We start from the raw sequence: 104,346 nt of genomic DNA on the forward strand, positions 1-104,346 counted from the left end.
AAAAAATATGCAATACATGTAATTGGTTGATAGAGTAATCACTGTCTTTGTTTGGTTCTGAAAAAAAAACAGCATCACTCTTGTGTTCGTATTGTTAGCCTCACTGTAGAGCATTTCTGTGATGGACATATCTGTGCTAATTTAACTGTAAAGTGAATAAAGAATAGTTCATATGAGTTTTGGTTCATCTTCACAAATGGAAACAACATCAGTATAAATGTCATGTTTACATAGCTGTATAAGCTTCACAAATCAAATATCACTTGTTTTATAATCACTGGTCATTGTGGAGCATTTGAAAGCACTGTTAATAGTGCATTTCAGTAGTACAATTTTTTATTTTGTTTGTGATGACAACCGTATAACGCAAGGGGGAGACATTTGTCTTTCTCGTGAACTGTTGCGTTAGCAGTGTATAAACAAATTACAGTCTGGTCTGCTCACCATAGCACTTTAAAAATACAGAAAAAAGCAATATTATGAAATATTATTGCAATTTAAAATAATTGTTTTCTATTTTAATACATTTAAAAATGTGATCTATTCCTGTTGTGGCAAAGCTGAATTTTCGGCATCATTACTTCAGTCTTCAGTGTCACATGGTCCTTCAGAAATCATCTAATATGATGATCTGGTGCTCAAGAAACATTTATCATTAGTATCATTATTATTTTCATTATTATCCGTTGAAAACAGTTTTTGAAACCTTTTGTGGAAACTATGATAAAATTCAAACATTTGTGGTAAATTAATACTTTTATTCATCAATGATGCATTAAATTGATCAAAAGTAACAGTGAAGATATTTGAAGATTTTTATTTAATAAATGCTTTAATAAAAGCAAATAAATGCTGTTCATTGAACTTTCTATTCATCAAAGATTTCTGATAAAAAGAAAATCTGTTTCCACAAAAATAATAAGCAACTGTTGTTTTCAACATTGATAATAAAAATAATAATAATTATGAATGTTCTTGAGCAGCAAATCAGCATATTACAATTATTTCTGAAGGATCATGTGACACTGAAGAATATGATACTGAAAATTCAGTAGCAGTTATTTTTGACAAGCTTTTGACTGGTACTATATATCAATGTCTGAGTGTTAGCATGTATTTTTTACAGGGAGAATTTTATAAAATAACTAAAATTGTTCTAAATGCTAAAACAGACACTGTTATTGAAGAAAAAAAAACATGTGTACACTATCTGCATGACTACACTGAATCGTCTATACTTAATACTGGCCTGTACATAACATCATTTTTATCAATATGTTCCATAATATATATATATATATATATATATATATATATATATATATATATATATATATATATATATTAATTCAGCTGTCTTAACCTTACTAGTTTAATTAATTAAAATAACCTTAAGCATTATTTAAAAAAAAGAAAAATCAATATGTGGGATAATTTAATGTAACTTGAAAATCAGTTAGCATAAAAGGCTCATGTAAAATGTCTTTTAAAATGGTTTCTACGGTAACTCCATTTCAGGAAATGACATCAGCACCCTATTTTTGAAACTAATACAAAAGCAGTGTGAAAACCTGAAAGACAGCTTTACACAGGTGTATTTTTCACCAGATTAATGATGTTTTTATACATTTATATTGTCCTCCTCTTAAAGATGCCAGGTAAGTGACATTTATAATAATAAAGTAATACAAAATTAAAAACTGATTTAAATGTATTGAATTTGGTTTTGTCAACAGCATTTCTAGGGATAAGTTTGGAGCCAGGTCCAAAGGCTTTGGCTAAAGCAGAGGGCAAAACCGTGTATCTGCCCTGCAAAGCGAACGGTCTGAGCTCTTCAGATTACATCCATTGGTACCAAATAAAAGACGGTAAAGCCCCATCGAGACTACTCTATATCACTAAAGATGGTGCTGTCACTCCTGATGCCAACAATCCCCAAGCAAAAGACTTCACTGTGGACAAAACAAAGCTTTATGATCTAAAACTGAGTAACACTGACAAGAGTCACGCTGCCGTTTACTTCTGTGCCTACTGGGTCTGGGACTCAAGCAACCACAGTGAGAACATTTACTCACATCCTGTACATGAACTATACTGGTAATGTAATTAATGAATACAATATTTATATACTTTAATATTTATACTTGTCATTTTCTGTTTAAGTTCTTAATTTGAATTAAGCTTTATAGGATGACTGGATGTTGGTAGAGTATTTTGATCTGTTTATCTCTTTATTGCCCTGCTGTTCATGGATACATTATGTATGTATGTATGTATAAAGTTATTTTACACACTGTATTATTATGATTTTAGAATATGTCAGGCGTATCTCATATTTGTTATATGTTGTGAAGATATAAATAAGTATTTATCATTGTCACATAAGTAGAATTATTATACAATTATTTTTCGTATTTATGGGCATTTACAGGTTTGTAATTTTCAGTTTCTCAAAAATAACACTTGTCCTATATTCAGCAGTGTGCCGCTTAACGTTCTTTTCACGTGTATTTCAATTAATTTCTGTATCAAATTATTTGAAAGGCACAGAAGCTGACAGACATAACAAATATACTGGATTAACCAAACTTGAACAAATGCATGAATATAGTACAGGCTATAACATAGATTTAACCATTTATTTTACAAATAAAAGCACAGAAAAGAGTGACTCTTTTTTTCTTTCTCTCAAGTGTATCTCTGTGACCAATTTGTAATAGCACTTTTTAAACATAGTGAATTTCACAATTAATTAATTCAGAATTGTAATGTATCTATAAAATGTATCTAATTAGCATATTATGAAAATGTGTTTTTGGGGCAACATGTAATGAAACCAATTTAATAATAGTAGTACTATTTGGCAAAATTTTCAAAATAATATCTAATACTTCATAGGAATAGTGATATATGTATTTTTTTTTTCCCTATTCACTTGCTATGTCTCCCAAAATACAACATTTAAGTCCTGGGCCGGTTGCATAAAATGATTAGACTAGCCTTACAAGTTAGTCATCTAATTGTTTTTCTTTAAGTCTTGCCATAACTTTTTTAAGTCAGTTACATGAAAAAGTAATTGGTCTAATTTGAGTCTGAAGTGTAAGAGTGATTAGCCCTAACTAACTGCTAGTTGGTCAGATAGTTCTCCTCAGTCTTGGCAGTTTATGCAACTGGCCGCTGGTGTCCACAGAGGTCATGTATGAAATCAATGCCCTGTAGAAAGTCATATTTTGATCAGAAACCCCATAATATTTTCCTGATATGTTGATTTATGACAAACAATTTGAAAAGTAGTCTGATTTAAAAGATAATCATTTTCCATTTCCACATAATATTTCCATAAGAGTGCTAAATGTGATCACTAAATGAATGTCAGTCGTTGTGAAACCTCCAAACATTTGGTATCTGTGAGAATCCCTGAATACATGACATCCAAACTGTGACATGCATGCTGTCAAAGAAATTCACTCAAATATAATGTCCACTACAGAGGACAAAAGTCTATTTCTGGGTCCCATACTGCCATCATCATAGTGCCATTACAGAATGTTTTTAAACATCTTGTCTGCTAACACAGCCAACCTGGGAAACATCTTCACCTGTTCACCATCTATTTAAATCCATAAGCCACTTTATAGCAAAACCGAGTACCACTGAGGAAGAGCCGCTCTGCTCTGGAGGAAGTTTTAATAAACCAGGGTTAAATTACATGTGTTTAATACTGCCTATAACCCATGAGTGGTTTAGTTAGTGTAAGAAACCTTCTTATGATAGTGATGATGATGAGATATTCGTAAAGAGGAACCCAGCAAACATTTGGACGTTTAATGACCGTTGAAAAGACCTCCGACAGAGACGTCCCGTCATGGTTGAAAAATAGTTCCAAAATGGAAGTTGAACCGACGTCTTAGACTGTATTAGTCTGGCCGTGAATTCCACGTCTTTTCTGCGCGTCCATGGACGTCAGAATTAGTCTTCTTCTGGATGTTTATAAGGTGTGTTTCTGCATAAGTGTAGGCATATAAGCCTGCAAATAAAATAATCATACACCCATTGTGTTAAAACGTGACCGGACGGCGATCTAAACGTTTCACAGCTAAACTTGACAAAGGTCCAAACTCGGTCCGGACAGACCTGAACGTCTATAAAACCGTTTAATCACGTGTACATCAACACATTATTTTTGGACGGAAGCAAAAAATAGTGCTATAATTTAGCACAACATTTTATTGTGAATATTACATTAGAAATGTCTTCCAGTAGATAGAAATAGTACAATGTGGTAAATTCTGTGGTAATGGCATTTTCTCTAACAGTTTCACATTAAGGTTAAGCAGACATTAATCAAATCAGAATATAACAAAAGTACAGGAACAGTCAACGCATTCTATTTTTAGAGTCTTTCTATAATATTCCATCATTGATGAATAGAAGTCAGAGCTGTGGCAGTACTAAGTTTCAGTTACAAACAGTCTTGTATTACTGTTAAACAGACAAGATAAAAGTTATAAAAGTTTTTAGAGTTTATGAAGTTTATGGCTTTATGGTTTTTGTTTTGTTTATGGCTCATTTTTTAAATCCACCACCCTCAGCTGTTCCTGGAGCGTTCTTCAGGTGTTCCTCCACTGCTGCATCAATGTCTGAGTCTGTAGCATTTGGGCTCCCCCTCATTGGGCTCCACCTCGTGAAAAACAAAACAAAAAACAAAACAACAAAAAAAACAGTATTTGCCCTCTTCAATACTGAGCCCTTAAGAAAGACTCTTCACTAGGTGTGTAACTGTAAAAGTGAAAAGGACATTTCTGATAAAGACAGGTGGTCTTTTAAAGAATGTCCCCTTAATAGATAAAAGTTAACAATAAAAATTACATTAAAAAAAATATCTTGTTCCTTGTCTAATATTAATGTCATAAGGCCAAAATTACCTTGAGTTACATCGTACAAAGCATCCGTGTAGCGTTGAATGACTTCTTTTGAATTTGGCCACCACTCCTCATATTAAAAATCGCCATTAAAACATTTGACATGATTCTGTGAAAGAAATTACACAGGATTACTTCACCTCAAAAAAAAAAAAAAATTCCAAGTAAAGGTCAATTTAGGGGAGACTGAATTGACAACAAGCGAAACCAATGGTGTCAATAATCATTCAATACTTGGATAAATACTTGTACTTCTAACAAAGGTTGACAACAAACATCAAATAAGCCAGTGTTTTAAACACACCATATATAGTTAGTTAAATTGTATTTCTGTGTCGTGCTAAACATTTGGCCCATCCCACATGAGATTACAAGACACCACAAACATTTTCCGGTCACATATACAAATCATTCAGAGAAATACATGAATACAAATATATACATACACATATACACAGCATACAAACAAATCCTCATCTACAGATCATCTCGATAAAGAGCTTTTTTCCTCTTCTCCCAGGCTTTCTCAAGATAATTGGCTAATTTATGTTTCACATGTGAACAGCCAGCTCAGTCTTTGAGCATCATCCATATTTACCAAATCAATCTCTGATTTTATCTAAAAAAAAAAAAAAAAAAAAAATCACACTGTTCAGATGTTCACAATAATTAGAAATATATCATATTTCTTACTTTCACTTGACATGGGGTAAGCGTTCCTTGAGAGTCTGGTGCCAGCTATTTCAAAATGTAAAGATTTGTAAAAATGCAAATTCAATTTTGGATAGGACAACCCCATGGCTGGAAAAGACCATTAACATACATAACCTCACTTTTGTGCTCTCTCCCGAATGCAGCGGCCAAGAGGCAAGACAACATTAGGAAATTCTGTTAATGAAAACAAAACACACACAAACTTAAATAAGAGGGTAATTAAATAAAAATAGAAAACAAAATTGTTTTATTTTACCTACTTTGTGGATGTAGCAAAGATTTAGACTTCTTGTAATCCAATTGTACATAGTCAACTATAGCCATATAATAATCATTCACAATGACTAAATCCAAGGTAGCCAACCCTGGTCCTCGAGAGCCACTCTCCTGCTTGTTTCCAAACTATCCCTGCCCAACTTCCTGCTGACTAATAATGGATCAGATGTGTTGTCAGTCAGAAGCTGGAAGGGCAGGAATTGTTGGAAAACAAGCAGGGCAGTGGCTCTGGGGGACCAGGGTTGGCTACACCTGGTCTACATATTTTAAATTGTGAAGTGATAAGACTGCTGTTCAAATATACACTTCACAGTGTAATACTGCATTAGTTACTATAAAATTAGCTGGCTGTACTTCAGCTTTTTCTTGAGCAATGACAGACATTATAGGCTCTATATTTGTAACTGTAAGAACAATTATTTAGAAAAATGTATGTTTGCATTTAAGGTATATTGTGTATAAAATAAGATGCAAATCGCAAAGTTCTCACATAAAATGGGGTGTCCTCTGGGACTGGGATGATAATGCAGAATTTGGAATTGGAGACAATAAAAACAAATGGGTGAAAAATATTTAAGGTAAGAAAGGACACTTTAATCAATAAACACCATAACTATATGGCAAAAAACAACAACAACAACAACAAAACACACCTTTATGAAGGACATTAAACAAGAAACAAATGAAATGTCTCTTTGGTTCTGTCAGATGGCCTGGAGAAGGATTCCTGAATTCTACGTCTGACAGATGGCTGTTCGTTATGTGACCCTGAAAGAAAAATGGCAACTTAATGTAATTCCGTCAAGTACAACAAACAAAATCACGTTTAAAAATTTCACTGAAGTGATTACAAAATTGGTAATCTTAAGAGTATGGTTAGAGAGCAACTTTGTAACAGAGCAAACCTGAGCCATTGACTGACTTACAGTAATATAGAGAGCATATAAACTGCCCTCCACACTGAAAAAATGGCAATGGGCAGATTGTTGAATTTGCACAAATGCATTTCGTATTTCCTACATGATTATTTTATGTTTCTCATCTAAACATATTTTAGTCTTGTGCCATTCATTTAATGCTGAAGGATGTTCAACCTTTTAGAAATAATCATGTTTAAATGAAAGAAATTAGTTATGTTTTCTCTGGAAACTCCGCCCCCTGCGAACACGCAAAGGAAAAAAAAAGTTAACTGCTCTACTGCGTGCTGCAATCCGCCATTTTCTCTCTCGCTTTGGAAGGTGGAAGCTGCAAGTTATCGTGGTGGAACGCTGCCGAAGCCTGAAGGTAATTAACATTTTGAACTAAAATGTCATTGAGAAACAGTAGTCCGTTTGAACGTATATTCACCGAGGTAACGTTTTTATTTAAGTTACCTTACTGATTTTATGGAAAGGCAAAAGTTAGTGCGAATGTTTAAAGGTGGTTAATGGTCACAGTAACCCCTGTTTGATAGCATGACTTGTATTAACGTATTTCAAATTGTGTGTACAGTCCTTAAGGCATGTATTCGTATTTTATTTTGTGTATGACAACTAATTCGGGTCAGGAATTGATGGCGCCAAATACTTTTGGGTGGGTGGGGGAGGGGATATTACTTAAAATAATGTAAAAGGCCGTCTAGCTGAACTGTAAGTAACGTATATTTTTGTGACAACTAGATGTACCGCATGGCGGTACAAAATATGACCGCCGCTCAGGCCTGCACTGGCTTTCCACAAAAATAAATGATGTGGAGCAATTTGGCTGTATTGCATGTTTATGTATACCTAAAAAAAGTAGTAGTATGTGCATGTTTGTCTGTGTGTGTGTATGTGTGTGTGTTTGTGTATGTGTGTGTCTGTGTGTGTGTGTGTGTCTGTGCGTGTATGTATGCGTGCGTACATGTGTGTGCGCGTGTGTGTTTGTGTGTGTGTGTGTCTGTGCATGTGGATTTGTATGTGTGTGTATGGGTGTGTGTCTGTGCGTGTGGATGTTAGTGTCTGTGCATGCTTGCGTTTGTTTGTATTCCTGCATGTGTGTGTGTGTGACAGTATCATCCTAAACCAGCAACCCTTCGCTCAACACCACCATGTACAGGCCGATGAGTGTACAGTCACTAAATGTGCACATAAATGAATTTATTTTAGACCCCCCCCCCATGGATGAAATTCTACGAAACTTAGCATACCCCCAGAGGATGTCAAGTTAATCATACAAATGAAATATGGTGCAGTTCTGAACATCTCAACTGAAGATAGGGGCGATTAAAGCAGAATAATATTGCATTTTCATTTTTTATGGGAGGAGCGCAAATCACAAATGAGTGATTATGGGCTAGGTTGATGTGGGCCCTTAAGACCAACATACCATAAAAATTTCTTCATCCTCGGTGCCACGGTTCAGGTAGTTATTTAGGAAAAACTGCATTTTTTTGGGTTTCGGGGGGCCCAGTGCGGGGGGGAAGTGGCCCCCGGGGACCAAACGAAATTTTTCCGTAAAAGTCTAGTGGGGCTACATGCCCACCAAATTTCATGTTCCCCTGTGTTTCGGTGTCCCTGGTATCGTTGACGAAAAAAACACGGGGGGGCCCAGCGCGGGGGGGGGGGGGGGAGTGGCCCCCGGGGACCAAACGAAATTTTTCCGTAAAAGTCTAGTGGGGCTACATGCCCACCAAATTTCATGTTCCCCGGTGTTTCGGTGTCCCTGGTATCAGTTAAAGTTAGTCTCCTTCCTGATACTTGCCTATTTGCATTGTGCATTAACCTCACCTGCACAAATAGTTAATTTTATGGTAGATCACAGAAACGTTTTGGGATATTATGTTAACAGTTATGCAAAACACCTCCTGACTCATGAAATATCCGAAATGGTCCAAACTAATAAACGGTCCGTAAGCACAAATGAGTAGCGCAGTTTCATTCCGCTTTCATTATTTATTTATTTATTTTTTTTTTATTATTATTATGTTTTTACCATTTGCTGCTGGCCAATATGAAGGACTAAAAATGACAGAACGAAAAATAAATAAATAAATAAATAAATAAAAGTAGAAATAAATAAATAAATGCAGAAATAGTGAAAATAAATACATTTTGGTAATATAAATGGCTATTTCTGTTTTTTTTTACATGTATTTATTTATTTATTTATTTATGTATTTCTATATGTATTTATTTATGTACAGTATTTATACATTTATTTATATATTTATGTATGTATTTATTTATTTATTTATTTATTTATATATATATATATGTATTTATTTCTACATTTATTTATTCCTACATTTATTTATTTATGTATTTCCACATTTCTACATTTATTTATTTATGTATTTCCACATTTCTACATTTATTTTTCCCTGCGCATGTATGCTAATTGACCTATGGCTAAATCACGCCCCCTCCACTCACTCGGACAAACAGTCAACATTATTCGGTAACAGGCGCTATGGCAGCTGTCACAGTAGGATACATTTCACAGGAGACAATTGATGATTTTTTGGAGAAAGAAAGATTATATATCATCTCGATGTCACCAAAAGGGCCTTAAATATGCATTGGAAGGTTATATTAATAATTTTATTGTTGAGAAGGTCGATAAGCTTCAGCTCCAGTCCAGACAAAGATTTACAGTTCACAGTGTAAACATTATAGTTTGGTGGTATTTCGCTTCAAACGCTCGCTTTATACACATCCTATTCGCTTTGGATTCAAAATGTTCAAGCGTCGAACTAGACGCGGATACGCGCGAATTTGACGCTCTATTCGCGTTTGGTGTGAGCGCAGAAGAACAGGCTGCGATGTCAGTTTGCAATGCTGGAGTGTGTGTGTGTGTGTGTGTGTGTGTGTGTGTGTGTGTGTGTGTCTGTGTGTGTGTGTGTGTCAGAGAGCGGGTACGATCGAACAGTGGAAACATAAAAACATACTCCATTTTGTTCATACAGGACATAATTAAAACTGCAAAGTGTTTAGCCTACTTATATTTGTGTAAAACACAACATTGTGCTTTTGTCAAACTGTAAACTCTTGTCAAACTGTAACCTACAACTCTCACCCAACCAAAATCACACACACACACACACACACACACACACACACACACACACACACACACACACACACACACACTGTTTAAAAGCCAAAATGACAAGAAAAAAAAAACATAAAAACTAATTAAAACTGACTAACTGCAATGCATTGCAATGGACGTGGAAGCAGAGAATGTCCTAGCTAGCTATGCGTACTGTGATTGGCTCATCGCATTTGGGGGCGTGACTTAGCCATAGGTCAATTAGCATCTATGCGCAGGGAAAAATAAATGTATAAATGTGGAAATGCAGAAATAAATAAATGAACATCTTTGCAACATCTTTGCGCTATTTCCTACAGAAAGTTGGCCTGGATCCAAAACTTCTGAAGAAAGCCACCAAGGAGATAGCTTTGGCAGCCGAGACTAGCTCAAGATGGGTGTGGCTGAAGAGAGCCCACAGTTGGAACCCCTCTGCAGGCAAAGGCTAAATACTCTTTGCTGCCCCACTCAGGTGAAGCGTACAGGTCAAGGGGCGAAATGCTAGTGAACTTGAGACACCTGCTGACGATGCAGAGGGGCCCTCAACAATGTGGATGCTCAGCCCACCTTCTCACCATGGAATGCCATCACATAGACACCATATCCTAGTAGCTCTTGCAATTCCTGCATGTAGCAAAGCATCTTTGATGTTCATCTCACCTTTACTGTCGTGACCGTGGGGAAAGGCACACTGGCGGTGGGGGAAGACCCACGGACATCCGTGAGAGAACGGACGACAGTCGGAAAGACGGCACACAATAGTGTTAGGGCTAGCCCCCCGAAGCACTGCACAAACAAGTACTAATCAAAGAGAGTACCCCCAGGCAGACCGAGGAGGGGGGGAGGATAATCTGCCATTAAGGACGGACCAAACTGTTAAAGACCCGGACTACGGCACAAGGACTATGGAATTGGATGCAGTAAGACAGGAGGACAAGGATAACAGAAGATGTAACATCTGTGGCAGAATATTCAAGAACGAACGTGGTGTTAAAATTCACCAAGGCAAGACCATGTGCAAAAAGCAGCTGCAGCAACGCGAAGCACCTGGCAATACCCAGAGAGTCATCTCTGAGTATATCACAGTTGCTTGTCAGTCGGAGGAGGACCGGAGCCAGGAGGCACACCACAGTGCTCCGGACCTCTCTGCTCAACCTGCTCAGAGCACAAGAGGAGGGGGTGAATCTGAAATGCTAGAGGACTTTGAGAGGAAACCTCGCTTAAAGTTACCATCAACTAAAGACCGCAGATGGGCGCAGCTGGATAGAGACCTGGACATCACCCTGGTCAATACCCTCAAGGGAGATGTAACCAAGAAGATCAAAACCATGGTTAAAACTGTCTTTCATGCATGTCTGGACATCTTTGGCGTAAAGGAATGCAATGTTATCAGACCACCAGCCGGTCCAAGCAGGAGGCAGCGCCAGATCAAAGAATTACGGGAACAACTGAGAACACTCAGGAAAAGATGGCAGAAGGCGAATGATGAGGAGAAATCAGCGCTAAACCAGATACGGGTGGGGGTGCGGAAAAACTTAATTCTTCTCCGCAAAGCAGAGTCACTCCGGAAGAAACAGAGGGAAAAGCGGTGTAAGAGGAAAGCCTTTTTTAACAACCCCTTCCAGTTAACAGCTGACCTTCTAGGAAAGCCTAAGAGTGGGCAAATTAGGTGTTCCAAGGAGGATATGGAGAAGAGCGTGGCAGCATCGCATGGTGACCCCCTGTAGAGACACCCCACTGGAGGAGTGCCCGTTCCAGCTGCCAAGGCCTATACCACACTTTCCATTCAGTATGGCAGACTTCACCATGGATGAAGTGAGGTCAGTTGTTGAAAAAGCTCGAGCAGGATCCGCTCCAGGACCATCAGGCACAATGTACAAAATCTATAAAAACTGCCCACTGCTATTGAAGAGGTTAGCTAAACTATTGCGGACGCTCTGGAAAAAAAGGCAGGAACCCAAGCTCTGGACACTCGCTGTGGGCTGCTTTGTACCAAGGACAGAACTCTACAGGACTCGAGGAGTTCAGAGAGATCTCCCTATTGGATGTTGAGGGGAAAATATTCTGGTCCATTGTTGCTAAAAGGCTTACATCGTATCTTCTCAACAACGAGTACATCGACCCCAGTGTACAAAAAGGAGGAGTTCCAGGATATTCTGGATGCCTGGAACATACATCAGCAATCAGCCAGATCATCAAAGAAGCTAAGAGTAATAAAAACACACTCATTGTCATCTGGCTAGATCTCGCCAAAGCCTACCCGAGTGTACCTCATCAGTTGATCCAAAGGGCTTTGGAACACTACCAAGTACCAACAGAGGTGGTTAAGCTGGTGATGTCACACATGGATTCACTGAAAATGAGGTTCACAGTGGGAAATTTTACCACCAAATGGCAAAGGCTGGAGAAGGGCATCATGGCAGGATGCACTATTTCAGTGGTCCTGTTTGTGGCTGCCATGAATCTTCTTCTGAAAGCAGGAGAGATGCAGTGTAGAGGTCCTAAAGCAGACGATGGCACAAGACATCCACAAGCTTTCATGGATGATGTGACTGTGATGACCCCAGCAATTCAAGGAACACAGTGGATCCTAAGTGCGCTGGAAAAGATGGCGACATGGGCACGGATGCAATTTAAACCAGAGAAATCCAGGAGCCTAAGTATCCACGAAGGAAAGTTGATGAGAAACACCTTCAGCATACAAGGCTCAGAGAGATCCCAGTAATCCAAGAACAAGGGATCCGTTGTCTTGGAAAAAAATACGACCACTCCCTGAAGGACATCGGCAATCTCAAAGACACCAAAGTCCAACTGAACATCTGGCTTAAGGCAATTGACACTAGCCAGTTGCTTGGGAGGTTCAAGGTATGGTGCTTTCAGTATGGCATCATACCCAGACTGCAATGGCCCTTCCTGCTTTATGACTTTCCTATGACACAAGTGGAAGCAATGGAGAGGATGTGCAGTAAGTTTGTGCAGAAATGGCTGGGTGTTCCTCCATCCTTCAGCTCAGTGAACCTATACAGCAAGACCTCCAAGCTCCGCTTGCCTGTTTCATCAGTAGCTGAAGAATACAAGGCCACCAAGGCAAGAGCAGTCAGCACGCTGCTCCGGTCAAAATATGGGAAAGTCCAGCACGCTAGCAGGTCTATCAGGTGCGGCAGGAAGTGGAAGCCCCAAGAAGCGGTGTCAGAAGCTGAAGCACACTGGAAACATCAGGAGATTGTCGGAGTGGTCTGCCAAGGTCGCCTGGGACTTGGACATTACAACACCAAGAGGTGGAGCAAGGCTAACACCAAAGGCAAGAGAGAACTTGTGGTGCAGAGGGTCCGAGAGGCAGAAGAAGAACACCGCCGTGTGAAAGCGGTAGGGCTGGCCTCTCAGGGGCAATGGATGCAGTGGGACCAGGCACTCGAGCGATCACTGTCCTGTAAGGAACTCTGGGAAACCGACCAAGACAAGCTGTCTTTCTTACTACGTGCTGTGGCTGACCTCTTGCCAACCCCAAATAATTTAAAGATCTGGGGCAAGGAAGAAGATCCATCATGCAAGCACTGTGGAGCGGTGCTATGTACACTGAACCAAATCTTGACGGCATGCCCCAAAGCACTGGGAGATGGGCGATACAGGTGGAGACATGACAAGGTCCTGACAGAAGTCGCCAAATGGGTGGATCTGCAGAGGGTCAAAGCCAACAACAATCTGGCACCACTGTCTCCAAAATTCTGCAATTTCCAGCGTGAAGGCAACCATTCTCCCACGTTAAAGGCAACTGCCAAGCACCCGCCATCCATTCTACAGTGTGCTTTTGACTGGGAGATGCAAGTGGACCTGGGAAGTAGGCTTGTCTTCCCACAAGACATTGCAGCAACCTCACTCCGTCCGGATCTGGTCCTGATTTCCAGGAGCATCAAGACCATCTTAATATCTGAACTTACGGTGCCATGGGAGGACAGGCTAGCTATCTCGCATCAAATCAAGAAGGCTAAGTACCAGGACTTGATTGATGAGGCTCTTGTCTTACCAAACGATGGCACGCAACTATGTTTCCTATCGAAGTCGGCTGTCGTGGTTTCCCAGCAACATCTTTGCGCTATTTTCTACAGAAAGTTGGCCTGGATCCAAAACTTCTGAAGAAAACCACCAAAGAGATAGCGTTGGCAGCCGAGACTAGCTCAAGATGGTTGTGGCTGAAGAGAGCCCACAGTTGGAACCCCTCTGCAGGCAAAGGCTAAATACTCTTTGCTGCCCCACTCAGGTGAAGCGTACAGGTCAAGGGGCGAAATGCTAGTGAACTTGAGACACCTGCTGACGATGCAGAGGGGCCCTCAACAATGTGGATGCTCAGCCCACCTTCTCACTATGGAATGCCATCACATAGACACCATATCCTAGTAGCTCTTGCAATTCCTGCTTGTAGCAAAGCATCTTTGATGTTTATCTCACCTAGAAATGTTAAAATACAGAAATAAATAAATGTAGAAATGTGGAAATACAGAAATAAATAAATGTAGGAATAAATAAATGTAGAAATAAACGAATATATATTCGTCAACTTTTTGTAATTCGCCAACACAACAATGCACCCTCAAATCCTGCTCGCCTCGTGGTTGTAGAAAAACGGGAACATGGCTGCGTTATCGCTTTATCGCGAGAAAATATATTATTTTGGGGATTTTGCAATATCGCGAGATTTGCTACAACATCTCGGTGGCACAGTTTTGACGTGTAAAGCACGTCAGTGTACGTCCATTACAGTTTACAAAACATTTGGCCTAACAACAAAGCAGACACTTTAACAATATTACAGTAATATTAATTACTGAAGTCCTAATGATATTTTTACTACAATCGATAACTGAGACAAAAGATGTCACCAGTTGCATTTATGAAACAAGAGAAACGTGAAAGTTTGCATGTTTTAGTTACGCAGCCTAATCATAGGAAACATGTGACTGCTAGATAGCACTACCATGATTGTCTTTTCATCCCTATTGTGACGTACATCCGAATGAAACGGCTTCTCGATCAAGAAAAAATGTAGGGTAGCCAGTAAACACGTCATCAGAGAAGAGATGTCGCTGCAACAGGGATTGCACGGATTAATCATTTATAATAATTTCTGCAGTATTCCATATAAAATACAAATTGTCAATTTTGATTTTATGGTGACTTTAAGATGAACATACTGAAAATGAACAGAGCTTGTATGCACATGTACTCATGAATCTTGTTCTTCTGCTGTCTCGTAGGTTGAAACGTTGCATGATTTTGAAGCAGCAAACCCAGACGAACTGGAGCTGAAGAAAGGAGACATTGTTTTGGTGGTCCTTACAGAGCTAGCTGAAGACCAGGAACGATTTGCTTCAATGTTTAACTTTTGTTTTGTTTTCTTGTTTTGACATTATGATCATAAGAACCTGATTTGGATAGTAGTAGGCTACAATTTTTTATTTTGTTTGTAATGACAACCGTATAACGCAAGGGGGAGACATTTGTCTTTCCCGTGAACTGTTGCGTTAGCAGTGTATATAAACAAATTACATTTTTTTAACAAGTCTGGTCTGCTCACCATAGCACTTTAAAAATAAAGAAAAACAGCAATATTATGAAATATTATTGCAATTTAAAATAATTGTTTTCTATTTTAATACATTTAAAAATGTGATCTATTCCTGTTGTGGCAAAGCTGAATTTTCGGCATCATTACTTCAGTCTTCAGTGTCACATGGTCCTTCAGAAATCATCTAATATGATGATCTGGTGCTCAAGAAACATTTATCATTAGTATTATTATTATTATTTTCATTATTATCAGTTGAAAACAGTTTTGATGCTTAACATTTTTGTGGAAACTATAAAAATCAAACATTTGTGGTAAGATTAAAAAAAGAGAAGATTTCTGATAAAAAGAAAATCTGTTTCCACAAAAATAATAAGCAACATGTTTTCAACATTGATAATAAAAATAATAATAATTATGAATGTTCTTGAGCAGCAAATCAGCATATTACAATTATTTCTGAAGGATCATGTGACACTGAAGAATATGATACTGAAAATTCAGCTGCAGTTATTTTTGACAAGCTTTTGACTGGTACTATATATCAATGTCTGAGTGTTAGCATGTATTTTTTACAGGGAGTATTTTATAAAATAATTAAAATTGTTCTAAATGCTAAAACAGACACTGTTATTGAAGAAAAAAAAACATGTGTATCTGCATGACTATACTGAATCGTCTATACTTAATACTGGCCTGTACATAACATCATTTTTTTATCAATATGTTCCATTATATATATATATATATATATATATATATATATTAATTCAGCTGTATTCTTTTTCCAAACAGTTAAATCAACCTTACTAGTTTAATTAATTAAAATAACCTTAAGCATTGATTCTTATAATTATATATATTTAAAAAAAAAATCAATATGTGGGATAATTTAATGTAACTTGAAAATCAGTTAGCGTAAAAGGCTCATGTAAAATGTCTTTTAAAATGGTTTCTACGGTAACTCCATTTCAGGAAATGACATCAGCACCCTATTTTTGAAACTAATACAAAAGCAGTGTGAAAACCTGAAAGACAGCTTTACACAGGTATATTTTTCACCAGATTAATGATGTTTTTATACATTTATATTGTCCTCCTCTTAAAGATGCCAGGTAAGTGACATTTATAATAATAAAGTAATACAAAATTAAAAACTGATTTAAATGTATTGAATTTGGTTTTGTCAACAGCATTTCTAGGGATAAGTTTGGAGCCAGGTCCAAAGGCTTTGGCTAAAGCAGAGGGCAAAACCGTGTATCTGCCCTGCAAAGCGAACGGTCTGAGCTCTTCAGATTACATCCATTGGTACCAAATAAAAGACGGTAAAGCCCCATCGAGACTACTCTATATCACTAAAGATGGTGCTGTCACTCCTGATGCCAACAATCCCCAAGCAAAAGACTTCACTGTGGACAAAACAAAGCTTTATGATCTAAAACTGGGTGAGACTAGGAAGAGTCACGCTGCCGTTTACTTCTGTGCCTACTGGGACTCAAGCAACCACAGTGAGAACATTTACTCACATCCTGTACATGAACTGTACTGGTAATGCAATTAATGAATACAATATTTCTATACTTTAATATTTATATACTTGTCATTTTCTGTTTAAGTTCTTAATTTGAATTAAGCTTTATAGGATGACTGGATGTTGGTAGAGTATTTTGATCTGTTTATCTCTTTATTGCCCTGCTGTTCATGGATACTTTATGTATGTATGTATGTATAAAGTTATTTTACACACTGTATTATTATGATTTTAGAATATGTCAGGCGTATCTCATATTTGTTAGGCCTATATGTTGTGAAGATATATTTATCATTGTCACATAAGTAGAATTATTATACAGTTATTTTTCGTATTTATGGGCATTTACAGGTTTGAAATTTTCAGTTCCTCAAAAATAACACTTGTCCTAAATTCAGCAGTGTGCCGCTTAACGTTCTTTTCACGTGTATTTCAATTAATTTCTGTATCAAATTATTTGAAAGGCACAGAAGCTGACAGACATAACAAATATACTGGATTAACCAAACTTGAACAAATGCATGAATAGTAGCCTACTACAGGCTATAATATAAAATAGATTTAACCATTTATTTTAAAGCAGAGAAAAGAGTGACTCTTTTTTTCTTTCTCTCAAATGTATCTCTGTGACCAATTTGTAATAGCACTTTTTAAACTACATTGTGAATTTCACAACCAATGAATTCCGAATTATATCCTCCTGGGAACCAGGGGAAAAAAAGTTTTTGAATTTGGTATTTTTTTCATGTCATTACATTGTTTAGAGCATAAGAAACAAATGAGGGGAAAAAAGTTTTGACAAAAGATATTTTATTCATGTTATGTCCACTAAAAAACAAAAGAACATGAAATGACATATAGGCAAAAACAATGGGATTTTTTTCATTCACCAATCAATTTTTAGGTTTCAGGTTTTTTTTTAACCGAACTTTGTATAAAGATGATTCTCAAATATGTTGTGAAAGATTTATAGAAATGAATTGATATACCATTTTACTTTATATGCAATATGTGTGTAAATTACCATAGTCCCATTCAATACAATGTATCTATAAAATGTATCATATTATGAAAATGTGTTTTTGGGGCAACATGTAATGAAAACAATTTAATAATGGTAGTAATATTTGGCAACATTTTCAAAATAATATCTATTTCATAGGAATAGTGATATATAATTTTGTTCCCTATTCACTTGCTATACTGTATGTCTCCCAAAATACAACATTATTTAAATCCTAAGCCGGTTGCATAAACTTAGACTAGTCTTACAAGTTAGTCATCTAATTTTTAGCGCAATTTTCCACCGGACAAAATTGCGATTGTTAACTCATGATTTCTGTTCTGTCTGTGCGCACCAATCTTGCACTTCTATCTACTCCTCAACCAGACCACCTAGAGACTTCGGGTTTTCGGCATTATGTTAAGGAAGGTCTAATCTCAGGAACGCACACAAAAAAAAATCCAGGAAAAGATTTACTATCTCTTAGTGTTGTGATCCCATGAGGTGAGAAAATTGCGCTAAAACTCTTACTGAGTTTTTATTACTTGTTTTCTTTAAGTCTTGCCATAACTTTTTTAAGTCAGTTACATGAAAAAGTAATTGGTCTAATTTGAGTCTGAAGTGTAAGAGTGATTAGCCCTAACTAACTGCTAGTTGGTCAGATAGTTCTCCTCAGTCTAGGCAGTTTATGCAACTGGCCGCTGGTGTCCACAGAGGTCATGTATGAAATCAATGCCCTGTAAGTCATATTTTGATCAGAAACCCCATAATATTTTCCTGATATGTTGATTTATGACAAACAATTTGAAAAGTAGTCTGATTTAAAAGATAATCATTTTCCATTTCCACATAATATTTCCATAAGAGTGCTAAATGTGATCACTAAATGAATGTCAGTCATTGTGAAACCTCCAAACATTTGGTATCTGTGAGAATCCCTGAATACATGACATCCAAACTGTGACATGCATGCTGTCAAAGAAATTCACTCAAATATAATGTCCACTACAGAGGACAAAAGTCTATTTCTGGGTCCCATTACTGCCATCATCATAGTGCCATTACAGAATGTTTTTAAACATCTTGTCTGCTAACACAGCCAACCTGGGAAACATCTTCACCTGTTCACCATCTATTTAAATCCATAAGCCACTTTATAGCAAAACCGAGTACCACTGAGGAAGAGCCGCTCTGCTCTGGAGGAAGTTTTAATAAACCAGGGTTAAATTACATGTGTTTAATACTGCCTATAACCCATCAGTGGTTTAGCTTGTGTAAGAAACCTTCTTATGATAGTGATGATGATGAGATATTCGTAAAGAGGAAACCACAAGGCCATTATCATAAGCCTACCTTCTGATTGGCAGATGTAGTTCATAATTCTTCAAACTCGTGGATGACAGATGTAGACATGGCAGTGTCTGGAATGATAACATTTGGGTTGTTAATAGTCTTAATAGGTGAGATTTTAGTAGCCTGGAATAATTATTAGGCCTAACATTTCTCAGTTAAGATTCAGTGATTTTCTACTTTTAAAACGGAATTTCCGTCAGTAATTTTGTTGCAATATTTTGAGGTTCGTCTCAATTTGACAGCTAACATTTAAACACAATGTTTTAAACAAAACACTATTTTTGTTTGTAGGCTACGTGCCTTTATGATAGGTAAATATGTCATAAATAATGACAATACTAATGTTTTATCGATGTAATGTCCAATAGGCCTACGGATTATAACAGAAAACACCGAGCTTTTATTTTACAGCGTTCTGACTAACTCGTTGATTGACGTTTAAAAAGTCATTGAAGCCTACAAATAGGCTAGCTATGATCAAATGCTTTAATTAGGATTTCATATACACTTAACGCTTTTAAATTTTCTGGTTTTAGATTGTTTAAATGGACAAAATGTCCCTACGCATCCTGATGCTGTGCTTACTAAGGCAAAGGATAGATCTGCTGTAATCACATGCAGTGTGGATTCATCGACGCTTCAATCCAGCGTTCTCCACTGGTACAGAGCTCTACCAGGAGGAGCTTTCCAGCGATTAATGTATTTCGAAGCAGGATCGACAAAAGCTACAAACGATCAGGATACCCCCCGTAGATTTGCTGGAACGGTGAAAAGTCCGAAAGTGACACTAACTATCTCGAAATTGCAGTCGGACGATGCAGGATCATATTACTGCGCGCTCTGGACTGGAGATAACACACAGTGCTGACTGTAAGAGGAAATCGTTACAAAAACCTGCTTTCATAATCAATGCGGTTTTACTAGGAACAACAGTAGAAGAAGGGGAGACATTTCGAATATTTTAATTGGGACTTTGCTTTTTTGCTGTCAAATTTACATTACATTACATTTTTTTTTGAAATGTTCAAAAAGTGTATCAGAACCCTAAAAACTACTGTACCGTACACACTGTTCACACTAGGCTACAATAAAACTGTTTCAGTCTTGTCATCTTTATAGCCTACCCCATTGGTTGATTTTTATTAAAATGAAATATTTGTGTTATATGAATATGAATATGAAATGTAACATTTAAAATTACTTGCAAACGTTTTATAATGTATTGATGTTTGCTTTTCTAAAATGTAGCCTATAGACCCATGGTTTTCATTTTATTTTACATTTGTCTTAAACTCAGAACTCAATCTTGATTTAATTTAAAACATTTCACATTTACATTTATTATAACTGGGGGATTATAACAATCTTAGTTAAACAATCATTTGACCATTTTTGTGTGAAATTCGTTTTTAAATACATTATGAATATCTGTACATTCAAAATACTACTGTCCCACAGCTTTGGCATCACTTCCTCCACAATCAAACATTTTGCCTATAATAAAGTTCTATCAAAAATGAATGGCTTGGATACAAATGAGACAAGAATGTCAATGAAGAGCATGTTTGAAAAGAAATATGAGACATGGTGTGTGAAGAGCATAAATACATGGTAAAGCACTTTGGAATATTTTTATTTTTATTCCAATCGAGTTCCAAACCATTAGTTTTATTAAAAGAAAAGGGTAATTCAATTAATCTTAGCAAGACAAATGGGTCAGCCATTTTAGTTAAGATAAAAAATAAATAAATGAAAAAAATCAGCTCAAAATACTGACCAATACATAATTTTAAATGTGATGGAAATAATACTGGAATGAAAGTACTCATGATTTTCAGAACACATGACAGCTGAAGGCCTTTCATTATAATATCCTGTTTGTCCAATCCAGTTATGTATATTGTTTAAAACAGTAAATGATTGTTTGAGCCAAAATACCTTCCATCAAATGAGAAAACATTGCACAACGCTAATATTCAAAATTTGTACATTATTTTAAAGTGTTTTGAAAAATAACGTGTAAAACGTGTGAAAATAGGTAATAGAAGTTACTCAAGTTTAGATCAACTTCAGGGCCTTAATTTTAAAATGTGATGACTAAAACTTGATGACTGAAATGAAATAGGAAATAAATGTCATGTGCTGAAAACAATCAGGAAATGACATCAGCAAACTGCATTTGAATGGAAGGCTGGGTACAACACTAAAAAAAAGAGCATTACTCTCCAAACGTCAAACTAGATGAATGATGTTTGCATACATTTATATTGTACTTCTCTCAGAGATCCCAGGTAGGTGCCATTTAAAATTAAGCCTTTAATATTTAAAAAAAATGTATGACATTTGTTTTGTTCAATTGAAGCAGATGTTCTGGGAGTGACTTTGGAACAAGGTCAACCAACGTTGGTCAAAGCAGTGGGCAAAACTTCATATCTCCCCTGCAAAGTGACCGATTTACAATCTTGGAATTACATCCATTGGTACCAAAAGAGAGAGGGTGAAGCCCCATCAAGACTACTCTATATCAATGCAGGCGGTAGCTTTACTCATGATACCAGCAATCCCCAAGCAAATGACTTCACTGTGGACAGAACACAGCTCTTTAATCTAAAACTGAGCAACACAAAGCCGATTCATGCAGCAGTTTACTACTGCGCCTATTGGGACTCAAGCGACCACAGTGAGAACATTTACTCACATACTGTACATGAACTCATGGATATTATCTTTAGATAGTATTCATTAGATTTTACACGTTTGAATAGAAATATGAGCTAATGTTTCATGTGTATATGAACCCAAATTTCACCCTCCACTATTAAACGTCAATGCAACCGGTGTGATTTATTTTTCTTACTTCAAGCCCTTTCAAATATTTTCCTACATTTTTAATATTTGTATACAGTTGTTTGTTTGAAATGCGGGACTTCAACAGTGGATGGTGCTATTGAGCTGCAAAAGAGGATTTTTTTATTTATTTATTTTTTAGCTTTAAGGCTCTGTGAAAGTTACTAAATTACTTCTAACAAATTGCATTTTACTAAATTACTTCTGATAAATTGAAGAGAATCCCGATGAAATATCGAATTTATCAATCAAATGAGGAAGAAATGTATCAGCTTTTGAAATATTTTATTCTGATTGCTGTACAACTACAAATCACATCCCAGTTTGTTAGAGCTCCACCTCAGGAAATGACGTCACTGAACAATTTTCTGCATGGATTTTTTTGCCAAATAGTGTAAAGAAGTGTTCAGGGAACTTTATGAACCATATATTGCCTGACATAACCAACTGAACGATGTTCATAAACGTGTGCACTGTTGTTCTCATAATGATCCATGGTAAGTAAACTTTAAAAGGGGGTTAAATAGGTAATTGGTCAAATAAAATATAGGTTAATATGATAATAAAACATAAAATATTTGATTTTCATTTTATTTCATTGCAGGTGTGGAAGGTTTGAGTTTAAATCAAAATCAAAAGGTTTTGGTGAAGCTAAAGGGTAAAACTGTGTCCTTCAGATGTGAGGTAACCGACTTGAGCACTGGTAATGTTGTCCACTGGTACCATAAGAAAGATGGTGAAACGTTTAAAAGACTACTTTACATCAGCGAGTCTGGGACTGCTACAACTGAAGCAAAAGACTTTGTCTCTGAAAAAAGTGGAAATTCATATGGCATAAAACTCAAAGAAACAAAGGAGGAACATTCTGGCATGTATTACTGTGCATGCTGGGATGGCAGCCACAGTAAGAGAAAGCTTTGACATCCTTGACATAAACCATGAGAAACTGTTATTCCACAACAAGAACAATGTCAAAATCTAACAGTTACAAACCACTTTTATTACAGTATTGAATCATCTGACAGATACTGTTTGAGGAGAACCACAAAATAGTGTGGTTTGGTGTAGCAAATATGCTTGCAGATAAAAACAACAGCACATAGGATGATAGTTATTTAATGTAGTGGAATCAACACGTGCTGGCCTTCTCAGTGTTAAAGGATAACTCCGGTCAATTTTAACATTGAGCTCATTTTTTTGTACATTTGGAGTGCTGTCAATACAGAGAACAACTACAAAAATCGTTGTTGCCTAGACCAAGTTATACTATTTTTAAAATTTGCACCCTGTTGACTTCAATGGGGCAAGTACTAAACCTGCTTTTAGGCTCTTAACATCCTTGATGTGTCATTACAAGTGCACAGAAAATGTGAGTGATTCCTTCTGAGTGAACACGAGTGGATCTGGCTGCAGTAGATGTAAAAGATATGTATAAAAACGATGTTATTTAAGCCAGCGCAAATACCTGTTTACATCCTGTTTTTCGGTTTCGGTCACTCAGAAGGAATCACTCACATTTTCTGTGCACTTGTAATGACACATCAAGGATGTTAAGAGCCTAAAAGCAGGTTTAGTACTTGCCCCATTGAAGTCAACAGGGTGCAAATTTTAAAAATAGAATAACACCGATTTTTGTCGTTGTTCTCTGTATTGACAGCACTCCAAATGTACAAAAAAATGAGCTCAATGTTCAAATTGACCGGAGTTCTCCTTTAAAGCAGCACTCAGTAGCTTCGGGATTTCTTCGCTGTATTCTCGCTTTTTGCTCGCAGGTTTCTCTCTAGAGCTCCCCCCACAGCTTCGGAATAGATATTTGACAACACTGTTGTAAAAACTCTTTGGTGATTCTCAGACACCAGAGGCTAGCAGATCAACGACATCAAAGCAGATGGGACATTCTTTAAAACGTCTTCTTCCTTTGGGTTCGGACAGCGTGAGGGAGCGCAATAATGACAGTATTTGAGCAGATTTCTTTTGGCCGTAAAGCAATTGTTTACTTCGCGAGACCTGATATCACGCGATACTTCCTGCCGCGGCTGCCGGCGGCCCGCCGTCTCAAAGTTGCAAGTGCGAATTTTCCGCTCACGGGGACCAGGGGGGTGCGAAACGACCACCATTCAACCCGAAATAAGTAATATAACCATTCCAATGACTCCGAAGCTGTTCAGTTAAGGTAAAAAAGTTACTTAGTTCACCTTTAACATAGTAAGAGATGCAGTACAAATTCATTGAACGTCAACACATTAAACACAATAACATGGGCCACTGATACGCAGTAATGTGCAGTCAGTATTTTTTGAAGACTTTGATTATTTTATTGCTTTGATTGGGTTTTAAGAAAAAAGACAAAGAAATATATGGAAATAAATGAGCAAAAAATCCCCCTAAGACTAAAGTGTATAGTGGAGAAAGAAGGAGGAACCTTGAAGAGGATTCTGTATGCTGACATAAATGACAAATCTGCAAGAAATTATGTTGGCTCTGAGTCCAGAAAATCATAAAATTAATAATTTTGCTTTGAAAATCACAAAGCTGAAGAAAAGCATTCAGCGATGTATTACTGTGCTTGCTGGAGCTCAGGCAGAACAGTGAGTATAAAAACTGAAGCCCTGCACAAAAAAAAAAAAAAACCTTTCTCCAAAGTTGATATAAAAACTATCATGACAATCAAAGAATTTGCTTCTAAAGAACGCTCCAGTTACTAACATAACCTCGGTTCCCTGAGATAACGGGAACGAGCATTCCGACTGCAGCTGTATATATAGCACAGCAAAGGTACATAATGCTCGTTCACGTTATCTCAGGGAACCGAGGTTATGTTAGTAACTGGAGTGTTCCCTTTCGAAACGATCTCTCACATTGTGTGAAACACGCTTTGGAGAACGATATACCATAGCGCCGTGCTATAAGCGTAGAACAGAAGCTGTCCTATGAGCTTATGGCTAGGCAACATAGGCTAACTTAGTGAGGCTAAGGCTACGGGGCTGGAGCCTCAGCAAATACAGTCCGGACCACTCCAATGGGGCATTCAAAGCCCACTGAAGCATAAACCAGGGCTATAGCATCAACTATCCAGCGGGATAATCTGCTTCGTAACTAGAAGCCCTTTAGAGCAGCCTCGAAGCACAAGAGCTGTGCTCTGAGCAGAGCTCTGATTGCCGAAACTGGCTAGAGCGCTCTACATAAGTTCTGAGGGTAAGCCACCCCATCGAACGCAAGTCTCAAGAATGGTCTGTGAAGAAGGGCTATCTGGACATGAAAGTAAGCATCTTTCAGATCCACTGATAAGAACCAGTCCCCATTCTGAATGGCCGCTTCATTAATGTGCAATTCTCCTGAGGTTGAGGATGGGCCTGAGCCCACCATCTTTCTTGGTGGGACCGGCTAGGCGGCACCCTTCACCAGCAGACACTGCACTTTGGAGTGAAGAACATTAAAGGGGTGGTTCGGGATTTTTGACATCGGACCTCATTTTTAAGTCAGCCTGGTTGTTATTCATCAGTGGAGACATTTTTTTTTTCAATTATCCAGTCCTTATATTTGGATAGTTAGCCGATGCTAGGCTAGCGCGAGTCAATGGTAGATGTTAGCCAGCCATTAAAAACCGTTTTACCCACTCCACAGTGCACCAAACGCAAATCAATTATAACACTAGACTATCGATGCAAATGTCCGTTGAGAGAATAATGTTAGAAATCAAACTTACATTTCATCTCAATGATCCCAAAGGAACTAGTTTCTCAGCAGCTGCGGAATTTTACTTTGCTCCGGTTAGTAATGCAGCAAAAAGTAAACACAGAAAAGAAGCGCACTACAGTGTGTGCAGTACATGTGTGTACCGGCTCACTCGGTTGCCTAGGTAATCAATATCACTCTGCTGCTGCTGTAGACAAGGCTTATGATTACAGGGAACAAATTATAACTAATGCAATGTGATGAAAGGTAAGTTTGATTTCTAACATTATTCTCTCAACGGACATTTGCATCGATAGTCTAGTGTTATAATTGATTTGCGTTTGGTGCACTGTGGAGTGGGTAAAACGGTTTTTAATGGCTGGCTAACATCTACCATTGACTCGTACTAGCCTATAGCATCGGCTAACTATCCAAATATAAGGACTGGATAATAAAAAAAAAAAAAAAAATGTCTCCACTGATGAATAACAACCAGGCTGACTTAAAAATGAGGTCTGATGTCAAAAATCCCGAACCACCCCTTTAACATCGTTGTCCTGAACCAAAGTTTGAACCACACCCCTGAAACGGGGGGCCCTGCTAGCGAATTGAAGCGAGTCTCATTTTCTAGTCTGCATAACCCAGCCTGACACGCCCGGGATGACTTCCCACGCTTGAAGTCGGGCGCCAAGGGGACTGAGTTTTTCGTGCAGCAGTTCGCCGCATGAGGGTTAGGAACTAATGGCCACAGAAGAACTCGCCTGCTTCATTAGGAAGTGGTGCATAGCCTGCAACACCTTCCATGCCGCTGTGAAAAGCTCAGCAAAGCCATTCAGAACCGAATAAGCCAAAGGGAAAGACAGGGAGTCAGGGCAGTCTTCTCGGCGTCCTTGATCTCCAAGATTAACCATAGGTGGCGCTTTGACTACCACTAAACAGACCATCATACAGGCCATCAAATAGATCTGAAAGGCACTGCAGAAGTTAAAGAAGCTGACAGACATAACAAATAAACTGGATTAACCAAACTAGTCTTGAACAAATGCATGAATATAATATAGTACAGGCTTTAATATAAAATAGATTTAACCATTTATCTGTCTATAAATTACAGGAACGTCTGTCTGTCTGTCTGTCTGTATGTCTGTCTGTGTGTCTGTTAACCGCATATCTCTCGAACCGTTAGTCCAATGGATTTCAAATTTGACAGGTGTCTTGCCACGGGCACGAGTAAGTGCAGTGCCAAGTTTGACGTTGTTTGGATGAGAAATGCAAAATATATCGTTAAATATATCATTTTTAGAAGGTTGTGGTTTAAAAATAAACATTCTGACATAAAACACTCAGTCAGCTACTCTGTTTACTTCTGAATATTATAGTTTATTCACAGCCATCATTTGTAGTAACCTATTCACAAACCATTTGCTCAAGCGTAGCATTTTTTTGGAGTTCACTGTGTAGCCTGCCCCCTGAATCGTTGTGCCTATTCATTTGTGGATGTTAACTGAATCGGTAAGTCACCTACGCTGTTTACTTCTGTATATTATATCTATCTATAAATTGCGGAACGCATATCTCTCGAACCGTTAGTCTGATGGATTTCAAACGTGACAGGTGTCTTACTACGGGCACGAGTAAGTGCAGTGCCAAGTTTGACGTTGTTTGGATTAGAAATGCAAAAGATATTGTTAAATATATATCGATAAAAGAAGCACGTAAGTAGCGTTTTCTCGGAGTTCACTGTGTAGCCTACTCCCTGAATCGTGTAGTTCAATTTTCCACATTTATTGTATGTCATTATGTCAGTATCAGTATTTGCTTTCTACCATGCACAAATAAAAATGTCACTGAACTTTTGCTGTGTAATTGTAACAATGAGCACTCAAATACACCAAACCAACAATTACTAAAAACACACACAAAAACTGATTTTGCACGGGCACTCTGCACTGCTCCCTGAATCGACGCGCTTATTCATTTGTAGATGTAAACTGAATCTATAAGTCAGCTATGCTGTTTACTTCTGAATATTATATTTCATTCTGGTGCACTTAACGTTATCGCTACTGTGTAATAGCCGCTTTTTAATAAACCATGGTTAAATTACATGTGTTTATACTGCCTATAACCCATGAGTGGTTTAGCTTGTGTAAGAAACCTTCTTGTGATAGTGATGACGATGAGATATTCGTAAAGAGGAAACCACAAGGCCATTATCATAAGCCTACCTTCTGATTGGCAGATGTAGTTCATAATTCTTCAAACTCGTGGATGACAGATGTAGACATGGCAGTGTCTGGAATGATAACATTTGGGTTGTTAATAGTCTTAATTGGTAAAATTTTAGTTTTCTGTTATAATTAGCCTATTAACATTTCTCAGTTAAGATTATTCAGTGATTTTCAACTTTTAAAAATACATTTTCTTCAGTAATTTTAGGTAGCCTACTTTGCCTACAAATAAGCTACTTGCAGGTCTATTCCCAAATAAGAGCTTTAATTAGAATATTCGATACCTAATTGTTGTGTTTACACACTTTTACTTGTTTAGCACATTTTAATTGTTTCTCTTATGGTTTTAGATTGTTTAAATGGACAAAATATTCCTATGCATCCTGATCCTGTGCTTACTAAGTTAAATGGTAGAGTTGCTAGAATCACATGCAATGTTGATTCATCGACGCTTCAATCCGACGCTATCCACTGGTACAGATCTAAACCAGGAGGAGCTTTCCAGCGATTAATATATTTCGAAGCAGGATCGACAAAAGCCAAAATCGATCCGGCGATGGTCGGCAGTGGATTTACTGGAACGGTGAGCAATCAGCAAGTGACACTAACTATCTCGAAATTGCAGTCGGACGATGCAGGATCATATTACTGCGCGCTCTGGACTGGAGATAACACACAGTGCTGACTGTAAGAGGAAATCGTTACAAAAACCTGCTTTCATAATCAATGCGGTTTTACTAGGAACAACAGTAGAAGAAGGGGAGACATTCAGAATATATTAATTGGGACTTTGCTTTTTGTTGTCAATATTACATTAAAAACAACTGTAAATGTTCAAAAAGTGTATATCTGAACCCTAAAATCTGTACCGTACACACTGTTAACAATAGTCTACAATAAAACTGTTTCTTCAACTGTGGGCTTGACATCTTTATAACCTACCCCATTGGTTGATTTTTATTAAAATGAAAATAATTTTCTTTTTGTTATATGAATAAGGTAACATCTAAAAATTACTTGCAAACGTTTTATCATGTCTTCATTTTTACTTTTCTAAGATGTAGCCTAGGCCCATGGATTTTCATTTTATTTTACATTTGTCTTACACTTAGATCTCAGTCTTAAATTATTGTAAAAAAAAAATCACATTTACATTTATTAAATCACTGGGGGATTATAACAATCTTAGTTAAACAATCATTTGACCATGTTTGTTTGAAATTCGTTTTTAAATACATTATGAATATCTGTACATTCAAAATACTACTGTCCCACAGCTTTGGCATCACTTCCTCCACAATCAAACATTTGCCTGTAATAAAGTTAGAGACAAACGAGACAAGTGTCAATGAAGAACATGTTTGAAAATAAATATGAGACATGGTGTGTGAAGAACATAAATACATGGTAAAGCACTTGATTGAACAGAATATTTTTTATTCAAATTCCAAACGATTAGTTTTATTAAAAGGCTAATACAATTAATCTTAGCCAGACAAATGGGTCAGCCATTTTAGTCAAGTTTATTGAAATAAAGTAAAAAAAAAAAAAAAAAAAAAAAAAAAAAAAAAAAATCATCTCAGAATGCTAAATAGCCTACATCATTTTAAATGTGATGGAAATAATACTGGAATGAAAGAATTAATGCTTTTCAGAAAACATGACAGCACTATGCTGTATTCCTTTCCTTATAATACCCTGTTTGTCCAATCCAGTTATGCATATTATTTAAAACAGTAAATTATTGTTTGAGCCTATACCTTCCATCAAATGAGAAAACATTGCACACCGCTAATATTAAAAATGTGTACATTATTTTATTTTATTTTAATTTTATGTGTACATTATTTATTATTTTATGTTTTGAAAAATAATGTGTAAAAAGTGTGAAAATAGTTAATAGAAGTTACTCAAGTTTAGATCATCTTCAGGGCCTTAATTTTAAAATGTGATGACCAAAACTTGACTGAAATGAAATAGGAAAGAAATGTCATGTGCTGAAAACAATCAGGAAATGACATCAGCAAACTGCATTTGAATGGCATACAAGGCTGGGTACAACACACAAAAAAAGAGCATTACTCTCCAAACGTCAAACCAGATGAATGATGTTTGCATACATTATATGGTCCTTCTCTCAGAGATCCCAGGTAGGTGCCATTTAAAAGTAAGCCTTTAATTTGTGAAAGGTTTTATGACATTTGTTTTGTTCAATCGAAGCAGATGTTCTGGGAGTGACTTTGGAAAAAGGTCAACCAACGTTGGTCAAAGCAGTGGGCAAAACTTCATATCTCCCCTGCAAAGTGACCGATTTACAATCTTGGAATTACATCCATTGGTACCAAAAGAGAGAGGGTGAAGCCCCATCAAGACTACTCTATATCAATGCAGGCGGTAGTTTTACTCATGATACCAGCAATCCCCAAGCAAATGACTTCACTGTGGACAGAACACAGCTCTTTAATCTAAAACTGAGCAACACAAAGCCGATTCATGCTGCAGTTTACTACTGTGCCTATTGGGACTCAAGCGACCACAGTGAGAACATTTACTCACATACTGTACATGAACTCATGGATATTATCTTTAGATAGTATTCATTAGATTTTACATGTTTGAATAGAAATATGAGCTAATGTGTCATGTGTATATGAACCCAAATTTCACCCTCCACTATTAAAAGTCCCTGAAGTTCAATGCAACCGGTGTGATTTATTTTTCTCTCTTCAAGCCCTTTCAAATATTTTCCTATATTTTTAATATTTGTATACAGTTGTTTGTTTGAAATGCGGGACTTCAACAGTGGATGGTGCTATTGAGCTGCAAAAGAGGATTTTTTTTTTTTTTTTTTTTGCTTTAAGGCTCTGTGAAAGTTACTAAATTACTTCTAACAAATTGCATTTTACTAAATTACTTCTGATAAATTGAAGAGAATCCCGATGAAATATCGAATTTATCAATCAAATGAGGTAGAACTGTATCAGCTTTTGAAATATTTTATTCTGATTGCTGTACAACTACAAATCACATCCCGTTTTGTTAGAGCTCCACCTCAGGAAATGACGTCACTGAACAATTTTCTGCATGGATTTTTTTTGCAAAATAGTGTAAAGAAGTGTTCAGGGAACTTTATGAACCATATATCGCCTCACATAACCAAACGAACGATGCTCATAAACGTGTGCACTGTTGTTCTCATAATGATCCATGGTAAGTAAACTTTAAAAGGGGGTTAAATAGGCAATTTGTCAAATAAAATAGGTTAATATGATAATAAAACATAAATATGAAAACTTATTTTAAAAAATTGATTTTCATTTTATTTCATCGCAGGTGTGGAAGGTTTGAGTTTAAATCAAAATCAGAAGTTTTTGGTGAAGCTAAAGGGTAAAACTGTGTCCTTCAGATGTGAGGTAACCGACTTGGGCACTGGTAATTTTGTCCACTGGTACCATAAGAGAGATGGTGAAACGTTTAAAAGACTACTCTACATCAGCGCATCTGGGACTGCTACAGCTGAAGCACAAGACTTTGTCTCTGAAAAAATTGGAAATTCATATGGCATAAAACTCAAAGAAACAAAGGAGGAACATGCTGGCATGTATTACTGTGCATGCTGGGATGGCAGCCACAGTGAGAGAAAGCTTTGACATCCTTGACATAAACCATGAGAAACTGTTATTCCACAACATGAACAATGTCAAAATCTAACAGTTACAAACCACTTTTATTACAGTATTGAATCATCTGACAGATACTGTTTGTGGAGAACCACAAAATAGTGCGGTTTGGTGTAGCAAATGTGCTTGCAGATAAAAACAACAGCACATAGGATGATAGTTATTTAATGTAGTGGAATCAACACGTGCTGGCCTTCTCAGTGTTAACATAGTAAGAGATGCAGTACAACAACTTCTAATTTCATAGTGCAATCTATTGCAAAGGGAATTCATGGACAGCATGCAATTAATGCAGAGCTTCAACATATTAAACACAATAAATATGCAGTCAGTATGTTTTAAAGGCTTTGATTATTTTATTGCTTTGATTGGAAAAAATATGGAAATGAATGAGAATTATTTCCCCCCATGAGTTGTATAGTGCCTAGAGTAGACTTTCAATAGGCAGAAATGTTCATTGTGTCGCAAATTTACTTTAGGATATGAACATAATGCAAGTCCAAGGACTTAAACCACATTGAAATATAGCTACTACAACTGCTACTTCCTGCTGTTTCTTTTGGTGCTGAGGCAGTCCAAACAATATTAAATTAACTGCAGATATTAGGCTGCTCCTAACATTCACTCTTAGAAACAAATTGCAAACATTTTACTTTAAAGGGTACAACAGCTTGTCACTGGGGCAGTACTCTTAAAAGGACAACTTTGTAGGTTCATAGTATTGCTACTCTAAGGTACTAATATGCACCTTTAGGGGTAAAAAAAGGTACAAAGATGTCCTTTAAGGGCACTACCCCAGTGACCCCTAAAGTAAAAAAAAAAATAATAATAATCTGAGAGAGCTCAAAAGTGGTGGAAATGAGGAAGTCCATTAATGAAATGGCGAAATCCTTGAAAAGGAACAAACTTTCTCTTGGGTTAAGCTCAGTATGGTGCATTTCACATCTGTAACCCAGATTAGCTATTAGTATTGCAACTTCCTGTTTGTTGCTCAATTCCTGTGAATCACAGAGTAAAGACAGAATCAGACTGTCTCTGCTACTGAATGCTCTTTTGATGCTTTCCTTTTTCCTGCTTTTTCAGTTCATATGCAGAGGCGAGTCTTTTATTATTTGGCAATATAATTGATTCTGTATTCTAAAACTAGTTTTTAAAGAAAAAAAATGTTAAATAATAATAATAACCATTATGATACATCTAACCAAATAGTCTGGTAGTTTGATTTGTGAGTTCAGCTGTTGCTTTTTACAGTGGATGGAGCCGGTGAGCTGCAACAGAAAATCTCACTGACCAAAGCAGAGGAAAAGTTAGCCATTATAGACTGTCACTTCACTTCAGACTGCTGGAACTATTCAGACTATTTGTCTCTGTCTTTCTACAACAGAATCTGATGCTTTCACAGAATTAAAAAAAAAATCATAAATTTACAGTAAATTAGCATCCTGTCCTGCCTTGTAGCATTTGAAAGAACAATCCCCAAGCAAAGACATTTTTATACAAAACTACAAAAGCAATCATTACATTTGAATCACCGAATAGTATATATGTTAACGTATTAAACATTTTGTAATATTTTGATATATTCTGCAATGACTTGTTCATTGATATTTCACGTTTTTAATGCTTTCATACATTTTTGAAAAACATAGTTTTATCAACAACAACAACAAAAAATGTATATATAGAATGATCCCAAAAATGTCACGTTATCTATAGTATCACAGAGGTGTACACAACTTTGCAAAAAAATTACAAACACATTTTTCAAGTTAAAATATCATATAGTTAAATCATGAATATATTTATGAATAGCCTTCATTTGACTTGAACTGTGCCGTTTCATAAAAAGGGATAAACTTACTGACTTTAATCCAAAAAATAAAGATCATGAACTTGTATGAAAAACCTCAATTTAAACACATATTAGCATGAGGACAGGAAACTCAGAAACACTGCAACTTCCTGTTTTTTGCTCATAGAAATAAATTCCACCTTCGTCCCAGAGAAAAAAACAGAAGCTCTCTATCTTAAATCTGCCATCATGAGTCCTCAGCCGCAGTTACTCTGTTTGCTGTTTATTTTCCTTATATTTAAAGGTAAGTGTTTAATGTGTGGCCATATCATCTTTATATCACTGTTTGTAACCAGAAATACTTCTAAAACCAGAAAATATAAGCTTTTGTTTTATTATTACATTATGTTCTATTTCACCTTTAAATATGAAAAAGTAGTTTGATTTGTGAGCTGTTGTTTTTTGCAGTGGATGGAGCCGGTGAGCTGAAACAGAAAATCTCACTGACCAAAGCAGAGGAAAAGCTAGCCATTATAGACTGTCACTTCACTTCAGACTGCTTGTACTACATCCACTGGTATCAGCAGAAAGAAGGAGAAACCTTGAAGAGGATCCTCTATGCTGACATAAGTGATGGATCCGCAAAAAATGATGCAGGTTTTGAGTCCATAAAATCAGAAAAGAAAACATCAAATCATTTTGCTTTGAAAATCACCAAGCTGAAAAAAGAGCATTCAGCGATGTATTACTGTGCTTGCTGGATCTCAGGTAGCACAGTACACAAAAATACTAAAGTCTTGCACAAAAACTCTGCAAGGTTTCCTGTCATGATCAGAGACCGCAAACCGTTATATAAACATAACACCAAGGTCATGAGTTTAATTCCCAAGGAATTCATCAACTAATAAATGCAATGTAAGTTGTATCTGCCAAATGCATAAATGGAAATGTTTATATTTTATGCGCAACATTTTGTTTATTTCCTTAGCAGAAATAAAGTAAATAGATTTAGTTAACTTGTTCTTGAATGAGGGGCTCTGAGTTGTCACATCTACAATGATCCTCAGTACAAACTCATATTAGCATGAGGACAGGAAACTCAACAGCACTGCAGCCTCCCATTTGCTATCAAAATGTAAGTGCTATTAGACTAAGAAAAATGTATTTCATGTGCAAAGGTTAGAGAAATTGGGTTCTGCTTCTGATGCCGTTCTGTTCAGATGTGCATACAAACCTCCTTCTCAAACGACTGGTGAACTTACTGGAAATGATTAACAGTTGTCTGGGCATTGAAAATATACATCCCCTGCTGGTGATACCGTGATAATACTCTGCATGTATTACCAATCAGTGTATTGTAGAGGAAAGTCAAAGGTTTGAGGACAATGCTAATTTTAGTATATTAGTGTAATACTGAAGCACAGAGTTGAAGCTGTATAATCTGTTACATCTGAATCAGGAACCACAAAACAAACTCAGATTAGCATGAGGGCCGGAAACTAAATATCATAAACCTCTCATATGATCTCTCCTCATCACAGAGTAAAGACAGAAGCTCTCCAGACACTCCCTGCCATCATGCGTCTTCAAATGCAGTTATGTCTTTTGTTTCTCATTCAGCATTCATGTAGAGGTAAGGTTTTTTATGACTATTTGAAATCATACCATAATTGTGTATGTTATCACAAAAAGCAAACTTGATAACTCTCATTAACTTTACATTTATGTTGGCTAGCCTATTATATCTTACCTTGGGTAACAAATTGTCATGATAACATTTATTTATTTTTTTATTTTTAGTTGATGCAAATGTGAAGTTGCAACAGAAAATCTTATCCACCAAAGCAAAGGACAAGACAGTTGTTATTGACTGTAATTTTCCTTCAGACTGCTTAAGCTACATTCACTGGTATCAACTAAAAGAGGGACAAACCTTAAAAAGAATCCTGTATGCTTCTATAACAGATGGAACCCCATACAAGGATGCTGGTTTTGAATCGTTTAAAGTAGATAAGAAAGAAGAAAGAAATCTGGCTCTGAAAATACCTGAACTAAAAGAAGAGCATTCAGCAATGTATTACTGTGCTTGTTGGGTCTCAGGCGGCACAGTAGTTATAAATACTGAAACCCTGTACAAAAACTCAGCAGGGTTGCTGATTTAATCTAAAACCACAAGCCATAAATTAGGCTATATAAAAACAATGCTAGTAACAAACAATGAATTTCTTTCAGGAAAAAAAAATATTATTTCCAAATAAATTTAATTCACTCCAAAGAGTGTTTGAAAATCCTCAGCACTCGAGAAAAGAGGGAGAAGGTTTAAAGTTGGTTATGAATGAAATATAGACTTATGAAGGACAAATATGCTGTTGAACAGTAAGAAAGATCAGCTATAGGATTCAAGGAATCAACAAGATTTTAAAGTCCCCATGAACCGGAAGTTGCAAACGACTTTTATCCAGTGTTGTGACGTATTTCCCATGCGTATTTCCAAGTGAAACGGAATATTGAACAGAGGGCGGGGTTTTACTTAAGCGCTCCTCCATCTCCGCTCATAACAGACTAACGGTTTGAGGGGAGTGGTTTAGCGTTTTCAACCCAAGCCGTCAAACTGATGTCATCAGAAAAGGAACGCCATTCCAGACCGGCAGTAACTTTTTTTAGATTTTGATTAAAGATTTACCACGGCAAACAATTTTTTTTTCTGAGTATTAACTTGCACGGATGAATTGTTCACCACAAGACTAGTAATATGCGCTAACAAAGTAAATAGGGTCAATTTTGATTTCAGGTCTACTTTAAGTTGCTCAGATTGTGTTTACCGGGCTTGATTTTTACATGAATTCGTTATTTTAGCCTAAAATTTTGACTCAAAGTTTAGTTAGTGGGTGCCCAGGACAATTATATTATATTTTAAAGTATAATATAATTCTAATATAATTATAATTAATGTTCAGCGTGAGTGGTTGGGTGACGACAAATGAGTCTTGTGTTTTGCAGGACTTGTAAATAAACCAGCTTTCCGCGTCGGCCATTTGTGAAATTCGACTGAGCTGATTGACAGTCATCAAGTAAAGTCAAGATGCAGAACGATGCTGGTGAATTCGTGGACCTGTACGTCCCCCGTAAATGCTCTGCTAGCAACAGAATCATCGGTGCCAAGGACCATGCCTCTATCCAACTCAACATTGCTGAGGTGGACAGGGCAACAGGCAGGTTCAATGGCCAGTTCAAGACGTATGCCATCTGTGGCGCCATCCGTAGAATGGGTGAAGCTGATGACTCCCTCCTGAGGCTTGCAAAGAACGACAGCATTGTGGCAAAGAACATCTAACTTTAAGGATGGGATCTGGAAGTTTCTTTGTAAAATAAAAAGTAAAATTGAAAAAAAAAAAAAAAAAAACTTGTAAATAAACCATTGCAGCCTCTACTGGTAAGAGTGTGACATGACACTGTACTGAACTCTTGCTGCTCACTACTACAGAAGTAAATTAAGTGTTTTACCACTTCAGTGATCAAATTCAAGATTGATATAGCTTTTTTACTTTCTTGGTTAATATTTTAAAAGTCATCATGGATATTCTAAAACAATGTAGGCTACACAAGGAAACTGCAGATTCTCTTCTGCACAAACTTCATCTTTTTGTTTAGGAATAAATGACTGTGGGAGACAGGAAAGTCTTCGGTTCGGGTACAAGACTATATGTGACAGGTAAGACAAAAATCACATAATTAAGGTCTGCTAAACTTATTTTAAGCATTTTAAAGTTCGTTGCCTACAAATTATTTCTGTAATTCAGCTGGCAACAGAGTTCTTTAGAGATTCCAATAATTCCATCTTGTGCTTGTTCACACAAAACAGGAGAATTTATGTTAAAGGGTTAACCCAAAAAGTGAAAATTCTGTCATCATTCTAAACCTGTATGCATTTTTTTTCTTTCAAACACTTTCTGAAAAATATGTCAGTTTTTTTTCCATACAGTTCAAGTAAAAGGGTTTCAATGTATTTTTGTACCCCACTAACTTCTATTGTATGGACAAAAACTGTCAAAAAAAAATCTTCAAAATATCTTTTGTTTTGTGTTCTGTAGAAGAATAAATTCATACAGGTTTGGAACGGCTTGCGGGTGATGATAACATAATTTTCATTTTTGTGTGAACTAACCCTTTAAAATAGTGTAGACCATCAGAAAGAGAAAAAGTTGTCTTTTATTAGACCACACACTAGAAGGTTTTGTATTATTCAGAAGTATTTGCTATAGACTTAATCTGGGTGGGCTGGATCAAAAGATTTGGAACTGGAACCCGGCTGATAGTAACTGGTAGGAAACTGTACGAATTTCGTCAAATCCATGGTTTTGTATTATTCAGTAGTATTTGTAATAGACCTAATCTGGGTGGGCTACTATATCAAAAGATTTGGAACTGGAACTCGGCTGATAGTAACTGGTAGGAAACTGTACGAATTTCGTCAAATCCATAAAAAATGATGTAATTTCCAAGTGAAAACTTTCTCCAGTCACCCTCTATTTGCTTATTTTCTCATTTGCTTATTGATCACTGAAGTAACATTCAACATGTATTTCTCTTAAGGCCAAGGGGGTGACAAGGTCGAAAAACCAACTCTAATAGCATATCGACCATCAAAAAAACAAAGTGACAAACAGACAGCGTTATGTCAGGCCAAGGGCATGTTTCCAGACTTGGTGAAATTCACCTGGAAAAAGATGAACAATGGAGAGTGGACGGCTGTATCGGAGGAAAATGTTGTGGAGCAGAGGAATGAAATTAATACTAAAGTCTTCGTGACAAGTATGTTGATTATCAATCAAAACACGGCTGGAGACAACTATGAATGCACCGTTACCCATGAAGGAAGCACGGGATCCCAGAGTGAAAGACTGATAGACGGTAATTTGAAGGAACTCAGATTTACTACATTCATATGTGTTAGATTTTTTGGAAAGAAATTTTAATACAATTGATAGAGTTGCAGACACATAGACTTTGATTATAAACAATAATAATTATTCTTAGTTATATACAAAAACGTTATTAAAGCCTTAATTACATCAAATAATTAATAAAGAATTCATTAGAATTAAAAGTGCATGATTTTTATTTATTATAGGCTATTTCTGTTTTGTCTATTTGTTAATGGGGGATTAGTGGACACCACATTCAATTCAGATCAATTCACATTTATTTGTATAGCACTTTTCACAATACATATAGTTTTTAAAGCAGCTTTACAGAAAATATGTATCTACTTTACAATTTGATCTGTTATCGGATGTATCAAAGTAATGTATTTCAGAAGTTTACATACCAATATCAATGTTTTTGTATTTGTGGAGTAAAAAATATAGTTTTTATTTTGAAGTAAACTTTTCTATTTTTTTTATTAGATGTAGATTTAATACTTAATTATTAATACTTAATAATACTTTATTAATGGGGTTATTATTTAATATTTCCAATTAAATGTACATATCAGACATCTCCGCTTTCATTAAAACCTATAGGTTTGAGTGAAATCATTCAATTTGATTCTATTATGACATATCTTCAGTTAAAATATGGACAATTAAATATGTAAATATTCATATGCCTGTATATAAGTAATTTTACCTTTGAGATAAATCTCTTTTATTGGGATTCTGCTTTGTCTTGTTTTACCCCATACATTAATAAAATGACTGTATTGTTATATTTCAGATAAGAAAGAGAAGACAGCAGAGAAATCTGATAATGTCATTGAGAACACAACATGCCCACCCAACAATGATACCTCAAGTTATCCGCAGATATCAGGTGAATAAATAAAAATGAATATATAAATGTATTTGCAAATTTGGATGGATTTTTAATGAATGACTTTTGCATTTCAAAATCCAAGCCAACATTTACATTAATTCATTGCACATTCGAATCAGTTAAAAGTATAATAATTTGCACGTTTTTTCCACGTTTATTTGTCTTTTCATTTATAAAGTAGTTTAACAAACTGATCTAACTGATCTAATTTATCTTAATCATTTCATTCACACTGTATCCCTCAATGGACCAAAAAGTCACATTGTTACATTATGGGTACAATATACGTGTGGTTGACATTAGTTAACATTAAAATCTTGATTGAAATGCAAAACTCCATCTAAAATTAATGGTATATACACACACATAAATTTTACCCTAAGATCTTGATGCTGATCAAAAACAAAATGTTCACAGACATGTTATGCCTCAACTATGTGCAGGATGAAAAAAAAAATTAAATGTTTTATCAAATGTGTTCAAATGTATTTTTTGTTTTATTGCAGGCTCTTCAGACCAAATACCCAGTCGGAGCCTGTTTGTCTATGCGTATGCTGTCATGATCATGAAGAACGGATTATATTGTTGTGCTATCTTTATCTTTCTGTTAAAGAGAAAAGTTGGAAAGAAAGAAGAAAGCTCTTAGAGATTAAAGGCATACGATAAACATCAAGCAAACAAAGATTTATCATATAGAGTATGTTTAGCTGATTTCTAAAGTTGCATGTCTGCGACTATATTATCTCTGCTTAAATGTGTTTCTTTTAAATGTATTTGTTGTAGATCAGCTTTGCACAACTGTTTTATTTTTGCATCTTTGAAATGCAATATTTTGATTTTTAAAAGCGCATAATATACCAACATTTGAAATGTTTTGTTTTCCCATCATAATCTGTTTTTCTGGCATTCTCTGAATTTGTTCAATAAAATATTACAAAACTTATTTTTCTTGCTCATAAATGAAAATTTTACTTTTATAGCTAAATTAATTCTTTATAAATGCACTTTTTGCATTATGAATAATTTAATCATTTTTTAAAAACTTTTTTTTTTAATTTATGCTTGCATTATTACAGTAAATAAAATATAAAATGAATAAAACGAAATTATGCATATGAAAAGTTGATTGCCTAGACCTTATTTTAGAATAATTATTATTAACAGTAAAATACATTATTTTACTGTATTTATCCAAACACCAATAATACAATATGTAGCAGATACATATTTAATTATGTGCCAAAATCTATATCAACTTAATTGGAAAAAAAAAAATACAGTAAAATAATAATAAAACTTACTACTAATATGTCTGCAAAATTAATTAAAAGAATAATCTATTAATACTTTATATGGTTTACTGTTTTAGCTAAATTAATAAAAGAGCATTTCTTGTATCTGTTTTAATGAAGTTTAAAGATCAAAACGTCAGACATGAATTTGAAAACATCACGCCGGTGATTGAAACTGCTGCGGTAGGAAAATGTGGTTGAGTATGTAGTGTACACACCACTAGCGGAGGCGCTTACTGGAAAGAAAACATGCAGCAGTTTAACCACAGCATGATTGGCTGATAATTTATTAGCGGCTGCAGGCTGTTTGTCTTGTTAATCTAAGCTGTTATTTGTGGGCGAAGAGGCTGCAACATCCGTGAGAGCGCAAACTGACTCTCGGCAGGGGTTTCCGCTCCCCTCGCTTTCAGTCTGTAAAAACTTGATGCATAGAAACACACACCTTTAATAAAAACAACGTTTTAATACACAACGAAAAAGGAATATACAATCTGCCATTATCCTGCATATTCGAGGCCTTTTGATGGAAACATATGGAGATTCTTTATATATTCATAGAAAACCAAAGGTCCCAGACCCGAGGTACATAAGCCCTTATTCAGTAAGCATGGCACAAGTCAACAGAAAGCAGATTTATTTTAAGATGATTTTGTTTAGGAATGCTTACTGAAGAGGAGCCAAAGACAAAAAAACATAAAAATGTATTACATATCCATGCATTATTACAAGTCGTATTTCTTCATTGAAGTGCTTTTCATGCTAAACTTGGCCAGTCGGTTCATTCCGAACACAAGAGATTAAACCGGAAAACATGAAATCTTCACACACTAAAGAGTGGCAGTGCAGACCTGAGACTTTACTGCTATTCACATTTAGGTCTTCTCCAGTGATGCATGTGAGATCAGAGGCATAACAATGTGTTAATAATCATTTGGAGGTTTACTGCATGAACATGTGAGACGGCAGTCGTTTTGTTACACAGAAGCAGTTGAAGAGTATCATGTGAAAAAAAAGCTAAATGTCGTGGTCAACACTGGTATTATTTGTTGATTAAATTCAAAATACACATTAAAATTTTTCATTTTTTTCAATCAGTGCTGTATAAGCAGAATAGGTTTTTGTTCAGTGACGCACACAATGCGAGAGATTGCGTGGCAAACTGCTGATCATGGCGATGGTGGATCTAAGGCAGAGTGACTGTCTAGTTCTTGTAACCCACGTACACAAACCCATATTAAGACACACAGCCCGAAGTCGAGCAGCGCTGGAAGAGGCTGTTGTATTCCACAAGTCAGTGTTAACTCTGAGCTCCTAATAACAATCCAAATACAGTCCTATTAGTTAGACTGAAATGGATGGAGGAATAAAAAAATGATAAAATAATTATTCATATTTTTTGAATACCTGCTAGACGATGGGCTTCTCAAGATCATGTTTATCATCGAGGTCTTCATCAGAGTCTAGAGAAGCAAAAGATCATATTTAGTGAGTGTTTAACATCTTAAAGTAGGCATACTGAACATGTCGTTGTTTGCACACAACAAACGGGCCGTTTCTTTTCATACTTGCAATTTTCTCATATTACTTAAGTACACATCATTTTGTTGCCTGTGCTGTTTTTCAAAGCACTAAAAAAACTGAAATAATATTGTGAAAAAATGTATAGATATTCTTAACAAAAATATAAAAGTGAATAAAGAGTAAGTATTCATTCTCTTTGTTTCAGAGGCCCCGTTTACTAAGATGAGCAACAAATGTGTGAATAAAATCAGCCCAGTAAAGTGATCCCTTTTCATGCTGTGAATCTAAAGCGCACAAAGGCATAGTAGAGTACTGCAAAGACATCTGCGAACATTTAAAATTAGTGCATTAAATATAAAGGGACACATAGTGTTTAGTTGCCCCCGATGGACTGGACACTACTGATTTAATTTGTCACGAAGTGTAAAATCTACCAAGTATTACCCTGTAATCAATCTACCAAGACAATACAAAGACAAATCAATCAATAAATAAACAGAACAAATTTTGAAATTTACTGAAGATAAATGAGTAAATCCACAGATAGATCAGCAACACTGTGAAATATCAGTATAACAGTAATTCGGTATGCAATGCAGAATGTATATTCAGATTTGCTCATAAAACATTTCTTACTATTATTAATGTTTAATTATCAGTATTCTTTGATGAGTAAAAAGTTCTAAATAACAGCAATTATTTGAAATAGAAATTAAATTAACTTATAATTACTTAATAAAAACAAAAGACTCCAAACTTTTGAATGGTAGTGTATGTGTGTGTGTATATATATATATATATAAATTAATTTAGTCTGAATCAGTTAAGTTTAGAAAAACATCATTTGTACAATTTCTTTATAAAATAATTTAACTGACTGATCAATTTGATCTAATTGTACCCACACTGTAGTCCTCAATGGACCAAAAAGAAAAGAAAAAAGGAGGGAAAATGTGCAAACATTGTGAAAATAGGTGCAAGATATGCATAGTTGACATTAATTATTGTTAGCAAAAATGTTGCGGATTGACTTGAAAAATGAATGTTAAACTTTAAAGAAATGGAGACGAGTATATATATATATATATATATATAATCTTTTACATTTTTACATTACTTTTAGATTCTTTTACATTTTTATGTGAAGCTCTACATACCAGTCAAAAGTATGTAAACGTTACTATTTTTAATGTTTTTGAAAGAAGTCTCTTATGCTCATCAAGCCTGCAGTTAAAAAAGAAAAAAAAAAAAAGTAATATTATGAAATATTATTACAATTTAAAATAATGGTTCTCTTTTTTTTATATACTTTAAAATGTAATTTATTTTTGTGATGCAAACAAAGCTGAATTTTCATCAGCAAGTACTCCAGTCTTTGGTGTCTTATGATCCTTCAGAAATCATTCTAATATGATGATTTATGATCAATGTTGGAAACAGTTGTGCAGCTTAATATTTTTTTTATAACCTGAGATACTTTTTTCAGGATTAATTGATGAATAAAAAGTTAAAAAGAACTGTATTTATTTAGAATAGAAATCTTTTGTAACAATATACACTACCGTTCAAAAGTTTGGGAACAATAACTTTTTTTTTTAAGAAATTAGTACTTTAATTCAACAAGGATGCGTTAAATTGATAAAAGGTGATGGTAACGATTTATATTGTTAGAAATGTTTTTATTTTGAATACAGCGCTATGCATAAGTTTAGACACCCATGCTAAAGTTGACTAAAAAGAGGAATAAAAAATCATCTTTTGGAAACTGAACTTAATGCCTTAATTTAAAAAATTAGGAAAAACCCAACCTTTAAGGACACCAATTTTCTTTGTGAATGAATAATGTATCATAAATAAATAAATGTTCTTCCTTAAAATACAGGGTGCATAAGTTTGGACACCCCTATGTTAAATTCCCATAGAGGCAGGCAGATTTTTATTTTTAAGTATTTTTTTTTTTTTTTTTTTTTAGGATACTATGCATCCTGATAAAGTTCCGTTGGCCTTTGGAATTAAAATAGCCCCACATAATCACATAGCCCCTTCATCATACCTAGAGTTTGGCATGGTTTTATTTCAGTTAGCCTAATAGCTAGTTTGATATGCATTGAGAGATGATCTTATGGAAAGTACTCCATGCCAATCTCTAGGTATGGTGAAGGCTATGTGATGATGTGGGGCTATTTTAATTCCAAAAAATAAATAAATAAATAAATATATAAATATAAATATATATATATATATATATATATATATATATAAAAGAAATATATATATATACTCTAAAATATTTTGTTTTAGAGTGTATAAGATATAAAATGATAATGGCGCAAAATGCACACTTAATAATTGTTGAGAAGTTGTGTGTCCCTAAGCGTCAAGGTGCCAAGCATGTGCCACACCCCACTTAGCTTGTGAATTTTCCTATTAAGTTTTAGCTCCACCCACCTAATCTCAAGCCAATTAGGACACTATCAGGCCTTATAAATTGCACCTGTGCTCACAGCACCTTCATTCTGGTGCACATGGATGCACTGTGCAGAGGACTGAGTTCTTCCTTTGTTTTTCCCTGCGTGTGTGTATTTGACCATGTAAGTGCTTTTTTGACACTTAATTATTATTCTGTATTAAGTTTATCCTAAATGTGTTTATTTAGCTGTATTTCTTGCTTAGGCATGTTCTTTAATTATTTACATATGTATTTGAGATTTATGAGTAGATGGCTTCATGTATTGTTTAAATTCCTTTATTTCCTGTGGATTTCATGTTATGTTTATTGTGAACTAAAACATTGTATTTCTGTTCTTGTAGAAACCACACGCTCACACACATACATTAATAAAGAAAGATGCTGTGTAATTGAAGTGACTGGACTGGATTGTTCTTACCGACACCTCCACTGGTTTTCAAGCCAGCCACCTACATCTCTCTATCAATCCTCCTTTTCAATAATAGTAATTTATTAATAGGAGACGGTAATGGTTTAAATATTTAGGTGCTTTAATACTGCTGCAACACCTCTAAATACATACATTTATCCTTTAAAATCTCTAGCGCTCACCGCAGTGCACCTGAGCTCTGACAGTGGCATTTCCGGGAAAATGCATGTCTGTTACTGTTGTAAAAATGTGGTGAGAACATTATATCTCTCATTTGTAAGAGTGATAAATAAACTATGACTAAAAAAAACAAAAAAAAAACATAAGAACAAAATGTTACACAGCTGATTCACTAATCTTTTAAGATATCAAGCGCCAGAACCAGAAAAAAAACCTGGTGAAAGACATGATTTTAGATTTCCATGCAACCCATTTTCATGGTTGTCCGGCTTGTGTTGGGCATTTAGTAAGCTATTACCTGCCATGGACTCAGGAGGAGAGTAGAACTGGCCTTCTGAAACAGGTCCTGGGTATAAAAGAGGTTCTCGATCTGGCACACTCTGCACTGAAAGATACCCTAACACACAGGACACACATGATTGCTAAACACAATGATACTGACACACTGTAAGAGCAAATGAGTTATAATGTCATCTACGTCCATTAGCCTTCACTGATACCGCTTGTAAATGCTTGTCTCACTGAAATTAGATATTTGATTCTCACTGATTTCATCACCAGCCTCTTGGGGCAGGACTTTGAAGTCCAGCAGCCACGTCTCCATCCATGCCAAAATGAAGGAGATGATGGGTAACAAATACCCAAACGCCCCCTGAGACAGGAGCTGGACAAAGGAATAACATTTTTGGATCAATGGAAAAAGTGTGTAATTCTTAAATGTAAAAAAAAAAAAAGCTGAATAAAAAACATCTCATACCTTTGATACAACTACTTTCACTATTAAGAAACCACTGGTGATTGCTGTAGTTATCTGTAATGAAGATATGATGATCATTACAAGAATTTATATTTAATCCTTTACATTTTTATGTGAAGCTCAGAGTAATAGTTTGATTAAGCAGCTGAAACAAAGTTCCAGCTTGTTATTAATGAGTAAAGCAACAGTGCCCTCTGGCGGAGGAATGTAAAGTAAAGGCTGCCTACCGCAATGGCCCACCAATGACGCACTTTACACACTGCATACGCAAGAATCAAGGCTGCAAAGCGGAACACAGCCAAGAGCTGAGGAGAAAAACATACAAGCATAAGAGACTGCAAACGCTTGTACAGTGGTGTATATTTCGACACACTTGAATGTGTCATCTACCTTTCAAAACTGGTTTATCAATATTTCATGGAAGATTTGTTGCTTTAAAACTCCTGTTCAAAGATTGCTGTCAGGTAACATTTTTAAAATGGCATCACTGTGTATTTCCATAAATATAATCCACACAGCAACTTACAGGGCAAAGTCTACAGAGATATTTTCCAAATACCATGCTGCATCAAACTAAGGCAGAAACTCACACATTTAAAAGCTTTTAAACACCAAAGAACAACTGAATCTGTATATCAAAGAAGCACCCCATAAGCATGTGACCCAAGATAGAAAGGTTAAAGAGTTCAGTTTGGTCATCTTTTCCTCACACACCATGTCGTTCCAAATCTGTATGTTTTTCTTTCTTCTGTGGAACACAACAGAAGATACTTTGAAAAATGTCCACATAATGAAAGTCAGTAAGGTTTGTTGTTTTGTACAACAATGAACAAAAACATTATATGGATAAATCATTTTTCAAATTATCTTCCTCCACATTAGAATAATAGTCATACATGCATTTGGAACGAGATGGAGATGAGCAAATGATCATCTTTAGGTAATCTACCCCTTTAAGATCAATAAAGAAGATTTCCTGGACAGAAACCTTGTGGTTTGGAGTGAGGTCATCTACGTTGAGAGAGAAAAGTCATCTTTGAAAAGGGAACTGTGGAATGGACTGGCCCTAAAATTTTACCACACCAGTTTCATCTTAAATCACATCTTAAATGTTGGTAATTTCCCTGCTAATGAGTCAAAAACGTTGAGACTTTATGTTGATATTTCATATACACACACACACATATATGTGTGTGTACACACAAGACGTTACGTATATGCTAATTTTATTATATTAGTGTAATTACTGGTGTAATATTTTCTTATTTAAATGTTTGATATTTTTATGAATTAATTAATAGCTTTGCGTCAACTCATGCAACCAAGGGGCTTGTAAACCCCAGTTTGGGAAACCCTGCAATAGAGGGCAGCGTATTGGCCAGTACTTACAAATATGTCAAAAAAGGATTTGTGGTAATCATACTGCAACACCTCTTGCTTCAGTTGCTCTTGTATACCTCCACTGACCTGGATGAATATAGATGAAAAAAATAATTAACATATATAATACAAAATGTTGTGCAGATGCATCACTATTAAACTGGTATAATAGTCCACACATATTTAAACATATATTTTTATCCACATATATGTAAAAGAACTTAATAATCTCTAGAGGAGATGAATCTATCTAAACCACAACATACATTAAGCTCAATGATCCACAGCAAGGTGACGAATAAAAGGTCAAAGGTCACGAATAAGCAGAAGGTTCTTCGGACATCGGAGATGCACTTCTTCTCCCCTGCTTCATAGGACTCGATGCGGGAAGAAATGAGGGTGGAGTTAATGTTTCCCACACCCCTTAGAGTGGCCCGGGACCCCACACTGCTGCTGCATTGGCTGTCCATGACTCGTCCGTCTCGTCCACTCGTGTCACTCCATTCACACTCACACTTCTGGAGAGTCAGACTCTGTAGTCATGCCTAGATCTGAAAGGACACAGAAAGTGGAGGCATTTCACACAGTGGTCAAAGGTTTATAGTTATTGCTGTCATATGATCAGACGTCTTGTGACGTCATCATATCAACTAAACTACCAAACATCCTGTACCGTCACTAAGTGGATATACTTAAAATAAAATCAATTAAATAATAATAATTAAAAACAAAACAAAGAAAGGACTAACAAAACATTAACACCAATTATAGAGGGCAACAGTTGGGTTCCGGAAGTGAAAATCCCATTCATTTTCTCCTTATGGGAATTGATTTTAACCAATAGCTTATTTAACTAACGGACCTACTGTAATCTACAATGTTGTTGATCAAAGGTATTTACTTTTGCTGAAGCCATCAGCCTGCTTTATTCAACTTATTTTTAAGTAGGCTAATCTTGTTTAACAGCAGAATTCTGGTGAAAGACTACATTACCCATGACTCTGCAGAGAAATCTCCACCAATAAGAGAATCGAAACAATCAAATTGTAAGAAAAAAAGTGCCTGCAAACTCCAATGTAGCACTATGAACGACGTAATCAAGTCAATCTGTGTATGTGTATATATTCATATAGCAAACATATATGGGTATGTTGTTTAAACACAATGTGTGTAAACAATATTTATCTGTTTTTAATTTGATTGTCACTCGCTATGAATCATGGGATTGTAGTTCTTTCCCTAATTAAAGACGTTAAGTACACGTACATTTTGTCCAATTTTCAGATTCTTCTTTGTGTCATTGTTGATTCACCCCATAGCTAATAACTCTTAAATAAAGTTAAATAAAGACTTAGAAAACCCCTTCCAGAACCAAGGCTGAAAAAGTGGGCACTGTTGCACTGTATTACATGTATGCATCTCTGGAATACTAGATTCTGATTGGTCAACCGAGGCATTCCGCTGTAAAATAATTAATGTAAAATAATAACCGTTTACTATGGTTGTCGTGTATAAATGACAGCTCATATGGGATGTTCTGTCACACCTGACACCTCGATAGTAATTACAACTCAAATCAATATTTTGTGTCTATAGTATGTTTTCGCTGTGTAATAAGCAGGATAATGTATGATCATGCTCAAAACAGACAAGAACTTGTACCCAAGACATCATGACAATGCTGAAAAACAAAACTATCAACCAAATGTCTTACAGTGGATTCATCTTGCTAAAATCAACAATGTTTCCAATAATGCAATTTCAATCACAATTGAAAAGACTATTGAAAGTAAGTGAATCTAACTAGGCTTCATAAAATAAACTAAGCATGAAAATCTAGTCCTACAAGTCTTATAAGGAAGAGCCCCAGATTACGTTTAAAAAAGGCAAGAGTTTATGAGAACAGTAACTATCTGTTTGGTTAGTGGGACAAGTTCCTCTTGCTGATGTCATTTAGGCCTAACGTTACCGAAAAAGAACGAGCACAGGAATTGTCATGCATTGTTTGCACATGACTAACCTTACACTGGGCAGGATTGTTTTGCTTCCCCAGTAAATAACTGATGAGAAGAGAACTGACTTCTTTATGCTGTAATTTATATAGTTATGAACTACCCTTAATAACAATATAGGACATTTGGCATTATTGCTTTATCTATGACTCTAGCTGAAATGGAAATGGAAAATGTAAGTATATAACCCAATTAACTGATATGAGTTCGTCTGTGTTTATGTTGTGAAGTGTTCATTTCATAGCTCTGCCAAACCAATTTACATGCTATGGGCTAGCATGATAATACAGCATGATAATACAACAGTAGAACAGGAAACCCAGCGAGAATTTCTCAAAATGTGAAACACAGTGTCATAATAGCACACCACAAATTTATATCTTTCTAGCTAAAACTGTAACAAGCGAAATAAGCAATCCCAAACTAACAATCTCTCTTGAAAACAATATATCCGGTTACATTTGAGGCAATCAATCTGCAAAACAGCAGCGGCTTCGTGTCACGTTAGCATTGCTTTATCAAAGTAAATGTGTGTGTTATCGATCATGTCGCTTACCTTGGTGAGCAATCTTTATAAAAGTACGTGTTGTATTACAGTCAACCGATGAATCAATGAGGATCTATCTCGCTGAAAATTCCGCACCATCTGATTCTGATGACTTTCGTTTCAGACAGACAGGAAATAGTGTGATGTTGTTTTGGAAAGGGGATTCTGGGATATGTAGTAGAATCCAGAACTGCGCCGGCCAGGCCTGCCCACAATTCTAATTTAATTCATTCATAGTTCTAAGCATCAATATAACAAACAATAACATAATATAACAGACCTATCTTTTTTTTTGCTATAGAAAGCTATATATGCTCATTTGAATTAGAAAGAAAAGAAGTGGCATCTGCACACTAATGATGCTAAGCTTCTATCAGAACAAATTTTGCTCATTTTTGATTTTTAATCAACTGGTGTGAAGGTCATTTTAGTGGATGTAGCATTCTAATGGAGTAAAGTGTAGTTCATCACATTAATTGTGGTCCAAACGGTTTTGTCTTCGTTTTAAACAATAACTCTAGACCTTATGCGCCAGAAGAACGAGGGCGCCGCCATCTTTAGAATATTGTCTTTTAACTTCCGTTTTTGCGGTCGCTCTAATTATCTTTGAAGTGGTTTTACTTAATGTAAAGTTAACGAAAGTTATCATGAGGAAAGTTACCGTTCATTAATAAACACGCAGAATCGCTGTGAAAATACAGACCGGAAGTCAAAAGACAACGACCGCAGCGCTGAAAAGGGGCGGGGCCGGGGGTAAATAAGGTCTATTCCATTCATGTTAAATGTAATGTTTATAGCATTTAATGCAAGGACATACAGACATTTTAGTTTTTAAGTCACTGTATTCTTTTAATTTAATCAAGAAGCTATAAGCAAACATTACTTGATGACATTATGCTATTTCATTTCTTTTACGTTGTTAATTTACAAGATCCTTATTTCAAACCTCTACTTTCATTAAACAACACAATCTGATGTACTCAACTACAGCTAACAAGTCTTTATCTATGCAAAACATCACTGGTTAATTGTCTTATAAAGACTATATATTGTAAAAATCAATGTGCTCAACAACGTGGTAGTGAGGTAAACAATTTTAATCTAGAATTAAATTATAGGTTTCTTCAACATCTATACACAAAATAAACTGTAAGCATCCAAACTGTAAACCATCCTAAAGGCTAAATAAAATAATAATAATAAGAGGAACAAATATTAACTGTAAAACAAACAAAAAAGTACTAGGCTACATTAATCCACCCTGGATCAGCACAACAGCCAAAAATGTGGCATATTAAAAATGAGGCTTCAATAATATGAGGCTGTAAATCAACAAGAACTAGTGAACTTAAAACTTACATTCTTGGTTTATTTCGAAGCTGATTATGTTTAACAGTACCTGCAATCAATTCATGTGCTCTTTGTCAGTGTAATATCAGTTCTTTAGAAGCTGTTACTGTATTTAATATGTACTGTGATGAGCAGAGATGAGTGAGGTATTCAGCAGTCGGATGTCATCTTCTCAGACAGTGCTGACTGGCAGGTGCTGGGTGGGTTGAACACCTCAGGGTCACTGATGCCCAGCTGAAGGTCAAAGAAGCGAGTGGACGTGGTCACGCTACTGTTCTTTGCGTATGTCTCCTGCACAGGATAGCAGTCCTTCAAAGTGTACACACCAACCCAAGCTTCATCTGTGAGAGACCGGAAAAATGTGCAAAGTTCAGATAAACAGGACCATAGAGTTCCAATATAAAAATCAAGGCACATTGACAACATAACTATAACAAGCATTTACTTTTGCGGGCCGGTTTTCGATCAGACCATTCTTGAACTTCGATCATGTCTCCAGGCCCTCCAATGAAGTACTGGTCCTCATATGTGGAGTTCAGGGGTATATCATAAGGGTCCCAGGCCTCCGTCAGAGCGATCTTTGCACACTGCTTGGTAATTTCCTCAATCTGGAAAAGCACTCCACTCTTGAACAAGTAGATGTACTCAAAGAACCTCAAAGAGAATTGCACAGTACAAATAAATGAATGCAAAGGAAATTTACAGTTATATAATTTAAATCAATTAAACTTTATCCTGTTTTACTAATATTTCAGAGCACAAGAACTGTGTGTGGTCATTCTAATTTTGACTATAATGGAACATCTGCATCCACTGAACAACAATAGCTCAGACATTTCAAAACACTGCAAGCAAAAAAATAATAAATAAATAAATCTTACTTAGAGTTGGTATTTTCTATATTGTTTTCCAGTACAAATATCTAAACATTCTTAAATCAAGACACATTTACTTGAGAAGCAAAACAACTGATTTATTCTAAATAATAATAATAATAATTAAGTGACTGTACACTTAAAAGAATTAAGAATTTGAATTAAGTTTATGTTTCTTACTACATTGGCAGATAAGAATGCTAAGTATTTTGCAGTGATTATAAAACGTATTAAAATATATTTGATAAAATATGATGAATGCGTACTTTTTACAAGGCGTGTGTCCTGTCTTCTGCTCCAGAACCCTAATTCGCTGATTCTGTGCATCATAGGAGACCGCCGCCCGTGTGTTTCGTCCCGTGCTGTGGTCATATTGAACGGTCCGACCCTCCCACTGTACCGGCGCGAGGCAGGGCTGAGGCGCCGCCGCTAATGACCGAGGAGGAGAGCCCAGACACGGCACCATCGCGGACAACGACAATACCATCGCAAAAACCACAAAGCCTGACATTTCTGTTGGTGCAAATCGATAATTACATGAAATTTAAATACTAACACAACGCCTTTGATTGGAGTGTTTTTTCCAGCCGCAGTGTTTGCGCTGGTGTCCCAAATCCACAATGAAAAAATACACCAGTCCAGCATTAATGTCACAAACACGTCAGAAACACCGATTGGTCAGATATCAAACCCGTATGACGACCCATACGATTATTTATTTAGTATAGTTTATTTTTATTACTAAAATCTATTAACATTATATAATTACATTTATTTATAAATAAAATAAATTATTATTATTAATTACACTTGTTTGTTTTGCTGCAAATAACCATACGATTTCACCCTAATAATCACAACTGTTTTGAATGATCAGTATTATAAATAATAATAGTTTGTATGGTAATAATAATAATAATAATAAAATGTACTATTAGGCTATTATTTACATTTTTGTTGTAAGGAACCACAAGATTTCACTATAATAATTTCAAGCATTTTGAATGATCAATATTATAAATCATAGTCTGTATTGTGGTAGTAGTAGTCATAATACAAAAATAATAATAAAAAAAACATTGCCTTGCCGTAATAATTCATGATACAGAGCATTATGAAATACAAATATTAAATTATTAAAAATAAATAGTTATATACTTATCTCTGTTCACTGAAAAAGTGTAGTCAGTCTCTGCCTGGCGTATGTGCTATTATTATTTAAACTCCGCCATTTGCATCAGTTTGTTTACGAGCAGATATTGCAGGGACATCCGAACCAACAGATGGCAGCATCTATTGCAGTCAACACTTGTGACTTTAGTCTGTCTGTCTTTAATGTATTTTCAACGTTGTTGGTGTTTAATATGGCGAATTCCGTTCAACGTGTGTACTGAACTCAGGCTTACTTCACTTAAAGAGACTAACAAAATGTCTGAATTGGCACAGAGTCAGTTTGAGTCCAGTGATGATGAACTTCCCGAGGAGGTCACCTTCGATGCGTCCAAAAGTTCTGCTCTGAAGAGCGTTAAAGATGCACTGGAGTCAGCTAAAAGGTCTGTGAGTGTGTGTCCACTGGCTTTACACACACAGACCACATGAGCTTATGGGTTTTAAACTTTTTTATATTTTTTTTAAATATATATTTTCTCTTTGTTTTCAGAGAAAAGAATCTATTGAAGGAGAAGCGAAGGAAAAGACAACAGCTTTTTCAAGAACAAAAGGTATAAGGTTGTGAATAAGTTACCATCCCCAGGATGTCAAATACATTATTATTACTAGAAAAGTTTATACACTTTAACTTATCCACACAATTAATTGTAGATGTAACATAAATCCCAAAATCTAAACATAAATGAAATGTTACATCTGTTGTTTGTCAGACGAGAAAACGTCTTCCTGAAGACCTCCTGGAGGAATTTGATACAGAACCCCAAAAGTAAGCTCTCTAGATGAAAATAATCATTTTAATTACTTAAATCATTTTGGAAACCTAATTAACTGTTATTTTCTTATTTTAGACCTGCTGAGTTATCAGACAACGTCAAAGGTAGTACCTTTTCTGTAACTTTTAATAAAAACAATTTTCCTAATGGTCAATTTAAGTATTGACTGACAAAACTATTTTATAGCTGATGAAGAGACAAATGCCACATCAGAAACAAACTCTAAAAGGTAATAATAATAATAGTAATTAGCTGTTTACATTCACCTTACTGTAAGGCTTCCTCGTGTTATGTATAAATGGAAAAACATCTGATTTCAGTTTACCAGACAGTTACAGTGTAAAGAGAGTGAAGGATGAATCCGCTGCCAAATCACTGCAACAAAGCGCAATTGACTTCATTCAGTCCCGCCTTTACGGACCAGGAACCAAAAGAACAAGCAGTAAGATGATAACGTTGTGCTGTTCAGACCCTCATTTTAAAACCAAATTTAGTAGGAAAACTAATATTTCTGATTATTTTTCTTCAGATGCAGAGCTTCTGTCCCTCAAAATGAAAAAGGGTGCGGGACAAGGTGCATCTGTGGAGTTTGTGAATAAAAAATATAGTGAGTATTGAGATTTTCATATTTAACAACTATATTATATTAGTTTTATTTTGGAAAGCAACAGTCTGAGCGATCTTTATTCATCTACAGGTGCCGACTTAAAAAAGAAGATCACAAAGTCCAATAAAAGGTTTATACACAAACAGAAAATGGTTCCTTCCTGAGATCTAAAACAGGAGAATTATAAGTATAACACATGAGAACTGTAACCTTCCTTGGCTTAGGAAGCTTAGCTATTTTTGATCATATGGATCACATTTTACAACAGGACACCTTTAATTTAGTACCTTTTCCGTTAACGCATAGTTAAAAAAATATTGTCAAATGAAAGTCAGTCTCTGCTTATTCAAATAGAAATGATTATGATCTTCCATCTTGTTCAAATCAAAAGTAAAAAAAAGAAAAAAAGGCTGAACCTGAATGTTCTTCATGTTTGCATATTTACACTTTAATAAATGTAAACCTGATCTAAGGCCTGACATTTCTTGTTTTAGTAACTTTTTACATTCATTTGACTATTGTAACTATATGACTGTAATGATCAAATGGACAAATCATGGTTGTGGCATTTTAAAAAGATAACACATGTAATAAAACTTATTTTGCATTATTAGTGCTCTTCATGGTCTAATTGCATACTTGTTTAACATCCGAACACTCACTGAAATGTGTCAAAACACAGACTGGTATATCTCGTTCAACTGGGTATTTATGTTTTATTACTGAAAATGATAAGACAGTGTTGATGACAATACTGTACCATTCTCCTTATTTTAAAAGTACTGATGGTCTGAGGGATTGACTGGTAAACAAGAGAAGAAAAACAATGGAGCAGGCTTGCCTCTCAGAGACTGGATATGACCTTAATTTTACCATGTTCCTGTCGCACATCCAAACTGCACAAAAACACGGTGCAGGCAACGATGATGAGAGAACGCCTGAATACGGACTTTTTAAAAGATGGAGTAAGGGATCAGGTGGATGAAAAGACCATTGACATCAATACAATTACAAATCAAAGTGTCCGAACATTGCATCAATCCTGCTGTGCAGTTGGCAGAGGGAGGGTGCGCTTGCACAAAAAAAGGGCATAACTCAAAGCTCACACTAACGCTCTATACTAAATACCACCACTAAAGATGACTCCAGCAGTGTTAGGTTTTCTCAGTTTTAATTTTTTTTTTACTGTAAGATAACTAAATGTTTCACTCCTCCTGTTAATATAATTTCAATATTTTTCTCTTTTCTTTTTTTTTTTTTAACGGTAAAGTACACAAGCTGAGACCTGAAAATAGCAGGGTGTTGACAGGTGGGACCTTAGTTATTCGGTCTCGCTCACTCTGCCAGCTTTCAACCAAGAACAAATATATCTTATATGCAAGTTTACTGATAATAACATTAATTATGTCATAATAATTTTCCTCATGCCTTGTAAAACAGGAAACAAACAATCAGAGCCTGCTGCACCCCCCACCCAACAACACCTCCCCTCCCCTAAAATAAAAAAGACAAAAGGAACAAAAAAAACAAAAAAAAAGACCTTAATGATTGGGGATTTTATCTGACTTCTAAGGACCCATCTCCTAATGTGTCTTTAGGCCCGGTTTAGGCCTGGGTGAGGAGGATCCAGTCTTATCAAGAGAGCCAGGATGGGTCTGGCCATGTGAAGGCTCAGTTCATCGGGCCAAAGCTGGCCCCAGTTTATTTGGGAGTCTGGGATGGACTGGGATGATGAGGGCCTCTTTCACGTGGTCATTTATAGGGATGATTCTCCAGGGGTTAGTGCAGGTAATCATCCACTGATGCAAAGGCGCAGGATCCGCTGCCTGTGCGAGCCATGACGGACAGACACTGAGCTGCCTGGCCAACAGCGAGCGCCAAGGGAGGCTGCTTTGGCAGGTTATGAGTCTCTGCATGAGAAAAAAAAAAAAAAAACATTGAATGTTGAAATGAAAACATTAAATGCCAATGTTAAAATTGTTAGATTCATGATAAACCATTATAAACAATAATATAAACTACAGTTCAAAAGTTTGGAGTCAATAAAAATAATTTTATTCAGCAAGGATGCATTAAATTGATCAAAAGTGGTCTATTTCAAATAAATAACTTGCTATTATTTAAAGAATAATGAAAATAAAAGTATCGCATAGCATTGATGATAAAAATAAATGTTTTTTGAGCACTGATTCAGCATATCAGAATGATTTTTATAAGATAATGTGACTGAAGACTGGAGTAATCACAGGAATAAATTATTTCAAATAGAAGGCAGATATTTTAAAGTCCCCCTTGTAAGTCATAAATATTTTTATCCCTTAAAACTCATCGTTAATCATCAAAATGACTGAAAATTTCTTCATGCCTTAAAGTAGCTTCAATGTAACTACACCTTTGCTTCATTTAATAAACGCGGAAGATTATGCAAATTAGCCGTCTCAACTCCCTCATACCAGCTCAGAGATCCATTCGGTTTGTCAACTTACTGAGGTAAACGCTGCACAATGGTATCGCTCTTTACAACGTCAGACACATAACTAATTAATATGATATGCCTTTCGCTTGACTACATTATCACACAGCTAATAATGTGTTGCTAATGTTACATAAAGTGTCAGACAGTTGCCTTTAAAAATCAGCATCCTTACAAACGCTATGAACAACTTAGAACATCAGTGGAGAAAGGCATAGAGTTCATCATAACATCGTAATATACATTACATACATAATTCACCCGCTATATTGCTAAATGTACCGGATTTTTCCTATCAACAGAAAAATATACTAGGATAACCTGGCTTCTCTTGAGACTTCGCAGCTTAGTTAATGATATGCTAAAGCCCGCCCGTATGTTGATGTGATTGGTTACAAGGTAGTTTGTGACGTAAGAAACACCGGCGATTTCAAACAGCGTTTTTGAGACTGTTATTAGATCACTGCAGGTTTAAAGATAAAATACTCAACAATAGTGTTTACATATGAATTTGCACATGGCTTGTCTTAAAGCATATAAAAAAAAAACACCATATAGGCATATAAACAACATTAAAAACTTGATTTTCACCTCTTTAAATAGTTGTACTATTTCACAATATTAATGTTTTACTGTATTTTTCATCAAATAAATGCAACCTTGGTGAGCATAAGAGCCTTCTCTTAAAAAGCTATTATATTATTAAAAATAATATTTTTCCCCCTAAACTTTTAAATGGTAGTGTACACCATTTAAATATAAACTAATACTCAAATGCATATCACAGTGGTGCAGAACAAGGTGCAGAAAGTTATCAAGCTACACTGACAGGATGTCGTTTTAAGCACACTACCAATATTGTATGAGCCTGAAGTAGAGAGAGATGAGAACAGTAATTAAATAAATGTATTTCATAATAATGCATTTAAATTGTATTGCAACGTTTGCATACTAACATGTGCAATTAGATAGTAATCCATGCAAAATATGTGTGCTTGTGATATGTGCAAGGATCCTTCCAAATGGTCCTGTAGTACCATGACTTATCTGTACTACTACAGGGATATTGATTTTTATCAAAATACAGCATTATGTTGCTCACTTAGGCTTTTTCACTCGCTTAATTCTGAGCTTAAAGAGCTTTGCTCAGTGCTGAATCATTGACTAGGTGGAACTTAATTGTTCTGATTTAATCAAAGGTGGTAGGAAGCTGTACCTAATATTGCACTGTTGAGTGTAGAGCAGACAGGCTCTCTCTGGATGGAGTCTAGCTGGTAGCCCACGGGGCTGTTCCATGGATCTGAATATGCCAGCAAACTGAATGCATCCTGCAGGAATTGAGACAGTAAGAGGCTTTACCATAAAACACATATATCTTCATGTTTACTGGTCACTACCATCATAACTAGGGTTGGGTATCGTTTTTTTTTTTTTTTCAATACCGGTGCCAAATCGATACTTTTAAAACGGTATCGGTGCCTAAACGGTGCCTGAACCGATACTTTTAAAAAAAAAGAGAGCCTCAAAACAATGGTGAATGACATTAAACAACGCCTTTTTTATTGAAAACAATGAAATAAAAAATTCTTAAAATTGAATATATTAAAAGTGTAGAGTAAATATATAAATATAAGTAGTCTAAATACAAAACAACAAATTTACATAACAAATTCACAATAAAACCTGAGCCATCTAACCCAAATACAATAATTTAACACTAAATAACAATACAGTATACTAATAACAGCAAAGTAGTCTGTATTCTGTATGCTACAAACCAGCTATAAATTTCAGCAATTATTTTCACAGTTTTTGCATTCTCTGGCCAAATACGACACCTCTCCTGACTTATTGCATGTCCTGCACAAGGTGAGCGTTATTTTAGAGCGCATCACCTTAAATGCCGTGACGCGAAACCCATCGTAGAAGAACCGCGTCATTTACAACTGTGACAATGAGTGCTCAGGATCAACCGAAATCTGCGTTTTGATTTGGTCCGGTTACATACCGGTTACTTACGTAACGGTTCCATATCGGTGCCCGGTTTAGGTACCCAACCCTAATCATAACCAAAAGATTTTCTAAACACCATTTAAATCATAAATGTGATTAGTTACACCTACATACAACTTTCAGAACAAGTGGAATTACCTTCAGCATCTTCTTATTGGCTGAGTTTTTTCCCCGCTCACGGCGCAAGAGTTCGCTCATGCTCTGTAGCTCTCGGCCGAACTGGATCATCCTCTCGATGGCTGCCTGGCTCCCACCGCACAACTGCCTCTTAGACTGAGTGCTGTCCACTTCTGTGTACAAAGCATTTAATCCTTTTAAAATGGCACACTGGATTCATTTGCACAACATAATTGGCCAAATGAATAGGAGTCACATGCACAGCATCAGTTTTGTAATACAGATCACACAGGGGGAAAAAACAACCTTTGACCTCTTTACTACAAATCTCATTGCAGATACACAGGAATTTAACAGAAGACTGACCCGAATTAATCTACTCACCCATATCTGCATCACAATCCTCCAGCTCTGTCCCATGTGTAGAGCTGCCATTCAGAAATCCATTTGAAGAGGATTCAGACACTCCGTTTGAGAAGTGATCAACCTCCATCTCCACCTCAGTACTGCTAGGAAGAGTCAACAAGAGATAACAGGCTTATTCTGTGCTGTACAGTTATGTTCTTGTATCATTTGCCCTTCGGTGTTAAAGTTGCGATCTAACAGAAGTAGTGAAAAAAAAAAAAATAATGTAGGTAGGGGACTTGATTCTATCGACCGGTTTTGATTTTGAGATGTTGCCATTGCACTACAAAATAAATGCAAGCTTGAAGTCGATTGTGGAGGAGAGGGGTTTAAGCAAATTAAATGATTGGAGAAGCACGCCATTCGTGACTAGAGAGAAGTATGTCATTTCACCGGAAGATCCAGTTGACTATTTGATTAAACATTACAAGGTCAAAAAAATTAAGCATATACACGGATGAATTGTTCACAATTAATCTATAACATGCATTCACAAAACAGATAGGATGAATTTTCCTTTCATCATTTCATGCCCTCTTCACATACCTCACGTTGGTCTGCTGGCCCCGACTGCCATTCAGGACACCAAGCTCGGGACTTGACAGGGTAGGGGGACACGATTTGTGACTGTGGGTCGAGGTGTGGCCTTTACTTGATGAAACTCCATTACAGTAATTACTTTCCAAACCTGGAGACAGACGGAAAAACAAATGATCAGCTATAACGTCTCCTATTGATGATCAATGGGTCATTCTGGTCTAGGTTTAGAGGTTTTAACCTTGATTTGAAAATGTGTGGTTCTCAACATTTTTTGAAAACAAAGTCCCCCATGTCAAGACAATATGTGAAGGCCCTTCTATCTAAGCTGATACTTCTGTTATAATACATGTCTGTTTAATGAATACATATTTATTTGTAGTGTTTTTAGCATTTTAAATTAAGATTATGCTTCTATAACTTAAGTAATTTTAAGATTTATTAGGGGCCCTCTAGAGGGCCTTGGGCCCCTGGTTGAGAACCACTAATCTAAATAGCTATTTCAGTGAAGATTACATCTTCGTAAGATCTTTTTTTTGGTAAGACTTTCATCACCCATGCTGGCAGAAGATATCAAAAGATACATTATATATTTTCTTTAATTCTTTTTAGTGTGTATGTAGTGCACGTGCCTGTCTGGTAGGCCTGGGAGCTGCTGGCTTTGTGAACAGGGCTGTTGAAGAGGCGAGGGGAGCCTGGGTAACTATCCTGTGACTTGGGGCTCCTCCCACCGAGACACCTGACCTCACTGTCAGTGCCATTCACCATCTCAATGAACTGCCTGACTCTGGAAAGAGATACAGACACATCATGTATACAGTGTCTTCACAGGTGTCCATTCTTGTAAAACTGCACACATCACACTCACTTCAACATGAAGAGGAGGTCTGGGTTTTTCTCTAACAGGCTGGGATAAAGTTGTTGAGTGGTCTCTATAGCCTCTCCCATCCTGCCGGACAGGACCAGCTTCTGGATCTCTGCAATCACAATCGTGAAGTCATTACTCAGCATTGATTTCATGACAAAGCATGCATTGATGAATCATTCAGAATTAGACCAGGAACTTTCATTAAAAGGTACACCATGTAACATTTGACCCTCTAGCGGTTAAAAAAAAAAACTGCATGCATTTTGTGGAAGAACATTGTTTTGGTTGTAACTATGCGGATCAATATGATTCTCCTACTGCTCATAAAACATTCACTACTAGGCTTAATAGATATAACCAGTTTAGATGGAAAGGATCTCAAGTTGACTATCTGAAGATGTTTGTGTAGCTATACCCATTAATAGACAGTACTTCCTTGAAAGTAAATTTCAGCACAGCACTACAACAAACCATAAAGAAATGACCCTTCACAATAGATAATGCTTTACAATGAACTCTGTTAGAGAGCTACATATGGCAATTGGTCTGTTCAATAAATCTGTTCAATAAAATACCTTGATCACCAGTTGAGTAATAAAAACGGCATCTCTGCGTCGCTTTTACAACATTTCAAATCCCTCAGTTCTCACCATCTCCGAAAAGCCAGGCTGATTTTGATTCTCATTTTATAACAAGCTCTGTGGCGGTCTCTTTTAGCTAGCCGAAGCTCCTCTGTACTGCTTTTTTTTTTTTCTTGATTACCTGGAGGTTCAAGATTTAGCTGCCCCATGTCAAACCTTCTCGCTTATTGTGACAAATACCGTATGCCACTCTCACATGCATCATAGTAGCAGGAGCAACTTTTCTCTATTTATGGATTTGGCGAGACACTAAACTATAAACACTTAAAAACTATAAAAACATAACAGGCTTACCATAGTGAATCAGAGTAAGACAAAAAAGCTTTTTGGAAGAAGGACTGATGACTCATTATTTACATTTTGTTCATTTTGAACCAAAAACAGTTACATAGTGCACCTTTAAGAAAGTAAACAGTGTTAATATATTTCTTGTTGATCTTAACAATCAGACAGACCCAAAAAGGACTGACAGAGTCTGAACAGCCTATTTCTGTTGACTTGGGAGACTCACTCTGTCTATTTTTAATAGAAGCAAGTTCCTCGTGTACGGCCTGGTCAGTTGATTTGGCAAAGGCCTCTGCAGTGGCACAATAGCTGTGGTGAACCAGATATGAGGCCACCATTCTGGGAAGATAAGAAGAAAACAAATAAGTCAGAGAGAGAAATGGAGAAAGATGCAGAAAGAAATAAGCCACTAGCACATACATTCCTTATATCTGTGAAGGTTTAGAAACTATGTTTTTTGAACCATGTTGATGTCAACCTTATAAAAATGCTCCAAATCAAAAAGTACTCACTTCTGAATCATGGCCTGCCATTCTCCTTCTCTTTCCCCAATGGGGAAACGGTCAATCTGGGCTTGGATCTTGGTTCTCCATTCACGCATGTAATCCTCAATATCAAAGACAAACGGATGCTGCCCGAAATTTGCGTCCACGACCTCCCCTGGGGTCTGTAGACCCACTGTGGGATACAGGTTGGGCTGAAAGCATAATAATTGCAGTTAATTCAATTTTTTGGTAATAATGTAAATGCAAGCACAATAAAAATATAGACTTTCTCATAAAACAAATGAGAGTAGCTTGAAAGAAATGATGGAAACTGGAAAAAGCAAATCTCAACTGCTTGATAGTGTAACATCACAAAATGTAAACTACAGTAGTCAACATTTGAAGTAGATCAAAAAAGTTAATCAAAGTTGTCCTAAGACAAGAACAGGTATTGTTCAAAATTCATGTATAACTTTGATGAAAGGTTTTGATCCACTTCAAATGTTGACTACTGTAAATTATTGCCCAGCTCTAATCTGCTAAATGCGACTATAAAACAAAAAACCTTAGCATTATGATTTTCTGTAAAGCTGATTTGAAACTATGTGTATTGTGAAAAGCACTATATAAATAAATTTAACTTCAAAATGTGCCTTGCTTCATGTGTATCATAGGTGTTCAAACTGAGACGATTAAAAAAAAACCCCATAAGATTACAAATAGATGATTACAAAACAACATCATATTTTTTCTTTCCTTTAACACAATGCCAGGTTCTATGGCTATGTTCATGAGGGCCAGGTTTAGTTTTTCAAAAATAAAACTAAATATTTTTTTCTAAAACCCTTGATTGACCCTAAAACCCTAAATTTGGATTTACTAACCTTTTCAAAAGTATCAAAAGAATAAAACAAGTTCCTCAAAGGGGTAGAAGTATTACAGTCCAGCAAAATATGTCTAACGATTCTTACTATGTCTAGATTCTTACAAGATCAACACTTTGACGAATTTTCTCCTGACAGTAACATTTTTTGTGCGAGTCTTGAGTGTCCTATCTGGCATCATGTGTAAATGGCTTCATCCAACTACATAATTCAAATGTTGCTTCTGGGTCAGGTCAGGGGGCAGCCACATATTAGTCACTTTGTGGTGCTTTCTGTGCTCATGTTCCAATAGAGAGAAAGGTCAGGGCTGCTAAACTGACATACTTCACAGAAGTAGTCAGAGTAACATGAATGCTGGTTACCAGCCAACTGTGTTTTCTGCTCAATGGATTATTGTTTTAGCCCTAAACAGGCCTCTGTTCAGTCAGCGAGAGAAATGCTTAGGGGCTGTCAGTCCAACATCTTGAATGATGAAGAAAGGAAGGAAAGACAAAACAATAGCAAAAGGCTTCCTCTACAACATCTAATAATGGAAGATTATTACAACAGTGAAAAAATATACAAGTGATCAATAACCACATGACCTTCAGGCAGAGAAAACCAAAACAACTCTGTAAAGCTACAAATGATTTATCTTGATATTTTCATGAAACATACGTTCATAGATCGGAATGTAAACCAAATACATTTATCTGATGAAACTACATAAAACATATTATAAACCACAAAATATACAACACCGTTTCAAAAGTTTGGTGCCCGTAAGATAAAAAGAAAAAAAAGAAAGAAAAAGAAATAACACTTTTATTCAGTACGGACACATTAAATTGATCAAAAGTGACAGTAAAGATTTTTATAATGCTACAAAAGATTTTCATTTCAAATAAATGCTGTTCCTTTGAACTTTCTATTAATCAAAGAATCCTGAAAAAATTTATCACAGCTTCTACAAAAATATAAAGCAACAAAATATTGATAATAATTCAAATCAGCATATTAGACTGATTTCTGAAGGATCATGTGACACTGAAGACTGTAATGATGTAATGATGCTGTAATACAGCTTTAACATCAGGAATAAATTACATTTTAAAATGTTTTAAAATAGAAAAGTTATTTTAAATTGTAATAATAATATTTCACAATATAACTATACTTTTTGATCAAATAATTGCAAAAAAATTGCATTCTTTCAAAAAAACCTCATCAACACCATTTTAAATGGTAAAGTATAATGTGCTATGATATAATATGGCAACAATCTTAACTTCAATATAAGAGGTGATTAAGAAAAAACCTTACCGGTAAATCTGTAAAAGCTATCCCTGAAAGATAGAAAAAAGATAAACAATAAATTGTTAATTAACCTAACTATGTAGGTTCAATATTTAACTGTGTGCATACATGGTGTGTTTATAGCCAAAACTGCTTTATACCTCCTATAAACTCCTTAATCATCCTAAATGAAAAATATTCTATTCCTAGTAATGTACATGTAATGTTAAAGTGCCCATTGAATTGATGGAGGAAACTGTACTGTTATTGAAACATCAGTAATAAACAAAGAACAAATAACCAAAGTGTAGTTGAGATGGGCATTTAGGGTGTGTAATTTGGTTCACTTGGTCCAAACTTAGTTCATTTGGAAGCGGACCGAGACCCACCTTTTCAACGGTCTCGGTCTGCTTGTTTGGTGCGCACCAGGGTTCGGATGGCAGCGTTCACACTTATTCAAATGAACCACACTAACAGAGCAGTGTTCGTTTTAATCAAACCAAACATGCCAAGTGTGAACACACCCTTAATCTTAATATGCAATACAAATGTTTACTACCTAGACTGTGGCCATTCTTCGTGTAGAAACAGGTATTGTTGATGAGGTTCACACAGCAGCCAATCACATCGCCTGTTGTAAATGTGGGACCATAGGGCTGTCCAGTGCCAGAAGAGCAGAAGGAGTGGCCGTCATCGCCATGGTAGCCATATGAGTGCTTGTCCCAACCTACGGGTAGAACATTGGGCACATCCTATTGTTTTTTTGGGAACGATGTACTATACAATGTATGTACTGCAAAAATACTAAGGAAAGAGCACTAAGAGTTCTAACTCTTATCTCTCTGCCAAGCTGCAGACTCACAGAGGAAACACCCAGGGTCTGTGAGCGTCAAGAGGGTGGAGGATCAAGTTAACATGCCCACTAATTGCATCTAAACTTCAAACCCTGTCTGTCTGTCTATAGTGATTCAGAAACACAATGGGAGTCCTAGACACTTTAGTTACAAACAACCTGAAAATATGACATAGCTAATGTGTTACTAGCAATAAAAGTACAGTGACTTCCCAACATCTGATAGTCATTTTACCTGGAAGTCTGTTCATGTTGACACCTTGAGCTGACAGGCCAATCCCCATGTACCTGGTCACAAAAAAACAGCATTTATTTGATGTAAAAGTCTGTATTAGAGGAAGTTAAATTAGCTCACCCTAAAAACTTAAGGTGCACTCAGTAACTTTGTCCTAATTACATCCCTAAGGAAATGAACAGTATGATTGAAAAATGTTGAAAATCATACTTATGTGAGGCTGAATCTGTTATTTTAGTATCATTTTATTAATATTTTCATTTTATTTAATATTTATATTAAATTTTCAGTTTTTTTATTTTTACATCTTCATTATAATGTAGTTAGTTTTAGTAATTTTGATGTTTTCAATTTTTTTTATTAGTTTCTGTTTTTTAAATATCTATTTTTTTTCCAGTTTTAATTATTTCATTCATCAAGTTAAACGACATGAGTAATGTTGGGAACTTTGGCAACTAGCTGATAAATAATTAAAAATTATTAATTAAAAAATAATTTCATTTAAGTCAACTATAATAACCTTGGACTGAATAAAACCTGTTATATTTTACACGGTGCAGGTCACCTCATGAGGGCTGCCATGTTGAGATCACATGACCAGATCACATGACCAGAACGACCATACTAATTTTATCTCAGTAAACCTCTCATTATCTGACATTTTCGCTCACAGAATAAATTAATCATGGCTGACTTCTAATAGAGCATTTCTACAAAGGCATTATTAAATGAAGACTTTTGCATAATGCTAAATCCATGCCAATAGGTGCCAATATAAATCCAGGACGACTGTTATATAGCCCATTGCCACATCAACAAAAATAACTGAGTGCACATTTAACGTTTCCCAGCAAAAAGTGATCTCAAAATACTGAATCCTTTACATACCCATCTCGTCCTTTGCTGATAATTTTCACCTCAAAGTAATAGACCCCGCAAGCAGCTGGAATAGGGTGTGTTGCACGGACAGAAGCCGCATCTTTCGGGGTCTTTCCATGACCTGGGTGACATAAACACAATAATTTACAAATGCAAGTGGATGGTGTCACTCTCAAAGAGAACTGGAACATTTGTAATATTATAACATCGCCAGAGGTCATCATGGCACAAAAAAAAAAAAAACCAACCTTATCAAAGAAATCAATGTTTTTGCTGTGAGAGCCGTATGCTTCAGGCCGACGATAATTTTGCCTAGCAACAGCAAAGAAACTGCACAATTGCTTTTTTAATTAATGTGAATATGCATTTCTCTATATTTGGGAATTTGCATTTGTCACCTTTATAGCATTTATTATTGTCAACAATCGCCCCTTTAAATTGCCACCTCATTCACCCATACTTGAGTTGCTATTAATTGAAATAAATTCTCAAACAAACATGGAAGTTAATTCTAAAACCTAGCCTAGATGTAAATAATGCTCCAAATAAAACATGAACACAGCAAAATAATTGTATGATATAGGGCTACTATATATATATATGTGTGTGTGTGTGTGTGTGTGTGTGTGTGTGTGCGTGCGTGCGTGCGTGTGTGTATATAAAATGTCTAATGCCATTAAGGAAGATTTTGATGTTTTGGAGTGTTTTAATCAAAACCACTTCATATTAGCTGCAATATTTAACAACACTCACCTCTGAGACAGCAAATAAATATATTTAAAAGCTATAGGCCTAGGTCCCTAAAGCGCCTGAAGAGGCATTAAACCCATGATTAACGACAGGCACTCAATAGAATAGAACTAGACACTTTTGATTATCCATACATCATTTTTTCAGAATAATCATGTTAAAATGTATATATGTAGGCTATATATGAATAAAATATGAACCAACATGCTTTTGGGGAATTTTACATGTACATCTCTCAATCCTCTTTGTACTGCATTTCATTATCTGTTTGCCCCCTCTACAGACAGAGTATAAAACTAAGCATTTAAATATCATCTTACAGACACATATTCCTGGGTCATATAGTATGACAACTTATATATATATATATATAATAATTGTATGCAAGGAGTCTGCTATAGCCTATTGTTATAAAAATCTCATTGATTTACGTTACAAGCTATCCGAATTTCTTATGTTTTGGAACAAGTTAGCATTTTACTTTCTGGCCACATAAATAATAACATCTGCAACAAACTGCATATTTTTGATCAGTTTGGGCCTCTGAATAAAATGTGTGTTAGCTCTAAATTCTCACTAGCTATATCATACTATATGGGTCATAAAAAGCCTGATGTATCAAATATAATACAAAAGATAAAGCACGTGCAAAAATGTTTTCTTTTCTTTTACGTTTTGTCAAAAGATTCACTTAACTTACATTTCCAAAATATTTTATTATGATTATTATATCGTGTGTCAGGCTTATTTCATATGTCAATATGGGGCATTTTTGAGACTTGTGGTAACAGTCTTGAACCCCTGATATTAAGATTCATAAGCGTATGTAGGTTGTACATTTAAGACATCTTGGCCTACTGGTAATTTAAGGCAGTCTTGTCTTCCTGAAACCTACCTGTCGTCAACTCTGGCTGGCCTAATTAATTCTGTGGCCTACCTTTATGACTCAGCTGAGGGAAATGGCAGACACCTCACTGGATTCAAAATATATATATATTTTTTATAACTAATTGTGTTAATACAATTATACATACATTACAGCTTTTCTTTATCTGATGAATTTCTTGTACACTCACGATGGCAGAAATCCTGCCTCTGCAGATAAACACACACACACAAAGGCCTTGCTCGAGCTTATGCGACAGGCTCGATCAGTACCTAAATCAGCATGTGCGTATTAAGACATGGCATATTATACACAGGTCATGTTGTCAAAGGAGTTGACAATGACTGCATTTTAGTAGCGAAACTCTATAGAGTAGGAGCTTCCGGAAATGACTGAAGCATCTTTATAGCTCGCTGCTGAAACTCACCACCATCTCATTGCTAATAACAGTACACGAACTTTACACTTTCAAACTTAACACCTTAATCATTCATTTTCAAAGGCTATATGCCATATCTGTATACACACTGTTATGCATACAGTATCATATAAAAGCAGTAACAGTTAGTTCGATTAATAGATAATGCTGACTGCTCAGGAATGGTGCTAAATAATGCTAAAGGGAGGCTATTTTTATTCAAACATGTCGTCTAAGCAGTTAGTTAATACCAAGCAAAGTTTCTTGTTAACACTCGTATAATTATATCGACTAATGTGCTCGATGATCACCGCTCCTATTTTTACATATTTTTAGCAGCTTTTGTGAATAAAAATGGGTTTGATTTGCACACAATACGAGTACGCAGAAGCTAATACAAGTGTCTTTTTAATATCACCGATCAGATACGAAACCTGACACGAGCTAACACGGCTAACACCTTAAACATTTAGCTGGTAAACAACTTGGTGTTTGTGTTCATCTGCTGCTGTTAGCCTTGGTTAGCTACCTTTGTAATGCACCCGGAGGTTGTTTTGAGACAGGCCGATGTAGCTGAATTTGTCTTTGGGGCTCCAGGATCTGGGCAGCGGGGTCTCCTGCTCGTTGACGGCCGGGTAAAGGCGTCTAAGCCGCTGGTTGAGCTCTTTTTCCTGCTCATTGAGAGCCAAGTCTCCGTGAACGACAACCGACATCAGAAACCCACAGCCCGATGACGGTCCTGACATCGCGATCCGATTCCTGCCGTCGATGCCAACAGCTTGCCAGCTATCTTTAGCTGGACAGCTTTCTAACAGTGTCCAGTGGCTAAAGCGACCACTGTCAGGCACCGCAGGAAAAGAGCCGCTGAGATTTCGGGGTTGTTTTATTCGCTTCTGACGCCTGGCTAGCCAGCCAGCTAACTGCGATTAGCCCGCAAACAGCCTCTCTGATGCGAGTTAGCAAGACGCTAGAGAATTAATCACGCCAATACAGCGAAACGGCAGCTTACAAAAACATAGCAGACATCCAGAAAGTTGATCCTTGTTATTTAAGACGACATCCAGCCGCTCGGACAGACTAAATCGGGTAAAAGGAGCAGAAAGACAGCAGCAGAAGGGAACCCCGATCTTTTGTTTGTTGTTAGTGTGAAATACAGCGTTCTGATTGGCTCTCTCAAGGTCCAGTCATACTTCCTCGAGGACTTGGTACATGACTAGATACAAGCTACCAATAACATGTCCTTCTTTCTCACTTGACTTGTTATCGACGATAGTTGAGACGGCTGAGACCATGAGAATATACGTACACTTACCAACTACAATGTTTCGTTTATTTAATCATTTTCATATCATGGGACGATGCAGTTGTGGTGCAGATTAGGACCCCCTTACATCTCATTTCAGGTTGGGACTTTTCAGTGACTTCCATTGAGCTAATGAAATTTAAAATCCCCTTCCCATTAATCTAACCCTCACATATTCCTGCTTTTTTAGTTTTCATTAAATAATGTATTATTTGAACTATAACCTACCTCACAACTTGATTTTCATTAAAACATCAGTTCTTGTTTATTTTACATAAAGTAGGCTACTTCATTGACCATACAACATAAATTAACAATAAAAAAATATATTTTTTTATTTTCATTTTGCATTTATTTATTTTACAGTCCCAAAGATTTGTGGTTAAACGGTGTCAGTGCATTTAATCTAGTTGGGGCAGCATCAAAAGTTTTACAAAACAGAATATAAAATATATTTACATACAAAATATGTGACTAATAGTCTTTCCCAAACAAATGCATGTGTAAAAAGTGGAATGTAATAATTTATCATGATCTGATGTTTTGATTTTCCTTTTTTTTTTTTAACAGCTCACACATGTAATGAAAGCTGCATCTGACGTCTTGCCATTTGATTTGGGATGTAAAATACTTTATACAAACTGTATAAAGTGCATTCTCCAACATTCTTTTGATATACATTAATGTTTCATTCATACATTTGTCACAAAGTGTAAAAACATATGCATGTTAGTTTCTTCATGCTTCACATGCATTTCTGTTCCAAATGAAAAATGGCAACATCAAACTAATTCACTATTAAAATATGTGGCCTACCCATGATTCAGTATATGATATGTTATATTGCAAACACCCAATGACTTGCATATTAAAAAAAATATTGTATGTTAATTATTCTTACAAAGAAAATGTACATCAGTAAGCCTATAGAGTTATTGAACTGACCATTTCAGCCACTCCTGGAAAAGGCACATTCAACAATTATATACAGATATATGGTGAATATATTGTTGATGTGGATACCAGTATTAAGTATTATGACTTTGATTTGTATGATGCTAAATTAAATCTGTGCACTTTTATTGTTTGTATTTTCAGTTCACTGTAGCCTAAATTGTTATCCATGAGCAGGAGAATTCACTAGTTTCCACAAACCGACAGGACCATTAGCACATCCAATCATCAAATATAACAGTTACACTTATTGCTTTGGTCATTATGGTGGCACACAGTCCCAAAACTCACGACACAAGCACTGGCAAAGGCCGTACACCATGACAATGAGAAGACTGACAGGTACCAGACTGACCATCAACACCCCTGTTGTGGTATGCTGCATGATGAGCAGGTAGACCCCTAGAGGCAGTGAGCTGAAGTACAGAAGCCCCAGCAGCCAGACCAGGACACGCGCTGAGGTCTGGCACAACAGGGCCGCACAGTTCCACACTGTCCATCTATTGGTAACAGAGGCCATTGAGTCCAGGCTAGAAGAGCGGTAATCCCTCCCCGGAGCTGGAACAGCAGACTCCTGCCGAGGCTCCATAATGGTGATCACCACGTAATTGGAACGAATCGAGGTGGGGGAAGCTGAAGCAGAGTGTCCTACCAGGGAGTTGAGGCGTCTGGGACTGAGAAGAATCTCGCCTTGGGATTCATTCAGGTTCTGATGTTTCCGTGCCTGGACGGACAGCAGCGCTGACACCAGGTTATACTCATCTGGTAGACTATCCACGGCTTCTCTGGGAAGGTCCGTGATGTAGCGGCAGAACGGACAGACCACTGCGTTGGGAGAGGATTCACCTAAATCGAGGATTTTTGCAAGGCACTTGGCACACAGACAATGGCAGCACTCGAGGACCTTGGGCCGTCGACTTGACAGGCTGTATGCGCAGTAGCAGATCTTGCATTCCAGTTCCTCTGTGGTGAAGCAACCCTCCACATCCTCCGGGAGCTGTCCCATCATGTCTCCTTCCTCTCAACGCTTTCTCATCGGCTGGTTGTAATCAAAGCTGTGTGGGAACATGGTTGCGAGGCAGCTGCAGGGTCAGTCCTGGTGTCCGGATGGTGTCCTATGCAGAACGGGGCATTGCCTTCACTGTGCCAGAGAGGCTCTGGACGGGTTTGTGCTGAGGAACCTTTCATGCACTGTGTGGAAGGGTGGGGAGAGGCCACTACCGAAAAGATAACTGTTAACACAGCAGTAGAGAACAAACACTACAGCAACAAAGCAGGCCCTGTAAAACCAGGGCTGGAATTTTCTAGCCAGGGCTTTTGTTGCCACTGAAATTCAGTCCAATTAGTGGCTCCACACTTTCTGGTACACAGTGCTGATTTTGCTTGCTCAATGCAACGCTATTCCAAAAAAAGGAAGCTATTTGTCTGAAATTACTATATGTTGAGAATAAACAAAAATATAAAACATTTGAAACTTATTTTAAACTTGTTTCAAATTGTAATTTTGAATACCAGCCAGATCAGCAGTACAGTTCACTGTGCAACATATGAAATTAGGTCATTGCTGTTCACTGAGCCTGTCTCTCAACGTCAGGTATTTCTGAGAATTTATCATGTGCAATGAGAATTCACTGACATTTGATTGATATTTCTTCTCTCTCTCTCTCTCTCTCTCTCTCTCTCTCTCTCTCTCTCTCTCTCTCTCTCTCTCTCTCTCTCTCTCTCTCTCTCTCTCTCTCTCTCTCTCTCCACACACACACATATAATATAATATAAATAAAAACACATACTTTGCTATATTCTGATTTATTGGACTAGAGCACAAGCCCTTTATGTGACTAGCGAGGTCACAAAGGGACTCAGTGCCCAATATGTGCCCAGCTCAAAATAATATAACTGCTACTTATTAATGTAGTTTGTGTTTTAATATAGTTATTTAAGGCTGTCAGGAATAATACGTGTTTAAACAAAAATAATTTTTACTAAGGATTTGATCAGCTGACAAGTCAAGAACAGTATTCATCTGTGTTCTACATAGTGCAATAATTATCAATTACATATTTTAAAGACCTTTCAGTCAAACATTTTCTCTAGTGTTAAAATTATCTCTCACCTTACAGCCAAGATCGTGTATGAATGTTATCAGTGTTAGCAGCAGCTGTCAATTATGTTAACTTTTAACCAATGACAGATTAAGTAGGCCTATATGTAAAAAAAAAAAAAAAAAAAAAAAATCAATAAGTTGACAACCTGTGTTTTTACATTGCTTTAACTCATCAAAATAAGTTTAGCAGTTCTCAACTTTTGTTGAAATGACTTAAACATCTTAAAAATTTAAGGCAGCAACTTGTTTAGTGTACGCTCTCAAAAGCATTACAACTTTAAAACTTTTAGACATTAATAATAATAATTTTATAGCATTTTATAGGCTATTTTTAGATTATAATTATTTTTATATTTCCACTGTAAGTGGCAAACTCCTACAAGCAATTTACAGTAATGTACACTGCGCCCTAGTGGTTAAAGAGTTTATAGAGCTCATTCATATTTTGTATTTTAGAAGAAATATTTTTCCTTTTTCGACCGGAAAGTTGCACAGGTATAAAGAAGAAATATTTTTCAGAGCGTTAGAATGGTGGCTGGTGATGAACTAGAAGAAGAAGAAGAAGAAGAAGAAGAAGAAGAAGAAGAAGACGACAATGCATTATTTCCATGTACTATCAATGAAATCAAGAAAAACGTTAATTTGTCTTAATTTCGAGCAATAAGCCGGATGCATAGGCAACCTAGAGCAGGTGTTAAGTCGCGCAGCTTTTAACGATGACGTAAGAGTTCCCAACAGAAATCCGGGGCTGCCTCTGAGTGACGTCAGCGACTAAACAACAACAAAATAAATATCAGCCGGCAGTGCGCGTGAGGAGCGGGGAGCGGGCTCGCGTTCGTTAGCTATGGCTAATCAGGGTGGATGCGACAGCCCGGATGCTTCAGAGGTGGAGCCGGTGGGCAAGAGAGCTTCCAGACCACTCAACTCAGGTGGAGGAGGAGAGATGGCGGAGAAAGAGGAAGAGCAACCTTCCAGAGTCTCATACCCTGCAGGCAATTATCTGTGTCGAATATCAAAGCTGATTAACTGGAATAGACCATTATGGACTTCCGCTTTCTTCGTAACTACAAATATAGCGTTTTGGTGAGACACATGACGCAGCGTATTTTTCCTTATTCACACAGGCTATTTTTATTATATCACTTGAATGCATGAATGCAAATATCACATATTCTTATTTAAGACATAATGATGTTGGAGTTAAAAAAATGTTGCATTAATTAATATGGGTCAGTCTTTATTGCTTTCCAATGCACTGCATTTAATCGAATTAAATCAGCAGGCCTAACAATGTTTTTGCTTAAGGCATTCTCCCTTGACCAGTTTCTCTGTATCTGTGTTTGCAATGATTTTTACTTCAGTTTCATTGCTATAAGTACAGTGCCAGTATTGTAGGCCTATCTTTTGTGCTATTGTTTCCTTTGCATAACATAAATAAATATTTGAAGAAAAACTTAAAAAATTTCTATTCAAAATTGTATTTGCATTTCCCTGCATGTACAAAGGCTGTCAATGGATACATTGCTTACATTGGATTTAAAGAAATCTTGTTGTGGAATGTGGATAAATGGTGTTTCTGGGTTAACGATTGTATAAGTAGCTATTTGGTGTTCAAATTCAAAGCACATGATTTTACATAAGATGTAACTTGTAAACATAAATAATAACATGAGTGTGTACTATAATTGTTTAATGTTCAATTAACGTTATAATTGTTTAATGCTAAAGGTATGATGACAGATATTAGATTTAGATAATCTCACAGCATTTATCTTAAAAAAACAAGCACTGTACATAGCATACGTGATAGATATCTGTTGACTATAACACTGTACGTGTTTATAGATAGGAAACCTGTTTCTGTTCATTTTTTCCATGCAGGTTTGTTTCCCTCAGTCCCTGTCGAGTGTTCTGCCTTATCTCAATGTGTGTAGCTCTCTTAGTGATGATACAGCTAATGAGGGATGTGGCTCTTTCCAGATCAAGAGGTGTGGGTTTGTTTCGTCCCATAATGCTCTAACGTGTCTCTTTACTCATAAGAATGGAAGCAAAATTCGACTGATGTTTATTTTCCTCTTTATAGGAGCTGCTCTATGGAAGAGTATGACAAGCAGGTAAATTTAGAGCAAGCACACCTATACTTCAATCATGCAGCTAAAGAACGAGTTTCAAATTCTGACCTAATATACACAAATGTTTTTGAAAGACGTCTCCTACGCTCACCGTGGCTGCATTTATTTGGTCAAAAATACAGTAAAAACAGAAATATTGTGAAATAATATTAGAAGGTCAAATAGCTGTTTTCTATTTTAATATATTTTAAAATAAAATGAGTATTTTTATTCCTGTAAAGGCAAAGCTGAAATTTATGATCAATGTTGAAAACCGTAATATTTATATTCTTCTGGAAACCCTGATACACATTTTCAGGATGTGTAATAGGACAGAATGTTCAAAAGAACAGCCTTTTTTGTAACATTATAAAAAACTTTTGATCAATTTAATGTGTCCTGAATATAAGTATTAATTTATTTTTTGGTAACACTTTACAATAAGGTTTAATTACTTAACATTAGTTAACTAGATGAGTTAACATGAACTAATAATGAACTGTACTTCTACAGCATTTATTAATCTTTATTAATTTCAACATTCACTAATACATTATTAAGATCAAAAGTTGTATTTGTTAACATTACTTAATGCATTGTGAACTAACATGAACAAACAATGAACAGCTGTATTTTTTATTAATTTAACAAAGATTAACAAATACTGTAACAAATATTTAAATCATAGTTAATGTTAGTTAAAACATTACAATAAGGTTTCATTTGTTAACATTAGTTAAAGTATTACCTCTTTTTTATACTAACCCTAAACTTTTGAACCGCAGTTTACATATTTTTAAATAAAAAATGAACTTGCATCTGAAATGGCACAAATGCATAAGATGTTTTAAGAATGTGCCATTCATCAGCTACAGTCCAGCCTGTAACCACTAGAGGGTGTCCTATGACTCTTATTGGCATTATTGATGACATACAGCAATCCATAAAGCCAGTCATGTGAGCTTAGTGATATCAGCGCTGTTGTGTGATCAAGACTAATTAAGAAGTACTCCTCACCCACTCGAAACGTAGCAAGGCTCGACACTTTTGACCTCTTTCATATACCATGAGTTAGTTTCCAAGAGTGTCCAAGTCAACAAACATTATATAATCAATATTTTCATCAAATCTTTGCATATGAGAACATTGAAAAGTCAGCCTAAATTTGTTAAAGTATTGGATTAGTGGAAGGCTTGATGAATTTATCCAATACTGCTTATCATTGGCCTTGGGCTTTCCATTATTTTAATCCGGGTTGCGCCATGCTGTACTCTGACCGGACTTGCTCTGTCATTGTTTGCATGCTTATGGTGAAAACAAATGCAATGGCACCATTGTGCTCCAGCGGGTGAGATGCCAGTGCAGTAATCGTCAGTGTGGTGTTTATGTGAGGCGGGCCTCATTAAAACCTCGAGTACTTGACCAACAGCTGCTAGATTGCCTCAGCTTGTTCATTTCTGCCGGCTGCTGTTGATTTGAGTCCTGTTTCAACAGTTGTCTTCACCCGGATCTTCACACTGACCTCTTTGCCCCCTGCCCACCCTCCCAATAGCTATGGGATCAAAGCGCTTTATGTTGTGCTCTACTTTATGTATTTCTGTAAGAATTGATATGATCAATGTCATGACAAAATGTTTTTCAATTACTTTAACTCATCAAAATAACTTAACCAATTACAAACTCATTACATAATGCAACTAGGCAAGATTTTTTAAAAAATGAGTTGAAATGAGAGGTAATTTGATTATACTTAAAAATTTAAGGCAGCAATTAGGGGGAACATTTTTTTTTTTTTTTTTTTTTACAGTGATGTATTTTCATAGACCTTAACATGACATTTAAAGTGTGATTAGTGTAGTTTCACATTAAGAGCTTTAAGAAAAGTCTTTTTATATTCCAACAGAAGTTTAGTAATATGAATTTAGTTACTTTTTGTTGTTGCACTAATTTGTACTAATATTTGTCATCTTCAGCTTTGTTTATCTGTATTGTGACGTATGGTCTAGTGTGGGTTGTTTTGTCCAGTGGAGGCATGTCATGTTGTGAAACTTGAGTTTATGTTTCAGACTTTGTGCCTGTGCGTGGCAAGTTGAGTAGAATGACACAGCCAGTTGTGCACCCAGGAGTGATGGTAATCCTTTCTTGCATTTCCTCGCCATTCTTATTGGGAGGAAATGGGAATGTCCCAGCCAATCACATCACAGTATACTAAATAACAAAGGGTGTGGTTAGAGACTCAGCTGCCCATTGGAGGAAGACTGAGTGATGGTTACATTACTGTTATTAGCTGTTGGCTGACCAACTGACCAGTCACGTTGCTTTCATCACCGTCAAATGACCAAATAATAATAAGATAAATATAGAAGTGATATAAATAATAAAAAAAGACTGTTACTATCTGTACATACAGGGGAGACGGGGCAAGTTTTCACACTTTATTCCACTGAATATTTTTCTGTGAATGTTAATTTTTTTAATGTCAATTTCTGTACATAGATCTTGAAGTCTTACAAAAAAACAGTTTTTGAACATATCCACCATTATTTACCAGGGAAAATGGTACTGACACATGCTGTGGGGTAAGCTGGCCTGATGGAACACATCCTATTAAAGGCTTTTCAGGAAAAAGTGGAAATGGCAAATGTTAAATGTACAAAAAAATTTGGCCAATAAATATTTTAATTAATACATTTTATAACCTTTCAAAACACGTGATTAATAGAAAGAAAAAAAAACATGACAACTTGCCCCAGGTGGAAATTTGTGAAAATTTCATTTTATACCATTTAAAACACATGTAAATAATGAACAAAAACTGTAAGTGTGACCACCTGCCCCAAATGAATATTTGTGGGAAAATATAAATAATTAATCAATTGTATAATTTTATACCAGTATATAATATTTACATAAAATGTGGCTATATTTTCAATGTAATTAATTCATAAATTAAATGATCATAAATCAATGGGAAGAACATATCATTTTTGTGACGTCAAGAAGTAGCTTTCCAGAAAAATGATACCCAAGTACCTGTATGGAGATCATTTTTCAGTGTTATTCAAAATACCCTTTAGAGGGTCTCATTCTGTGAAGAGGGGGTATTAAGGGGGTATTATATGCAGTGTTTGTACGTGTGTGTGTTCATGCCCCAGCGTTGTCTGTATGATGCCTGCTTGTGGAATGCTATGTGACTCTGGTATTTTTAGACCTGACTGGTTGAAATAGTGAAGCTCAGGCCTTGATCAACATAAACACTAGCTCGTGTGGCTTCATGAGACACTTCATTTGTGACTCTGTCTGAACTCTGGAACTTATCACTGACATACTCACCTTCTGACTCACCTTCTGACTTACCTTCTGAAGGCTTTTTATGTTGAAACCTAGAGCTTTTGAGATGACTGCTGAAGACCATGGATCAGCACTGAGGTAAAATGAAAAACTGTATTGAAGAAACTGGTACAAACTAGACAGAGTGGTTGTTAACGTTGAATACTAAGCATTAGTGTTATGTGTGTTATACCTTCAAGTGGCTAGTCTTATATCTCTGATAACTTGAATGTATAGCTTGTCTTTTTAAAAAAGAAAAGAAAAAAAGTTTTATATTAATACTTATATAATATATATAATCTTACTTATATTGCACTAAGATGTGTCATGTTTCTGATATGAGCTTCTTCTGAATTTTTATAAATGTCAGTCATCATGTATCAGATGCATCAGGGGTCGTGCGGTCTCCATGGTGACCCTTGTTTTGGAACATTTGCTAGGGGGAATTTCATGTTGATTGTCACAAGGACTGCAGAGGTATTCCACAGCAGTGGAACCTGTCAGTCATGTGTGATGAGGTTTAAGTGGACAGACCCACAGACAGGCTAATAGCATTGTTAAAATACTGCAATTGGCAATGCCTGTGTTTCTGCTGCCCTTATTTTGCAAATTAAGAGACACTGGATTTTAACTGCCATTCCTCAGCTGTTTGTTTTGGGCTATTTTAGTGCCCTGTCGCCGGGCCTGTTTGAGTGGCAGACAAGTAGCTTTCTGTGTTGTTTTAGCGATTAGCATGGGAGTCAGCTAGTCCAGCAGTTAGGTTTTCAGAATCCAGAGTCACCTGTTGTTGGCATTTGCAGAGACATTAGAGGCTTTTCTACACATTTTCTTTGGATTTAAAAGATTTAAGACTCGCTTGAGACAGCAAATGTTAACTTTTTTGGTTTTCACATAATAATAGCCTATTTAGCCACATATTTACCAGTGGCAAACATGCAGTATTATTTCAAATAGTGTTAACTATCAAACACCACATGCCGTCAGTCAACAACCAGAATTCTCGAAAGTGTAACAAAAGATGTTATCTTATGAAATATCTTCACACTTTTACAAGTGTCATGTGAGTATTAGACCTCATTGATCTCCAGTCGTCAGCTCTGTTCTGGGTTGGGCAAGCCTGACCTGCACTTTCTCTGGCACATTGGCTTGCATCTGCCACATGGTCGATGGTGAAATGCTAATGTGAGCTCTGTTGCCTCATAGTCACATGCACCCCATGCGCCCTGTTTAATAGGAAACCTCCGGTGGGGAAACATGTCTCTGCAATGTTGGAGGTGACAGGTTTATGACCTTTTGGAGGAAGTACAGCTCGAGCTGATCTGTAGGAGACAGCCTAATTGCTTGGGATATAGCATATTTTTGCTAACTTTTGGGGTCGATCAGTTTAAAAACTTTCAACACATTTACCTACTCTAGGTGGCGTTGTTTGGTTTGTTTTGGTCATGGGAAATATAGAGTGTCAGCTGTGAGGGGACAAGAGTAAGGGCGCATAACCAGAGATCAAAGGCATTAACAGGCTGCCTGTTAATAGATGCTTATCTAGTGCCAAGAAATTCTCAGATACCCTGTTCTAAAAGTCATACTAATTCATTGAAAGCCAAATGTTTGACCAAAGAAATATTTGCTAGACTTTTTACCAGATGTTATTACTAGCTTTAAAAAATTTAAACTAACTACCTGTAAACTTTCTATATAATGTCAGATGTGATTTAATGTCATCAAAGAGTTTAACTTTGACCCCAGCGGACTCAAAGAATCATTAATGTGTAAATAGTCATTTTTATGTGATTAATGATATGTTTGTTAATGTAATCTGTCAGTTAAGGACCCATAAATCCATTATTATGTAAAATCAGAATCTATGAATGGCAACAAAAGGTGAACCCTCAAATCGAAAAGCATTTCAATGTGCAATAATTATCTCATATATAGATCAATTTATATATCATCATATATAAATATATAAAAAATATATAAAAATCTTTTTTAGGTCGACTACATTTCAGATATCTCATGAACCCATTGTAGTTAAAAGTGTGAAGAATCCTTTTGTACATGTCTGCTATCATCACTCAGACTGTGAACTATTTCACACATGCAGCGTTCACTCCAATAGTGTTAGATTATGTCTTCAAAAGCATACGCACTGAACAGCTAATGTAATCTGTTTATTAAAGACCTGATTTTGTAAAATTGAGACATTGACTGATCTAATTAGTGTGGAAGAACTGTAGCTTATTTATGTCACCTTTATATGTTCAGATTGTGCAGCATCACACGTTTTTCATCTGATTGACATGACTAAGCCTTGAGGACTAAGGTCTAAATTAATCTTTATAATTATTATTATTATTTAATAATTTCCATCTTCCAAAACATGATTTAAACATTCTGTATAGGCATGTCATATTACATAGTTTCAGAGGTTGAGAGGCCACTACAAATATATATATATATATATATATATATATATATATATATATATATATATATATATATATATATATATATATATATATATATATATATATATATATATATATATATATATATATTTGTGTATATGTATATTGCAGTATATATGTTTAACAGAAATGCAGTGATAATGAAAAGAAATGTAAATTGTTTAAATTATTTATGTATTTAATTAATTAATTAAGTGCTTTTTCAGAAAGGGTCAGTCTTTACTTTTGGTTCAGCATTAATGGTCATCTATGACACTGGTCTTTTAATTGTAGCTGGGAGGTCATTGATTCTGTCCAGGAGGGCAAGTCTGGATCAGAATCTCCATTCACAGACTTCTGGACAAGCCTCAAGCTGTTCATTGAGGAGACTTCCTCCTTTAAGCAGCAGAATCCAGGCAAGGTATGGATGGATTTGAGTAGATGGCACATAACACATTATTTTTTACACCCACATCAAGATTGTATAAATGTATAAGGAAAACTGTGTCTTGGGTATCATGTAACGAGTCTCAGTTTCTTCTACATTTTCCCCATTTTGTCTTAATTTCTTTATTTGGACTCAGTTACAGTGGTCTTATGGTAATAATTATTATTATTATTAATAATTCATATTAATCAGTATCAATAAATAATAATATTATGATTTAATATAAAATTTCATTTGATTTAATATCTATATTTTTTAATACACTCAGAAACAAAAGCTGTCACTGGGACAATACCCTTTAAAAAGGTTCCAATATGTACCATTTAGGTACTAATATTCACTCTTTGTGTACAAAGGGTACCACCTCAGTGACAGCTTTTGTACCTGTTTTTCTGTTTTTGTACCTGTCGTTTTTTTAAATAATACTTATTATTACTTATTTTTCAAAGTATTCCATGTAGAATAGCATGTTATATTAACTTTCCATACATATTTCATGTCTATCCATTTGCAGTGAACTGACTGAGACATTGTGAATTTGTGTGTCATTGCAGTTCTGTCTGCTGGTGTGCAGTATGTGTACTTTTCTGGCAATACTTGGACGTTACATTCCAGGGGTTGTTATTTCATACATCTTAGGTAAGTGGTAAGTTAGAGCTGCCTACATACACAAAAAAGACAACCAATAGTTTTTTGTCATACCTTTTCACTTAAGTTTATGTTCAAGTGATCGTAACCATGCGTCATGGCTAAGTAGAGCAGACCCTTTCCTGGATTTACCTCCAGCACACCCGAGAACCTCCATTTACATGGAGAACATCCAACAGTCCGTTTGTCATGTGATAGTGGATTCCTAGTAATGTAACCAGGACGACATTCTCACTCAGTCTCTGGTTTCTCTTTCTTCCTAGCAGTCAGCAGGTTCAGAAACACTGGTAAGTGTGACACCTACATTAATAGTTTGTACATCTGTTCACTGCAGTTCTGGGCATTTTTCTCTGGCCTTTGGTGTCGTCACATGAGTTTGGGATGTGGTTGGAACCAGTTCTGCAGAAACTGGACTTTGGAGTGGGCGAGTTTCTTAAGAAAATCAAGGAGAATCATGGTTAGTCTCAAATACATTCACACACAAAATGTCTTTACATTTCTGAATTTTACATTATACTAGAAAGGCTATAGCTCTGTTTCAAAACCTATGAGCCATGTAGGCGGCATCCTAACCTTCATGGAAACTGTTATTGTTAACTAAAATTAAAAGCTATTAAAAATCCTTTAATTATTGTTCATTTAAATAAAGCTGAAATAAAATATAAATATTAGATTAAAATCTTAAAAAACTTGACAAGTTGATCATAAAATTGGTAATGTTCCCTTGGCAACTAACTGAAATAAAATAAGTTGAAGTTCTAAAATCATTAATCCTAAAACTGAAATAAAAACAAATTAAAGCTACATATAAATATTTAACAAAAACTCAAATGACAAAATATTAATAAATACTATTATAGTATTTAAATAATACTAATATAAAGCTGCATGGAAACTCATAAGTAACCGATTTGGATCGATTTGGAGCATCTCCTTGCACCACAAATATAGCATTTGTTATAATTGAGTTCAATGGAGTTTGGCATTAGCATGTTGCTAAGCTAACAGAGCATTACACTAATAAACATAAAACATAGCACAAATTTTTTCAACTACACTGAAGTATTTTATTGATTCTTTTCTGTTTAAATTAAACATTTCAGTAATGCTGTCAAATTGATTATTATTAGGGTTGGGTATCGGTTGGGTTTTATCCGATACCAGTACCTACTCGGTATTTTTCAAACGGTTCCGGTGCTTAAACGGTTCTTGAAACGGTACTTAACAAAACTAAACCGCACACACTTTATCAAAAAAATAATACCTCTGTGTGTGTGTGTGTGTGTGTGTGTGTGTGTGTGTGTGTGTGTGTGTGTGTGTGTGTGTGTGTGTGTGTGTGTGTGTGTGTGTGTGTGTGTGTGATTTTCTGAAAAAGATTTTCTAATTTCTGATTAAATGAAAAATTGTGCTGTTTAAAAGGCTACTGATGTAGCCGATAACACTTGAGTTAACATCAAAATTTTGTCTTCTCATATTATGACTTTTACAAAACAGAGAAATATCTGACACTGAGCAGAAATATTTAACACACACAGTATAGCCTCATATAAATATACTTGATATTGATATACTTCATACTTGATATGCAAGATTTGCAGTTGGCATTAAAATATTAGACTTATCCGAAGAGGAACACTGGCAGCTGAACTTGAACTTTAGTCAGGCGTGTCAGAGGTTTTGGGTTCTAATCCGCATTCGTAGTTTTTTTTTTTTTTTTTTACGATTATGCTCATCAGTGGTTGTATATCAAGCAGGGACACTTTGTGTCCATTATAATTTGTGATTTCACCAGAATGAATAGATAGGCGTCGTCTAGGGCTTAAAGGGATACTCCACTTTAAAATGAAAATTCTGTCATCATATACTCACCCTCATGTTGTTTCAAACCTGTATGAATTTCTTTCTTCTGCTGAACAGAAAGGAATATATTTAGAATAATATCAGTAACCAGACAGTTTCTGGTCTCATTGACTTCCATAGGCTAGTAGGAAAAAAAATACTATGTAAGTAAATGAGACCAGAAACTGTCTGGTTACTGATATTATTCTAAATATCTTCCTTTCTGTTCAGCAGAAGAAAGAAATTCATAAAGAATTGAAACAACATGAGGGTGAGTATATGATGACAGAATTTTCATTTTAAAGTGGAGTATCCCTTTAAATCAAACTTCATTCACGCACATATGAAACCCTTGCATACACATAGGCCTACTAAGTAGTCATACATGTATACTGCTGAATGCTCAAACTAATATGAAATGCTCAACATCACATCTAAAGTCGCTCACGCACAAACACGCAAACTCTACACACACGAGACGCGCGGAAATATCCGCGCATACTCATCTGAGACGCGAGCACACACACACATACACACACACACACACACACAAACTCTCCGCGCACATAATCATATAGACGGCGCCTCATAAATAGATCGATCTCCGCAACGAAGCGCGCGTCCGAGTGACAGTGCGCGAGCCACAAGAGAAAACACTGTATCCGCGCCACTGATCGCAGCGGCAACGAGCACTTTGATCACTTGATTTAAAAAACGCATTTCAGCGCAAAATCGCCTCTTATTTAACAAACGAACTAAATTAATGCTCGCTCTGCTGGTTAACTGGAGATGTTATTGGATCATTCGTGCCGCGAGATGTTTTATAGGGGGCGGTAAAAAACGTCAGGCACCGAAATCAGGCACCGAAAGTTTCGTTCTTATTCGGTCTGGTTACTACCGTTTACGTCGGAACCGGTTCCCTATTGGAACCGGGTCTCGGTACCCAACCCTAATTATTATACATATCAATATAAACACACATTATTTATATACTGTTATATATATATATATATATATATATATATATATATATATATATATATATATATATATATATATATTATATATATTATATATTATATATATTATATTATATATATATATATAGTATATTTACAAACTTATGTGATAAATCGTGAATAATCGATTTGTCAGCACTAATTTAAAGTCATTTCTGAATTGCATTATTCATATTACTTCCCTGCTCCAGAGAAAAGGATACTCCAGTCACAAGCCGAGAGAGAGAGCATTGAAGCAGATCTGTCCGCACTTTTCCCCAAGGTCAGTGCACTGTCACACCCATGCTTATCATGTGCCACTGAAGACTCGGAGGGTTTCATGATATGGCAATAATATGCTATACATAACTATGTCCATTTCCTGTTTATGTGTGAGCTGATATTGAGAGATCTATTACAGATGGACTCCACTGTGTGCAAAGAGCTGTCAATATCAGACACAGAGGTCTCTGAAGTAACGTGGACAGACAATGGCACTTTCAACCTTTCAGAGGGAAACACACCTCAGACAGAGAACTCTGAGGGTAAGCTCCCTTATCTTTTACAGAAATGTATGAAGTATGGAATAATTGACGACGGGCCGTCAAATTATTAGAAAAATAATGCACAGCCAAGGTGGTGATGCGGCGTGAAGCGTAGTGACCTCAGATGTGCATTATTTTTCAATAATTATACGGCCCGGAGTCAATTATTCTGCTTATACTACAGTTACTACACCTGAAAACATTGTTCATTTTATGTATTTCAAGACATTTGTCTTAAAATCAGGTCCGGAAGAAGGCTGTGTTGCCGAAACGCATAGATCTACTTTTAAACTGGTTTTAAAGGGTTAGTTCACCCAAAAATGAAAATTCTGTCAGTAATTACTCACCCTCATGTTGTTCCAACCCCGTAAGACTTTCGTTCATCTTCAGAACACAAATTAAGATATTTTTGATGAAATCTGAGTGCTGGATCACTCCTCCTGCAGGCTTATGGACACTATAACTTGCTGGCCCAGAAAATGTATTAAAGACATTGTTAATATAGTCCAAGTGTCTCAATCTTAAGTTTATAAAGCGACGAGAATACTTTTTGTGCGCAAAAACAAACAAAAATAACAACTTTATTCCACTTTTCATTTCCTTCTCTCTGGACTTCGAGTCTTTTTACGTAGTGTTTTTGCGCAGCGCGTCTGTGTTGCACGTCACCACGCATCACACACATGACCAGAGTCGCCCAATAGTGAGCCTACGTGGTGACGTGCAACACAGACGTGCTACGCTTAAACACTACGTTAGTTAGTTGAGTTAGTTTACGTAGTGTTTAAGCGTAGCGCGTCTGTGTTGCACGTCACCACGTAGGCTCACTATTGGGCGACTCTGGTCATGTGTGTGATACAAGGTGACGTGAACACAGACACGCTACGCTATTACACTACGTAAAAAAGACTCGAGGCCCAGAGAGAAGGAAATGAAAAGTGGAATAAAGTCGTTATTTTTGTTTGTTTTTGCGCACAAACAGTATTCTCGTCGCTTTATAAACTTAAGATTGAGCCACTGGAGTCACTTGGACTATATTAACAATGTCTTTAATACATTTTCTGGGCCGGCAAGTTATAGTGTCCATAAGCCTGCAGGAGGAGTGATCCAGCACTCAGATTTCATCAAAAATATCTTAATTTGTGTTCCGAAGATTAGCGAAAGTCTTACGGGGTTGGAACAACATGAGGGTGAGTAATTACTGACAGAATTTTCATTTTTGGGTGAACTAACCCTTTAATGATTTAGCCAAGTTCATTAAAGGCTGTTAACTTTACCACAGGAGTGCCTGTGTTTTCGTCTACATAATTTGATGTTTACCTCCAGTTCATCCAATGACCACCAGTGGTTATGTAAAGACACCCGTGTTGCACTCTCTGCTTCTGTTTTCTGAAAAAATAATACATTATATTTAAAAATATAATAAAATAAAGACAGTTATTTTAACTCATTAAATTAGTAATAAATAATTATTAATAAAATGAATGCCAGACCTCTAGTTTAGAAAGTCATTCTTCATGTGTTATAGCAGGTCTATAAGTATTATCTATTATACTGTTCAAATGAAATTATATGTCTATAACAATTTAATAGAATTTTTAACTATTAACTATCAAATTTAACTCTTATAGAGTTTTCGAGACATTGAATATTGGATATTAGACAAATGATGTTCCAGTTAATACATGCAAATTTCAATTTCAGCATTTAGTTTTTAAAAATGTGATTGTTTTCTCTATTATTTATTTGCTGTATTTCATACAGACTCAGACCCGCGAAGTGACGAGGAAGTCTTCGCCGGTGGACTGCCAGAGTTTCCCTCCCTGGACAATGGCTTGGTGACAAACGGAGAGGACGATGAAGACCTGAGCATTGGAATGCCCACCCCTCCAGCCCATCCCAGCAGGGTTGGGTCCACACGGTCAGAGGAGGAACCTGTGGTCCAGGCCCTGGAGGTTGTGCAGAGGCTGGCTGGAGACGTAATTACGGCAGCTGTCACCGCGGCCATGCAGGAACGCCTGGAGGCGGCGGTAGCGCCTGCGCTGGTCCAGGCCCTGGAGGAAGAGTCAGACAGTGAGGCAGAGGACTTTGAGTTGTTGGACCAATCAGAGCTGGAACAGCTGGAAGGCGAGCTGGGGCTGGACCGGGCGAGCCGCGCAGATCCACCTAAACCTAGCCAACCTTCTTCAGGCTTACTGTCCAAACTACTGGGGCGCCACTGATCTTATTCAGAGGGGCGTCCGCTTCCCTCTGTGATGGGATGTGGGTGGGAGGATAAATGTCGGGTTTACAGGGCAAGGTCCAGAGTGATGAAGGTATTCCATTGTTTAACTTTGCTGGCGTGATTCAGTTGTTTTGCTATAAAAACAAAGTCAATCTTTGGAAGGGAGGCTAATTGTGTATTTCACGGGGAACGCGATAGTGGCTGGTTTTGGCGTAGCTCCATCTCAGTTGGTCATTTGAGGAAATTATTTTCACAATGTTTCCTGTCAACTTCCAACCCGCCAATGACCAGAGGGTTAAGGACCAGAGTAATGTCATTAGTTTAGCTGTTAAAAGGCTGGCAGATGCAGGATACTCCATATTTTGCTGCCAAATATTTTTCTCTATTCAACTTAAAAAGCTTCATGGCCAAAAAGAAAGGGCCTCCCACTAACTGACAATCAGGACAGCCCTTAAATGACAGAAACACCTTCAAGTGAAGTACACATGTGGTGAATATGTTTTTTTTATTTGAAATCTTTTGTTTTCTAATTTTCTTTTTTTATTATATTTTTTTATGAAGGATTTTTGAAAAGCCGGTGGTCTTAGTGTAATCCTTTGCATGGATAGTCCTGTTTGTTTCGATTTGCACCTTTTTTAGAGTGAACCAACTAGGCACTAGAGCACATGGGCCTAGTCATCAAAGTTGAACAGATTATGTTTTATATTCATATAAATATTCATCAAAAAGTGCTTAAAGAGATGGTTTAGCTAAAATTGAATATTCTGTCATCAGTGGTGTTTAATATTGTTTTGGACAATAATTGTTTTTGACTTTCTTTTTTTAGATACAATCAATTGAAACATTCTTCAAAATATCTTCTTCCGTCTCTTTAATACAAAGAATCTTAACATTAATTTTCAGTCAAAAGTAACATGGGACATGTATTTAATCTCTAAGAACAATGTAGAGAGAAGACAATTGCACTTTTAGTCAATCATATAAATCAAATTGTCTCTTTGAGGATCATTATTTGCTTTCTGTGAAAAGAAAGCTGTCTTTTGTCAATTTACCCGTTATTCATAATTGCCTTTTCATCAATGTAAGTACAGAGACACATATAACCAAGACTGTTTCTGTTCACAGTGTGGTGCTTGGTGTGTATCTAAATTTAGTGTTTCTAACAAACTACTGATGTATTATGAATTTTGTTTTGAGATGTATCAACCGCTTTCTATAATAACGTAGCTGAATATGAATTTCTAGCCACTCACTATGACTGCTATCCAAAATTTACTCTAATCGGGTGTCAGTTTGATCATTTTTTAAAATTTAAATATATTATTTATTCCTATATATCTCTACTAGATAGCTGCCACGCACATATGATCGCCTTATACGCCTGTGCAAGTTTATCTGTCAGAGCGGAGGAGAATAATCAAAATATAGATATAAACAATCTCAAGAATGTAATTAAAACCATATGATTCAAAGATAGTGGTTTCTCTCTTTTTTTCTCTATGAGGTGGAGTGAAACATATCTGAAGTGACTTAGAAAAGATTCTAAATTGAGTCAAAAACATATACAATGGGGTGCGAATTTCACGTTAAAAATCTTGGACATTTCCCCCTTCATATATATTTTTTGGAAAAACTATAATTATATTATTTACATTACAATAATAAACACTAATGAGCTCAGACTTTTGTAACTCGGTGTATGGGTTAATGTCACCAAATGCATGATTAACCAGATAATAAATGTATTCTCTCTGGTATTTTCACTGTTTGCAGGTTTACCAGGTAAAGGGGAGGCACGGTCCTCCTCATAAATCTGACACCAGGTGATTTACTCATACTCCACCTGTAAAGCACGCCATCCATACATCACCCATCACCCTTCCTCAAGTCAGCAGTACAAAATAAAGAAATGTTTCAATGATTTATGCTTGGTAACTAACATAACATCACTATGTGGGATTTTATAATGAGCTGTACACGCTACAAACAGCACAAAATGAAAGCATTTCATGATTAAAGCTGATCAAATGAACAACACCAATGTTTTCAATTGCATTTATGATTTAGAGTAGCCTAACACAGTGTCTGACTGAATGCAATATGAGTGACTGTATAGCTAAACATACTGAAACGATTAAAAAGAACCTCTTCCATAATTTTGCGTCTGGTGGTCCTTTAAAGGTTCAGGCCCAGCAGGAGATGTTTTTACTACCACTGCATTTCTTTATGAAGTGAGTAGCTTAATGTGGTGTGATTTGTGTCTTAGGGCCAAAATAATAATCAAACAAGCCACAAAAAGTCCCTACACACATTAATTTATTCTGAATGTGAGAAAGAGAAACATAACAAAAGACTGACTGCACAGTACTTTTCTTAACACAATATCTATATCAATACAGATATGTTGCACAAACAGATTATTTGAATCGATTTAAATCGATAAATATAGCAGGATCCAATTAAATTTCCACAATTGGTTTACAATATGAAATTATACATGACACATTTCTGGCATGTAAATTATATGGTTCCATTCATATAATCTATGGCTATTTGTATCTTTTTTTTTTCATGAAAACAAGCCTGAATTCTTCTGAGAAAGGTCTTTAGTTTTCTATTAAATGCTGGCTTGGGAAATGCAAGGCAGAAATATAGTTATTTTACATATTATGGCTACATCTCAGTCAGAGAAACAACATGCATTTCCTCACATTGACTATGTGTTTGACAACCAGAAACTGCCCACTGTTTTGAACAAGATATCTATTGTTTTAGCATGTGAAATTGAGCTTGAAAACAGTTTTTGTGATATTTATATATTTTTTATAAATGCTTTTTGGTTTGATATTGTACTATCTAATGCAATGGCATTGTGCATTTATAGGAGTGACTTGTATAGCTAAATGCTTTTGGGAGGCATTATGTGTGGAGGGAAAGGAGTAGTGCTCTGGCCTTTAAGGCAAAAAGGTGAGTCTTGTTCTCAAGTCTTGTAAAACTCTACAGAGACATGCAGGTGACAACTCCTGAGAGTTTTATCACCTTGACCTATCTTGCCCGTCCTGTCAGAAAAACTTATTTCACTAAAGTTTGTAAAATCGGGCTGGTAGATGATTTGATGTTCAATATTTAATGTATATATTGGTATACAATGCCAGCAAAGGGCAATGTTTTTTTTTTTGTTTGTTTTTTTGTCGTCTAAGTGATTTTAAAGTTTTCTCTGGCGCCAGCTGTTCTAAAATTCTGAGGGAACGTCGCATTCTTCTACATGTGGTATGTTGAAATTATGAGGCCATATCATGTTTGTGCGCTCAGCTGCTTCCAGGTTGGATTGCAGGTTTATGTGCTATGTAAAACACCTGTTTGCAGCCAGCCTGAAGTGTAATTATATATGTGTAACTGGACGTGCTGATCCGGCTGTCCCTTCATCATGATAAATGGATCTTAGTGGACACCATTCAACATTCAATTGCATACAGAGTTGTCATTTCTGAGTCAAAAGCAGCCACATACATACAGTAGCTTTTGTGTTGCATTGAAAGAATCACCTGATGAAATGATATTTGACAGGCCATCATTCTGATCTATGATGTTCTGGTCATAAAAAGCAGTAATCTCTGATCTTTTATAGGTTTCTTTAACCTTCTGGCCTTCAGTTGCCATTGGTTTCTTATGACAGTGGTCAACACTTTCTGCTTTTCCTGTGGAATCTTTAGTGAGTGTGAAGAAACTGCCAGATAACGCCTTCAAAAAGCTGGTGACAGGAATCTGCTTGTTGGGGAGAGTTTTTTTTTTTTTAACAGCAATGGTCTGGTTTTTAATAGCTTACATTACACAGTTTGTGCTTCACCATGAATATCTAGACTTTAGAAGTCTTCATTCCACTTGAGTGAGGAAGATGATGCAGGTGTTTTAACAATCTTGTATATAGGGTTCTATTGAAAAATGCTGAAAAAATAAGAAATTCTTCTACTAAACTCACCGGTACATATTTTTGCAATAGTGTGCTGACTTTGTCAAAGTTTTAGTGATGAAATTACTAATGTGGCAAACATTGTAATGCACTACAAAGTAAAACAAAACATATTAAAACAATTAAGTAGAATTTGCATATTCTGCTGATTTCTGGTCCACAAAATGTATTTTTGCTGTTGTAATATTGTAGTAACGGGTTAGTCATATTAAATCATATTTTTGCCAAGAACAAAACTAATTTAGATGTTACCACATAAAATATAAACTGATCTGTTAAATTATCTACATGAACTGGTTATGTATATGGCAAAAAAAAAAAAAAAAAAGTAGGTTCAGGTCTTCTTTTTCTTTTCTTTTTTAACATGTCAGTAAAAAAGGTATATCTTTGATTATTTCTGCATCCCTCCGGCTCTTTCCTCCAAGCTGGATCTTGCTGTTTTTCTTCCTAATTACAGGACTCTCATTGGTCAATGAGCTGATTTTGCAAGAGCCAATCCCAATAAGGCTAACAGCAAGCTCCTGACATATGACATACCTTTTTGTTTTTAATGATCATGGAGCTCCTTAAAAACGTTGCCATCCACCACAGAGGGTTTGAAGGGGAGTGCAGGGGTTTGTGTGAAGAGCTCAGTCCGCCCCTTCAGAGCCCACCAACAGCTTATGAGTATTTTCAGACATTTCTTCTGGAACAGGTAAATGCTTTCGACAAGTTCTTTTTTCTCAAACAGTTGACTCACAGTGAGAGTTTACAAAATACTCTTATTAAATTAATGTTAGGTCGAGTTAAGACCACTGAAATTACATTTTACTGGTAAGAGATGTTTTGCTGGAGTATCTCATATGGATTGTCATATCTGTTTTATTATTCAATATGTGTTGCATTAAAAAATAATTATATCTGGTCTTATTAAAGAAATCATGCATGGTTTAAAAGTTAAAATAGTTAAAAATTCTATATCATTTAAGAATAAACTATTGAAAAAACAATGTCAAGCTCTGTTTTGAATATTGGAATGCCTCAAGTGATAATTGTTTGTTTTCAGGACTCAATAATCAAGAAAAATGGCCAGACTTAGGCTATCTGTAATGATCTGTGGGATGGCTCTTGCAACTGTCTTTATGTCAGGTGAGAATCCATTTTGATCAAAATAAAACAGTCTGTTATCCTTAATATTTTGCACAATTCAATTTCAGCTCACGTCTCACATAATAATGTCAAAACGTAAATCAGTGTAGCATTAGAAAGCATGAACCAAATGAATTAGAAAGCTCTGAAACAAAACACATTAGGTTACTGTAACTGCAGAAACGTCAAAGTATTTTACAAACATAATTTCTAAGAAAACAAATGAGCATTGTGTATTCCTACTCTTTTTGTAAACACTTTTGTGAAGACAAACAGTTTCCATAGTGGAAAAGGCTGGCCTTGCAATTATCAGTCAACTGTACTTTTTCCATGAGCTATAAACATCTGAAGAGACCCACTGGAGGTGCAGATATATGCCACAAATAATGTTGCACGTACAGAACATTTTACATCCTTCATTTTATTTTACAGCAGTGGTAATTATAACAGCAGCCTCTGGGCTGGCTCCCCAATCTCTTTGTAGTTTAACAGGTACACATGCAGGGGGTCCCGGAAGTTTAAGCCCCATTTTAAAGCACTTAGTGCTCTCAGAGAGCCAAGCCAGAGCAGTAATCACTAGAATAAGACAAATCCTTCGCTGACGGGAAAAGTGCCTGCTGTGCACCTGCGGGAGCATATTAGTCAGTTCTCGGTTGGCATTTTCCTTATTTTCAGAAGTGTGACATTTGTGTCATAACAGTTCAATTCTGTTTTTTCTTTTTGCATTGTGTGACAGACTTTCTGAATGCTGGTCCTGTAGGGCGCAATAAAGACGGTGAGTTTTTTATTTATCAGCTGTGTTGTAAATGGCAGCGATATCAATACTGTAATGTGAGATAAAGCCATTAAACATGAATCATGAAGTTTGTACACTTAAATATGCAGTGGTTCATTGTTTCATATATAGCTTCTCTTCATCTTGGCTCTAAATTAGAACATCCTTCTTCTAAATACATCATTTTAAGTTATTCATTTAGAAATGTTACCACGTCATGGATTCGTCATGTGATACACTGGCAAAGCAAAGAATCCAAGGATTGCAATCAAATCACAATGAATTTTCATCTCTTTCACATTAATACTTCTCATCCTGTACACTGCTAGTCAAAAGGTTTTTATGCTCATTAATTATTATCAATATTTTTCATATTTTAAATTAATAGCGAAGTCTTTAAAATTATAAAATAACAAAAATGGAACTATGGGAATTACGTCCAGACATATGTCTGTATATACATGTCTTAAATATATTAATCTAATCTATCTTATATGTAAGATATAATATTCTCTATAGCATAATACTCTTATTTTATAAAATACACTACCGTTCAAAAGTTTGGGGTCAGTATAATTTTTTTTAATAAATTAATATTTTTACCAAGCAAGGACACACATTACAGTAAAGACTGAATATATATATAAATATTAAATATTAAAAATAATATAATAATGCTAAACTTTGAAGATTCCTGAAAAAAGAGTGTGACATCAGCCACAAAAATATTAATCAGAATATAACTACAATAATAAGAAAGGATTCTTTAGCACCAAATCAGCATATTAAAATGATTTCTGAAGGATCATGTGACACTGAAGTAATGATGCTGAAAAAATTAGATTAAAATAGAAAATAATAATATTTCACAAAATATGAATGTTTTTACTGTATTTATAGACTTTCAAAAACATAAAAATGTCTTAACCCCAAACTTTTGAATGGTAGTGTGTTTAAGCCTTTAGTGTTAACGTGTTTAAGACTTTAAATAAAAATGTTTTAAAACCATGAGAAAAAGTACATTTAGTCAAGTGTGTAAACTTTTAACTGGTAGTTTAAGTTTATATCGTGCCATTACGTAAAACCAACATTAGTTTTGCCTAAAAATGAAGCACCCATAAAAGTATAATCTATAATTCAAAATAGGTATACATATATAAAAACCCCTTTCATTTACAAAAAACTTCACAACACACACAAAACAATATACATTATATTGAGATGTCTATATGTTGAAACTTGCTTTTGTCATGTGCTGGTTCAATTATAGAGGGCGTTTCTGAGGTGAAGACAGACAGCATGTCATCACTGAAGAAGCTGGTCCGCAACAGGAGGAATGTTGCCTATTACAGAAGCCTACCTGATTTCTGGGGCTGGTATAAATACTTCATGGAGACCAACAACCAGGAGGGAGTGAGTAACAAAAGCAGAGATTATAAGTCATGGTCACAGTCTTTTTTGAGACTTTATGGAATATATTTATTTAAAAAAAGTAAACTTTCTTGAGAGAAAAAATGCGACAAGTATAAGTCAATAAGCCCAATCTTGTTTCTGTGTGATTACCTCTAAAGGTAGAGGACATGGATCGCATGTACCTAGTTTACCTGCAAAACAAACACAGAGTAGAAGAGGGCCGCTCTTACAACCATTACCTCACGCACCTGAGTGAAATTTACAAAGCCTGTGCCAAATCCGACGACCCAGACTGCATTGCAGAATCCACCAGCAAACCCAAAGCCAAGATTGTCATGCCTGTTCCTGTGAGGCAAGCTTCTGTGGCGGTGTGCAACCCTTACCTCGACCCCTACTGCCTCTATGCTGTTAGACCAAAAGCTGCAGAAGAAGAGCCTTCACCTGCTCCAGCGAAGGTCCCTGCTCCGATTCTGTCCCATCTACTCCCTCTGCCTCTGAAAACCCCACCGGCTCACTACTACTACGCTCCGGTCCTGGAGCCTTTCCTGCCGGCTGAGCAAAGAGCAGAGCTGTTGCGTATCTGCAACCCTTCGGACACTGAGTGTCTGCAGTACCACCTGCGTGCTGCTTATGGCTACAGGCCCTCGATCGGCCCGCTGCCCTCGTACGCTCACCTTGGATGCGATCCTACCAAAGATCCTTACTGCCAGCCCAAGCTGGTGGCCAGATCACCCTCAGGTTTGTATCACCTGTACCCCTCCTGTAACCCCGCCACTGACCCCCTTTGCGTCACCAATGTAGTTGCACCTGCAGCCCAAACTGGCGAGAATTCAGAAACCCCAAAAGAGAAGTTTTGCAATCCTTTGTTTGAAGAGGGCTGCAACCCCCTTACAGCTGCCAAGCTAACTGGACTCAGTAAGCCCGCCTTGGAGTATGCTCCAAGAGATGAGCCTGCGCCTCTCAACCTGGCCTGCGACCCTCGCTACGATCCATACTGTCTGATGGGGGGAGCCGCTGCTCTCAGGAAACCCCCTCCAGTTCTCCCAGAGTTGCAGACCCGTCACCATCTGGGCGTCCGTGGGAAGACCAAGGAAGGTTATGACTGCTACATGTTCTACGATAAAGACTGCACCCCGGTGGACAACCAGGAGCTGAAGGCCAGTGCTGCCAGTTCTAAACCATTTTGCCACCCGTACGACCCCAACTGTGGGAGGTTTGCAGCTCCTCCGTCCACTCAAGCAGAGGCAGCGAAGACGGTCAAAGATGGCATCATTGAGCCCCATCCGGACTGTGACCCAGAAATCGATTACAACTGCCGCCTGCGCAGGGCAGAATCCACAAGTAAAGAACACAAAGATGAGCCGGCCCAGCAAGAACAAGGTCACGGCAACCCTCTCCCTGAACATGTGGCTCCTGAGTATCCAGTTCCACGATTCGAGGACTTCCTGAGAGGATATATGGGTGGCTACAAGAAATGAGAAGAAAAAACGGAGCAGAACTTACAAATTAAATCATGCTTATACAAATTTAGCAAGTTTAGGTCTATGCAAAAGAAGAAATTCAGGGTCACTCAAGAATCATTTTTTCATTGATGTTTTAGAAACTATAGATTAACATTACATTTTTTTTCCTGAAATGTCATTCTGGGAAACAAATCAATAGATTTGAGGGTTTTGTTATTGATAATAGTATGTATTTATGTATTAAATAGTGTAGGATTAGGGTACGTAAATATGACTTCAACTGGTACTTAAATCTGTATGTTACATTTTCTTTAGTTTTGTTATCAAATCCCTTTTATATATATTTAATGTAGCTTCAACCACTTTGATGAAAATAATGTCTTTCTCCTCAGCATTTTATGCTTCATTATTTCAATAAAAAATGTATTACTTGAAATAAAACATTGGTGTTTTTCAAATCTTCTTGGAGTATGCATTAAAAACATCCTGCAACATCAGTATACGGCTACATATAGCAAATGCATTCAAAAATCTGCATAAAAAAATAGATACTAAATTCATGTTGCACACTGTGTGATTTATATATAAGAGACAACACCTGCTTTGATATATTGGTACATCTCTTATGACAAAAATTAAAGTATTGAATTGTTCATTTCTGAAATATGCAGAATCAACACATGTAAAGATAAAGTGTTACGCAATGTCAGGCTTTAAAAAGATAGCAAGAAAACAGATTAAAGCTCAACTTGAAAAAAAAAAGTAAATAGGTTAGTCATTCACACTATAAACTTGCATGCCAAGTTACATAAGTATACATTTTTGCGCTTCTATATATAGGCCTGCTGTAGACAGTAAAAAAATGTCTTTGTGGAATTATTGTGGAAATTTAATTAATTGTAAAACCATGTTTTAAATCACAGCATCTGGCAAAAAGATCCCTGAGGCAAATGAAAAGTGTGCACTTTATGACTGTTTTAAAAGAGCTTGGCAAGCCAGCACAGTAACATTAATGACTACTCGCACAGACAGTGAACATGTTGAAATATGCATAAACTGCAAGTGCACTGCAAATATGCCACTCTTAGAAGGTCCCTCAGCAGGCAAGTCTACGTTACCTAAAAAGGGAACTGATGAAGCACACAAAACATAAAATGTAACCTGCATTATCCAACGCTCTCTCCAAGGCTGATGACAGACTTTATTGACACAATTCATTCTGACAGGCAACTTGTGTAAAAGTACTAGAAATCAGTGAGGATATATTACCCAGATGCAGACTCAGCAGCATTGCATGTTCATACCACTGGCACGTCTGTTGTGGTTCTTTCCTTACTGTCTAATTGGCCTTAGGTGGGCTTTGAGAGGGGATTGAGCAAAGGCTATGAGGCTTTGAACTGTTGCTTAATGCCTCAGTCAGCATGAGTCCGGTTTGTGCTGACTGCACCTCTCCATGGCCTGCATACCTGCGGGACCAGCTGAATGTCATTAAGTGGATGGGAAAGAGCCCTGAATGGTAATGAGGGTAAATATGTCCTCTGCATAAGCAAACAGAAATTAGCAGTGTACTTTTGTGTGCTGTATTCAGAAGTGCTGCAGAGTTTACATTTTAATGTGGTCAGTAAGTGAGTTTGTGTTTGAAACACTGTATTCTTGAAAGTGACAGATCTGGTCTTGAACAGAGATTTTGATTATTTTGATGTCACTTCTGCAAAGTGAAATGTGGCCATTGAAAAATGTATGAATGCATATGAATGTATTTTGTAAACATTCACACATAGTCTGTATGTTACTGGTGTTGTAAACTGAGAGTAGAAAATGTTACTTTTATATTTATGCACACATATAACTGGAAAAAAGAAAAAGTGTTTATATATATATATATATATATATATATATATATATATATATATATATATATATATATATATACAACGTTCATATATAGGGCCTATGAGCTTGTAAAATAAAGCACTGACATGTATTGCTGTTTGGTGCTATTGCACATATGACAAATAAAGTTTGACTTTGACTAATGTTTAGCCCTAAAGGAGCTGCGTCTGACAACGATTTTCAAACCAGATGTTACATGCACCTTAAAATCACACGAAGGTCATATATCTATATAACTGTCCATTTTAAGTTGGCTCATGTACTGAAGGTGACCTTTTGCCAAAATGAGAGATGCCCTAGTTTTATGAACAGTTTTAACTACGTTAATCTCTCTGGGTGACATACTTACAGTACAGAACTCTGTTGACAGTTTCTTTGTACAGAGCTTCAAATGAAAAAGTGTCTGTGCCATGCAGGCAAACCTGCTGGCAAAAAAAAGCATAAATATCAAAGACTTCAGTATATTTATACATATATAAATGTATCTTAAAAACGCTAAAATGTATTTATGGCTAAATTGATAAAGTTGCATTTTAGTGTGATCAAACCTTGTGCTCACGGAGGAGGGAGAAGAAGAGAAGATTGTCAGCACTGCCGTGCTTAAGATATACACCACGTCCAACCTCCTCATGCAGGCTCTGAAGCATGTGATGACATGGTGCAAAGGCTTGACAACCCATGAGGGACATTTTCAACTGTTGGCTCAGATGGAGTTGTCTGGTACGCTTCAAGTTATTCTCAAAGATTTAATTTAAGATATAGGCCTAGTTTTGTTGCTCCTCTAGAATATGTAAGTTTGACAGTCTGAATGACTGTAACACGACATACAAAACTACATCCTGATTTTCTGAATTCCTAAATTTCATTTCTTACTGGGACTAGTGGAACAGTAAATGATCAGCTTTAAACTATGCACTTTTATTATGCATTTAAAAATGGGGAATGTTATGAAAAGATGCATTCCAATGATAGGCTATCAGAGACAGATATACTTAGTTTACACATTATTGTGATGTTTCGAACTATGCATTTTTGACCCTGTGGGCTTTTAAAGCACACTTTTTACACTCATGAAGTGTTTTCACACTGATGAAGTGTAAAGCCCGGGACACACCAACAGAACTAGCTGCACTTGATCACACCAAAAGGACTAAAGGCCACCGTCAACTAGGACGTGCGTTCTGTGCGTTAAGTAGGCTAAATATCAGCAGGTTCGTCGTTCAAAAAGAGATAACGAAACTAGGACTGCAGATATACAAACCGTAAACAAAGCAGTGATTGCTTACCATTTTGAATATCAGTCACTTTCTTCATTACAGTCAGCTTATGTTGTTATGAAAATATTTGCGCATTCAAATGCTCAGGTAAGATGAGGTAAAATTATAACAGCCTTCTGTACCGTCTTGACCTCTTTGCTCGCTTTCATCACTTTCGCTTTTTATTCTCGTGCACTGACTTGTTCGCTAAGCTGAACAGCCAATCAGAGTTCTCTCTCTCACCGACTAGCCTACATGCTAAATCGGCCCAAAAAACCCCTGTCAACGTCCGACTAGAGCCAACTGTGTGGAACACGACCGACCATCGACTTGGTGTGGCCTGGCCTTAACAGTGGTCTACACGGATCAGAGCTGTCATTTTTGTGTCATAAATATTTTTTTTTACCCCAGTGTACACCACATTTCGAATAATATATTGTGTAGTGTTCTGTGTAGGATTTAAAATAGGATTTTAAACATTGTTGTCTTGCTAAGGCTAATTTATTCAGTTAGCATGATTAATTAGCATTAACTAACCTAAATATACACAATTAAATAAAATTTTATTACATTTACCTTGATTTCACTTCACACTCTTCCGATAGGTCTACTGTAAAAACATTGCTGCCTTAAATTTTCAAGGACAATGGATCCTTTCCAATGGACATACAATGGACTTGGATGTTTAAGTAATTTCAACTTATATTAGGCTACATTAAATTGACTTTAAAATATTAGTTGAATCTAGTAGCTTTTTGAAAAAACTTTATTGGCAAAATTATTCCACTTAGCGCTAAGTAGATTCTGGGTCTTAGCGCTAGTTTATGATAAACATTTTTTAAGCTTTATTCTAATAGCTGACATCAGACACAGTTTCAGCCTCAGGTGGTGCTCTGATGATGATTGACAGACTTTAGTACACAAGACAAACGCATATAATGCAATCTTAGAATTGCCTTTAAGTGATGTTGGGTGACGTCACTTCTTGTTGACGTTCAAAGTATTAGGTGTGTTCGACATCGGCTGCGGCTGGATGCACCCGATCGGCGAGAGTAGCCGCGTGCAGACGGGGAGGAGCTGCAAACGGAGACGTGAAGTCGGACACTTTCTGGTTCCCGTAGTGACCGCTCACGTGGTGTTTGCATACTTTACCACAGCTGAAGTGAAATAAATGCAATATTTGCCAAATAATGTTTCAGAGACATTTTCATTCAATACTTTATATACTGCTTCTTCACACAGCGTCTGTTTGAACAAGAATAAAGTTCAACCTTCAACATAAGCTACTATCAATGAAGTGGAGTCTACGTTTTTTAATCAGTTTTATTTTGATAAACATGACACAATATAACATCGCAACTACATGAAAAGAGTGTTTACTGTTATAAAAAACTGATTTGTTGTGCGCTTTAGAGGAACTAAAGGTGTTTGAATAAACACGAAACACACGTGATCGTTGTCATGCAATGGATCTGGCCAATCGTGGAACAGCTGTGTCGTCATCAGCCCTCGTGAAGCCCAGTGCAGCCGCTCTTGAGAAGCTGCGCTGGCTGAGTTCTCCGGCTACTCTCGAATCGGTCTCGCGGTACTTTGATGGCATACGTCACAGTCACGTGGCGTCGGCGCTGGATCAAGTCGGACAAAATTTCTAACCGGCATGCACTGCTTCAAGTCAGCCGCCGATCGGTCTGCGCAGAGCTGCATGAAGTCGAACAAGCCTATTGTCAAACAAAACGGAGGCTAGCTAGACCCTCCCTCCTCCTCATCCGCGCACTAACCCCCCAAACCCCACCCCCAAATCCTTCTTGTCGGTTATTGGCTGGAACAGTTTGTTATGTTTCGTGGTGCGGGTTAGCCCAGTTTATTTTTTTGTTGCCGTTTGAGGAGCCTGGGGTCTACAGAGACCGCGTTTTTTTACAGTGTGTTCAGGGGACAGGTAGCTAGCGGATAGTGAGGAGATGTTTGCTGTAGGCTATGTGACAAAAAAATTGGCCTAAAAAAACGCTTGACATCGCTTAGAGCACCTTTAACGTATTTATTGTGTCCAAATGTTATTTCAGAATATTGCAAGTTAGGAATTCCAGTGAGGAAAACAAAGTCATGTCTATTCTCAGAACAAAAATAAAACAAACACAACAGAACTTATAAAAGCTATTCACATGAGCATGTTTAAATTAAAGGGTTTATACTTTCATTAATTTGATAACCTACTCTACATAGGAAGAACAAACAGACATGCCAACTTACTGACCTGATGCAAACACCTTGAGACATACAAAAACGAACATTCCGACACGGAGCGCATATTTCAAAGGATAATAACTGGCTGTTACGCATTGTTTTTCGGAGAAACAAGTATGTGAACTTAGAATGTTTCTTAAATATCTGCAAACATAGTATGGTATTTTTGTGCTTTAGGAGTCAAAAAGTTACATACAGCACCTTAAAAGTCTGGGTCTGGTACAAGAGTAAAACAAAAAATAGTAAAACAAAATCTATAGCATACGTATTTGAAAAAGTCAATCACTGCAACACGTTGTAATTTTTTACTGAATCATAGCTGTGTACATCATACATAAAATACATAAAAACAACCCCTGTGGAAAAAAAGAAGGGGGAAAAAAGCCCGAAGTTTAATAAAAAGGTTCTTCCAGACAGTAAGCCAGCGGTGGGTGAATGGATGCAGTATGGATATGTGGATGATGAAGCGGGCAGCAGAGCTGTCACATGATGCAGTGAGGCTGCGATCTGAACGATCCAGAAGCGAAACGCTCTGCACTCGCTCTCCATCTCATCTGATGCTCGGACTTTGAGATTGGTAAGTAGCTCCTGTGTTTTACCTGCTGTATTTCTCGATTCTTCTCATCGTTGGTCAAATGTTGAAATGTTTTTACTCGTGTAAACTGTTTCCTGAGGATTTTTAAAAGAGATGCTAGCTAGACTACTTTTAATTCCGTTTGATGTCTTAAATATAAATTTAAATTTGACGTCGCGTTAATTTCAAACTAATAATTATTTAGTCTATTCGATTAGCAATTCCTAGGCCTATATAAAAATTGTTTTCAATGCATACATGATTAGCCTAATGACTCTTGAGTTCGTTCCGAAGTTTGCAGATTTACCTCTTTCTTGTTTTATTTTATTGATATAGCCTAGACTTTAATTAAAGGTTCCAACTGGAATTAAAAGGGGGTTTCAGTCTGATGCTAAATGAGAACCTTATTAAAATAATATGAAATGGTTTGTCTATGAGGGGATGCTGAAAATAAGACTTAAAAAGACTGTGTGTGTCACAGTGGAAAAAAAAAAGTGACACACACACACACACAAAGAAAATATTTTAGCACATGACTTTGTAAAAGGAATATTTTATGTTATCAGCATAATCTACGTTGGCTTTCATTTTATCCAGCCAATTGGAATATTTCTTACATTTCGTACAAGCGCAGAGCCCAAAGCATGATAATCAGTCTATGTCAACCAGCTCTCAACTAGATACGATACTCACAGTCTTCTGCAAAACCATTTTCTTTAATCAATATTGTTCTTTTAGAGTCGAGAATGATAGTGCTGAAGAAGTATGTTATTCTGAAAAAGAATTATTTACTATTCAGTCTGTGTCAGTCAAGGGACAGGTGGGGGAAGCCAGCCGTGAAATATCCTTTCCCCAAGTAAGGCTTATCTCTCATTGGGAATTCTAGGAGGGATGGGAGTTTCAAGCATATGATACCTGGACAGAATTCCTGAGTCTTCCTCAGAGCCCCACATTCTGCATACACAAATGAATACAGATGAGATAATGAAGATAAAAGTATGTTTATTTATGTAACATATCACCGCAGTTGATAAGTTGTCACAAAGTATTGTCATATGCTTCTAGATCAAAATAACACTATCTGAGGTATCCCATGTCTCTCCCAGCAAAGTTTTATATTGTAGACACCTACCTAGACTCTTTCTTTCTAGTTTAATTGAGAATAAAAAAGTGAGTGGAAGACGATTGCATACACCGAATCAACTTTACTGTTTGGTTTTCTGTCTTCACAATGCACAATTTTGATTTAACTCCTCGGGTTTGTTTAGAAGTTCATTGTTGATGAAGAGATAAATGTAGACTGCTTGTACGCAGAATATTCTCAGATTTCATTGACTTTTTATTTGAAAGAACTACTTATTCAAAAGTACTGCAGTAATTGTAACAACAGACTATAACCCATTTATGTCACAGTTGTGTTGTCTGAGTCTTGTTTTCATTAGTCACGTCTTCTTTTGTTCTGTTTTCTCGCCACTCCTTTGTTTCCACGGTAACCCTCATTAGTTCATCTGTCACACCTGTTTCCTCGTTAGTTTTGTCAGCTGTGTCTCATTTCCCTGATCTGTTTCCCTATGTATTTAAGCCCTGTGTGTTTCCTTGTTCATTGTTTGATCTGTTGTATTTAGTGTGTGTGAACCTTCTGTCTGCTCTATACCTGTAAGTTTTTTAATGTGAGTAAAAGTTTGTTTTGGAACTTGTGATTCTTATTCTGCCAGCACCACACCATGACAATTTGAAAGTGATTGTCTCCCATAAATCTTTCCATATAGTAGCCAATTTGTAGAAGTTTCTGGCCTGTTCAAAATATTTTGTTAATATTGTCATGTAGAAGTTTGTCTTTGGATGTTTTGAGGGAAAAAAACAGGAGTAAACTACAGTGAAAAATAT

The 104,346-nt window shown here is 36.3% G+C and overlaps 9 protein-coding genes across 13 annotated transcripts; 5 read left to right on the top strand and 4 right to left on the bottom strand.

Annotated features, from left to right (window-relative positions):
* Window positions 1-16,568: 16,568 nt before the first annotated feature.
* Window positions 16,569-40,397, top strand: LOC308695305 (immunoglobulin kappa light chain-like). 4 transcript variants are annotated; one of them, XM_081373416.1, is made up of 6 exons: window positions 16,569-16,640; window positions 16,719-17,033; window positions 37,308-37,349; window positions 38,231-38,548; window positions 39,356-39,451; window positions 39,961-40,397. In XM_081373416.1, exons 1-6 carry the CDS (start codon window positions 16,595-16,597, stop codon window positions 40,098-40,100), a joined length of 957 nt encoding a protein of 318 aa, XP_081229542.1. In that variant the 5' UTR covers window positions 16,569-16,594; the 3' UTR covers window positions 40,101-40,397. The 4 variants fall into 4 exon arrangements, with proteins under 4 accessions (XP_081229542.1, XP_081229545.1, XP_081229543.1 ...); XM_081373417.1 differs by lacking the exons at window positions 16,569-16,640; window positions 16,719-17,033 and adding exons at window positions 35,042-35,270; window positions 35,438-35,740; XM_081373418.1 differs by lacking the exons at window positions 16,569-16,640; window positions 16,719-17,033 and adding exons at window positions 35,178-35,270; window positions 35,603-35,740.
* Window positions 36,647-37,040, top strand: LOC308695306 (small ribosomal subunit protein eS21-like). The gene has a single exon (XM_081373420.1). It carries the CDS (start codon window positions 36,720-36,722, stop codon window positions 36,969-36,971), a length of 252 nt encoding a protein of 83 aa, XP_081229546.1. The 5' UTR covers window positions 36,647-36,719; the 3' UTR covers window positions 36,972-37,040.
* Window positions 40,398-41,177: 780 nt separating the features above from the next.
* Window positions 41,178-50,752, bottom strand: stard3nl (STARD3 N-terminal like). The gene is made up of 9 exons (XM_081373421.1): window positions 50,032-50,752; window positions 47,730-48,014; window positions 47,473-47,550; window positions 46,311-46,388; window positions 46,084-46,137; window positions 45,873-45,990; window positions 45,625-45,723; window positions 42,151-42,206; window positions 41,178-42,057 (listed from the first exon to the last, which is right to left on the bottom strand). The coding sequence occupies exons 2-8, from the start codon at window positions 47,931-47,933 to the stop codon at window positions 42,154-42,156; spliced, it is 684 nt and encodes a 227-aa protein (XP_081229547.1). The 5' UTR covers window positions 47,934-48,014; window positions 50,032-50,752; the 3' UTR covers window positions 41,178-42,057; window positions 42,151-42,153.
* A 39-nt stretch (window positions 50,753-50,791) lies between these two features.
* epdr1 (ependymin related 1) lies at window positions 50,792-53,522 on the bottom strand. Its single transcript, XM_081375295.1, has 4 exons — window positions 53,406-53,522; window positions 52,514-52,760; window positions 51,818-52,026; window positions 50,792-51,713 (listed from the first exon to the last, which is right to left on the bottom strand). The coding sequence occupies exons 2-4, from the start codon at window positions 52,756-52,758 to the stop codon at window positions 51,523-51,525; spliced, it is 645 nt and encodes a 214-aa protein (XP_081231421.1). The 5' UTR covers window positions 52,759-52,760; window positions 53,406-53,522; the 3' UTR covers window positions 50,792-51,522.
* nol7 (nucleolar protein 7) lies at window positions 53,498-55,410 on the top strand. Its single transcript, XM_081375293.1, has 8 exons — window positions 53,498-53,800; window positions 53,908-53,968; window positions 54,128-54,183; window positions 54,266-54,294; window positions 54,377-54,419; window positions 54,511-54,632; window positions 54,720-54,797; window positions 54,888-55,410. The coding sequence occupies exons 1-8, from the start codon at window positions 53,583-53,585 to the stop codon at window positions 54,959-54,961; spliced, it is 681 nt and encodes a 226-aa protein (XP_081231419.1). The 5' UTR covers window positions 53,498-53,582; the 3' UTR covers window positions 54,962-55,410.
* Window positions 55,411-55,490: 80 nt separating this feature from the next.
* On the bottom strand, window positions 55,491-69,958 carry ranbp9 (RAN binding protein 9). 2 transcript variants are annotated; one of them, XM_081375292.1, is made up of 14 exons: window positions 69,331-69,958; window positions 66,757-66,868; window positions 65,869-65,921; window positions 65,340-65,507; window positions 64,808-64,830; window positions 62,649-62,833; window positions 62,363-62,475; window positions 61,211-61,319; window positions 60,975-61,129; window positions 60,352-60,493; window positions 59,785-59,906; window positions 59,422-59,573; window positions 58,487-58,598; window positions 55,491-56,707 (listed from the first exon to the last, which is right to left on the bottom strand). In XM_081375292.1, the coding sequence occupies exons 1-14, from the start codon at window positions 69,545-69,547 to the stop codon at window positions 56,577-56,579; spliced, it is 1,794 nt and encodes a 597-aa protein (XP_081231418.1). In that variant the 5' UTR covers window positions 69,548-69,958; the 3' UTR covers window positions 55,491-56,576. The 2 variants fall into 2 exon arrangements, with proteins under 2 accessions (XP_081231418.1, XP_081231417.1); XM_081375291.1 differs by having other exon boundaries at window positions 59,785-59,909.
* A 1,362-nt stretch (window positions 69,959-71,320) lies between these two features.
* rnf182 (ring finger protein 182) lies at window positions 71,321-72,067 on the bottom strand (the record flags this gene model as incomplete). The annotated part of the gene is made up of 1 exon (XM_081375296.1): window positions 71,321-72,067. One exon carries the CDS (start codon window positions 72,065-72,067, stop codon window positions 71,321-71,323), a length of 747 nt encoding a protein of 248 aa, XP_081231422.1.
* A 1,847-nt stretch (window positions 72,068-73,914) lies between these two features.
* On the top strand, window positions 73,915-89,215 carry retreg1 (reticulophagy regulator 1). The gene is made up of 10 exons (XM_081375191.1): window positions 73,915-74,245; window positions 75,044-75,150; window positions 75,246-75,276; window positions 78,661-78,702; window positions 81,342-81,468; window positions 82,050-82,134; window positions 82,478-82,600; window positions 85,193-85,263; window positions 85,402-85,525; window positions 87,287-89,215. The coding sequence occupies exons 1-10, from the start codon at window positions 74,007-74,009 to the stop codon at window positions 87,742-87,744; spliced, it is 1,407 nt and encodes a 468-aa protein (XP_081231317.1). The 5' UTR covers window positions 73,915-74,006; the 3' UTR covers window positions 87,745-89,215.
* A 3,057-nt stretch (window positions 89,216-92,272) lies between these two features.
* and2 (actinodin2) lies at window positions 92,273-96,510 on the top strand (the record flags this gene model as incomplete). The annotated part of the gene is made up of 4 exons (XM_081373775.1): window positions 92,273-92,456; window positions 93,581-93,619; window positions 94,890-95,036; window positions 95,195-96,510. The coding sequence occupies 4 exons, from the start codon at window positions 92,273-92,275 to the stop codon at window positions 96,508-96,510; spliced, it is 1,686 nt and encodes a 561-aa protein (XP_081229901.1).
* Between the last annotated feature and the right edge of the window lie 7,836 nt (window positions 96,511-104,346).

The sequence above is a fragment of the Scardinius erythrophthalmus genome, assembly GCF_964197995.2.
Source record: "Scardinius erythrophthalmus genome assembly, chromosome: 9".
NCBI classification, from domain to species: domain Eukaryota; kingdom Metazoa; phylum Chordata; class Actinopteri; order Cypriniformes; family Leuciscidae; genus Scardinius; species Scardinius erythrophthalmus.

What these genes read in the sequence shown, in the direction of transcription:
- LOC308695305 (XM_081373417.1), top strand. Translation starts at nt 35,159, where the DNA reads ATGATCTCTCCTCATCACAGAGTAAAGACAGAAGCTCTCCAGACACTC. An exon ending in CATTCAGCATTCATGTAGAG is followed by an intron (nt 35,271 to 35,437) that starts GTAAGGTTTTTT and finishes TTTTATTTTTAG; the next exon opens with TTGATGCAAATGTGAAGTTG. An exon ending in TACAAGACTATATGTGACAG is followed by an intron (nt 37,350 to 38,230) that starts GTAAGACAAAAA and finishes ATTTCTCTTAAG; the next exon opens with GCCAAGGGGGTGACAAGGTC.
- LOC308695306 (XM_081373420.1), top strand. Translation starts at nt 36,720, where the DNA reads ATGCAGAACGATGCTGGTGAATTCGTGGACCTGTACGTCCCCCGTAAA.
- stard3nl (XM_081373421.1), bottom strand. Translation starts at nt 47,933, where the DNA reads ATGGACAGCCAATGCAGCAGCAGTGTGGGGTCCCGGGCCACTCTAAGG. An exon ending in AATCCTTTTTTGACATATTT is followed by an intron (nt 46,389 to 47,472) that starts GTAAGTACTGGC and finishes TTTTCTCCTCAG; the next exon opens with CTCTTGGCTGTGTTCCGCTT. An exon ending in GTCATTGGTGGGCCATTGCG is followed by an intron (nt 46,138 to 46,310) that starts GTAGGCAGCCTT and finishes TCTTCATTACAG; the next exon opens with ATAACTACAGCAATCACCAG.
- epdr1 (XM_081375295.1), bottom strand. Translation starts at nt 52,758, where the DNA reads ATGTCAGGCTTTGTGGTTTTTGCGATGGTATTGTCGTTGTCCGCGATG. An exon ending in GGACACACGCCTTGTAAAAA is followed by an intron (nt 52,027 to 52,513) that starts GTACGCATTCAT and finishes ATTCTCTTTGAG; the next exon opens with GTTCTTTGAGTACATCTACT. An exon ending in TCGAAAACCGGCCCGCAAAA is followed by an intron (nt 51,714 to 51,817) that starts GTAAATGCTTGT and finishes GGTCTCTCACAG; the next exon opens with ATGAAGCTTGGGTTGGTGTG.
- nol7 (XM_081375293.1), top strand. Translation starts at nt 53,583, where the DNA reads ATGTATTTTCAACGTTGTTGGTGTTTAATATGGCGAATTCCGTTCAAC. An exon ending in AGCTTTTTCAAGAACAAAAG is followed by an intron (nt 53,969 to 54,127) that starts GTATAAGGTTGT and finishes GTTGTTTGTCAG; the next exon opens with ACGAGAAAACGTCTTCCTGA. An exon ending in TTTGATACAGAACCCCAAAA is followed by an intron (nt 54,184 to 54,265) that starts GTAAGCTCTCTA and finishes TTCTTATTTTAG; the next exon opens with ACCTGCTGAGTTATCAGACA.
- ranbp9 (XM_081375291.1), bottom strand. Translation starts at nt 69,547, where the DNA reads ATGTCAGGACCGTCATCGGGCTGTGGGTTTCTGATGTCGGTTGTCGTT. An exon ending in TTCTATTAAAAATAGACAGA is followed by an intron (nt 61,320 to 62,362) that starts GTGAGTCTCCCA and finishes TTGTGATTGCAG; the next exon opens with AGATCCAGAAGCTGGTCCTG. An exon ending in GACCTCCTCTTCATGTTGAA is followed by an intron (nt 61,130 to 61,210) that starts GTGAGTGTGATG and finishes ATCTCTTTCCAG; the next exon opens with AGTCAGGCAGTTCATTGAGA.
- retreg1 (XM_081375191.1), top strand. Translation starts at nt 74,007, where the DNA reads ATGGCTAATCAGGGTGGATGCGACAGCCCGGATGCTTCAGAGGTGGAG. An exon ending in ACTACAAATATAGCGTTTTG is followed by an intron (nt 74,246 to 75,043) that starts GTGAGACACATG and finishes TTTTCCATGCAG; the next exon opens with GTTTGTTTCCCTCAGTCCCT. An exon ending in GACCATGGATCAGCACTGAG is followed by an intron (nt 78,703 to 81,341) that starts GTAAAATGAAAA and finishes TTTTAATTGTAG; the next exon opens with CTGGGAGGTCATTGATTCTG.